This window comes from Gopherus flavomarginatus, chromosome 1 (genome assembly GCF_025201925.1).
Source record: "Gopherus flavomarginatus isolate rGopFla2 chromosome 1, rGopFla2.mat.asm, whole genome shotgun sequence".
NCBI lineage: Eukaryota > Metazoa > Chordata > Testudines > Testudinidae > Gopherus > Gopherus flavomarginatus.
In genome coordinates, this window is record NC_066617.1 from 363,020,323 (window position 1) to 363,143,217 (window position 122,895).

The 122,895-nt window shown below is 50.6% G+C and overlaps 3 protein-coding genes, 1 long non-coding RNA gene and 1 pseudogene across 13 annotated transcripts; 1 reads left to right on the forward strand and 4 right to left on the reverse strand.

Moving 5' to 3' along the window:
• Positions 1-7,745: 7,745 nt before the first annotated feature.
• Positions 7,746-25,782, reverse strand: LOC127038143 (sialidase-3-like). 8 transcript variants are annotated; one of them, XM_050930592.1, is made up of 4 exons: positions 25,431-25,782; positions 18,818-18,949; positions 18,174-18,404; positions 11,992-14,342 (listed from the first exon to the last, which is right to left on the reverse strand). In XM_050930592.1, the coding sequence occupies exons 1-4, from the start codon at positions 25,563-25,565 to the stop codon at positions 13,299-13,301; spliced, it is 1,542 nt and encodes a 513-aa protein (XP_050786549.1). In that variant the 5' UTR covers positions 25,566-25,782; the 3' UTR covers positions 11,992-13,298. The 8 variants fall into 8 exon arrangements, 7 of the variants coding, with proteins under 7 accessions (XP_050786549.1, XP_050786572.1, XP_050786558.1 ...); XM_050930615.1 differs by lacking the exon at positions 25,431-25,782 and adding an exon at positions 20,943-21,561; XR_007770590.1 differs by lacking the exons at positions 11,992-14,342; positions 18,174-18,404; positions 18,818-18,949; positions 25,431-25,782 and adding exons at positions 7,746-8,460; positions 22,853-24,338; positions 25,126-25,329.
• On the reverse strand, positions 11,992-36,257 carry LOC127038653 (uncharacterized). Its single transcript, XR_007770758.1, has 2 exons — positions 36,151-36,257; positions 11,992-12,925 (listed from the first exon to the last, which is right to left on the reverse strand). It is a non-coding gene; the product is annotated as an uncharacterized LOC127038653 (long non-coding RNA).
• Positions 36,258-37,219: 962 nt separating this feature from the next.
• Positions 37,220-40,050, reverse strand: LOC127038178 (sialidase-3-like; annotated as a pseudogene).
• Positions 40,051-44,521: 4,471 nt separating this feature from the next.
• SPCS2 (signal peptidase complex subunit 2) lies at positions 44,522-60,443 on the reverse strand. The gene is made up of 5 exons (XM_050931099.1): positions 60,330-60,443; positions 51,329-51,412; positions 49,052-49,212; positions 48,081-48,215; positions 44,522-45,507 (listed from the first exon to the last, which is right to left on the reverse strand). Exons 1-5 carry the CDS (start codon positions 60,366-60,368, stop codon positions 45,321-45,323), a joined length of 606 nt encoding a protein of 201 aa, XP_050787056.1. The 5' UTR covers positions 60,369-60,443; the 3' UTR covers positions 44,522-45,320.
• Positions 60,444-60,565: 122 nt separating this feature from the next.
• Positions 60,566-116,220, forward strand: XRRA1 (X-ray radiation resistance associated 1). 3 transcript variants are annotated; one of them, XM_050930355.1, is made up of 18 exons: positions 60,566-60,725; positions 69,686-69,795; positions 72,992-73,170; positions 75,506-75,577; positions 76,541-76,613; positions 90,167-90,264; positions 91,418-91,551; positions 98,368-98,472; positions 100,719-100,978; positions 101,781-101,821; positions 103,092-103,229; positions 104,542-104,635; positions 105,614-105,732; positions 108,353-108,664; positions 110,250-110,427; positions 111,743-111,858; positions 112,810-112,915; positions 114,078-116,220. In XM_050930355.1, the coding sequence occupies exons 2-18, from the start codon at positions 69,702-69,704 to the stop codon at positions 114,377-114,379; spliced, it is 2,421 nt and encodes an 806-aa protein (XP_050786312.1). In that variant the 5' UTR covers positions 60,566-60,725; positions 69,686-69,701; the 3' UTR covers positions 114,380-116,220. The 3 variants fall into 3 exon arrangements, with proteins under 3 accessions (XP_050786312.1, XP_050786331.1, XP_050786320.1); XM_050930363.1 differs by lacking the exon at positions 60,566-60,725 and adding an exon at positions 61,409-61,658; XM_050930374.1 differs by lacking the exons at positions 90,167-90,264; positions 91,418-91,551; positions 98,368-98,472; positions 100,719-100,978.
• Positions 116,221-122,895: the final 6,675 nt, after the last annotated feature.

The window sequence follows — 122,895 nt, forward strand, 5'->3', positions numbered from 1 at the left end:
CAGCAGCTGGCGGAGGAGGGGAAGGCACCAGAGATGCTGCTCCCAGGGAGTTCACGGCAACTTCCTGGGATTTGAGTGAGTCAAATCTCATCTATTTATGAACCCAAAAGAATCAGGAAATTCTCCAGCTTGTGAGATCCCACCCTTGGTTTTGGAACATTCCAGGCTCTCAAATAGCTTGTCCTGCTCGCCCCCGACTTTCCAAAAAAGCCTGGCATAAGATCAGCCTGTGCACTGTCAGACAGACTGCTCTAGGTTTGGTGACATGGTGTGCATGTCAAAATCAGGTTTGAAATCTGAGCCAGAGGCTACAGGCCCAAGCCAGGGCCCCTGCTCCTGGAGCCAGGTTCTCTGCTTTTTAAAATGTCCTCGTGGATGCAGAGAAAGGGTTGAAACTGTGAGCCAAGTGTAACTGGCCCCTGCCTGAGTATGCAGGTAGCCTGAAACAGTAGCTCCAGGAGGTGTGACCTGCCCCATTCGTCGTATTGCTGAAATCTTCAGCCACCTTCTCAAGAAGGGGCGAGGCCACAGCTTGGGGTGGGGGCCATGGTGGAGGGGCAGGCATGGGGCCATGGCAGACCCAACGGGGGATGTGCCTTGGATTGCTTTAATTCAACTTTGTTTATAATAGAAGTGTAGATTCAACCTCTTTTGCTGAAAATTGCCCTGTTCTTTTCATTCCCTTTAATGCATCTGGCACTGGCCACTGTCAGAGACAAGATACTGAGCTAGATGGACCATTGGTCTGACCCAGCATGGGCATTCTTATGCTCTTATGTGGAGGCATGTTATTCCAGTTTAACAGTGTAGACAGGATCTCTTGCCACCATTTAGCTCCTGAAGGAGAGGAGTGTGGATGAAGCTGTGAGTGTAAGTGACGGGAAAGCAATGAGCCTTTGGTTATGAGACTGGCAATTGAGAGGGTTTATAGTGCATTTTGTCAGTAGATCTCAAAGCACTTTACAAAGGAGGTCAGGCTCATTAGTTCCAATGTGCAGATGGGGAAACTGAGGCACTGAGCACTGACATGACTTGATCAAGGTTACCCAGCAAGTGAGCTTGAGCTGGAATGAGAAACAGAGGCCAGGGCTAGGAAAGGTAGGATGATTTGGTGGTTACAGCACTGGACTGGGATTTAGGTGACCTGGGTTTAGCTCTGTCACAGATCCTCTGTGACACCTTGGGCAAATCACTTAAACTCTCAGATCCTCAGTGCCCCAGCTGTAAAATAAGAATAATAAAACTTCCTTCCTTCCACCCTCTGTTTGCCTTGGCTATCTAGACAGGGACTGTTACTGTGTGTCTACTCTGCACAGGCTTGGCACACGGAGCCCTGAACATGGCTGGACCTGCTAGGTTTTACTATAACACAAATAATGGGAACTGGCTGGGAATTTTGCAGTGTAATGGGTATTCGTCAGAAAATGCTGATTAGCTGAAATGGAAACGCTTTGCAGAAAAGGGTCTGTTTTGAACAATTATTTGACCTGAAAAAAATATGGAAGAACATTTGGAAATTGTCAGAGCCTTTTGTTCTGACCTCTTCAAAACAACAAGTTCTGGTTTTCCGCTGCAGAGGGAGTTTTCATTTTGAAACGTGAGCTATAGTTAAAAAAAAACATTAAAATGGCCAAACCAAACCGTTTCATCTTTTTCAGATCACAGCATTTTTCGCGATTTCAACTTTTTGCCCTGATTCAGGCAGGGAAATTTTTTTCAATTGTCATGGGACAAGAAACTCCATTTCCCACCCAGCTCTACAAATTACAGCCCAGTTCTCTAGCCATTACACCCCTCTGTCTTAAAACTTTAGGCTAAATCTGTTCAATAAGCCAGCTGTCCTCAGTAAGGGGGTGAGCCAAAACCCACTGAAATCAATGGGTGACTTTCCACTGAGCAGACTCCAACTGCATCCCAATCACTGGACTTCAAGAGTCCTGTAATATGGCAGGTGTCACCTGAGTGCCCTACAGTCAGTGGCCAACGGTCGCTCAGTGGCACCCTGCCTCTATTTCCCCCCCTCTTCACTGGGAACCAAAGACCTACGTCACTCCCTTGTTCCAGGGACCCACCCCCAGACTTAGCTCCACTCATCTGTGCTCCCTCTCCCCAGGCACAGCCTGCCCCAATCTCTCCTCTCCTGTCCTCTCACAGACCTTTATAGCCTCGGGTGTAGCCCTCCCCACTTTAACTGGCTCACATGGGCCACCTGTTCTGATGCAGGGGCGCTGGCCCTGGCCTACTCAAAGGGACAGGCCCCCATTGGCATGCATGTCGAGCAGCAGGCCAGAAGGTCAGCGGGTTGTCTTATGAATTCACTGCCAGCCTGTGGGGTTCCCAGGCACCGCAGCAGTGACACAGGCTCTGGGCATCTCCTGCCTGGTTTTTTTTCCGATGCTTTCTCCCTGCCCAGGTGCCCAGGAGGTCGCTCCCATGACCACTTGGACCTGCGCCAACCGGAGAGGGTACTGCCGCCGCTTCTGCCTTGCCCACGAGGTACACGTAGGCCACTATGGCTGCCCGCGGCGATACAGGTAAGAAGGGGCTGCATGGCCCAGCTTCTCCTGGGGCGGGAGCAGTCCCCTGCTGTGTGAGGAGGAGGAAACACACCAGACAGAGACTGGAAGGAAGGGACGAATAGTGTTTCACTCCCTGTGCCCGGGGGCACTACTGGTGCAATGGCCTCAGAGAGCACATGGTATAGCCACCATCTGGGCTGGCACACTGGGGACTGAACCAGGCACCACCCCAAGAAAAAAAGCATGAAGTGCTCCTGCTTGAGCTAGAGATCCAGCGAGCCAGCCTTCCATAGTTGCTGGCTGTTAAGAGGTTCATACCCTCTGCAGATCAGCAGCCAGCAAGTGTCACAGTTTCAGGGTAACCACACAATTACAAGTTATCCCCCCACCCGTGGTCCACTCCAGGAGGGCCCAGTGAGGTCTCAGGCCTCCAGCCATCACCTGTCTCTGGGCAGGGCCCCTCCTGTGGGGTTTAAGGCTGCAGAGCTCCCTGGCCTACTCTGTGATACTCCCAGCAAACCAAGCTGTCTAAAGGCCAACATCTGGGCTGCACTGTCTCTCCAAGCTATGACCCATATATGCCAGCAGTTACAAGTTACCAGCCTGCTCTTCCTCAGCAGAGTGCATTTATTCTTCAGGTAAAAGCATCCCAGAGAAAACGTAAGAAACAATCAGTTCCTACATGCTTACTGAACATTGCCAGAAGTCACCCAGCAATCTTATGGGGCCCTATAGACCAGTGGTTCCCAAACTTTTTCTGTCGCCCTCCACACACCAGTAATGGAATCTGTCTGTGCCCTCGACCCCCACTCCTGCTCAGCGTGGGAGCTTGAGCTGAAGGTGGAGGTTGGGGCAGAACTGGAGATGGGGAAGGAGCTGGGGCAAGAGGCAGAGCTGACCTGGGGGTGGAGAAGGAAGGGGGGCAGAGCTGGGCTGTAGGAGGGGCTGGAGCGGGACTGGGTAGTGCTCCCTCCCTGACCCCTGTGGGGGCTGGTTCGGGCCCCACTATGTGCCCCCCCAAATGTTCCTCCATGCTCGCCTGTGGGGCCTGCCCCACAGTTTGGGGACCACTGCTATAGACCACAGTCTTTCCAACCCTTCAGCAAGGGCTGGGAGTCCCTGGAGGCCCAAAGACCTTGTCATAGATCATAGATTATTAGGGTTGGAAGGGACCTCAGGAGGCCATCTAGTCCAACCCCCTGCTCAAAGCAGGACCAATCCCCAACTAAATCCCCAAATGGCCCCCTCAGGGACTGAACTCACAAGCTGGGTTTAGCAAGCCAATGCTCAAACCACTGCCATTTGCTAACTCCAAAGGAAGGCCCCTGAGTCTGTTTGAACCCAGCTCTTTATACCCAAAGATTTGCTGTATCTCCCAGCCTCCTGCGAACAGGTAAAACCAGGCCCGCTCCTTGTCCCCAGGCAGTCATGCTTCCCAGCCAGCATGGGGATTTGCATTACTTGCCCCAGACCAATTCCAGGAACACACAGTGCACATCACCTGTGCTGGCACAAAGGGCCATGCATATTCTACAGCTGACCCAGCTCAGTCTAACGGCCTTTTGAGGTTGTCCTGCTCTCAGTGTTAAATACATAATGGTCCCCAAAGCTACTGCAGGGGGTTGCCATATCCGTTAGTGGGGGGGGGGGCCCAGAAAACACAATCACCAGTGGGATACATAGGCAAGGCCTGTTCTTTTATTTCCAGGTGCTGCATGCCGAAGATCTACCTTGTGGAATGGACCAAGCCCCGAAGTGCCAGATCCATGTCAACTCCCCCCTAGGTGTGCGTCATGTTTTCCCCCATTCTCTGGCTTGGCTTGTGCCTCAGCCTTCTAGCAAGTGACATTTGATGCTGTAGCTGGGCTATTTTGCCAGTCTCAATCAGTCGATTCAAGCCTGATCCAACTCCTATTCAACCGAAATCTTTCCATTGACTTGAATGGGAGTCGGCTCACACCCAAGAGTTTGATTCTGCCATCCTTACTCCCCGGGGGCAGCCTCATTCACTGCTAAGTATGGGAGTATGGCTGGGCCATGTGGGGACTTCAATTTTTAGTCGACTTCTCGCTGATTTCAATGAGGACCAGATCAAGGTCCCATTGTGCTAGGCACTGTACAAACGAACAGTGAAAGACAGTCCCTGCCACAAAGATCTTATAGTCTTTTGCTTCAAGATCGATGGTACCACAAGGGCCTGTTTTATTAGCACTGGGTTAACAATCCGTTTAGTCAGAGATGGCTCACTGTATATTTTCCACTTTCCTTGCACAGGTTAAGAGACATGAGACAGAAGAGTCACACTTTGTCCTGATCACTGATCACTCACACAACTTTTAGGGAAAAGATTCATGATGTAGTTATGGGCTCAGATTCTGATTTGGTATAAATCTGGAGTAACTCCACTGAAGCCTTCAGAGGTATTACTCTGCATTTACACAGGGGTGGATGAGATCAGATGCTGCTGGCCCTTTAGCCATGCACAGAAAACAAATCAGAAACATGTAGGTGTGGTTGAGCAGAACATACTGTAAAAAAACAACCCAAAACATGGCTGGTAGGAAACCAGTTAGTGCTGGGAGAGAAGGAAACCAGGAAGTCTGGGGCCATCATCCATCAACACAGATGGAAAGAGAAGAGTCTGGGTAATGGGAAGAGTTGAGTTATCAAAGACCCCTGGAAAATACTCTCCCCAGGAGAATTTTGATTAAATTTGGGGATTTCCCCATTGATTTGAAACACACATTTTACATCTTGTGTTGACATGTCAAAACATTTCATTTAAATCAAAAATCCCCACGTTTTTCATTTCAATTTTTCCAAATCAATTTTCACTTTTCATTCCACAACACATTCAAGAGTTCAACTTTTTGTCCCAAATTGGGACAAACAAATGGCAAACTTCCCATGGCAGGAGATCCTATTTTCCAAACAACTTTTGCCACAACATTGGCTCTGTTCACACAACTAGAACTGAGCCATCACAAGGCTGAAGGTTGTAGCGTGACCGGAACACGCCCCCTGTTACCGATTCATCATCATGGACTGTCCAGGATTGTAATCAGTTTTGTGTCATTTCATGGGCCTGCGGCATCGGTGTATCCCAGTCCCTCTTGTTCGCTGCCTGTGGTGCACCATATTAGGCTCCTGACGGCTGTAATGCTTTGGTCTAATTCTGGCTGTTGGGTTTAGGCTTGGGATGTTTAATAGCCTGTGATAGACAGGAGGTCAGACAGATGATCAGGTGATCCCCTCTGGCCTAAAGCTTTATGATTGTTATGGGGGACGGTTAGGTTCTGTCTCCACTAACACCTCGCAAATGGTCTGTAGCAGTGTTGATCTCACCCTTATTTATCCCCTAGCACAATCCCCATCGAAGTCCATAGGGCCAGTGAAGGCTTGAGACACAGATTGGGCCAATACATATGTATGGTTTGTTTTGTGTCAGATCCTGGTCTCACGTACACTGGTGTTTATCAGGGGTAACGCCCCTGACATCCATGGAGCAACTGCAGGTAAATCCAGAGTCCGGCTGCACAGAAGCTCGCCCTGTGTGGCTTGTAAAACTGCTTCAGATTGGCACGTTGGGGCTTGCTGCCACGACTCCCATAGCAGCAGAATCGCTCCCACTGCCTCCCGGTGTATTTTGCCTCCCACACATACACACTCACAGCACCCTTCTTTTGTCTGTTTGCTTGGTTTGCAGCCAGAGTGCTGAAGCGGCACTGAACCCATCCTCAGCTGAAAGCACATCTGACCTGGCTTAATGGGGTGGGGAGAGGGGCTGTGCAGCGGGTGGCCGCCATCTATTCTGCTGAGCTTGGATGACTGTCTAAAAACAATATACACCAGCAGCACAGCCAAGCTGGGATCGAATTAGCACAGATCTCAAAATAAAAACTCAAGCTAAGGGAGGGTGTGTTTGTTTCATTGCTCTCCCAGGAGCACAAGCATGTGGCATGATTTCCAGTTCAGGGGGAAATTAAGCCTGGACATGAGCTTTCAAAAATCAACACTGTTTTTTTGTTTTTGTAGCAACAGAGTTAAAGATGTAGAAATAAACAGAACATTAAAGGGAGTTAAGTGGGGACTAGAACTCACGGCCTCCTGTTCCAAAAGCTCAGCACCCAACCAATCAAGCTAAAGAAAAACCTGTTAACACCACAGACTGACATAACTGAACAATTCCTATTTCATCCAGTAGAAGGCAATAGTGATATACACACACACTACCCAGCTCACTACACTCCTAACACCTTGCCCTTAACACCTCCCATCTGAGGAGCTCATGGCAATTTACAAGCTTGAATGAATTCAGTCTCATACCTACCACCCCCAGAGTGCCCCAGGTAAGTAGTAGTAGCCTTATTTTTCAGATAAAGCAGAGAGGATTAGAAGAGGATTCTCTTTGGAGGTCTGAGATGTGGACTGAGATCTTTCCGAGTCCTTAACTGAAAGGGCAGGGTGCTGAATCTTTAACAAAGAGAACTTTTCTCCTCCATGGATCTTGGGCATTTGAGTTAACTGGTTATTAACAAAACCAAATGGGCTGAATAAAAATCACTGCCCCTCTCAATCTCTTTTATGCCAATGTGCTGGCAGGAACCTACTAGGTTCTCCAGTTGTCCACAGCAGTTTATCCCACCACAGCTAGGATGGTATGGGGAGTTTGGGGCAGATGGAAACAGAGAAGGCCCAAATGTCTGACCCAGTGTGGGGTGGGGGGGTCACCAAATTTGTTTGAATCACCCTGACACACTTACTTAGTCCTTAATCATCTACTGCTGGGTTAGAAGTTGTAAGTTTCAGCCCTTAAATACATACCTGGTAATGTCCCGTTTCTGGTAGCCGACATCTGATTTTGTCCCACGGGTGGCAAGGCTGTGTCTCCCTGTCCCTCTGCTCTGCCATGTTGAGAACAGGAGCCGAGCAGGACTGAAAAACCAGCACAACTGAGGAGAGTTGGCTCACCTGCCTGGCACCTTTAGCTCGAGACATCTTGCTTCAGCTGCAATCATCACAGCCCGTTCTCAGTTCCATGCAGCCCAGCCTCCACAGCGAGTCAGCTGAAGGGCCAGAATTAGAGCCCAGGCCTCCTACCTTCCCATCCCACGCTCTGACCCCAGAACACTCTGCAGCAGTTAAACAAACAGGACCACCACGGGAGGGATACAGGCATCAGCGGAAAGCTTTATTAATACCCACTCTTTTGGAGATCGGCAGCGTAACTGTATTGTACACAAGGCCTTTTGTTTTAGACAGTCTCAAGCAGGGGCCTGATGCCAATGGGGTGTGGATCAGGCCCTCTCTGTGGAGCAGAATTTAAAATAGGGGCCGTGTTCTCATTTTAGGTGCGAAGTGGCTGCACATTTGTTTGTTAAACGAGACGAGGAATAAATAAAACCATCCCAGCCGACACAGACCCACGCAGAGAAAGTTCCTTACTAACGAACTGTGGCTACGTACAGATACAGGCGCCAGGGGCTGTCCATGTACATCAGGACTGGACACACCAGCACCAACCACGTGCCCCGGCCTCATCAGCAGAGAGGATTTAACGCCTTGTGACTCTAGGTAAATAGCTGTGATAGTTGCTGGGACTGACCACTGGAGGGAGACATGGTTACAGCCTCTCAGGCAGCAAATGGACAGTCAGTAGTTCGAGTTTCTAAAATGAAAGTACAGTTCAAGGTATACAAATAGCTTGTGTGTGCTGCTACCCAGCACAGGGACAGACAGTGGTGCTGGGACACTTTTTATAGTGAGGGCACTGCACCCCCCCCCTTACCCATGTCCACTCCCCCTGCCACCCCCTAGAGCTGAGGCTGGGAGCAGGGCCGTGGCTCTGGGAGGGGGGACATGGACTGGGGTAAGGGGGTTGAGGCTGGGGCCACAGCTGGGGGTGGGGGCAGAGTCCCAGGCTCAGGGCCAGGAGAGGACCCTGCATGTGGGGCCAGGAGCAGAACCATGAGACACAGGGCTGGCAGCCGGGACCCTGGGCACAGGGCCAGAAGCAGAGCCCAGCGTAAAACGTGGAGGTGCTGCCGCACCCCCTAGACCTCTAGTTCCTGCGCCTATGAATTGATGGGATTCTAACCAGACGGGGGCAGTAGTGGACATTAAGTATTTCCATTGGAAGGGCATAAGAATTTTGGCCCAGGGCCACAGCGCATCCATCCTGAGCAAACAGTTGTCTCGACTCCACAGAAATGATTACACTCAGCCATTGAGCCAGCACCTGCCCATTACTGATTTAACCAGGCACCTGGGTCAAGCAGACTCTGGGGCCAGATTCACTGACATTCTCCAGCTGTTTTGGGCTGCCGGAGACATGAAAATTGGCCAGTGGGGAATAAGTGAATCTAGCCCTTTAAATTCTGTAGTCACTCTCCTGTTGAAGCTGTTTCATGGCAAGGGACCAGCCAGGACCGGCGCTAGAGTTTTGAGCGCCCTAGGCGGACGGCAATTTGGCCGCCCCGCGCGCTGGTCCCGCGGCTCCGGTGGAGCTGCTGCAGTCGTGTCTGCGGGAGGTCCACCGGAGCCACGCGAGCAACCGACCGTCCACAGGCACGACTGTGGCAGCTCCACGGGAGCTCCCTGCTGCCCCCTCCGGACACCCTGGACTGCTGGCTGCCGCAGCGGCGCCCTGACCCAGGGTCAGTGCGCCTCCACGGCAGCCCGGGGTTTCCCTGGGCCAGGGAACCCGCGCCCCTGGGCTGCCGGCTGCCGGGGCAGTGCACTGACCCGGGGGACACCCTGGGCTGCCTGCTGCCACGGAGGCGCCCTGACCCAGGGGCACCCTGGGCTGCCGGCTGCAGCGGAGGCGCCCTGACCCGGGGGGCACCCTGGGCTGCCGGCTGCCGCGGAGGCGCCCTGACCCGGGGGGCACCCTGGACTGTGGGCTGCCGCGGAGGCGCCCTGACCCGGGGGACACCCTAGGCTGCTGGCTGCCTCCAGCAGCTCAGACTCCCTCTCTATCCCAGCAGCAGCAGCTGCTCAACCATTTAAAAAAAATTGGGAGGCGCTTTTTGGCGCCCTCCAATCTCGGCGCCCTAGGCAACCGCCTAGTCCGCCTAAATGGTTGCACCGGCCCTGGACCCGGCCAATGCAGTGAGCGATCAGTGCCATTACAGAACTGGTGTCAAGTGGCTACAAACAGAGAACCAATATAAAAGTAAGAAACAAAAGTCAATTAATCATAAAGCGGATCTAAAGGGATTTTCACAGAGCGGCAAAGATCCTGGAGGGACTGATTTCAAAATAATTGGCCTGGTTTTCATCTCGCTCACACCTGGGATTTCCATCAACTTCTAAGCAACTCTGTCATTTACACCAGAGCAAGAGAGATCAGAATCAGGCCTGCTAGCTCGCCAAGAAAGATTTGGGGCTAGATCCTAGGAATGCAGGTAGCTTTACTTGTGTGAGGAGCCCCATTGAAGTCAAGGGCACTTACTCATGCGAGTAGAGTTAAGCAAGTGGATAACTGTTTGCAGGTTCTGCCTCTGTAAGGGCTAGATATGTACTGCTTGGCTAAGTGCCGACTAAAGGGGGGGAGGAGAAATAAGGTGACTGCCTATAAATATATTACTTTTATAATACTATATATTGTATAATACTATTACTTACTGATTTTTCAGTAGCATCAAGAGGCCCTGAGATCAGAGCCCCATTTGTTGTACAGACACATGGTAAGAGCCAGGCTGTGCTCCAAGGAGCTGACAGTTTAAACAGACATGACAAAGAGTGGAAGGGGAAACTGAGGCACAGAGAAGCAAAGTGATTTGCCCAAGGTCACCCAGAAGTTCAGTAGCAGAGCCAGGAGCAGAACCCAGATCCCCCAAGTCTCAATCCAGCACCTCAGACACTACAGGGCTTTCTAGAACTATTTTCAAGAGGGAGAGCCACAGGTTAACCTGGGGTCTCTAGTACATCAGTAATATAGCAGAGATGCTGCATGGCTTGCAGGTGACATGCACAGACATGATGTGGAGTAGCATCGGCGTCTGCCTCCAAGCTGGTGCCTGCTTGCTCCCCGGGCAGAAGCAACGCTGTGGTGCTGATTTATGAAGGGAAGGATGTGTATACTCCTGGAGCAGCTTACAGAGCAAACGAAGACAGCTCACTCGCCCACACACCAGCTACACCGGGACTCGCCCAAGGAGAGAAAATATTTGAACAACTTCTCCAGCTGACACTGCAAAGAACGCTTTAAGGAAGCTGCTTGGATGGTTCCCTGAACTGAGAAATGGCCAAGATGCTAAGCTACTACTCCTGCAAACATGGGATCTTCAGTGACCATGCGTGGTCATGTCCTTAGTATCACCTTTAATAAGACAGCACCAGTGTTCCCTCTAACGTTTCCCACCCATGTGCAGAATGAATTTTCTTATGTGCACCAACATGGAGGTAAATCACCTCCATATTGGTGCACATAACAAAATTCATGTGGTGGAGGTGGGGCTGAGGGGTTCGGAGTGTAGAAGGGGGCTCAGGGCTGGGGCAGAGGGTCAGGGTGCAGGAGAGAGGGAGATGAAGGCTCCAGCTGGGGGTGTGGCTTCGGGGGTGGGGCCAGGGATGAGGTGTTTGGGCTGCAGGCTGGGTGGGGAGAGAGGACTCCCCCCAGCCCTCTCTTCTCACAGCAGCACCTGAGCTGGAGGGGGAGAAGCGCTTCTCCCCACAGCTGCAAGTCTGGACTGAGTTCAGGCTGGGGGAGCAGCACCCCTCCCTTGGCTGCGGCAAGGCTGTGGCAGTCCGGGCTGGGGCTGGGTTTGGGCTGGGTGCTCTTCCCCCGGCCGCAGCAGATCCAGGGCTGTGTTGGGGCTAGGGGAGGAGTGGCCCTTCCCCAGCTGTGGCAGGTTCCCTCAGCGCTTGTGTGGCGCTCAATAGACTGCACCACGGCCATGCAGCTCACAGGGACCTTAGGACAGCACCCTCAGCAGCATAACTTTCACAGCAGATTCCCAACCCACCCTGCCCGCACCCAGAGTAAGTTCTCTTTTGTGTCTGCATAATTCTTAATGGACGGGCCTGTATGAGAGAGAGACAAGGTCGGTGAGGGCATGTCATAGTATAATTCCCAATTCTGAACCTTAGCGTCCAAAATATGGGTACTAGCATGAATTCCCCTAAGCTTAATAACCAGCTTAGATTTGTTAAGCTGCCACCACCCAAAAATATATAGTGTTTTGGGGCACTCTGGTCCCCCCAAAAAACCTTCCCTGGGGACCCCAAGACCCAAATTCCTTGAGTCTCACAACAAAGGGGAATAAACCATTTCCCTTCCCTTCTCCCTTCCAGGTGTTCCCTCCCTGGGCTCCTGGAGAGATATAGAGATTCAAGCTCCGTGAATCTAAACAAAGGGATTCCTCCTTCTCCTTTCTTCCTCCTGCTCTCTTTCCCTTCTCCCCACCAATTCCCTGGTGTACACAGATTCAGTTCCTTTGAGCCTTAACTAGGAGAAAAAAGTCAGACAGGTCTTAAAGCAAAGCTTTTAATAAAAAGAAAGAAATAAAAAGTAAAAGTTTATCTCTGCAATTTAGATGGTAAAAAGTTACAGGGTCCGTCAGCTTATAGAAACTAGAAAGAAGCCTCCCCCCAGCAAAATACAATTTAAAATACTTCCAGCAAAGTACACAGTTGCAAATAAAGGAAAACAAATAAAAAGACTATACTGCCTTTTTACCTTTTGTACTTACAAAATTGGAATAGAAGGTTAGAGAGCCTGTAGGTACGTGTGGTCACTCTCAGAGCCCAGAGAGAACAAAGCCAAACCCCAAAAAAACCAAACAAAGGCTTCCCTCCACCGAGATTTGAAAGTATCTTGTCTCCTGATTGGTCCCCTGCTCAGGTGTTTGTTTCCCTGTTTGTTAACCCTTTACAGGTAAAAGAGACATTAACCCTTAACTATCTGTTTATGACAGGGCACATCTTTTATTGGACCAGCTTCTGTTGGTGAAAGTGACAAGCTTTTGAGCTCCACAGAGCTCTTCTTCCCCAAAGGAGAGTTAGTGGGTTACAGATCGGTGTCAGGAGACATAAAGCCAGCGTCCCTTAGAGTCTGTGATTTTGGGGGTCCAGCTTAAGTCAATAGAGACCCTGGTTTTGTGTCTCATGACAACGCTCTGTAACCCGCCAACTCTCCTCAGTCCTATGGCTGTAAAGGTGTCAGCTGCCCACCTCGTTTTGAATGGCTTCTTGCAACATGCGATAACCCCTTACGCTTCACAATCTGTCCACCTGGCATTGAGCTGTGACGCTGGGAGGAGCCTGCCCAGACCTGGCGAAGAGCTCGGTGTGTCTCTCTCCCCTCCCTTGTCTCTCTCCTATCCCGGGACCAATACGGCTACAACAACAGCACTGCAAAAACTGGGGCAAATGCCCACATTAGCACTAGCTGAATGTGCCACCTCCCCTGGGAGTCTCAGCAGAGGGACCAAGGATTGACAGGTCTGTGGAGTATGGACTGAGCAGTCCTCACTCTGGGCCACATCCTCAGTTGGTGTAACCTGTGGAGCTGATTTAACCAGCAGGCGTTTTGGCCCCTGGCAGTGGTGCACCTGGCTCAGGGTGGTGGTGCCTCAGTAGGACGGCCATGGAGAGGCTGGCACAGCTGCCTGGGCTGTGGCCAAGTTCTCAATCTCAGATGGAGTGACCCCTAGAAGTCCCGGACCCTGAACCAGAGACACCCAAAAGAAGAGGCTGATTTTGGAAGCCCAGGCCTCGTGGGGGTGAGAATCTCCGAGTGCGGGAGGGGGGAGCTTACTTCGCTGGAGGACACTGCTATCCAGATTTTAGCTTTGGAGATCCTTCAAAGCAGAAGAGCTGGAAGGCGATCTCCTCACACGCGTGATTCACCCCGCACTCAAACAGGCAGCCAAACAAGAGTGGCGCTGACGCCTCCTGGCACACAGCCAGGTCTGAGTAACCACACGGCCCTTGGTACAAGAGCCAGGGGTGCTCCCATTTCGCCTTGTTCAGTGGGGAGCGGTTGAGGTAGATGCCCAGATTGACCCGCTTGCGTTTACTCGTTGGGTGGGAATAAAGCAGCCACGACACGGTGGTTCTTTGGATGGCGGAGGGGGCGTTCTCACCGTTCAACAGGCAGGTCATCTTGGAGGCTGAAGCGTCTGGCCCTTCCGCGCCATCTGCCTCCAGAAGCCTTGTTGTTGGTGTGAAGCTCACCACACTGCCCTGGCAGCCGTGAGGCGGCTCACACAGCTTCTTGCATGAGGAGGGGCTCTCAAATGTGAGCCCCTGGTCTGTGCTGAACGCTGCTGCCCGGCACCGGCAGGGGGTGCGGGCGTTGCAGTACAGCACGGGGTCGCAGGCCTGGCATGCCACCTCAGCCACCTGGCACTCCACCGTCTTCATGCCCTCAATCAGCTCACCCTTGTGCCAGCGCTGCCCACCATCATCACTATAAAAGACCAAGGACCGGGGCTGGGTCCTCCAGGGCAGTGGCAGGCAGCAGCAGCGAGCGGTAATGTGGTAGGTATAAGCCGGAATCACCAGCCGCCCAGAGCGGAGCTGTACACCGTGCCCTGGCCCCACTGCAAACGTGGCCCAGTCCTTCAAGTCTTCCCCAATCACCTGCTCCGTCAAGTCTGTTAACGAGCTCCAGGTCTGGCCGGCGTCTCCACTGCGGACGTAGCACAGCCGGGCGGCGTTCTTCCCGGTGCGGATCTGCCATTGCTCTGAGACGTGCTGCCTCACGCAGATAAAGAACAGGAAGACAGTCTGACTCTTCCGCTCGTACACCGGGCAGGGGCTCATTGTACGGTGACCTGGTAACACTGCGCTCATCAAGGGCTCCCTGGGCCCCCACTGCAGCAGGAGACAGGGGGCGAGAACAGATAGGTCAGAGGGGTAAGCGAGTGGGGCCCACTCCTCAGTACATCACGATGACCAGCCAGCACTGCTCAGGACTGGATGGGCCACGGAGCTCACACTTTGCCTCACCACCAGGGGGCGCTGTTGGGCCCTCAGCACTTCTGAAAACTAAGCAGCTGCCAAAACAGGGATCGAAGAGCCTCATTTTAGGCTCTTGGTTCTGCCTTCCCCTAAGGGAGCACAGGCTGGGCTGCAGCAGCTCCCCTGAGGGCTGCGTTGGCTTCTGCCTTAGTGGCTTGGATCTGCTTTTTCTCCCTACGTGGCTCCAGCCAGACACAAGCTGGCTGCAATTGGAGACAAGACACGTACCAATCACGCAGTCACTAGCTCCGTGGGAAAGGGACTGTGGCAATCCCAGCCAGTTCCCCGGCCCAGCCCGGCCTCCATCTCCTGAGCTGCTCTCCTGGACGTCTACACTGCATTTGGAGTGAGCCTCCCAGCCAGGTTGGCAGTAGGGTTCCCAGAAGTCCAGTTTTCGACTGGAATGCCTGGTCGAAAAGGGACCCTAGTGGCTCCAGTCAGCAGTGCCAACTGGGCCATTAAAAATCCAGATGGTGGTGCAGCAGGGACCCAGAACTAAGGTAGGCTCCCTGCTTGCCCTAGCTCCGTGTGCCTCCTGGAAGCGCCACTGGGACCCGGCATCCCAACCCCCTGCCCCAGCCCGGAGTCCCCTTCCGCACCCAAACTCTCTCCTGGAGCCCGCACCCCCCAACACCCTGCCCTGAGCCCATCCCCTCATCCCCAGCCCCACCCCACCCCAACCCTCTGCCCCAGCCCGGTGAAAGTGAGTGAGGGTCAAGGACAGTGAGTGATGGAAGGATGGGGGATGGAGCGAGTGGGGGCGGGGCGCGGAGAAGGGGTGGGGCCTTGGTGAAGCGGTGTTTGGTTTTGTGTAATTAGAACTAGGGTGACCAGACGTCCCGATAAAATCGGGACTGTCCCATATTCAGTTGATTGTCCCACGTCCCAATGGTTGTACGGTCGGGACACCATTTGTCCTGATATTTTGGCTAGGGGCTGGAGGAGTACACTGGTGAGCCTCCCCCACCTTTTTTTCTGCTTCAGCAGCACTCCGGCTTTTTTTTTTCCTTTGGCCCTGCCCCCCCATATGTCCCGATATTTTGTCCTTGTCATCTGGTGATCCTAATTAGAACAGGGGTTCTCACAACACATTTTTTGGTGGCCTCAGAGTCCAGCCACCACCTCTCACTGGTGGCTGCACTGACATTTTTTCCTAAAATACTTAATTAACTCTAGGAAACCAATAAAAAATGCACAGATTCACCTCCAAGTCATTGTAATTTATATTTGTAAGGTTTTTTGGCAGACTCAGTACAGAAAATAATGCTCCCCTCCCCGCTATCCAGGACTTAATGGGTCCTGGGGCTTGCTGTGAAAAGTGCTATTTGTATATTTGTTAATATCACAGCACACTTTAGCTGCCTGGGAGGCTATGAAAAGTGATAAGTGATATTAACAAACATACAAGTATCACTTTTCAGGGATAGCTAGGAAGTCTGCTGTGAAAAGTGATACTTGCGTGTTTGTTAACATCATTTTTCTCGGCAAGCCCCAGGACCCATTAAGCCCTGGATGCGGGGGCAAAGGGGAAGCAGCAGAGGCCAGAGGTGATAGTGGGATGGATGCGGAGACGAGGGAGGCAGCGGGGGCCCAAGGCAATGGGGTGATACAGGGCCATAGGAGGCAGTAGAGGCCAGAGGCAATGGGGATGAGTGATGATCCCCACGGTCGCGTGGTCCAGACCAAGGCCTGGTGTCTGCTGTCATGTGGCCAGGGCCGGGGCTCAGTGCCCGAAGCCAGAACTTGGAGCTGGGGACAGGAACCATGCGGCTGAAAGCCAGGGATCGGAGTCCGCTGCTGTGCAGCCAGACCTGTGGGTCAACACCCAGGGCCAGGGTCTGCCGCCGCACAGCCAGAGTTCAGAGCTGGGTGCCAGAGCCCAGGGGTGTGTGGCTGGGGCCAGGAGTCAGCGCCTGCTGCTGCATGGCTGGAGCCAGCGTTTGCTGTTGCGTGGCCAGGGGTCGGCATCTGGGGCCAGCTCCCGCCACCACGTGGCAGGAGCCCGGGAACAGACTGTGGGTCGGCACCTGCTGCCGTGCAGCTGGGGCAGGGGATCTGCACCAGGCGCTGGGGCTGCGTGGCTGGAGCCCAGGGCCAACACCCGACACTGCACGGTGGAACTGGGGGCCAGAGGCTGACTGAAGCCCTTCAGTGGGAATCGGGGATCAGCATCTGCTGCCCAGTGGCCAGAGCCAGAGGTTGGTGCCCAAAGCCCTGCAGTTGGAGCCCACGGCTCTGAGACTGGGGCTGGAGGCCAGCGCCTGCTGGCACGCAGCTGGAACCAGGGGCCAGAGGCTGACACCCCGCAGCTGGAAGGCAGGGCCACGTGGCCAGAGCGAGGGAGTCAGTACCTGCTGCCCCATGGTTGGAGCCAGGTTCCTGAGGTCCCACTGCTGGAGCCTGCTGCCCAAGCCCCCTCCCCACAATGTGGGTCAAGAACTCACCTTGCTCCTGCAAGGTTGTGCAGTGGTGCAGAGTGGCACATCCAGGAGCAACAAGGAGGGAGTGGGAGGGGACAATGGTTTGCCATTCCCCCCCCCCCCCCCCGCTACCCCCATCGCCACCCAGGAGGCTGTCGTGGCCGCATTAGAGAAACGTTGGATTAGAAAGCTGGCAACCCTAGCGGGGTAGCCGGGCTCACGCGAGCGGTGTAGACAGCGCTCTGAAGTTGTGGCTGGGGCTGGAGCTCGGGCTCTGAAGTTTAGGGGGTGAGGGTTGGGGTTGACTTCAGTCTGAGCTGCAACTTCCAAGTGCTGTCTACACACCTATCTCCAGAGCAGCAACATTTCTCACTCAGAAGCGCCTCGGCAATGAGATCAGGGCCTGTTTTCATGGAGGTTTGAATCAGACTCTGAATTCACTGCTCTACTCAGGCAAAAGCCGGCGGGAATAAAGAAGGCTCGCACCCTGCCCTGGGAGGGAACAGCTTTCAGCATTCGAGAGATCAGCTGGGACGGGAACGAAGCGCCTAGGTGAGGATCCTCCACCTAGAACGCCCTGCCCCAGCCCAAGACATAGTGGGGTCCTTAGCAGAGACAGACCGATTGTCGGTGTGGGGGTGGTGGTCCAGCACCAATGGGTGGGCACATGCGGTTGGTGCTTAATAAATCATTAATAATCATCTAGCCAAATGGAGGAGGAGAGAAAAAAGGCTCTTGTAGCCACTGGGACTTCCAGGAATAAAAGGGACCCAGGAGCCCCCCCCCGGGTCTATCGTTAAGAGCTGATGATGCGCTGAGCCCTGTGCAAGACATATCCAGATGTGAAAAGTCTCTGCCCCAGAAAGCTTGTAAGCTAGACACAGGGGCAAAGATGGAGCAGGGGATTCCCTAAAGGGAGTTAACAGATTGCTATGGGCAGGGGAGGAGAGTTGATGAGGGCTTGTGGATGGAGCCCTCCCCTGTCGTATTCCTTAGGGGTGCGATCCCGCAAGATGCTGAGCAGCCTAAACTCCCTCTGTACTTCAAAAGGCAGGTAAAGGCCCCCGGCCCCTCATCGGAGCGCTCTACCCCACGCAGGAGCCAGCCCTGCACCAGTATCATTAGCTACTGGGGGGTGAATAGCCTGGAGTGCAGGTATCCAGGGAGAGGCAGAACCCTGGGAAGTGCTAATGCTAGGACACCTTGGGCAGAGAGCGGGCAGCAAGCAAGGGGCTCTGCAGGGAAACAATGCACAGGGAATTACCTCGACCGAAGTCTCTGTCTTCCGACCTCGTCTCAGCACCAGGTACTCAGCGTCCTCGTCCCTGGCAGAGGAGCGCTTTTCCGCGAATGCCAGGAGCGTGTCTGGGGGGATATACAGCAGTGCGGGGATCCGGTAGGTGACCCCACTCTGCAGATCCTGGTGGAAGAGAGTCGCCTTCCCAGAGCTCATCGACGCCTTGATCATGATGTCTCGACGTACCAGAAACCTCAGCTGGCAGAGAAAAGGGATCAAGAGGGTTAAAACAATAGGAGCTATGGAGCTTCCCTCAGCCACAGAGCTGCACCCACCTGCTCAGACAGGAAACACACTGGGCTCCTTCTTTCCCCATCTCTGCCATAGACTCACTGCACCAGGCAACCAGCTCAGGGACCAATGCTGCAAGGGGCTCAGTGCAGACTTAGCTCCTCCTGATTTCAATGAGAGCAGGATCCAGTCCTGATCAGCAGGGGTGGGGGCTAGGACACTGAGTTAGGGCCAAATTCTGCTCAGTTACGCCAGAGTAATTTCTGGCTCTGGGTTTACACCAGCGTCACAGAGATCAGAACCCGGTCCCCTCTGTCTCCAAGGGACAAACAGGGGCTTCCTCCAAGCCCAGACTTTCCCAGCCCAGGGCAGCAATTTACTGTCAGCTGGTGCCTGTCCTGCCGGAGGGGATCCCCGCAGTTCTGTCTCCAGTGCAGACCGGCTCTGGCCTCTCCCTCCTGGCCCGGCTTTCTGCTCTTCCAGCGGGAACGGGGCAAACTAGGCCGGGGAGCCTAGAAACAGTAAGAGAAGTGAAAGGAGAAGCTCTAACCCTGGCAGGGATTCAAGCCCTCGTGAGCCGAGCCGAGCCGAGCCGACCTCACCCCACCGGTCCGCCCCTCCTCCACGCAGACGCGCTACAGCGCCCCACCCCCAAAGCGGCCTCCGCGCCGCCCCCTGGCAGGGCGAGTCCCTCAACAGAGCTGCCCCCCCGCCAACCCCCACTGCACCGAGTCCCCCCCACCGCCATCAGACCTGCCCCCTGCCAACCCCACTGCACGGAATCCCCCCCACCGCCATCAGACCTGCCCCCCCACCAACCCCCACTGCACCGAATCCCCCCCACCGCCATCAGACCTGCCCCCCCACCAACCCCCACTGCACCGAGTCCCCCCCCCACCGCCATCAGACCTGCCCCCCCGCCAACCCCCACTGCACCGAATCCCCCCGTCTCCATCCGACCTGCCCCCCGCCAACCCCCACTGCACCGAATCCCCCCGTCCCCATCCGACCTGCCCCCCGCCAACCTCCACTGCACGGAATCCCCCCGTCCCCATCCGACCTGCCCCTCGCCAACCCCCACTGCACCGAATCCCCCTGTCCCCATCCGACCTGCCCCCCCGCCAACCCCCACGGCACCGAATCCCCCCCACCGCCATCAGACCTGCCCCCCTGCCAACCCCCACTGCACCGAATCCCCCCGTCCCCATCCGACCTGCCCCCTGCCAACCTCCACTGCACGGAATCCCCCCGTCCCCATCCGACCTGCCCCCTGCCAACCTCCACTGCACGGAATCCCCCCGTCCCCATCCGACCTGCCCCCCCACAAACCCCCACTGCACCGAATCCCCCCCACCGCCATCAGACCTGCCCCCCCACCAACCCCCACTGCACCGAATCCCCCTCCACCGCCATCAGATCTGCCCCCCCACCAACCCCCACTGCACCGAATCCCCCCCCACCGCCATCAGACCTGCCCCCCCACCAACCCCCACTGCACCAAATCCCCCCCCACCGCCATCAGACCTGCCCCCCCACCAACCCCCACTGCACCGAGTCCCCCCCACCGCCATCAGACCTGCCCCCCCGCCAACCCCCACTGCACCGAATCCCCCCGTCCCCATCCGACCTGCCCCCCGCCAACCCCCACTGCACGGAATCCCCCCCCACCGCCATCAGACCTGCCCCCCCGCCAACCCCCTCTGCACCGAATCCCCCCGTCCCCATCCGACCTGCCCCCCCACCAACCCCCACTGCACCGAATCCCCCCCACCGCCATCAGACCTGCCCCCCCTGCCAACCCCCACTGCACCGAATCCCCCCCCACCGCCATCAGACCTGCCCCCCCTGCCAACCCCCACTGCACCGAATCCCCCCCACCGCCATCCGACCTGCCCCCCCACAAACCCCCACTGCACCGAATCCCCCCCACCGCCATCAGACCTGCCCCCCCTGCCAACCCCCACTGCACCGAATCCCCCCCACCGCCATCCGACCTGCCCCCCCTGCCAACCCCCACTGCACCGAATCCCCCCCACCGCCATCCGACCTGCCCCCCCACAAACCCCCACTGCACCGAATCCCCCCCAGCGCCATCAGACCTGCCCCCCCACCAACCCCCACTGCACCGAATCCCCCCGTCCCCATCCGACCTGCCCCCCCGCCAACCCCCACTGCACCGAATCCCCCCCACCGCCATCAGACCTGCCCCCCTGCCAACCCCCACTGCACCGAATCCCCCCGTCCCCATCCGACCTGCCCCCCTGCCAACCCTCACTGCACGGAATCCCCCCCACCGCCATCAGACCTGCCCCCCCTGCCAACCCCCACTGCACCGAATCCCCCCGTCCCCATCCGACCTGCCCCCCTGCCAACCCCCACTGCACCGAATCCCCCCCACCGCCATCAGACCTGCGCCCCACCTCCCACTGCACCGAGTCCCCCCAGCCCCCATCCGACCTGCCCCCCACCTCCCACTGCACCGAGTCCCCCCCGTCCCTATCAGACCTGCCCCCGGCGCCGACTCGACTCCGCGGGGCTCGGGCACCGCGAGCAGCAGGACCCGCTCCCTGCCTCTCCCCGGCTCCCTCCTCCCGCGGCCGGTGTGCAGCTGAATCGCTTCCCCCGGCACCGGAGGTAAATCCTAAGTCGACGGCGGAACGGGGCTGCTCTCGCTAACTGCCCAGATCCTGGCTGGGGTAAAGGCCCGTGAACCCCGCAGTCCCTGGGGTGACCCCGGGGGCCCTGGACCAGCCCTCGGGCTCAGTCTTTCTGCCCAGCGAGCCCCAGCCAGGGTCCCAGGCCAGCAGGGACCATTGTGATCATGGACTGTGGCCTCCTGCATCGGCCGGTTACCCTCCCTAGTCGATATTTCCAGCTCTCACAGTGCTTCACAGCAGGGGCAAATCTCCTGGCCCTTCCCCGGGAGATCCATGGGAAAACTGGAGCTCGGAGCAGGGCCATGACCTGGCCCAGGTCTGGCAGTGAGTCAGGGGCAGAGCCCGGACTAGAACTCAGTTCTGGGGCTTATGCTCTAACCATTAGGCCAGGCGGTTCCCAATACCCTGTGCTGAATTTTCGCTGCAAGCGCTTTGCCTCTCAGCTGCACAGAGAAAGCCCCAGCGCTGCTCTGCCCCACACCGGTAGGTCACTACTTCTCTCTGCCTTGTTATCCTGTAGCACCTCTCATTTCCACCAGTCAGTCCCTTCCTGATTCCCTGCATGCGGCAGTCTTGCTTCACCACCTAGTGGAGCTTCTCCATTTTGAAGCAGGTGGAGGAGAGGAAGGTGATAGGGAACAGTCAACATGGATTCACCAAGGGCAATTCATGCCTGACCAATCTGACTGCCTTCTATGATGAGATAACTGGCTCTGTGGATATTGGGAAAGCAGGATATTGGGAAATTGGATGAGGTTCAACAAGGACAAGTGCAGAGTCCTGCTGTGATGGGTTCAGTCACAGAGACCCCCTTGGGACTGTCACCTGACATACTGGAATTACCTTTGAGCCTGTTTTTCCTGCCATCTTGGGACTCCAGAACCCTGCCTTGTTGAGCCAGACACGCTAGCCTGCTGTAGGTATGGTCCACACCGCCAAAGCCAGGCTTTAACCAAAAACTGCTCAACAGGTCACCTATCTCCAGCACCCAGACACCCAGTTCCCAATGGGATCCAGACCACAAATAAATCTGTTTTACTCTGTATAAAGCTTATGCAGGGTAAACTCACAAATTGTCCACCCTCTATAACACTGATAGAGAGAGATGCACAGCTGTTTTCTCCTTCAGGTATTAATCACTTACTCTGGGTTTACTAATAAACAAAAGTGATTTTATTAAGTATAAGAAGTAGGATTTAAGTGGTTCCAAGTAATAACAGACAGAACAAAGTAAGTTACCAAGCAAAATAAAACAAAACACGCAAGTCTAAACCTAACACATTAAGAAACTGATTAAAAGTAAATCTCACCATCAGAAATGTTCCAATAAGCTTCTTTCACAGACTAGACTCCTTTCTAGTCTGGACCCAGTCCCTTCCCCTGGTACAGTCCTTGTCAGTTCCAGCAGACATCTTAGATGGAAAGCCAGGATGTTCTCATGACTGGAAGCTCCCTTTGTTCTGTTCCACCCCTTTTATATCTTTGGTACAAGGTGAGAATCCTTTGTCTTTCTCTAGATTCCCACCCCTCCTTCTAAATGAAAAGGCATCAGGTTTAAGATGGATTCCAGTATCATTTTTATAGTGTGGATACTGCACCCCCCTTACCCATGTCTGCTCCCCCTCCGCCCCCTAGAGGTGAGGCTGGGAGCAGGGCCGTGGCTCTGGGAGGGGGGACATGGACAAAGGTAAGGAGGCCGAGGCTGGGGCCACAGGTGGGGGTGGGGGCAGAGTCCCAGGCTCAGGGCCAGGAGAGGACCCGCATGTGGGGCTGGGAGCAGAGCCACAAGGCACGGGGCTGGCAGCTGGGATCCTGGGCACACGTAAAACCTGGGGTTGCTGCAGCACCCCCCAGATTCCTAGTTCCTGTGCCTATGAGTTGATGTGATTCTAACCACCTGGGGGCAGTGGTGGACATTAAGCATTTCGATTGGAAGGACATAAGTATTTTAGCAAAGGGCCATAGCACCTCCACCCTGACAAAACAGTTGTCACGACTCCACAGAATGATTACACTCATTCCTCGGGCTGTAGTTTGCCCACCCGTGCTCTAGGAAGTCCCGGACCCTGAACCAGAGACACCCAAAAGAAGAGACTGTTTTTGGAAGCCCAGGCCTCAAGGGGGTGGGGATCTTCGGGTGGGGGGTGCGCCTCACTTACTCCTCCAGAGGACACCGCTAGTCAGATTTTTGCTTTGATTCAGGTTTCTCCAAGGAGCTTTGGAGATCCTCAAAGCAGAAGAGCTGGAAGGCGATCTCCTCACACGCATGATTCACCCCGCACTCAAACAGGCAGCCAAACAAGAGCGGTGCTGACACCTCCTGTAACAGGGCCAGGTCTGAGTAACCACACGGCCCTTTGTACAGGAGCCAGGGGTGCTCCCACTTGGCCTCGTTCAATGGGGAGCGGTTGAGGTAGATGCCCAGATTGACCCGCTTGCATTTATCCATTGGGTGGGAGTAAAGTAGCCACGACACGGTGCTTCTGCGGATGGTGGCAGGGGTGTTCTCACCGTTCAACAGGCAGGTCGTCTGGTGGGCCGGGGCATCTGGCTCTTCTGTGTCATCCACCTCCAGAAGCCCTGTTGTTGGTGTGAAGCTCACCACACTACCCTGGCAGCCGTGAGGCGGCTCACACAGCTTCTTGCATGAGGAGGGGCTCTCAAATGTGAGCCCCTGGTCTGTGCTGAACGCTGCTGCCCGGCACCGGCAGGGGGTGCGGGCATTGCAGTACAGCACGGGGTCGTAGGCCTGGCATGCCACCTCAGCCACCTGGCACTCCACCGTCTTCATGCCCTCAATCAGCTCACCCTTGTGCCAGCGCTGCCCGCCGTCATCACTATAAAAGACCAAGGACCGGGGTTGGGTCCCCCAGGGCAGCGACAGGCGGCAGCAGCGAGCTGTAATGTGGTAGGTATAAGCCGGGATCACCAGTCGCCCGGAGCTGAGCTGCACCCCGTGCCCTGGCCCCACTGCAAACGTGGCCCAGTCTTTCAAGTCTTCCCCAATCACCTGCATCGTCAAGTCTGTTAACGAGCTCCAGGTCTGGCCGGCGTCTCCACTCCAGACGTAGCACAGCCGGGCGGCGTTCTGCCCGGTCCAGATCTGCCATTGCTCTGAGACGTGCTGCCTCACGCAGATAAAGAACAGGAAGACAGTCTGACTCTTCTGCTCGTACACCGGGCAGGGGTTCATCGTGCGGTGACCCGGTAACACTGCGCTCATCAAGGGCTCCCTGGGCCCCCACTGCAGCAGGAGACAGGGGGCGAGAACAGGTAGGTCAGAGGGGTAAGTGAGCAGTACATCACGATGACCATCCCATATGGCCACCTCAGGGCTGGATGGGCCACGGAGCTCACACTTTGCCCCACGACCAGGGGGCGCTGTTGGGCCCTTATCACTTCTGAAAACTAAGCAGCTGCCAAAACAGGGATTGAAGAGCCTCATTTTAGGCTCTTGGTTTTGCCTTCCCGTAAGGGAGCACGGGCTGGGCTGCAGCGGCTCCCTTGAGGGCTGCGCTGGCTTCTGCTTTAGTGGCTTGGCTCTGCTTTTCCTCCCTACGTAGCTCCAGCCAGACACAAGCTGGCTGCAATTAGAGACAAGACACGTACCAATCACACAGTCGCTAGCTCTGTGGGAGACTGTGGCAATCCCAGCCAGTTCCCCGGCGCGGCCCGGCTTCCGTCTCCTGGGCGTCTACACTGCATTTGGAGTGAGCCTCCCAGCCAGGTCGGCAGTAGGGTTGCCAGGTGTTCTCCCCCGTCATAGTCCTTAGGGGTGCGATCCTGCAAGGTGCTGAGCAGCCTCAGCTCCCTCTGGACTTCAAAAGGCCCCCGGCCCCTCATCGAAGCACTCTGCCCGGCACAGGAGCCAGCCCTGCACCAGTATCATTAGCTACTGGGGGGTGAATAGCCTGGAGTGCAGGTATCCAGGGAGAGGCAGAACCCTGGGAAGTGCTAATGCTAGGACACCTTGGGCAGAGAGCGGGCAGCAAGCAAGGGGCTCTGCAGGGAAACAATGCACAGGGAATTACCTCGACTGAAGTCTCTGTCTTCCAACCTCGTCTCAGCACCAGGTACTCAGCGTCCTCGTCCCTGGCAGAGGAGCGCTTCTCCGCGAACGCCAGGAGCGTGTCTGGGGGGATATACAGCAGTGCGGGGACCCGATAGGTGACCCCACTCTGCAGATCCTGGTGGAAGAGAGTCGCCTTCCCAGAGCTCATCGACGCCTTGATCATGTCTCGACGTACCAGAAACAACAGCTGGCAGAGAAAAGGGATCAAGGGGGTTAAAACAATATGAGCTACGGAGCTTCCCTCAGCCACAGAGCTGCACCCACCTGCTCAGACAGGAAACACACTGGGCTCCTCAGACAGAAGAAGCAATAAGCCTGAGCTGTAAAGGCAGGAGTGCATGCTCTGCGTGCTGCAGAGCTCACCCATACATGGTTACAGCCACCTCCAGCTAGGCACATCCTTATTTCAGTTTCCTTTTGCTGCTATTTCTTTTGCTCCCAAGTCCCCAAAATGGACTTTGTCTCCTCTGTGCTCTGACGCTGCCCAGAGTTTCCTGCACACTTCAAAGGGAGATGGGGCAGTTTAAGCCCCACATTGAGCTTTTGTAGATAACGCTGGAAGAAATGCGATCACGACATTTTTAATTAGTGTCAGTGAAAAACTTCGGCCTCTCTTTCAAACAACTCCATGGGGGGAGGGAGTGCAGAGCCAGGAAGTGAAAGGAACAGAAAGAGAAACCTCAAGGGTTCAACCTAGATTAGAAGAGGGACATTTTACCTTTGTTAAAACAAGAACAAACACTGGCCACAGTAAAATGTGGATGAAGGCAGGATGGCCCTGTGGTTGAGCCACAAGTCAGGAGATCTGGCTTCTTTCCCCACCTCTGCCATAGACTCACTGCACCAGGCAACCAGCTCAGGGACCAATGCTGCAAGAGGCTCAGTGCAGACTTAGCTCCTGCTGATTTCAATGAGAGCAGGATCCAGTCCTGATCAGCACAGGGTGGGGGCTAGGACACTGAGTTAGCCAAATTCTGCTCAGTTACGCCAGGGTAATTTCTGGCTCTGGGTTTACACCAGCGTCACAGAGATCAGAACCCGGCCCCTGCTGTCTCCAAGTGACATGGGATTCTTCTGTCCTAAGTGCAGGACTCTGTACTTGTCCTTGTTGAACCTCATCAGATTTCTTTTGGCCCAATCCTCTGGCATTTGCAGTGGCTCGGTGCAATGGGGGATGGCAGGGGCAGGTCTGATGCGGGAGACTCAACGCAATGGGGGGCTGGTCTGACAGGGGTGGGGAGACTTGGCTCATTGAGGGGTGGGGCCAGGAGTCCCCTCACCCCCATCAGACCTGCCCCAGACACCGCTCACTGCAGACTCTGCTCCGCACTCATGGCTCCGTGGGGCTCGGGCACTGCAAGGCGCAGGGAGCAGCAGGACTCACTCCCTTCCTGTCTCCAGTTGTCTCCTGCGGCCAGTGTGCAGCTAAATCGCTTGCCCTGGCACCAGAGGTAAACCCTAAGCTGCCAGGGGAATCAGGCTGCTCTCGTTAACTGCCCAGATCCTGGCTGGTGTAAAGCCCTGTGAACTCCACAGTCCCTGGGGTCATAGGCGCCGACTCCGTGAGTGCTCCGGGGCTGAAGCACCTACAGGGAAAAATTGGTGGGTGCTCTGCACCCACCAACAACTCCCTGACCCACCTCCAGACCCAGCTCACCTCTGCCTCCGCCTCCTGCCCAAGTGCGCCACCTCGTCCTGCTTCTCCCCGCTCCCTCTCAGCACTTGTGCTCTAACCATTAGGCCAGGCTGTTTCCAATACCGTGTGCTGAATTTTCGCTGCAGGCGCTTGGCTTCTCAGCTGCACAGAGAAATCCCCAGCACTGCTCTCCCCAGACAGGCAGGCTCCCAGTGTGGGAACCTGCCTGTCTGGGGCCACTGCTTCTGCCTCCTTCCCTCCCCCCATTATCCTGTAGCACCTCTCATTTTCACCCCTCAGTCTGTCCCTCCCTGATTCCCTTGCTTTGCCACCTAGTGGAGCTTCTCCATTTTGAAGCACTTGGAGGAGAGGTTGTTGATCAGGAACAGTCAACATGGATTCATTCACCAAGGGGAAGTCATGCCTGACCAACCTGATTGCCTTCTATGATGAGACAACTGGCTTTGTGGATATGGGGAAAGTGGTGGACGTGATATATCCTGACTTTAGCAAAGGTTTTGATACAGTCTCCCACAGTATTCTTGCCAGCAAGTTAAAGAAATAAAACACTGGCTAGATTGTTGGGCTCATTGGATAGAGATCAATGGCTCGATGTCTAGCTGGCAGCCGGTATCAAGCAGAGTGCCCCAGGGGTCGGTCCTGGGGCCGGTTTTGTTCAACATCTTCATTAATGATCTGGATGATGGGATGGATTGAACCCTCGAGAAGTTTGCGGATGACACTAAGCTGGGGGGAAGAGGTAGATACGCTGGAGGGTAGGGATAGGATACAGAGTGACCGAGAGAAATTGGAGGCTTGGGCCAAAAGAAATCTGATGAGGTCCAACAAGGACAAGTGCAGAGTCCTGCACTTAGGACAGAAGAACCCCATGCACTGCTACGGACTAGGGACCGAATGACTAGGCAGCAGTTCTGCAGAAAAGGACCTGGGGATTACAGTGGAAGAGAAGCTGGATATGAGTCAGCAGTGTGCCCTTGGTGCCAAGAAGACTAAAGGCATATTGGGCTGCATTAGTAGGAGCATTGCCAGCAGATCGAGGGAAGCGATTCTTCTTCTTTGAGTGATTGATTGTTGATATTGATTCCAATTAGGTGTGTGCGCGCCGTGTGCACAGCCGTCAGAAAGTTTTTCCTTTAGCAGCACCGGTGAGGTTGCTGTGGAGTCCCCTGGAGTGGTACCTCCATGGCACTTAATATATGACCCGGCCAACCTGGTGCCTCTCCAGTTCCTTCTTATTGCCAGTGACAGTGGTTGGAACTGTGGTGTCTTGCTTTTAAAGTGCTCCATGTTGCCCTCGCTTCTGATTCGGACTGTTTGTGTTTTACAGTTGTTTAGTTAAAAAGAGAACTAGATAAATTCATCAATGGCTATTAGCCAGGATAGGTAAGGAATGGTGTCCCTAGCCTCTGTTTGTCAGAGGGTGGAAGTGGATGACAGGAGAGAGATCACTTGATCATTACCTGTTAGGTTCACTCCCTCTGGGGCACCTGGTAGACAGGATACTGGGCTGGATGGACCTTTGATCTGACCACCAGGCCGAGAGTGCCCAGTCCAAGGCATCATGCTCAGTGGCGTCTGAGCCTAGGGTGCCAGAGGCAGGAGCCAGTCGTCCCACCCCTAGGGGCGCAGAGGAGTCAGTGGTGACACCACCTCCTCTGGAACCCACCACAGTTTCTGAGCCCGACCCTGGAGTGGCTGGTACGGCACTTGAGGTGGGGCAGGAGGTCCCCGAGGACAAAGAGGGTCTGGCGGATCCAGTTTCTCCACTAGTGTCCTCGTCATCCTCCCCGGACGAGGCAATGGCAGGCACCTCCAGCTCAGGACCGCCCCCTATAGATAGCCGTGCCCACCGGGAACTCCTGCGCAGGGTGGCCCGGAATACGAACCTGCAGGCTGAGGAGGTGATAGAGCCGAAGGACTCTGTGCAGGGCCGGCTCCAGGCACCAGCTGATCAAGCATGTGCTTGGGGCGGCACCTTGGGGCAGGGCGGCGCTTGGGGTTTGTTTGTTTATTTTTATTCAGCTGGGCGGCGCTGGAGGGTGTTTTTGGTTTGTTTGTTTTTGTTTCGACCAGGCAGCGGTCGGGGGGCAGGGACCTGGGCAGCGTGGCGTGGCACTCGGAGGGGCGGGGGGCTTTGGCGGCGCGGTGCTCGGGGGGGAGGGGACTTGGGCGGCACCGCGTGGTGCTCGGGGGGGCCGGGACTTGGGCGGTGCGGCTCTCGAGGGGGAGTGTTTATGGCGGGGCAGCGCTCTTTTTTTTTGCTTGGGGCGGCAAAAAAGTGAGAGCCGGCCCTGACTCTATGGTGGGCATCCTGGCATCCAGGGTCACTCTACCTCTCATCAAAATTATAGAAGCCAATGCAAAGACCATTTGGCAGACCCCAGCCTCCATCCCTCCCACCACTAAGGGTGTGGAGAGGAAGTACTTCATGTCCTCCAAGGGGTCTGACTACCTGTTCACACACCCACAGCATTGCTCCTTGGTAGTGTCGGCACGGCAGTAAAGGAGAGGGAGAGGAGAGGCAGGGTCACCAAGCCCCAGCACCTAAAATTACAGACGCCAAGTGCCTGGATTTATTCAAACGCAAAGTTTACTACATGGGGGGCTTGCAACTCAGGACTGCCAACCAACTGGCAATCCTGAGCAGGTATCTTTAGCTCCTGGAACTCAATGCTGAAGTTTAGGGAGCGGGAGAAGTTTGGGGCAGTTGTCGAGGGCACTGTCAGGTCAAGGAATAAAATATGGAAAGGCTGCAGGGAACCCCCCAACAAAAATATAGATCCACAGTCCTTTACTGCAAGCTCCAGTGTCTATCACCTGGTTGGTAGCCAAGCTCGTCCTCCTTATGTAACTTCCCTTCCCCTCCCTCTGCTGGAGTGAGGCAAGTGGAATCAGGTGTATATAAACCAAACACATTGTGTTTATTTTGGGGAAACTGAGGTACATAAATGGGAATGGGAGAAATGCATAAAACAATAACAGAAACTTATTCTTTCTATAGGCCCAGTAACTTGGAACATCTGTGGCCTGAAGCCAAGATCCAAACTAGACCCCCATGAAATACAAATGGTAAGTAAACATACAATGTCACCCTTTTGATGGTCGCTCAGGACCTCGATCCATTGACTCGTACAGAGCCTCAGGAGAGGAGCTCTGAAGAGATCCCTCGATGACTCGTCCTTCTCACTGGCTCCAGATGACATGGCTGCAGGCTCATGAGATGACAGTGGGGTGTTCACAGGCGAATGACAACACTGGATGTTAACTGCTGCAGATGGTAGTTAGTAGCTGGAGATGGCACTTGTCCGGAGTTTCGATCACCTGTGAAAGCAAAACCCGCACGCACCTGCCACTTGGATGGGCAGCCCGAACTGAAGTCACCGCCGCTCTCCTATAGCTTGAAACCCGTAGGGAAACCCCATAGAATCCCCGGGAAAATCAGTTAAAACTGGAACTTGTTTACTACTTGGGCCACTGCTGACCATTGGAAAGGGCGGGAAAACACTCCAACTGCCGTCCTGATCACATGACCAAGTCCTCCATTTTAGATAACAAAATGGGTTCCATACAAACATAATAAATCATAATACTAATGTCGTGGAAATGACCACCAACGAGTTGAGTTGATCAGACAGCCTGAGGCTCCTTTATTGATTAATCAGAGAATACATGCATATGCATGGAGAGACGACTAGTCCTCTAGCAAGAGGTAAGCCGCTCTGCTCTACAGCAGTGATACCTGGGTTTATAAAGCCAAAAACCGCACATTACCATATGAACTTATACATCCGAGGATACCATATTTGGTTAATACAATGACATCTTTTAACCATCTGTTAAAAAACAACTACTATTAATATACCAGTTATGAGCTAATTTGCAAGCCTGCTCTTTGTTACTTCCCCTTTTTACGGGTTTTTGTAATTGTCAGGACTTTGACATCTGGTTTCCACCTACTTGCGGTTTCAGCAGCTGTGTTCTGAAGCAAATTTTGAGGAACTTGGGTCCAAAAATACCTATTGGTGTACCTTTGGTCAAATGATCATGAGTTATATTTTACGCCCACACAAGCAACTTAATAAACCATAATAAACTAAAAGCTGTTATAACTTAACAGATTTTTTTGGTTCCCCTTTATTTAATTCTAGTTCCTCTTTTTGGGGCCCTGACCACATTTTTTTGCCTCAGCATGCCCTTTGTACAGAAAAACAAGTATAGCAGGAGTTAAAACTTTTGCTTCTAGCTAAGGGCCTACTCTTACTTTATTCTCAGAAAAAAGCCTGGGGCCTTGGGTAAGGTGGGGTCGGGGGGGGTTTCCCTATCACTAATAACCTGACAAACACAGCTTTAGGAATTTGCCTCTAAGAGCAAGGCAGTGGCACGGACCTCTTCACAGGCCTCACTGGATGCTGCAGACTCAGCAGTGCACACCTTGTCCTCAGGGATAGCTATGAGATGCAGTTCATGGCTGCAGACCTCGGGGCTCTCGCCCAAGGTTCAGCAAGCCATGTGTAAGGGGTCCCCTTACTAACATTCAGTGGGGGTGTTTTGGTTGGCTAGCTCCCAACACTAAAAGAATAGGGAGAGGACAATGCTCCAGGTCAGCCTCAGCCTCTGAGCCTGATTGACAGGGCAGGCAGGCTAATCAGGAAGTCAAGAGGCCAGGTTCGGTCCTGTCCTTTGTGTGAGCTGGAATTGCCTGGGTCAGACAGAGTGGGGCCCAGCTAAGGAGAGAGCAGGGACCCGAGCTGAGCAGGGGAGCAGAGCTGTGCCAGCCAGAGGGGCCAGAAAAGCAGCCCAGGAAGCAGGTCAGAGTTGGGAGCAGAGCCAGAGACAGCCCAGGGAGAGAGAGATCCTATGCTGAGAGCAGAGCCGCAGCCATCGAGCCAGACACAGCCGAGGGAGAGCAGACCCTGTGCTGGGAGCAGAGCTGCAGCCACAGAGTCAGGGACATAGCCCAGGGAGAGCAGACCCTGTGCTGGGAGCAGAGCTGCAGCCACAGAGCCAGAGGGGCTAGAGACGCAGCCCAGGGGGCTGGAGGCAGAGCAGCAGCATCAGTGCAGAGGCCGAGTGGAGCTGGAGCTAGAACAGTGGAGCTGGGGCTTGGGCTGGAGCAGTCTGGAGCTGGTGCGGTGAGCAACTGGGGCCAGACGAGGGAGGGATCCTGGGCAAAGGGCTCAGTGCAGAAAGACACCCCCAGCCAAGGGTCCTTGCAGGCCAGACTGGGAGGGGGATCTTAACCCAACGGGGGGCTGATGCTGGGAAGAAGGGTCCCACCACCCAGAGCCCGGAGGCATTTGGCCACCACCAGAGTGAGTGTCCAACCCGCAGCATCCCTGCAGCACAGCCAGGGCCTGAGAAGGAGGCTGGGGACCTACAAGGAACAGACTGTGAACTGCCCTAACATTCCAGAGACACTGTTTGTGATGTTCCCTGCCACAGAGAAGGGTGATGTATTTCATTTAACCTTTCCCATTTTTCCTTATTCTTTTTTAAATTAATTGTTGATTAAATAACTTGCATTTGCTTTAAATCAGTGGTTCTCAAAGCCTGTCCGCTGCTTGTTCAGGGAAAGCCCCTGGTGGGCTTGGCTGGTTTGTTTCCCTGCCGTGTCCACAGGTTCAGCCAATTACGGCTCCCACTGGCCGCGGTTTGCTGCACATAACTCGGTCTGCACCGCTTCCCGCAGCCCCCATTGGCCTGGAGTGGTGAACCGCGGCCAGTGGGAGCCATGATCGGCCGAACCTGCGGACACATGGCAGGTAAACAAACCGCCCCGGTCTACCAGGGGCTTTCCCTGAACAAGTGGCAGACCGGCTTTGAGAACCACTGATTTAAATTGTATGTAATGATCAGTAGGTCAGGGAAGTGCCCAGTGCAGAGAGAGCACCCCAGAGTGGGGACACCCTAGCCCCTGTCCCAGGTGACCACAGCAGGGTTGGGGGTCAAGCCCCCCCAGGAATCCTGGGCCCAGCCTCGATGGGGTTATGAGGACTCTGCCAGACAGGAGAGCGGAAGGGGAGTACTCAAGGACAGGGTGGCCTCTGGGTAAAGTAAGTGGGAGTGAGGACTCAGATCCTTTCGCTAGCCCACTTCACCGGGGTAGTGCAGAAGCCAGGAAAGTTCCCCACAATAGTGGGACCATTCCCCACTTACACATGCAAAACCAACCCTTTGATGGGGTGGGTCTGTTTGCCGAGTAGACTGACTCCAGACTGCAAGGCCTCAAAGACTCCAGGGCAACAATGAAATCTTTGGCTATGCACACACTCCAGCAACCCAACAAAAGCCCTTTAAGCCCCAACTGCCACAACAGCGCCCATATCCTCGGCTGAGGCAGGAATTCTACAGGCACAGGGGTAGGAATGGCAGGCCTAAGCCTTTCCATCCCGTCTGGACGGGGCCAAGGCCCGACTAAGCCTTCGTCGGGCTCAAAACAGACATTTTGAAGGTGCGCCTGAGGACGGAGCACCTGTCTCATCACCAGATCCTTCCCTGCATAGGCGCTGACTCCGTGGGTGCGCCTGACTCTGGAGCACCCATGGAAAAAAATTGGTGGGTGCTCAGCACCCACCAGCAGCTCCCCGTGGCCCCACCCCGCCCCCCTGCTTCAGCTCACCTCTGCCTCTGTTGCAAGCATGCTGCCGTGTCCTGCTTCCCCTCCCTCCCAGCACTTGCATCGCAAAACAGCTGATTCATGGGGAAGGGAGGAAGGAGGGATGAGGGGGAATGCGGCAAGCTGGAGGAAGAGGCGGGGCTGGGGTGGGGATTTGGGAAAGGGATCCAATAGGGGCAGGGAGGGGGTGGAGTTAGAGCAGGGACTTTGGGGATGGGGTTGGAATGGGGGTGGGGTCAGGGGCAGGGAATGGGTGGAGTCGGGGCAGGGGCAGAGGGGTGCGGGCACCCACCGGTGCTGGAGAAAGTTGGCACCTATGCTTCCCCATGTTTTTTTAACCGTCTATCCCGCTTCTACCGTGCATGGTCACAAATAACATCAGACCGCTGGGTTCTTCGCATGGTGGAAATGGGATATTCTCTCCAATTCTGCTCCTACCCTCCTTCCCACCCGCCACCCCTTTCCCATACCTCTTCAGGAACCCTTCTAACGAGCAACTCCTTATCCAGGGGGTGCAGGTGCTCCTCGTCATAGGAGCAGTGGAGGAGGTTCGTAGAAGGAGCTAAGGGGCAAGGGATTCTATTCCTGATACTTCCTAATCCTCAAAACCAAGGGGGGTCTCAGACCCATTCTAGATCTGCCAGGACTCAACAAGTTCATGGTAAAGTTGAAGTTCTACATGGTCTCCCTCAATACAATAATCCCTTCCCTGGATCCAGGAGATGGGTTTGCTGCCCTCGACATGAAAGACATGTACTTTCACATAGCGATTCTCCCTGCTCACAGATGCTTCTTAAGGTTCATTATTGATCAAAAATATTATCAGTTCATGGTCCTTCCCTGCAGCCCGTTGACAGCCCCACGTGTGTTCACCAAGTGCATGTCGGTGGTAGCAGCCTTCCTCCAAAGGAGGCAGGTGCAGATATACCCATACCTAGATGACTGGCTACTCGGGAAGCGCACCAGGAAGCAGGCGGAGTTGCAGGTCAGTCTGGTTACATCCACATTTGAGAGACTTGGTCTCCTCAACATGAACAAGTCCACCTCTGTCACCGACCCACAGAATAGAATTTATTGGGGCAGTGTTGGACTCGGTCCAGGCAAGAGCATGTCTGCCAGAGTCCCGATTCCAAGCCATGTTATTTATCATTCGATGCATGAGAGAATACCTGACTCCTACAGCGAGGAATTGCCTCAGTCTCCTTGGTCACATGGCCGCCTGCACGTACGTGGTCCAGCATGCCAGGCTGAGGTTCAGGCCTCTACAGATGTGGCTCTCTTCGACATACTGCTCGGGGCAAGACTGCCTGGGCTTAGTGGCAGGGCCAGATTAACCTTTTGTGGGCCTGGCGCCAAACACATATGTGGGCCCCCATGTAGTCATTATGGGCCCCTTCTGAGTGTGGGCTTGGTGTGGCGGCACCATTGATGCCATAATATACCCAGTACTGAATCTCAAAGACATTTTTCATTTTGATCACACACCTCTGCTTAACTATATGTATTGCCATACCCAGCTTCCTCAGCCCTCAGTTTTTCTCATTGAGCTGTACCCATTGGGCTTACCAGTGTCCACAGTGAGCAGAACTTTCATAATGATCATGGAAACTCCCCACAGATTTATCTCCTTCCTCAGTCAGACATTCGATAGCCATGTCTCCAGTACCACTCTATGTCACCAGCCACTGTATGTGATCCTGGCCTCAGCTCAATAAAGTTCCACAGCCAGCAGATACCTGATCAGTTCTGACAAATTCCTCCCCCAGCTCCCATCCTGCCATCTGAGCACGGCACTTGCAAAGATCATTTCTCCAACCCTGGCTCAGTGAACACTTAGCCTGTGGGAACCTGCAGTCCCCAGCCTTCTTTTTCCCTCTGCTCCCATCAACGTGCTATTCCACTATGTGGTCACCACCACCTCTCCCCAGGCTTCTTTCCCTTCTACCTTGGACATGCTCCCCAGACAGCTGGTCCTATTTTCCCCCTGAAAATCTGACCTGCTTCCACTTTCTCTGCTCCCCTTGACATTCCTTTCGTACAGGTGACCTCTGTTCCTTGAGGTTAACTCCAGTTTGTTTATCCGCTCCTAGTTAATGGCCCTCAGTAGTCCCAGAGCCACCTGCAGCTTCTCTGGCCAGAGCCATGGGGCCAATTGCCAGAGGCCAGCCTTAGACAGGTGCACCTACTAGCTGCGGGAGGGGTGGCAGTTCCAAGACTGAGCATGCTTGAACCTTGCAACTGCAGCACTAGGGACACTCAATCCTCAGCGCTGGCCTTAGGCAGCTGTACACTCTACCCCCCATGCCCCGTTGCACCGAGTCCTGCCGCCCCCATCAGACCTGCCCCCGCCACCCCTCACCGCAGACTGTGCTCTGCGCTCACAGCTCCACGGGGCTCGGGCACCACAGGGTGTTGGGAGCAGGGGGACTCGATCTCTGCCTGTCTCCAGCTCCCTCCTGGCTGTCTCCTCCAGCGGCCGCTGTGCTGCTGAATTGCTTGACCTGGCACCGGAGGTAAATCCTAAGCTGCTCTTGTTCACTGCCCAGATCCTGGCTGGTGTATATTCAGGATGTATATTTACATCTTGAAGAGCTCGGTGTGTCTCTCTCCCCTCCCTTGTCTCTCTCCTATCCCGGGACCAACACGGCTACAACAACAGCACTGCAAAAACCGGGGCAAATGCCCACATTAGCACTAGCTGAATGTGCCACCTCCCCTGGCAGTCTCAGCAGAGGGACCAAGGATTGACAGGTCTGTGGAGTATGGACTGAGCAGTCTTCGCTCTGGGCCAGATCCTCGGTGTAACCTGTGGAGCTGATTTACACCAGCAGGCTTTTTGGCCCTGGCAGTGGTTCATCTGGCTCAGGGTGGTGGTACCTCAGTAGGATGGCAATGGAGAGGCTGGCACAGCTGCCTGGGCTGTGGCCAAGTTCTCAGTCTCAGATGGAGTGATGGCTGCTTCGCTCCTCTGCAAACCAGGCCCTAGGATGGGGTGGACAAACTTTTTGGCCTGAGGGACACATCAGGCAATAGAAATTGTATGGCGGGCCAGGAATGCTCACAAAATTGGGGTTGGAGTGCGGGAAGGGGTGCAGGTTCTGGCTGGGGATATGGGCTCTGGGGTGGGGCTGGGGATGAGAGGTTTGCTGTCCAGAAGGGTGCTCCGGGCTGGGATCAAATGGTTTGGAAAGTGGGAGGGGGATCAGGGCTGGGGCAGCGGGTTGGACATGGGGAGGGGCTCAGGGGTGCAGGCTCAGAGCGGCGCTTACCTCAAGCGGCTCCCGGAAGCAGTGGCATGTCCCTTCTCCAGCTTCATCGCGTGGAGGGGCCCCCGACCCTTGGAGTGGGACCATGCGGCTGCTTCTGGGAGCTGCGTGGTGCGGTCTCCGAGCATGTACCCTGGAGTGGGGCCATGCTGCGGCCCCCACATGGTGCGGCCCCTAACCCAGTGCCCCAGCTGGAGCGGGACCGAGCCTCGTGGTGTGGCCCCTGACCTGGCACCGCAGCTGGACCACCGGACTGGGGCAATCCTCAGACCCCGCTGCCCAAAGGGAGTTTGGGCCTGGCTTAAAATGGCTCTCGGCCCGAATCCAGCCCACGGGCTGCAGTTTGCCTACCCCTGTCCTAGGAAGTCTTCTGCAAACCAGGCCGCAGGAAGTCCCAGAGCCCAAAGAAGAGACACCCAAAAGAAGAGGCTGCTTTCGGAAGCCCAGACCTCATGGGGATGAGGATCTTGCATGGGGTGTGTGTGTGCCTCATGTACTCCCCCAAAGGACACCGCTAGACAGATTTCAGCTTTACTTTGGGCTGCTGCTCCAAGGAGCCTCTGTCCTTCTGGAGATCCTCAAAGCAGAAGAGCTGGAAGGCGATCTCCTCACACGCATGATTCACCCCGCACTCAAACAGGCAGCCAAACAAGAGCGGTGCTGGCACCTCCTGGCACATGCCCAGGTCTGAGTAACCACACGGCCCTTTGTACAGGAGCCAGGGGTGCTCCCACTTGGCTTCATTCAATGGGGACTGGTTGAGGTGGATGCCCAGGTCGACCCGCTTGCATTTACCTGTTGGGTGGGAGTAAAGTAGCCACAACACGGTGCTTCTGTGGATGGCGGAGGGGGCGTTCCCACCATTCAACAGGCAAGTTGTCTCAGGGGCTGGGGCGTCTCGCTCTTCCATGCCATCCGCCTCCAGAAGCCCCGTTGTCAGCGTGAAGCTCACCACACTGCCCTGGCAGCTCTTCTTGCACGAGGAGTGGCATTCGAATGTGAGCCCCTGGTCTGTGCTGAACGCTGCTGCCCGGCACTGGCAGGGGGTGCGGGCGTTGCAGTACAGCATGGGGTCGCAGCCCTGGCATGCTACCTCGGCCACCTGGCACTCCACCGTCTTCATGCCCTTAATCAAATCAGCTCACCCTTGTGCCAGTGCTGCCCGCTGTCATCACTATAAAAGACCAAGGACTGGGATTGGGTCCCTCAGGGCAGCGACAGGCGGCAGCAGCGAGCGGTAATGTGGTAGGTATAAGCCGGGATCACCAGCCACTCGGAGCTGAGCTGCACCCTGTGCCCTGGCCCCACTGAAAACGTGGCCCAGTCTTTCAAGTCTTCCGCAATCACCTGCTCAGTCAAGTCCATTAACGAACTCCAGGTCCGGCCGGCGTCTCCACTCCAGACGTAGCACAGCCGGGCGGCGTTCTGCCCGGTCCAGATCTGCCATTGCTCTGAGACGTGCTGCCTCACGCAGATAAAGAACAGGAAGACAGTCTGACTCTTCTGCTCGTACACCGGGCAGGGGTTCATCGTGTGGTGACTCGGTAACACTGCGCTCGTCAAGGGCTTCCTGGGCCCCCACTGCAGCAGGAGACAGGGGGCGAGAACAGATAGGTCAGAGGGGTAAGCGAGTGGGGCCCACTCCTCAGTACATCACGATGACCATCCCATATGGCTGCCTCAGGGCTGGATGGGCCACGGAGCTCACACTTTGCCCCACCACCAGGGGGCACTGTTGGGCCCTCAGCATTTCTGAAAACCAAGCAGCTGCCAAAAGAGGGATCGAAGAGCCTCATTTTAGGCTCTTGGTTCTGCCTTCCCATAAGGGAGCATGGACTGGGCTGCAGCAACTCCGCTGAGGGCTGCGCTGGCTTCTCCTTTTCTGGCTTGGCTCTGCTTTTCCTCCCTACTTGGCTCCAGCCAGACACAAGCTGGCTGCAATTAGAGACAAGACACACACCAATCACACAGTCGCTAGCTCCATGGGAAAGGGAGTCGCAATCCCAGCCAGTTCCCCGGCCCAGCCTGGCCTCCATCTCCTGGGCTGCTCTCTTGGACGTTCACACTGCATTTGGAGTGAGCCTCCCAGCCCAGGTCGGCAGTAGGGTTCCCAGGTGTCTTCCCCCGTCATAGTCCTTAGGGGTGTAATCCTGCAAGATGCTGAGCTCCCTCTGTACTTCAAAAGGCAGGTAAAGGCCCCCCGCCCCTCATCGGAGCGCTCTACCCCACGCAGGAGCCAGCCCTGCACCAGTATCATTAGCTACTGGGGGGTGAATAGCCTGGAGTGCAGGTATCCAGGGAGAGGCAGAACCCTGGGAAATGCTAATGCTAGGACTCCTTGGGCAGAGAGCGGGCAGCAAGCGAGGGGTCTGCAGGGAAACAATGCACAGGGAATTACGACTGAAGTCTCTGTCTTCCGACCTCGTCTCAGCACCAGGTACTCAGCGTCCTCGTCCCTGGCAGAGGAGCGCTTCTCCGCGAATGCCAGGAGCGTGTCTGGGGGGATATACAGCAGTGCAGGGATCCGATAGGTGACCCCACTCTGCAGATCATGGTGGAAGAGAGTCGCCTTCCCAGAACTCATCGACGCCTTGATCATGATGTCTCGACGTACCAGAAACCTCAGCTGGCAGAGAAAATGGATCAAGAGGGTTAAAACAATAGGAGCTACGGAGCTTCCCTCAGCCACAGAGCTGCACCCACCTGCTCATACAGGAAACACACTGGGCTCCTTCTTTCCCCATCTCTGCCATAGACTCACTGCACCAGGCAACCAGCTCAGGGACCAATGCTGCAAGGGGCTCAGTGCAGACTTAGCTCCTCCTGATTTCAATGAGAGCAGGATCCAGTCCTGATCAGCAGGGGTGGGGGCTAGGACACTGAGTTAGGGCCAAATTCTGCTCAGTTACGCCAGAGTAATTTCTGGCTCTGGGTTTACACCAGCGTCACAGAGATCAGAACCCGGTTCCCTCTGTCTCCAAGGGACAAACGGGCTTCCTCCAAGCCCAGACTTTCCCAGCCCAGGGCAGCAATTTACTGTCAGCTGGTGCCTGTCCTGCCGGAGGGGATCCCCGCAGCTCTGTCTCCAGTGCAGACCGGCTCTGGCCTCTCCCTCCTGGCCCGGCTTTCTGCTCTTCCAGCGGGAACGGGGCAAACTAGGCCAGGGAGCCTAGAAACAGCAAGAGAAGTGAAAGGAGAAGCTCTAACCCTGGCAGGGATTCAAGCCCTAGTGAGCTGCACCCACCCCACCCCTGCAGGCACTGCTTCAGCCAAGATTACTGCTAAAGAGACGTGCTACAGTACCCCACCTCAAAAAGGCCTCTGCACCACCCCTAGTCATGGCGAGTCCCCACAACAGACCTGGCCTCCTACTCCCCCATTGCACCAATCCCCCCACCCCACCATCAGACATACCCCCCCAACCCCCATTGTATCAAGTTCCCCCCAGCCTCATCAGACCTCTCCACCCCCTCAATGCGCAGAGTGCTCCCCGTCCATCAGACATGGCCCCACCCCCATTGCACCTAGTGCCTTCCACCCCCATCAGTCCTGCCCCCGCCACCCGCCATAGTATCGAGTTCCCCCCGTAGTAAGATGAGGCCCTAAAACATAAACCCTTGGTATCAGAGGCCCGATATGAGGCCTGAGGCCTGAACTAAAGTAATGGTCAAGATTTTGCTAACATAATGCAAAGTTAAGCTGCGAGCCAGAGGCAGGCCCTGCTCACAGAAGCTGGCAAGAAGGTGGCTGCTAATTGCACGTATACACATATCTAAAAGGTATCAAGTACTAATAGGATGAACGTGTGCCAGGATGGCACCAGAACATTCTGGTGCGAATGCATTCCACAGAAATAATGGGGAACAGGCTGACCCATCCTAAAGACTGGGTCAAAAGGATAATAAGATGGATAGAGTTGTTCAAATCAACATGTACTAGGAGCGAGGCAGCATCCTAACGCATAGAGGGGTTGTACCTCAATGCATCAGGAGTGACGTGTAACCTGTTTGTACCTGTGTATAAGAATGCACCCCTGAGTGGACGTCTTTGTCTGGCCTAGGGGGCAATGGTAAATCCCACCAGTCATGAGATGACAGCGGGGTGCTCACAGCTGAATGACAACGCTGGATGTTAACTGCTGCAGATGGTAGTTAGTAGCTGGAGATGGCACTTGTCCGGAGTTTCAATCACCTGTGGAAGCAAAACATGTGCGCACCTGCCACTTGGATGGGCAGCCCGAACTGAGGTAACTGCCGCTCTTCTATAGTGCGAAACCCCGTAGGGAAACCCCATAGAATCCCGGGAAAATCCAGTTAAAACTGGGACTTGTTTACTACTTGGGCCACTGCTGACTGTTGGAAAGGGCGGGAAAACACTCCAACTGCCCTTCTGATCACATGACCAAATCCTCCATTTTAGATAACAAAATGGGTTCCATACAAAAATAAATCATAATACTAATAACCTGACAAACACAGCTTTAGGAATTTGCCCCTAACGACAAGGCAGTGGCATGGACCTCTTTACAGGCCTCACTGGATGCTGCGGACTCAGCAGCGCACACCTTGTCCTCAGGGATAGCTATGAGATGTGGTTCATGGCTGTAGGCCTCGGGACTCTCGCTCGAGGTTCAGCAAACTGTGCAAGACCTGCCCCTTTGACAGGGTGGGTCTGTTTGCTGAGCAGACTGACTCCAGACTGCAAGGCCTCAAAGACTCAAGGGGCACAATGAAATCTTTGGCTATGCACACACCCTGGCAACCCAACAAAAGCCCTTTAAGCCCCAACCACCACAACAGCACCTGGCAGAGGCAGGCATTCTACAGGCGCAAGGGTAGGAATGGCGGGCATAATCCTTCCTATTCCCCGTCTAGACAGGGCTGGGACCCTATTAAGCCTTCGTCAGGCTCAAAACAGACATTTTGAAGGTGTGCCCTAGGTTGGAGCACCTGTCTCAACACCAGATCCTTCCCTGTGTTTTTTGAACTAGTTGTCTATCCCATACCATCCATGGTCCCAAATAACATCGGACCGCTGGGTTCTTCGCATGGTGGAAATGGGATATTCTCTCCAATTCTGCTCCTACCCTCCCTCCCACCCCGTTTCTCCATCCCTCTTCAGGGATCCTTCTCACGAGCAACTCCTTATCCAGGGGGTGCAGGCGCTCCTCGCCATAGGAGCAGTGGAGGAGGTTTGTAGAAGGAGCTAAGGGATTCTATTCCCGATACTTCCTAATCCTCAAAACCAAGGGGGGGTCTCAGACCCATTCTAGATCTGCCAGGACTCAACGAGTTCATGGTAAAGTTGAAGTTCTACATGGTGTCCCTCAATACAATGATCTCTTCCCTAGATCCAGGAGATGGGTTTGCTGCCCTCGACATGAAAGACATGTACTTTCACATAGCGATTCTCCTTGCTCACAGATGCTTCTTAAGGTTCATTATTGACCAAAAACATTATCAGTTCATGGTCCTTCCCTGCAGCCCGTTGACAGCCCCACATGTGTTCACCAAGTGCAGATTGGTGGTAGAAGCCTTCCTCCAAAGGAGGAAGGTGCAGATAAACACTTACCTAGATGACTGGCTACTCGGGGGACAACCCATCTCGAAGAACAATAGTTTTGGTCTCATTGGGAGTTGGGACAGCAGCCTGGATAATGGCAGTTTCTGAAGGGTTAGTCAGAAAACATCCTAAATGGCAAAACTGTGTAAGCTTCCTAATGCATCTCATGCTGACTCTGAGTGTTCACACTGCAAAGAAAAACCTGCAGCACAAAGTCTCAGGGCACGGGTCAGGTTGGCTCAGGCATTTAAAAATAGCAGCGTAGACATTACCGCTCCCACCTTGTTGAGTTTCAGAGCCTGGGCTCCAGCCCGAGTGGGAATGTCTACACTGCTATTTTTAGATCTGCAGCCAAAGCCCCATGACCCCGAGTCAGTTGACCTGGGCTCTGAGACTCAGAGCCACAGGTTTTTCTCTGCAATGTAGACATACACCTCATTAGCCTGCTGCTTGCTTAGGTGATTGCCAAGCCTAGCTGGCTGATGACCTGCAGAGAACAGTGTGGAACTGTCAGGCTAGTGCTGGCTTGGCAGGGGCTATCACAATGATCATAAATGGAGTCAGTGGTGGGTGAATTGCAACCGTGCTAAGCATGAATGGAGCAAGGTCACTGGAACCCAACAGCAGGAAGGGTAGGGGAACAGCACGTGTCACTACGTGCTTGGTTTCCAGAGACCATGCTTAGATAGGGAGCCCCATAACAAGGTCTGAAGTTTGACTTTATATCCCTCTCTGGTGATCCCTACCCCTGTAAAACTCCTTCTGAAAGGAACTAGCTGCAGTAAACAGACCTGCAGCTGGAGACTAGGCTATATGAGTTGGTTTCCCAGCTTCATTATTGCGTCCGAAACAGATGGATGTAGTTTCCTGAGAGGTTCCGGAGGCACAGAGCCCTCCGATGTACAAGGCATTTAGGTGAATGTTGTCACATGCATGCTCTTCCTCTAGCTGAGTGGCACATGGCAAGAGGGCACAGTGGGTGCAGGAATGGCTGTTCTCAGGAGTTCCTCACTCCCCTCCAATTCTCATTCAATTCAGAGAGCACACTGAGCAAACGCAGCCGCTTCTCATCTACTTCCTCCTCTCAAAACAAACAAGGCCAGGGTGGGAGGTTTCAAGAGCACTCAGCCTTTTCCAATCACAGCTCTCATTGAAGGAGGCTGCCATTACTTTGGCTAAGGTCCAGTGCTTATGAAAATTCCTCCCTACATGACACTGGTCCCCATAACAGCCCCCTGCACTGCTAACCTCTCTAACAAGCTGTTCTCCGCTATTTCCTGCATGTTCCATTGCTTCAGCTTTTACCTATTATTCAACAAAGAGGGTGACAAAATTTGTAAACTCTTCGGAGTCGGGCCCATCTTTTTGGTCTGCTTTGTACAGTGTCTACCACTGTGCGCTCCTGATCCTTGACTGGGACTCTAGAGGCAATGCAAATAGGCACAATACAAATAGGTCATGTAATCTCACTTTTTAACATGAAGAAAGCAAAGTCCCTTCCAACCAAATGACATCACAGCAAGGACAACTCGTTTTCAAAGACAAGATGGGCTGTCTTAGCCCATTGCTGTTCTTTAAAGGGCAACAACTTAATTGTTTTGAAACTGAATTTTTTTTCAAATCATTGTAAGACAAAGATACTTTTACTCCCCTGCTGATGGTTATAAAGGTCTTTTCAGTTGGGCAGTTTCTCCAAGAAACAGTGAAATGGACTCCCCAGAAAGTCCTGTCAAATGCACAAATGGAAGGGAGTCAAAGGCCCAGATCCACAAAGGGGCTGGGGAATCCACAAACCCTGGCTTGGAGGCCTAGGCTATGCATGGGCCCTGAGAATGAGACCCACAAAAGCCAGCACACTGGGGGGGGGTAGTCTTCCAGACTAGCCAATAGCAGACACCGATGAGAGGGGTGTGTCCTAAGCCCGACCTGTCTCAAGAGTTAGGCAACTATGTCCAAGCTGGATGGAGGCACCTGTCTGTCCTTGTGATTCACCGCTGGAAACCCCTCTTCTGGACGCAGGTGCCTAAGCAGTTTCTAGCAAGAACAGTAGCGGTGCACTTAACTCCACACAAAATGGCAAGGGAAGGGCTATAAGCACGTAAATTCCTTTGTGGATCTGGGTCTAACTCTTCAGTGTTAGTGATCTCAAGGATGTAGGGAAAGTGGTAGTGGGTACCATGTTTTTCTAGACACGAATGTGATTTTAAGATGACTGTGCTCCTTTAATCTCTCCCCCATGAAGACCGCAACACTGTTTTCACATCTGTTCTTTCCTTTTATTGAAAAAAAAAATCTTTTAGAAAAATGACAGTTTATATCAGGGACACAACTGAACAGAATCTCAATACGAAATATGCCAGTTGGACAAACATGAAGGACATTTACAGCTCTAAAAATGCCATTGCTTTTATTTTTCCACCTTGTCGATAAATCTCATGCTCTAACATACAGAAGCAGCATATTTGCAGTCTCGATATTTTTCCCTTCCAATAGATAAAAGGATTTGATATAAAAATCGATCCCACCCACCCACTCCCCAATCAGATAAATATAAAAATAAAGAAAACACTTGTTTGTGAATGGACAGAGTTGTTTTACATAAAGGTTTTGTCCTGAATTCCTAACAAAGATTCACTATGAAAAGGATAAAATGAAGTCAGCGAAATGTGAATGCTAAAATCCCCCAAACACTGCATGGCACAGAGCTACATACTATAAAGCACTGCCAGGTAAAAAAGGAGGAAGTCAATACAGCACTGAGCAAAAACCTCCCTCCTAAAGGTCTTTGACAGGTCAAATGTCATCCAACATCATCTCAAAAGTGACAGAGCAACCTGAAAGACAGGTTAAACACTGCAACCACACAGATCAAGACCGTCTGTAGCTAGGCATTAGCTTCAAGATCTCGGATCGAAGTTTTAAAATCCTGCTTTATCCAGAATTAAATAGGATTTCAGGACAAAAACAGAGGCAAGTAACATTTGTTGCGATTTCACTTTATTTATTGGTATTAATTTAGCATAATCCATGCAGGAAGATAGCCATTGGAATAGTTATTTTGTTTTTCTTTCCGTGGCCAAACTGTCATGAAGCTTGGAGATTTCCGGTTCGTAGGCCTCCATGATCAATGTTCCATTGTCATCAAAGAATTTAGCAATAGATTTGGTGAACTCTGCTTCTCTCGGCTGTTTTGTTTTCCCGCTGATGAAAGTCAATTTCAGGGTGTATTTGTCATCAAACCTTGAAGGGACACAGAAAAAGAACCCGAGTCACAGTTTAGAGAGGGGCTGCTCAGATTTGGCACAGCTGAGTGGCTACATTGGGCTGAGGGCCTAGCAGCCAAAAGAACACCCTGAATTTGAGCAAGTGTCACATGCCGCAGCAACCCTCATCTTCACCACAGGCGTACAGCCCAGGTCCCAGCATGCAATGCTCTACCTTCTATGCACAAAGATGCTGCAACATGCAGTATCAGTAAATTATAACTCAATAGTAAAGGATTTTTTGTAATGCTCTTTTTGAGGTTAGAGCTTTCTGAAATTAACATTAAGAGTTAAAATAACCAATAAAATTCAAACTTCTCCATGGCTGTTGATTGCTCTGACTGTACTGCTATTTTAATTCTAACAGGGTGAAACTGACACAGATGTAAATGGACAAGCTCTTGAATTGTAAGCCTGCTTTTTGGTAAGTATCAATATGCATTTAAGAGGCAGTTTTGCTTGAAATTAACATGTTTTACGTTTCCTTCAGACAGATAAGTCCTGGATTTGTAGGAGAGATTCTAGTCTCCCTAAGCAACTAGCATTAACCTTATTTCTTTTTCGGTTAACGTGCTGAAATGACACAGTGATAATAAAAACCTAGGCAGAAAGGCCCATTCATTCCTGAGTCTGCAAACAGACAAAATTAAGTGTTTTCTTCACATGTCAGTAAAGATCAATCTCTCCATGTCACAGTGGACCTGACTTCCTGAAAATGGCAGCGTCCATCCTGTGAGATCAGTTCAACAGCCATGGAAGATTTCCACGTGTTTCTAGGTGTTATTTTTTTTTTAAATATGTATCTATATGATCTTTTAAGGAAAACTGTGTTTTTAAGTCAAAGATGAGGCTGAGTGGGCCACATAATGCCTCCCTATTTTAAATGACATGAACCAATTCCATGTAAGCATTTCCTCTGCCCTTAAAAGTGAACTAACATTGCTCCCACTCCCTCCCTCACCCACTTCCTTCCTGCTCTGCTTTCATTGTTTCAGTTAATAAAATGCTTGTGTGTCCAAAAGTCTGACAGTTTTATACTTTAATTAAAATATATTTTACAGGCCAGGAATAGAAAGCACAATTAAAACACAAACAGGGAGCCAAGCATCTCTCCCTATATGCATGCATATATATATGTATGAATAGCCACGTGTCCCATCTCTTTTGGTGTCATATCTGACAGCAGCCAGTACCAGATGTTTTAAAGATACAGGATTCCTAAATTTCTTCCTAACCCATCAGTCAGTGATTGGTTTATGCCTGAAGCATGAGGGTTTATATTGCTTATTCTTTTAGCCTATCTAAGCTAACTCTTTCTTCATTTAAAAAGTTTCCTTTTTGAATCATAATAAACTCTGGGGTCTCATGAGTTCCATATGTTAGTTACAGGAGACAGAAAACTGTATACTGCATACAAATTTTGGCCATCTCAAAACTAGAAATCATGACAGGAGCTAAAGTAAAAGCAACTAAATGTCCAATACTGCAGTCTGCATTCATGCAAATAGAGTTAATGGGTCTGCTTTTCTAAAGGATGAAGAATCAGGCCTAAGTGACTAAAGAAAGAAGGAGCTGACTTAAAGAGCAACAAGACATAACTTGGCTAAGTAATGGCTTACAAAAGGGGACGTAACGACTTACAAATACAGAACCTAAAGGGGTGCAATACAGAGCGGTGGTTCTCAACCTTTTTGGGCTCAAGACCCGTTCGTAAATGTTTATGGCCTGTTGCTACCCAGTAAATAGTCTGGGGATGGAGGTCCTGGGATGGTTTCGGTCATGTCCTGCCCCCGCCCCCAGTTGGGTCCTGCCCGGCAGTCATCCCACAGTGGCAAATCCAGTGCTGAGAGGCTGGCTGGGCTTGACTCTCCGCTTTGGGCGTTGCATCCAGGGTTGCAGCGCTGCTCAGGTTTGGCCCACCCCCCTGACTGGACCAAATTTGTTTGTGTGGAGTTGTGATCTGGCTCCTCGAGTTGCAGTGCCACTGACTCAAATTTGGCCTTCAGAACCGGGCAGCTGAAGAGTGGCGACTGCTGGCCAGGCCTCCAGCTCTGAAGGTATCACTGCCATCAGCAGCAGTGCAGAAGTAAGGGTGGCAATACCATACCCGCTACAGGGCTCTACCAACGGGCTGAGAAAACACTGATACAGAGAGCAGAAAATATCTGGGGTGATTCCATGTGGGTACTAACGGCAATAGAGCACAGGGAGAAAGACAGGCTCTACAGAAGCAGGTCTCAGACCATTCAGGGCTTTTGATAGAACCAACACTTTGAATATTGCCTATAAGCCAATTGGGAGGCAATGCAGTGCATGACACAGATGTAATATATAACTCTTTGCATAAGACTTACACTACACCAGCCATGTGGCTCCTGTGCTGCTCTGAGTAAATCTGCACAGAGAAAGGTGACAGACCCAACAGGAAGCAGAAATGACATTCCTGCCCCTCAGTAACTACAGTAAGTATGGAAATCACAGGCCTCAGCAAGGCATGGATGTTCTGTCATTATGGTCCTTTGGTAACTGTGGTTCTAGAAGCAATGATACCTTTTTAGACTGGAGGAAAGTTGCCAGATGTCATCAGGGTCCATCCCTGCAGGATCCTTTCGATGTGCTACCAGGAAAATGCTCTTCTCCTTGTATGAGGTATAGATGGTCAGGATTCCCATCATCACAAAATAAGTTCGGGAAAGTTAAAGAAATTAAGGGAATACGAGAGCCATGCAACAGTAACAAGTAGGACATGTGAACAATGGAATGCATACAAATAAATGATAGATCGCTACACAGCGTCTAGGGTATTTAATTGCTTTTGACAAGATCATTTAGAGCTCGTTTTTCGTTGACATTTTTAATAGTATGAACAAGCCCACACTACCCCCATGAGACTATCTGCACAATTCAGAGACATTGTTGTACGTACAGAGCAATGCTACACCCTTTACCCATCACTCTGCACATGGTATCCTGAATTGTCTGCACTAACTAACTCCTATAGCCAAACAGCAGCAACAAAGTCACAGAATGACAGGATATGTTGCTGAGGGAAAAAAAAAAAAATCAGAATGAGAAAAGTTACTCAATACTTCAGATTTACTAACTGTTCTCTAAATGTAACTTACATTTATACTGTGGCCTTTTCCCAACTTTTATGCTGCCTGTTATTCCTTGATGGCAGCCCCTCACAATTGCTCCTGCTTGCCATTTCACTCCCAGCACCCAATCTGTAGTATCACAGGAAAGAGCAGGTGCTATAGGAGTCTGTTTACAGAAATACATGTTTCTCATGCTAAAATATTGAGGAAGTGGACTTGGATGTTAAAATAAAATACTAAAGTAGAAACCCAGTAAGTCCCACTGTCTGTGAAATTCAGATAGGACCTATCAATTTTACTTCTATGTCTGCTAAAAGAGGGAAAGACAATTATGGATTTTTTTTTTTTTTTTTTTTTTTTTTACACACTTGTTGGGGGAAGACAAACACACGTCTTAAACCTGCAGCACACAGGAAAGGATATGATACCACACAGAAAGCGAGAACAGGTTTAGATTCAGGAAAGGGATGAAGATAATCCCAAATCAAAGCCACGATGGCAAAGAGACAGGAGACTGTGCAGATGATGAGGCGGCCATCAATCAAACAGAAATTCTCCACATACTTGTACTTTTCCAGGAGAACCTGATGGGAAAGCAAAGAGCCCAGTTTACTGTACACTTGGCTACTTTTACAGATGGCTTCCACAGACAACTTAAATTAATTCTCTATAGATGCACTAATTTTAACTGAATAATTCAGATGATTTTAATTAAAGTATCAGAAAGGGGAAAACCAATTCAAATCCAGGAGCATCACAGAAACAACAATAAATGTGGTGAGAATGCTGCAACTTTAGATATTTTTATATCTAATTTAAATAGTCTTTAAATGTACATATGTTCTTTAAACTTTTCACTGACATGAGTAAAAGCCATTTTAAGCCTAATTAGCCAATTTTATTAATGCAAAATGAGATAGTAATTGAGTTGGAAGCATCTAAGCAAGCAAGTGATTTCTGAGTCATCCACAGCTCTAGGAGGAGACACTCAGGGTATGTCCACACTACCTGCCAGATCAGCGGGGTAGTGATCGATCTATCGGGGATTGATTTATCGTGTCTCATCTAGACACGATAAATTGATCCCCGAACGCGCTCCCCGTCGACGGAACTCCACCAGGGCGAGAGGCGGAAGTGGAGTCGACAGGGGAGCCGTGGCTGTCAATCATGTGCCGTGAGGACGGGAGGTAAGTCAAAATAAGATACGTCAACTTCGGCTACGCTAGTCTCATAGCTGAAGTTGCATATCTTACATCGACCTCCCTCTCTCCCCACCGTGTAGACCAGGCTTCAGTAGGAGTCTGATCCTGGAAACATCTGCGTGCAGATCTGTCATTGACTTTCATGAGAGTTCTGTACAGAGCGAGGCTCCAAGGTGGAATCCGTGAAGGGACTCAAGTGTTGCAACACTGAGGGCACCTAGAAAAAAATCACAGGAGCAACAGTGCAACCCCTCTAGCTGGGTTAGGCACCTAGGCTCCCTATATGATGAACAGGGAGAGACAGGCACATAAGAAAGGCGATTCACCAAAGCCAGCCTGCTAGGTACAGAACCACCTAAATCAGCCTAGTTGGGGATTGGTCCTGCTTTGAGCAGGGGGTTGGACTAGATGAGTTCCTGAGGCCCCTTCCAACCCTGATAGTCTATGATTCTATGCCAACCAGAGGGGGAGGAGGGGGGTGCTAAGCCCTGCCCTGCTCACAGATACAGGCTCCTAAGTCTGGGCTGCAGGGAGGCGCCCAGTTCTGCTTGTGATTCAGAAACCTGGAGAAGATAGGTGTAAATTGTGTGCAGGACTTGAAACAAAATGGCCAAGGAGGGGAGAGTGAGGAAGAGGACAACCCTCACTCCAGTGGCTAGAGTACTCCCCCAGGATATGGGAGACTCCTGGATCATGTCCTTCCTCCTCCTGAGGGGAAGATGGGATTTAAACAGGGATCTGCCACCTCTCCGGTGAGTGCCATAACTACTAGGCTACACAGGCATTCTAATTTGGTCACGGCCCAATTAATATTGAAGTATTCCATTGCTTAATTCAAGTGGAACAACTTCAGGAGGAGACATTGAGGAAATCACAACAGAATATCCCAAAGCCTGCTAGCTAGAGCATTCACCTGAGAGGTGGCTGCTCCCTGTTCAAATCCCTTCTCTTGCTAAGGGTGGTGGGATGACTTGAACTGGGGGTCCCCCACACCATGGGTGAGTACCCTATCCACTAAGCTAAAGGTTATAAGGGAGGTCTTAGCCACCCCTGGCTGTTTTGTGTGGGCACCTCAGGTGAGTTCGATCTGGAAGGTGTGCTCAGAGGGTGCCAACAGGATTGGGCCCTCGCACATGACTTAGGGGACCAAACACCTGTCTTTCCTGGTTTGTGAAGGGCTTTGGGGCTGAAGTATGGATAAGCCTCCAAATACCTACCATGAAGAAACAGTGCATATGTCCAGGAAGGAAACAGGCACCCAGGTGCCTAGAGTGATGCAGCAGTGAGCATGCCCAGAAGGAAAAAACTTAGATGCCAAGTGAGTTTAGGCATCTACTGGGTTAGGCAGCAGCCAAGTGGGAGTTTTGTGCCTCACAATAGTGCCTAAAAATGGAACTTAGGCACTTAAGTACCTTTGTGGATCCCACCAGCAGCGATTTCAAAAGGCCCCAAAAAGTCCATCAGGAGGCTAGCAGTCAGTCAGGCAGCCAGAATTTACCTTTTTAGCAGAATCATCCAAAGAATTTTTCACAGCTGATCCATCCCACTTGTCAATTTTTACTGGTTTGTCATCAATCCTCCACTGCAATGCAAATTGAGAAATTAAGTCACTTCCAAGCACTTGGCATGTGTAAATATTTTATTTGTTTCTATACTGAATAGGAAGATAATAGCAAATGATAGCTCAAAACCAAACTCAAAGGAAGTGCTCCATGGCAAGTATCTGTATATGAACAACTGTCCAAAGATTAACAAAATCTAGTACCTATTACACAACTGCGCTGCAGTACTGTAAGTGGATTGCACCACAATTCAACATGACGTTAGACCTTCCACCCAGGCTTTTTTCAAAGCAGACTTCAGATTTAGTAGATTTTATTGTTGTGGTCATGATATTCCAAGTTTTAAAAAGGTTTAATCTGATGAGTCTCAAACAGCGCTGTAGAAATGATTCTGTAAAGTGACAATTTAAAATGGGGAGTGATTTTAATTTCAGTTCTATGCTTGCCTTTATCAATAGATGCCACTGCCAGTGATAGGAATTTTAATGATGTTAATTCTTTTCCATCAAATCTTCCAAAGTACTTGCATTTGCTATGAAAACTCTCTCTCTCACACACACACAGTGACTGCCAACACAGGTGAAATCTGAGGGGGGGGGGGGAGAATCAGGAATCTCATGAGGACAATTTAATGGCACGTACAAAAAAAGAAAAAATGACAAGCTTCTCACTCAGACCCCAGACCAGCAGTTCTCAAACTGTGGGATGGGACCTTAAAGTGGGTACCAACCCCATTTTAATGGGGTCACCAGGGCTGCTGTTAGACTTGCTGAGGCCCAGGGCTGGAGTCCCACCGCTTGGGACTGAAGCTGAAGCTCAAGCCTGACCGCCCAGGGCCAAAGTCAAAGCCTGAGCGCTTCAGCCCTGGGCAGCTGGGGCTCAGGTTACAGGTCTCCCACCTGAGGCTGAAGCCCTTTGGCTTTGCCCTCCCACGCCCCTACCCAGGGCATTGGGGCTTGGCTGAGCTCAGACTTCAGTCCCCCCTTCCTGGAGTCATATAGTAATTTTTGTTGTCAGAAGGGGGTTGTAGTGGAATAAAGTTTGAAAACCGTGCTTCAGACAGATTTTGTAAGAAAACAAGGACAAAAATAATCCCCACTCCTTTAACCTAGCTATATGCTGGCCATCTAGCCACGTGGCAGTGTGAGCTTGTGTAAAAGAGCACTGGACTGGAACTCTGGAGACCTGGATGCTATTCCCAGCTCTGCCACTTGTGAGCTGAATGGCCTTGGGCAAGTTACTTAGCTTCTCTGTTTCCCCCTATGTAAAACGCGGACAATGACTTTGACCTCCTTTGTAAAGTGCTTTGAGATCTACTGATAAAAAGTGCTGTGTACGAATTGCGTATTATTATTACATTCAAATTTTCCACAAGTTATCGCCCAGAGATGCGACCCCATTGCTTATGATGGACCAAGTATGACTGCATGTGTGTAATGAAAGAGTTAACTCCCTCCCTAAAGTTCATAAAACTCGTAGCAATATCTGTCTTACATTCATTTGGCAGTACTGCTTTGAGCTGTGTGTATTTTAAATGGCCTGATATTTCGATGGGACTCAGACCACATACGTTAGACCCTGATGGGGAAATAATACAAGTTCAGAATATCACTAAGGTGAAGTTCACAAGATGGTTTACCGATTTAGTGCCAGAGGAGCACATTTCTCTCTCGGGTTAAAATAAACTATTTTTAAAAAGATGTTTGCCCTGATTTACTTCTACAGGCATTGAAAAATCATCATACAATTCTGCTCTGAGAAACACAGGCATGAATCGCTGAATGCCTAAGAAACTTCAGCACATGTGCGAGTGCAGGAGCTAATTTTACAAGGCAGAGTAGTAATGGGTCCTTTGTATTTAACTCAAAGGGCCAGTAGTGAACACAGCCCTTGTTTTGGGGTAAGTTTAAAATAGAAGATATTCATGGAAGGCCACTGGACCACGATTTTTACAGCAATGCTAAGGTTAGTATAGAATGAATCATAGCTGAGAAAACCTTTTCCTACAGATTATAATGGCATACGAGTCAATGATTTTTAGATCATTTAGATCACCTTCCATATTAGATCACCTACAGGGGTTTAGTTGAACACATCTGTTTGGGGGGGAGGGACAGAGAGGGGAAAGTGAAAAAGGTTGAGGGGGAAGGATTTCTGATTTTCTTTCTAATAACTAGATTGGTAGCCAAACCTTGAGTAAGCTTCACATCCCCACATCACCTCTGAGTCCCTCCATCCCTCCTTATCTGTTGGCAGAAAGAGAAACCAAAAGGATCAAGAAGAAAATAATTCAAAATGTCATGCCTGCACACAAGCATTTCCTAAGCAACCTTCTCCAGAAGATCAAGGCTCCATTTCTCAATTGGGGAGTGGGGCGGGGGGTGGTGGTGGTGGTGGAGGAATCCAAAAGATTTGTGGGAAGTTACTTGCCTACACGCAGTCGTATTTTCATTACTAGAGCCTTAAAATGTATTACTGTTCCAAAAAGAAATTACATAAAAATGGCAGCTTCTTATGCTACAGATCTGCTGTGTGTGTCACTCAAGTGTCAAAAATAAGTTACTACTGTTAGACCTGCAGAGTCACCATAGACTAGCTTGATCCTATTCTGTTGCTGATGTACAGACTAGAACTGTGAACTGTCAATTGCAGGACCCTGTTCTATCCTCTATTACACCCATAGAACCCAATGGAACCAACAGTGTTACAAATAGGCAGAAGTGTCATTTGACCTGCAGAATCTTTGTTACTCGTGATGAAATACAAGAAGAGAGGCTGAATTTTCAGGGCTGATAGAAAAACTAGCTTTTTATTTGTGAAACTGAACAAATTTGATACAATAGGTAACTTCAACAAGCCATATAAAAGTCTCTTTTTGGAACTGATCTGCCTGCTTTGAGATGATCTGTGAAAAATCAGAGAAATTCTCAATTATATCTGTGTGCCTTTATTAAATTAACGGAATAAATATTTTAGCTACAGAATTGCTTCACATTTCTGAAGCAACACTATTGCTCACTGCTTTAGTAACTGAGTGCCTCAAATTAATGAATTTTGCCTTAACCCAGTGGGTTAGGATTTACCCCACTTTTACTCTTTTTTTTTGCTTTTTTGCATCAGTGTAGCTACCCCCATGCCAACCCTAGAAAATGCACAGCAGTTTGTTCAGGACGCAGCAGCAATGGAGAGGTCCTGCTGACAGGTGGTAATATCTTCTAGAGGCTAGGTACAGTAGAATCTCAGAGTTACTAACACCTTGGGAATGGAGGTGGTTCGTAACTCTGAGTAAAACTTTATGATTATTCTTTCAAAAGTTTACAACTGAACATTGACTTAATACAGCTATGAAACTTTACTATGAAGACGAGAAATGCTGCTTTCCCTTTATTTTTTAGTAGTGTAGGTTTAACATAGTACTGTACTGAATTTGCTTTCTTTTTTGGTTTCTGCTGCTGCCTGACTGCATCTTCTGGTTCCAAATGAGATGTGTGGTTGACTGGACATTTCATAACTCTAGTGTTTTGTAACTGAGGTTCTACTGTACTTTTATGCTTCCACCTCTCCCAGTACCAAAGTGCTTATAGTAACACCAAGACTCATTTGAGTAAACTACCACGTTAATCCTTCCTCAAAGCTCACTCCTGCATCTCAGCAAGTCAACACACACAAAATATACCCCATTATGGAAGGAATTCAACATGTTCACGTCAGAATTAAGTCAGTGCATGATCTTTATCTTAGTTCTTCCTTGCCCCTTTCACCTGGTCATTCTTATTTTATTAGATTGGGGCATTTTTAAGAGAGTGAACTTGTCTTGTCACATATTTCTAGGAGGCACACAGCACATGTTGGGGTGCTGCAGACATAAATAATCAGATGTCTTGCAAGGTCATCCCGGGATAAGCAAGGATCTTCCTGCACAAGTTGCTCCAATAAAAGCCGTTTGTATACTACATGCAACCCACAGCCTTCTGTGACAAGGACTGAGTGAAAGTGACACCCAAGTTCTTAAACCATCTCACTGCCGGGAAGCAAGTTTCCTCAACAAGCAAGGGGCATAAATGAGGAAACAGCAGATACTCTCTCTTATATTTGGAAGTAATTTCACCAATGGGCCTCTACTACATGGAACAACAGGGGACCTCAGATCAGCCCTCAAAAGATGGTATATGTCAAATCCCTAAGGGATGACAGCATGTCACCACCACTAATTGACTTCCATCTTACACTACAACATCAAAAGAGAGGCTTTCAGACCTTGAGGGTGGAACGAACACCTGCATGTTTAAGGATGGCTGGCACCCTCTCATCCACATGAGGTTAAGTAGCCAAGAGGAACAAGTCAGCATTGTATGTAGACTATGATTGTAATAAAACTATTTCAACTCAACTAGAGAGACAGTCTGTCAGGTTGTGGCTATCAAAATCAAAAGGGCTGGACCTGATCTAGCTTATCTTCCAAGATGAACTGCAAGCCCTACTAATGGAGCATGACAGTATGGAGTAGTCAGTATGCATAGTACCCAGAAAAGTTCTACCTGACAGTATATTTATGACACACTAGAAGTGTGCAAAATATTTGTCCTTTGCCATGGCATACCTCCTGACCTCAGTCTTAGCTCTTCTGTAAATCTGAATACAAACCCTTTGTAATCAAAGATATTCAGACACCAGTAGTTCTCCAGATATCGCCTCACCAACACGTACCCCAACTGCTCTGCTCCCTGAGATCATCAGGTTTCATTAAAGCTATCTAAAGCATCCCAGAATCAACATGGCTGAGAAAGAACAGGTCTCAAGTAAGAGTGTGTGCATGCATGCAAACAGAAATCCTGAGGAGGATACGGCAGATTATAGTTAGGGTTTCCAACAGATTCAATGCACTGTTAGTGAATGACTCAGTTTCTGCACCAACTGGACAGCCACCATTTCAGAAGATAAAGATATTTATATTCCCCAGCACACACTGGCTTTGGTTGCACTTTAAATAACCACAATTAAGTGCTTACCAAGCACATTGAAAATAATGAGGATACTTCCAGAAAGCATCATACTAAAACCCACAAACCGCTGCCATTTGAAATCCGAAAATTAAACACATTTGCTTGCAGCAAGAAACCTGGAAGTATTTAATTTTAAAAACCCACATTGTTCATGGCAACAGTTAACACAAGAGATGATTGCAGCTCTAAAAACCTACAGCCTACAGGATATCTTGATCTCAAACTTGACTGTCTCATTCCAGGTCAATTCAAAGCTGATGCAGAGAAAGCGAGAAATAAAGAGGCAAACACCTTGCCCTTCAAAACTGGGCTGAGATCACCAAACTCACTTCATATTAATAATCATATGCACTAGGCCAGATCGACACTACAAACTTTTCCCAGTATAGCTATATCTGTCAGGAGTACAATGAGGTACAATCTGTAATTGACAAAACTGTGCCAGTAAAAGCCCCTAGTGTGGACACAGCTTATACCAGCAAAACTCGCACTTTTGCCAGCAGAGCTTATTTTGCTCAGAGTAAGGTGGTGGTGGTGTGCATTTGGAATAAGCAATGCTGACATAAGCTGAAGTCATACTAGGAGCGCTTTGCTGATCTTGTATAGCTGTACCAGCAATATGATCCTAGTGTAGACCGGCCTTAGTTTCCTATGTTTTGTTACTTCTGCATTTTACTTCCTACCATATGCTGCACATGACTGGCAAAGACACAACAATGAAAAGGAACAAAGCAGAGGGACTAGTTTTAGCTGTCCATTATTTCAAATCTGCATTTACAGAACCACACCTCTGTGCTGAGTGGATTCCGATAGCAAAATGCTCCATGAACCAGGGTTGGTACTAAAGAGTGCCTGGAGAGGAGCATGTTAATTGCAAAATGTGATATTGGCAGCAGAGGGCTTGCCTGAGCCAAGAGCCCTGTTTTGATGCTCACATGTGGCACATACATGCTAAAAGCACCACTTCAATGTACATAGGTGAGGAAGCCTTATGGGACCAAAGAGCCCCCCTCCTATATTCACAGTGGGGAAAGGGGAGCACATACGGGTGGAAAAAGCCCTACTTCAATATTCAATAGCTATGTAGAGGTCTCTTGACACTCAGATACAGAGTGTGAACGATGTTCTTCTGGGAGGGTGTGGGTGCCAGGACTCCTGTGCTGAGGGTCACAGGACCAGCCCCAGATGAATGCCTGTGCCCCTGTATCAGGGCTCATGGGAGGTAATGCTCTAAGGGCCCAGGGCTCCCATTTTGGGGTTCAAAGGGGAGAAAGTGCGCCAAGATCAACCTGTGCCCAGTGAGGGGGATCCCTGGGGAACACAGGAGTTGGCTGGAGGAGGGGCAGGCAGCAGCCTGCAACCAGTGAGGGGGATACCTGAGGGGGGGCAGAGGAGGCAGCTCGGGGGGGACAGGGAACAGCCTGCACCCCATGAGCGACGTACGAGAGGGAGTGGGGCAGAGGAGGCAGCTCTGGCAGGCAGGGATCAACCTGCACCCAGTGAGGGGGATGTCCGTGGGGGGTGGGGGGCAGAGGAGGCGGTTCTGCAGGGCAGGGAGCAGCCTGCACCCAGTGAGGAGGATGCCGGGAGGGGCAGAGGAGGCAGCTGTGGGGGGCAGAGAGTAGCCTGCACCCAGTGAGCAGGATGCCGGAGGGGGACAGAGGAGGGGGCTGTGGGAAGGAGGGAGCAGCCTGCACCCAGCGAGGAGGATGCCGGGGGGGGCGGGGGCAGAGGAGGCGGCTGTGGGGGGCAGGGATCAGCCTGCACCCAGTGAGGAGGATGCCGGGGGGAACAGAGGAGGCGGCGGTGGGGGGCAGGGAGCAGCCTGCACCCAGTGAGGGGGATGCCGGGGGAGGGGGGCAGAGGAGGGGGCTGTGGGGGGGCAGGGAGCAGCCTGCACCCAGTGAGGGGGATGCTGGGGGAGGGGGGCAGAGGAGGAGGGGGCTGTGGGGGGGCAGGGAGCAGCCTGCACCCAGTGAGGGGGATGCTGGGGGAGGGGGGTAGAGGAGGGGGCTGTGGGGGGGCAGGGAGCAGCCTGCACCCAGTGAGGGGGATGCTGGGGGAGGGGGGTAGAGGAGGGGGCTGTGGGGGGGCAGGGAGCAGCCTGCACCCAGTGAGGGGGATGCTGGGGGAGGGGGGTAGAGGAGGGGGCTGTGGGGGGGCAGGGAGCAGCCTGCACCCAGTGAGGGGGATGCTGGGGGAGGGGGGTAGAGGAGGGGGCTGTGGGGGGGCAGGGAGCAGCCTGCACCCAGTGAGGGGGATGCTGGGGGAGGGGGGTAGAGGAGGGGGCTGTGGGGGGCAGGGAGCAGCCTGCACCCAGTGAGGGGGATGCCGGGGGAGGGGGGCAGAGAGCAGCCTGCACCCAGTGAGGGGGATGCCGGGGGAGGGGGGCAGAGGAGGGGGCTGTGGGGGGCAGGGAGCAGCCTGCACCCAGTGAGGGGGATGCCGGGGGGGCAAGAGGAGGGGGCTGGGGGGGGCAGGGAGCAGCCTGCACCCAGAGAGGGGGATGCCGGGGGGGGCTGTGGGGGGCAGGGAGCAGCCTGCACCCAGTGAGGAGGATGCCGGGGGGGTAGAGGAGGGGGCTGGGGGGGGGGGCAGGGAACAGCCTGCACCCAGTGAGGAGGATGCCGGGGGTGGGGAGCAGAGGCGGCGGTAGGGGGCAGGGAGCAGCCTGCACCCAGTGAGGAGGATCGGTGGGGGAGGGGGGCAGAGGAGGGGGCTTTGGGGGGTAGGGAGCAGCCTGCACCCAGTGAGGGGGATGCCGGGGGGGTAGAGGAGGGGACTGTGGGGGGCAGGGAGCAGCCTGCACCCAGAGAGGGGGATGCTGGGGGAGGGGGGCAGAGGAGGGGGCTGTGGGGGGCAGGGAGCAGCCTGCACCCAGTGAGGGGGATGCTGGGGGAGGGGGGCAGAGGAGGGGGCTGTGGGGGGCAGGGAGCAGCCTGCACCCAGTGAGGGGGATGCCAGGGGAGGGGGGCAGAGGAGGGGGCTGTGGGGGGGCAGGGAGCAGCCTGCACCCAGTGAGGGGGATGCCAGGGGAGGGGGGCAGAGGAGGGGGCTGTGGGGGGCAGGGAGCAGCCTGCACCCAGTGAGGGGGATGCTGGGGGAGGGGGGCAGAGGAGGGGGCTGTGGGGGGCAGGGAGCAGCCTGCACCCAGTGAGGAGGATGCCGGGGGTGGGGAGCAGAGGCGGCGGTAGGGGGCAGGGAGCAGCCTGCACCCAGTGAGGAGGATCGGTGGGGGAGGGGGGCAGAGGAGGGGGCTTTGGGGGGTAGGGAGCAGCCTGCACCCAGTGAGGGAGATGCTGGGGGAGGGGGGCAGAGGAGGGGGCTGTGGGGGGCAGGGAGCAGCCTGCACCCAGTGAGGGGGATGCTGGGGGAGGGGGGCAGAGGAGGGGGCTGTGGGGGGCAGGGAGCAGCCTGCACCCAGTGAGGGGGAGCCGGGGGGGGTAGAGGAGGGGGCTTTGGGGGGTAGGGAGCAGCCTGCACCCAGTGAGGGAGATGCCGGGGGGGTAGAGGAGGGGACTGTGGGGGGCAGGGAGCAGCCTGCACCCAGAGAGGGGGATGCTGGGGGAGGGGGGCAGAGGAGGGGGCTGTGGGGGGGCAGGGAGCAGCCTGCACCCAGTGAGGGGGATGCCAGGGGAGGGGGGCAGAGGAGGGGGCTGGGGGGGGCAGGGAGCAGCCTGCACCCAGTGAGGGGGAGCCGGGGGTGGGGAGCAGAGGCGGCGGTGGGGGGCAGGGAGCAGCCTGCACCCAGTGAGGCGGGTGGCACAGGCGGCTCTGGGCGGGGGCCAGGGATCAGTTCCGGGTGTCCCCCGCCGATGCCCGCAGAGGCGCCCCGAGGGGAGGGGCCTGGCCCGGGCTGCAGCGCCAGAGCCGAAGGCCCATGGTCCGAGCCGCGGGGCGCCCGAGCCCGCCTTCCCCTCCCCCAGCCCGCTACCTTCTCCAGCAGCCCGTTCCTGCCGCCCTTCGCCGCCATCTTCTCTCCTCCCTCCACCCCGCCCCCTCCCGCGGCTCGGGGCGACCTGTGCGCCGACGATTGGCTGCGCAGAGGAGCCGCGCGGGGGCTGACGGGATTTCTAGCACGTCTGCCGCCAAAGAAAATTACAGCTTCCGCCGCTTGGGGCACGTGGCCGGAAGCGCGCGAACCGGGGCATCCTGGGATGCGTAGTTTTTTGCGTTGCCTGAGCAGTTAGAGCCGTCGGGAGCGTCCCTGTTGCTATGGAGACTGAAGGGGGAAAAGACAAGATGGCGGCTGCCTTGTGGCCCTGATAGCCGGCGCGCGGAGACCCGCCAGGGGCTGAGGCCCCCCAGGACGATGGCGAGGGAAGCACAGGTACTAGCAGCACCTCCAGGGGAGAAATGGGGTGAGAGGGGCCCCGCGCAGCGTCTTACCGGCAGTTAGGCTAAAGGCCTCGCTAGGAACGTGAGGACCCAGAACTCTATGATTTTAACTTGGCTCAAACACTTCGCCTCACTGGGGACTCCCAACGAAGTCAGGCCGCAAACCCCACTGGGACCTCCCACTAACCAGGTGCTGACTCCACCCTACTGTTGCAGGGGGTGCAACAGTTGGGGGTTCGTTTGCCCGGTGTGCGTATCCCCAATGACCACACCGGAGTGGAGAAGCAAGTATCTTTATTTGAGTCAAATAAGGTGCAAGGAGATATAAAATCTCAGATCATGCACGAATCATTATCCTTTTCCCCACCTTATATACCCCACTTGTTTACAAAGATGCTCACAGGTGCCACAATTCATCATTTACAATTCATTAACTACCGGATCTTTTAATTAACTATATCCTTAACCCATACTACTGACCTCCTCCCTTTGATCGATTACATCTTGTACCATAAACAAAAGAACACAAGAAAATGATAAATGATTACATGTACTCATGCTAACTTTAAAGGAACATATTGTTTAGCTCGAAAGGCAGTCGTAGGCCTGAGAATGTAAACTTCTGACCCCACGCCATATTGCCAGTTACCTGGAGCCCTGCACCCCCCAACACTACCATGTCCCTGTTGTGTATTTGGTTGTCATGGTTTTTGTTCCTATGGCAACTGAGTTAGATTATTAGTGGATAGCACAGCCAGCTTCGGCTGGTTAGGTGAGCTCTGTGTCTGTAAATAAATGGTAGTTTTGTTACCTGTCTGGCCTCAAGTGATTTCTTCCTAAACCAGCTGCCCCCAAGGATGTAACAAGTGGCCACGAGGGTGGGATTCCGGTGCTGCCCCAGTGACAGAAGGAAGTAGAAGTCAAGGTAAAGAACAAACAAACAAACAAAAAACTGCTTGTTTACACTGACTGTGAAAGTGAAACTAAAAGCCATGGCTACTCTGACCGGGCCTCTGGAACCTTTTGATGAGAATATAGTGCAGTGGCCTGTGTATACTGAGCGTTTTGAGCTTTGTTATTGCAAATGACATTACGGAAGAGAAGATGGTGCCAATATTCTTAAGTGTAGTTGGGGCTAAAACCTACTCCCTGCTACGCAGCTTATTACACCCTGGTAAGCCTGAGACTAAATCTTACAGTGACATTGTGGAAATCCTGGGGTCCCATTTTTCCCCAAAACCACTGGTAATTGCTGAAAGATATCGGTTCCGCAAAAGAGACCAAAAAGAAGATGAAACAGTTGTACAATTTGTAGCAATTTTAAAAAAGCTAGCAGAACTCTGTGAATTTAAGGAGATGTTAAATGATGCCCTGCTTGATAGGTTAGTGTGTGGCCTGTACAGTGAAGCTATATGGAAGCGCCTACTGACAGAGGCTCAACTTACATTACAGAAGGCTGTGGATATTGCTGTCTCCATGGACCTGGCTACAAGGAAGGCGCAATACATCAGTGCATACCCTAGGGTGCAAAAAGTGTCACAAGAACCTACCACAAAACTGTGCAGAGTCAGGAATGTTACCGCTGTGGTAAGCTGTGTCACCAGGCATCGGAATGCTGGTGTAAGGATCTGGTGTGTTGACACTGTAGCAAAAAGGGACACATTGAGAAAAAGAGGCCTGTGGTCTGGCCGACAAAAAGAGGAACCCTGCATACCCTAGAGCAGACCCAGGATGATCAAGGTGACACGTCATCGCAAGAGGAAATGCCACTGCATTTGGCAGTGGGCTCACATGAATACTGGGTAACCCCGCTGTTGGATGGCAAACCTATACGCATGGAACTGGACACCAGTGCAGCCATCTCACTGGTCTCCGAGACTGTGTATAAAGAAAAGCTACAGCATCTTCCACTTAAGGCAACAAAAACTGTTCTGAAGACGTATATGGGAGAAACTGTGCCCGTGTTGGGCACTATTGATGTTAAGGTGGAGCTCAACGGACAGGCTGCTAAATTGCCACTGTTTGTGGTGACAGGTAATTACCCAGCCTTAATGGGTAGGTCTTGGCTTGGGAAGATTCAGCTGAACTGGGCAGAAGTGCACTGGATGACTAAAGAAGAAACCAGTCTAACCCCTATACTAAGGAAACATGCTGCTGTTTTTGGAGAGGATCTGGGAGGTATGAAGGGAATCACTGTGACATTGAACATTAAACCTGACAGTCCACCAAAATATCTGAAAGCCTGAACTGTGCCATATGCCATCAGGCCAAAAGTTGAAGCAGACCTGGAGCGCCTAGTCACCAATGGAGTCCTAATACCAGTTACCCATAGCCCATGAGCCACTCCTATCGTTCCAATAGTGAAGAAAGATGGCTCTCTCTGGATTTGCAATGATTTTAAAGTCACTGTCAACCCAGTGTTGTGTGCAGAGCAATACTTGCTTCCCTGCATCGATGACCTCTTCGCAGGCCTGGCTGGGGGACAAAAGTTCAGTAAGATTGATCTGAGTCAAATATATTTACAGATGCACGTCGATGAAAAGTCCCAAGAGCTGTTGACTATTGTGACTCATAATGAGCTTTATTGATACTGTCGCCTACCCTTCGGAATAATGTCTGCTCCCGCCCTGTTCCAGAGGGCTATGGACCAGATCTTGTGTGGCTTGTCAGGAGTTCAGTGCTATCTGGATGATATCCTGGTCACTGGAAGGAATGAAGAGGATCACTTAAAGAATTTAGAGGCTACCCTACAAAGACTCAAAGAGTATGGCTTTTGAGTTCGCAAAGACGAGTGTGAATTCTTCCAGCCCTCTGTTGAATATTTGGGACACATCATTGATGCTGCAGGTCTTCATAAGGCCCCTGCAAAAGTTAAGGCTATTATGGAGGCTCCCCACCTCAAAATGTAAGCCAGCTGCGCTCATTTCTAGGACTACTGAACTATTATGGAAAGTTCATCTCACAGTTAGCCACACTGCTAAAACCACTTCACAAGCTCCTCGGGCAGAACAAGGCCTGGAAGTGGACTGAAGCCTGTGATGTTGCATTTAACAAAGCTAAGGATGCATTGCTAAATTCTGAAGTTCTAACGCACTTTGATCCATCCTTACCCCTACAATTGGCCTGCGATGCCTCCTCTTATGGAGTGGGAGCAGTCATGTCACACATTATGCCTTCGGAAGAAGAGAGACCTATTGCTTTTGCTTCACGCACTCTAAGCAAAGCAGAAACTAACTATGCCCAAATTGAATGTGAGGCATTAGGAATTGTTTTTGGAATTTGGAAGTTTCATCAGTACCTGTTTGGGCGGAAGTTTATTCTTCTCACAGATCATCGACCTCTGACGTCAATTTTTGGACCCTACGCAGGCATTCCCCCATTAGCTGCTAGTCGTATGCAGTGTTGGGCATTGTTACTTTCAGCACACACATATGAAATCAAATATCGGAAATCCACTCTGCACAGCAGTGCAGTTGGCCTCTCACGGTTGCCTTTGCCGGTCAAACATCAAGATAGCGTCCAAAAGGAAATCTTCTACTTTGAACAGATAGAGAATACACCCATCTCTGTTACTCAGATAAAGAAGGCAACTTGTGTTGACCCAGTATTGTCCCAAGTTATGGATCTGATGATGCATGGAAAATCTCGACAAACCTCTCCAGTCTCACCCGACCTTGTTACCTACATGTCCAGGAGGACAGAGTTATCGGTCCAATCTGGATGTTTGTTGTGGGGGAGATGTGTCATTATTTCACCACCACTGAGATCACAGATGTTAGTTACATTCTGGTCACTGTGGAATAGTGCGCATGAAGGAAATTGCATGAAGCTATTTTTGGTGGCCTGGATTGGACAGTGCTATTGAAGAGAAGGCATAAGCTTGTATGTCATGTCAGGGTGTGAGGAATGCACCCCAGTGGGCACCCCTACACCCATGGGACTGGCCTGAAAACCCGTGGCAATGTATTCACGTTGACTTTCCTGGCTCCCTTGAAGGACGCACGTTCTTGGTGGCAGTAGATGCCCATTCTAAATGGCCAGAAGTCTCTATAATGCAGTCCACTACTGCAGAGAGTACTATCCAAAAAGTACGGGGACTCTTTAGTTGTTTCGGTCTGCCAGAACAACTTGTCAACGACAATGGACTGCAGTTCGTCTCTCAGGAGTTTCAAAATTTTATGAAGGCAAATGGGATATACCACATCACTTCAGTACATATCATCCATCCACCAATGGATTAGCTGAAAGATTTGTGCAGACAATGAAACAAGCTTCGAAATCAGCAAGGGGGCAACACTCCATTCAAAAGCGTCTGGATACCGTCTTACTTTCCTACAGAAACACACCTCATTTTACGACCAAGGCATCCCCGGGCTTTCTAATGATAGGAACGCACTTCCTTTGATCTGCTGAAACCTTCTGAACCCCGACAAATTGTGCAACATCAGCAGCAATATCAAGTCATCCGACGGGCACCCAGAGCAAAAGACCGAACCTTTAGCTCGGGACAGCCAGTTTTGGCTTGGAATTATACTTTTGGAGCTAAATGGGTCCCTGCCACGATCATCACTCAAATAGAACCTGTTTCCGACACAGTCCGGACTGCAGAGAATCTTACCTGGTGGCGACATGTAGATCAGCTGTTGCCAGGTCATGCCAGTCCTCAGGACACATCTGCAGTTGAGTGGTCTGACTTCACCTCTTCTGGTGAGACACCGAATCACCTGTTCCTGACTGTTCTCCTCCATTACTGCCGACTCCTTTGCCCAGCACGAGCTGATACCACCTCCTCACCCGTTTGTGCTGCGGACCCTGAGCCCATGGTACCTTTGGGTGCAACAACACCAGCAGTTCACCATAATCCACCTAGAGACAGAAGGCCTCCTCGTCAGCTGGATTTTTAGCTAGGGCGAACCCACGCTTATGGGGCAAAATAATCCCCAGGGTTTAGCTGGGAATGGAGGCAGTCTACCCCCCTTCTCTAGACTAGTGTGTGTTTTATTTAGGGGATGTTCTTATAAGCAGGGGAGGAATATGTTGTGTATTTGGTTGTCATGGTTTTTGTTCCTATGGCAACTGAGTTAGATTATTAGTGGATAGCCCAGCCAGCTTTGGCTGGTTAGGTGAGCTCTGTGTCTGTAAATAAATGGTAGTTTTGTTAGTTGTCTGCTCTCTGGCCTCAAGTGATTTCTTCCTAAAGCGACTGCCCCCAAGGATATAACAGTCCCCCACTGGTACCTCCCTCTAACCAGGTGCCGACTCCAGCGTACCACGTTTCCCACTGGTACCTCACACTAACCAGGTGCCGACTCCAGCGTACCACATCCCCCATTGGTACCTCACATTAACCAGGTGCCAACTTCATCATACCATGTCCCCCACTGGTACCTCATGCCAACCAGGTGCCGACTCCAATGTACCACGTTCCCTACTGGTACCTCACGCCAACTAGGCGCCGACTCCATCGTACCATGTCCCCCACTGGTACCTCACACTAACCAGGTGCGGACTCCATCGTACCACGTCCCCCACTGGTACCTCGTGCCAACTAGGCGCCGACTCCATTGTACCACGTTCCCCACTGTACCTCATGCCAACCAGCTGCCGACTCCATTGTACCACGTCCCCCACTGGTATCTCACATCAACCAGGTGCTGACTCCCCCTGCACTGCATCCCCCACTGGTACCTCACGCCAACCAGGTGCCGACTCCATCGTACCATGTTCCCCCACTGGTACCTCACACCAACCACATGCTGACTCCCCCGCTCCGCATTTCCTACGCCAACCAAGCGCCGACTACACCACACTGCATCCTGCACTGGTACTCCAGCCAAACCATGCACCGACTCACTCGCGCTGGGTCAGCCACTGGTACCCCATGCCAACCATGCACGGCATCCACCGTGCTGGGTCACCCACATGTATCCCACACCAACCATGCGCTGACTCCCCTGTGTCGCATCCCTCATTTGTACGCCACATCAACCATGTGCAAACTCCACTGCATCTCCTCTCCTACTGGTATCCCATTCCAACCACTAACTGTGTCCACCATGCCACGTCCTCCACTGGTACCCCACGCCAACCACGTGCCAACTCCCCTGCATTATGTCCCCTACTCATACCCCATGCCAAACATGTGCATCCCCCACTGGTATCTCACGCCAATTTCACTGCGCTGCGTCCTCTACTAGTATCCCATGCCAACCATGTGCCAATACCCTCGTGCCGCATTCCCCACTTATACCCCACACCAAACATGCACTGACTCCACCGCGCCGCTTCCCCCACTGGTACCCCACACCAACCACAAGCCAACTCCGCTATTCTGCATCCCCCTCTGGTACCCCATCCCAACCACGCACAGACTTCACCATGCCATGTCACCCACTCGAACCCCACGCCAACCATGCACTTACTCCCCCGCATCGGGTCCCCCGCTGGTACCCCACGTGCCAACTCCCCCGTGCCGCGTTCCCCACTCATACACCGTGCCAAATACGCGGTGACTTCACCGTGCCTCATCGTCTGCTGGTATCCCTTGCCAACAGTGCGCCAATTTCTCCGCTCCACATCTCCCACTGGTACCCTGTGCCAACCATGTGCCAACTCCACTGCGCCTCCTTCCCACTGGTATCCCATCCCAATCACATGCCTTATCCACCACTTGTACACCGCGCTGCATCCCCTTCTGATACCCCATACCAGCCATGCACTGATTCCCCCACGCCACATCTCCAACTCATACCCCACACCAAACATGTACACACTCCACCATGCTGTGTCCTCCACTGGTTCCCCACCCCAACCACACCCCAACTCCACCATGCCTCCTCTCCTACTGGTATCCCATCCCAAGCATGCGCCGCATCCACCATGCCATGTCCTCCACTGGTACATCGTGCCATGTCCCCCACTTATACCTCGTGCCAACTGTACCATGCCGTGTCCTCCACTGATTCCCCACACCAACCACATGCTGAGTCCACTGTGCTGAGTCCCCTATTGGTACCCCATGCCAACCCCCTCACTCTGCATATCCTGTTGGATCCCATGCCAAGCACGTGCCGACTCCACCATTCCGCATCCCCTACTTGTACCCCATGCCAACCATGCACTGATTCCATTGTGCTGCATTCTACACTGGTACCCCACACCAACAACGCACCAATTCCACTGCACTGTGTCCTCCACCGATGCCAACCATGCACCGATTCCCCCGCACCGTGTCCCCCACGCCAAACATGCACTCACTCCATTGTGCCACGTCCCCCACTGGTACCCCACGCCAAACACATGCCCACTCCCCTGTGTCGCATCCCCTACTGGTACAACACACCAAATACGCACGGACTCCACCACACCACATCCCTCACTGGTACCCCACCCCAACCACATGCTGACTCTACCATGCCGTGTCCACCACTGGTACCCATGCCAACCATGTGTTGACCTCCTTGCTCTGCATATCCCATCGGTATCCCAAACCAACCACGTGCCGACTCCACTGTGCCACGTTCCCCACTGGTACCCATGCCAACCACATGCCGACCCTGTTGCTCTATGTTCTCCATCAGTACCGCACACCAACCGCGCGCCGACTCCATTATGCTGCATCCCCCTTTGGTAGCCCACACCAACCCCATCACGCCACATCTCCCCACTGGTGCCCCACGCCAACTCCTTCGTGCTTTGTCCCCATTGGCACCCCCACACCAACCACGTGCTGACTGCTTCGCACTGTGTCCTCTGTCGGCACCTCCACACCCACCAGGTGCCAATCTCACCATTTCCTTGCGTCCTCCATTGGTAACCAGTGCCAACTCCTCGTGCTGTGTTCTCCATCAGTAGTCTATATCAATAACATGCCAATGCCTCTGTGTCGCATCCTCCCATGCCAATGTCATGCTAACACCATTGCATTACGCTCCCACCATTGTGCCATACCAACTCCACACCAACTCCACACCATTATGCTATGTCCTCTGCATTCGTATCCCATCCTAACCACATGCTAATTCCATTGTGCCATGTCCCCCCAACCAGTATCCCATGCCAATGACATGCCGACTCCATCGCACTGTCCCGTTTGTTACCCCATACCAATGACATGCCGACTCCTTTGTACTGTGTCCCCCCAGTCAGCATCCTGTGCCCATGCTGTGCCAACTGCCATCATGTCACATTCCCCCAGCCACCCTGCCTCAGTATCTCATACTGATGGCACACCATTGGGCTGGCTCCTCACCAATCCTGCATGCCAACACTTCCTTTAATGCCTTTATGCTACCTCAGCTCCATGCCCAGTGCTTGTGCCCCTTCAGTAGCTGGCTGACACTGTTACCATTCTGAGCCCAATGGCCCTGCATTACCCATCAGTATCCCATGCTGATGTTGTGCCAGCTCCCATCACACAATCTCATCTCTTTTGTAACTCACAGCAAAGCTCTGCCAGCCACTACCTCACTGCTTTACCCTGTCATGCCAACGCCACACCAGCCATCCTCACTCCTCCATCAAGTCACTGATTTAGGTGCTTAATGTTTGACACCCAGGTTTTGAAACGTTGGCCTGTGGGACTTGCTCAAGGCCTCAGAACATGAAGATAACAAAGGAAAGGGGTAAGAAAAGGGAGGCTGAGGGTTAAAGCAGAAAAATAATGGGAGTCATATTCTATCCTGAATCAAGCAAACACATTCTGATATTTTAAAGATGGATTTAGCTGTCTATATTTAAGAACTCAAGTTTGAAAATTTTGGCTGTAATCTCTCCATCTCAGTTTACTGTTGTATATAAGAGTAGGTAATGCCTACCATGTCCCACTTATAGGATTGTTTTGAGGATTTACTAGCTAACCTTTGTACAGTGCTTTGAGTAATATTATTAGCTGTGATAGTAAAAGTACCAGTGAAAGTGTTAACTGGTTTATTTGTGCCTTGATCGTCTTAGTAACTCTGCAGACAAGATGTCTACAACAAAGCTGTATAAACTGGACAATGGAAACAGTTATGCAACGAACTGCTTCCCTGCCAGAAACATTTTGCGGACAAGTGAAGAAGGTAACATTTTTTTGACTGCTAATAACTTTGTCACCCTGCAGTATAATAGCATGTCAGATTCCATTGAACTCCAATTGTTAAAGGCTTGGGGCCAGATCCTAAGCTGGTATAAAGCAGCGTAGCTCCGTTATTTTCAGTGAAGTTACGCTGACTTATACCACCTCCAAATCTGGCCTTTGGACTTCTGATGTCTCTCCATCGCCCATATGTTAAAATATATATTTTAAGAGATTAATCTCATTCAGACTAGAAACTCTAGACACGTACTTCAGTTTGTGGGCAAGAGTTCTTACATCTGCATGCACTTAATATGGGAAAAGTCAGTGGGCCAAATTCAGCTCTGGTATAAATGGCTTTTATGGGAACTGCACCCCTTTACACCAAGGCTGAATTTGGTTAAATGTGATACTTTTAATTAGATTATCATCACAGACAGTGAGTCAAGTGTAACTGTCACTATAATGATCTGGGGAGGGGAAAACCAAAGAAAATAACTCATTTTTCATGACACGTATTTGCTATCATGTGCATGTCATGAATGTACACAATGCTGTACATTTAAGCCAAATGACTAAGACTCCCTGCCCTTACAAGCTTAGACTAGAGCAGTGGTCCTCAACCTTTTTCGTCTGGTGGGCACCAGATGACGAGCCATGGAGGACCGTGGCGGCGGACGAGCATCCACTGAAATTCCGCCGACAAGCTGCAACGTCAGTAGGCATCGCTGCCAAAATGCCACCGACAAGCAGCAGCATCTAGAGGCGTCGCCGCCGAAAATTGGCATCATTTCAATGGTGATGCCTCTGCATGATGCAGCTTGTCAGTGACATTTCGGCAGATGCTCGTCCACGGGCCAGTACGCGGGCGCACTTAAATGCCCCAGCGGGCGCCATGGCCCCCACGGGCACCGCGTTGGGAACCCCTGGTCTAGAGTCATGTGTGAACATGATAAATTAAGACTATGTCTGCACCCGGGAACTGACCACTGGTAATTAAACAGATGGGACATCATAAGGGTAGGTACTAATGGTGTTTTGTGTACACACTATTCATGCACTTTTAAATTTTGCCTTGCACCCACACTTACACAAGAATATGCCATGTCAATTGCATCATCCTCTGGTTCTTTTACACAGTTCCCAGCACAGCTCCCTGAAGCAGTGGCTTCCGGGAGATTTCAAAAGGCCTTGTGGGAGCCCAGGGAATTGTAGAAGTCAAATTATTTCCTGGGAAAAGTCCCACAAGGTTCCGAGACATGGAGCCCTTTCCAAGTCCTTTTTGCCAAATGGAGGCCAAGAACAACACTCACCTTTTGCTTCTCACTCAGCCAGAAGGGTTTCTGCTGGAGCTTTTGGAAAGTAATTGGGATGCAGCTACACTGGGAAAAGGACTTGGACATGGCACTCGTTCTTGGAAGCTTATGGGAGTTTCTTGGGAAATATCTGGCCTCTTTCCCCTTAATTTTCCTCCTTGACACCCAGAAGGTCTTTTGAAATCTCTCATGAGCCACTGCTTCAGGGAAGTGTGCTGGCTATTGTTAGGTAGCCAGGTGACAATGCAGCTACAATGGTGTGGAACAGCACTAGTATATATGTGCAGGGAAAAGCTGCATCTGAAGCAGAGTGGTTAGTTAAACATTGCACCATTGGTACAGGCACTAGGGATGGCTTGCATGTTCATTTACTAATTGTTCAATTCTGTAGCGCAGATGCAGTTATTGAGTCAAAAGTTCTACTCCAGCTCTCTTTGGTGTGGTGCAAATCTGCACCTCCTGCTACTAACACATTCTAGCCCCTGGACTGTAAAGTGTTTTGGGCAGGGGCCATCTTTTTGTTTTGCGTTTGTACAGCATCTAGCAGAACAGAGTCCTGGTCCAGCACTGGAACTCCTAGATGCTATAGTGAGACACACAATAATGATCAGAATTTGTAATGTAAACAAGTACATTCTAAAACGATGTTTAAATGTACCTGAAAATGTTCCAGAACTTCACCTGATACAAAGTGGACAGTTGTATAATCTCTGGGGCTTCATTTTAATGAGGATTTCGGTAAGAATCACAGCCTCATGACAGAGTAGGACAGGAACAGTACAGCTGTAGCCAGAGATGCAGGGAGCAGCATATGTTCCTGTGGCAGGGTGGTCCCCTGCTCCTGTCCTGAAGGGCTTAAAACAGCCCAGAAGAGGGCTGGGCTGGGCAGGGTAAAACCCTGGCTGATTGGAGGAAGTGGCTGCCCCTGGGGCCATGCCCCACACTGAGCAACAGGGCCTTATAAGAAGGCCAGGGAAGCGAAGAGAAAACAGTCTGTGCCTCCCTGCAGAGGGAGAAGGGCCTGGCTGGAGGGAGCTAGAAACAGGGTACCTGAGTGAAGCAGGGCTGGGGACAGGCTGAGGAGCTGGGGAGCTCCAGCCTGGAAAGCCCCAGGCTCCGGCCTAGCATTGGGCTAATAGGTACTGGGGTTGCAGAGGACAGCCCAGGGGTAAGCCAAGGCAGCAGGTCCAAACCCTCCTTGCCAGTGATGAGTTGGCTGATACTGCAGTCTGCCTCAGGGTGTGGGGCTAGACAATGACTGGCAGTAGCCATATAATGAGGTGTGGTGGGGATAGTGGATGGGGGTTCCCTGGGGAGGGGAGACCCTGAGAGAAAGGGGTTACTGCCAGGGGGCAGCACCCCATGTAAAAGGGCACTGGGTCCAGGGAGGGACACAGGGGCCAGAGGACAGGTGGATCACTGGCTTGCAGGGGGCACTCCAGAGCTGGAATGAGCTAAATCCCAGGAGTCACCAGCAGGAGGCGCCGCAGGGGTGAGTCCTCTCCTCTACAGTCCCCTATTATTGTTTTTAGCTATGTCCTATATATTTTGTGGGATTGTTTTAGTTGAGTCGATATCCATGAAATACTTTGAAATTACAGGAAAGAATTTAAGATTTACGTAAAAACAGTAGTAAAATTCTGCTTTTCTGTGTCTCTGGCTACAGCCTCGATATTTCTGTCCTTATCTGACAATAGAGTTGCCCCCCTGATTAATTATTTTATACACAAATATTTTATAGAAAGATTATTTTTAAAAAACAGTGATTTAGCCATGTTTTAGATCAAATCAAATGCCAATGTGTCTAGCACACTGTTTGTGCTGCACAAACACATTCTTTGCTTACTTTGATGTCTATTCCTATCTTGTACTTCCTTATGCCAGGGGCTGGTCACTGGCTGGTGGCTCACAGAGCTGCCCAGAAGACCAAGTTTGAAGCAATGATCTGTGCAAAATCCCTTCAAGAGAAAGTAGGGGGGACTCCACAGTACAAGGAAGTGCTCCAACACCATGGATATACAGATGAAATGATTCAAGAGAATATCCTAGATAGGCCATTTCTGGTGAGTGCAAACCTAATGGAATGAGGCAAAATACAAGTAAATTATACTCTGCAGTTACATAGCACTTTTAAGTTCTCAAAGTGCTTTCCCAGCTAACTGAGGAAGCATCACAATGGTCTTGAGAGGGAAAGTCTAAGCATCTGGTTTGAAATACCTTGGTGGTCTTGTTACTAGTTTCCATTAGTACTGGAGTCAACTTGTGCTTTTATCCTATATTCTTCAGGCTGTGTGTGTCACACAGGTGATACCATAAAAGCTGAGGTTCTCTTCCTTCTGTAGCGACCCCGTGGCAATTTTTGGAAGAGTTAGGGACTTGCCCCTATATCTATAGCCAAGTTATTCAGCAGTGGTCTGCTTGGCTGCCATCTTCCATGCAATAGGTAATTTCATTTCAGTGATAATACTGTACCTGCAGTCACAGGTCAAATATTATTTAGATTGTAAACTTTTTTGGGCTAGGGACTCTCTCTTTGTTTTGTCCAACACAGTAGGGTACTGGCACTACTGCAATGCAACTAATAAATAAAATTTTGAATTCTCTACTGCTGGAAGTGCTGCAGAATCCATGTGAACAAAAGTCAAGACAGATACTAATATATGCCTGGAAAATCGACCCAACGCCATTCCCTACGTCTCTATTGAGCAAGTGACCTGATCCTTTCTGGCCTTCTTCCCAGCTTCACACCCTTCCCCACAACATGTCAGCTCCCCCCAACCCATATCCTAGCTGTTCCACAGAAAGTTCTCTGTTCTCCTTCCTTAGTCACAACATCCTCTTCTCTACTCCTCCTTCCCTCCAAAAGCACTCAGACTTATTAATCCATGCCCTACCTCCCAATTAACTGAGGCTATTCTAAAGGTTACTTCTGGTGTTCAGATTCTTAACCAAAATAGCATGAACAATGGTCTTGCGCAAGACCATCATGATCACACCACATTTGCACCTAACTTCATATGCATGGTATGGCGTTAAGGCCTGAGTTGTCTTCACCACCCAGCTTTAAGAAATTTGTTTATTACATGTCTGCAGCCAATTGACTGTAACTACTCAGCCTATACAGTGTTACTGTGATCCTCACATATTAGCAATCATTGCCAGCTGATCAGACGTTGTCTTTTTAGAGCCCCTTACAAGACCAGTTCAGACATACAGGAGCCAGAGGGAAAATGCCCATGCCTCTTCAGATGCAGAGAAATGCAGGGGCTATTGTAGAACCAAGCAGACAAGGACAGGTCATGATACTCATTGCTCACTGGCAGAAAGAAATGACAGTCTAGCAAGTTTTCAAAGACTTGACCTTTAATGATTTCACAGGATGTGGTACAAACTGCTTTGTAAACATGTAACCTCAAACTTTGAACAGCATCTCACTGAGTTCGAACAAGACGAATGGTTACTGCAAAAACAGTCTGTTTTGTTACTGCAAACAATGACCCTCACACAGCAAAATAGTCTTTTTGTTCCATTTTTAAAATCCAGTTGTCATTGAAAAATCACTCAGGGCTTCTCTGTACAGGTAGTTAATGCGTTAAGTACCTGTTAAGTTGGGATGTATCTATAGTGCATTGACTGCTTAGAAACAGTCCATCAAAACGCACTATGAAACTTTTACTGCGCAGTAGCCGGGTCCACGTGGCCACTTCGTGTGGGGCAGGCTACTGTGCTACCTATTTATAGCCCAGCTTGCCACACACAAACTGTCAGTAGACCCGCTTTCTCTAAGAATTTTATAAACTCATTAATATAATACAGAACTAACAAGGAATAAACTGTTTAATATTTGCTCGAAAAGGATTGTTTTTGTGCATAATTGAATATTGTCCTTTCCTCCCAGACTTGCTGCACAAAACAGCTGCTTAGTGCACAGCAAGCCTGGGAGGGAGTGGGGAGAAGAGAAGTGGTGGTGGTGCGCTCAGGGGAGCAGGCAGAGGAGAGCTGGGGCGGCAAGCTGGGGCAGCAGGGGCACTTTTTCCCCGTGCCCCAGAGTCGGCACCCATGATGGCCGCCCCTAGAAATGTGCCGCCCCAAGCACCTGCTTGTTTTGCTGGTGCCTTGAGCCGGCCCTGTTAGCACGGCGTGTCCTGCTGCAGTGTGCGGCCACGTGCCTGGTGGAGCTGGCAGTTCAGTTGTGTGTGTTACATACACTGGGGCAGCTCCTCTAGAAGTGAGAGCAGAGTCACTTGTCCCCAAGTCATCATCCAGATAATAAACCCAGAGCAGCTGGCAGTCCTGGTCCTGGTTGTTCCTGCGCCTTTGTGAGTCCAGATACCGAACTGTTGGATGTGGAATTGCCTGGCTAGGCTGCAGGGCTAACCCTTTGGTTTGTGTTCCCAGATTAATCTCCACTGTGTGAAGATCCCTTCAGATCTGTGCTCTGTGGATATAAGCAACAAAAATCTGGTCTCAGTAAGTAGGAGAGGCTCTCTAAAATAAATGTGGAGAACCACCTCAGATCCTGAGAGATCCACTGTGTTAGCTTGTGAGTGTCCATGCTGCAGGCAAACAATGTGTGAGAATGCAGACACCTACTTCCTCCCAGCAACCAGGCCAGACAACTGTGCACTTGTAATATAACTCAGTGGTTCTCAACATTTTTGGGAACAGGACTCATCTGTAAACCTTGCCGGCCTGTTGTGACCAGTAAAAAGCTTTAGTGCAAAAGAAGCTGGCTTATTAAATATTTCTTACCCATGATACGTAATATACAATACAATAGTAAGTATTAAATAAGTACACTGGCCATACTGTCGTGGTGGCTCCTGTGGATAGATGGCTGGTGAAAATATTCTTGGAGTGGGTGGCTAAGTAAAACTGTCAGGCCCCACGTGAGTGGATGGAAGGGTACAAGGGTGTCCCTGTCTCGATCCCAGTGCAATGTGGAGGGGAGGCCTTTGAGAGTCGGGGGTACACGTACCGTGTTGAAGAGTGAGCGTGCCCTGCACTCACCTTGCAGGAGCGGCTCCTGTCCCATTGGCTTTTGCCACTTGGAGATTTTCTGTGTCAGGCTCCTCTGAATAGCGGAGGGAGTCTAAGCCATCTGCCCACCTCAAGAAGACAAGAGAGGAAGGGGAAAGAAGGGGCGAAAAGATCACCAGTCCTTTTGTGAAGATGGGCAGCTGGGGTTAGAGGGGTGAGGGGCCCTGTGAGGGGCTAAAGTGGGGTTTCTGAGTGAGCCATAAGGGTCTAGAGCAGTTGAACACCCAAGTTAACTCTGCAGTGAAGACAGACCCTCAGAGACTTGCTGTCCATTTTCAGAATGCACATAGGAAGCAAATACCAGGAAGTGCTACAGTTTAGGAGTTGTGAGAAAAAAAGACCCAGCTATTTCAAAATGGGTACGAACACTTGTTTTTCTTTCTCTTCTTTCAGGCTAAAGAAGATGACTTTGAGCAGTTTGATTCTGTTGCTTATATCAATGCTACAGAAAACCTATTGACATTAGGTAAGGAGGTACATTGCTGAAATGTAGATATATCTCTTAGACAGAAGCACGTAATACAGGGAAGCTAAGCATCTCTGAGCTTATGGCTAGAATCTCACAAATAGGTTTCAAAAAGAAGGCACACGTGGCGCCCCTGTGCAGGAGAATTGCTCCCCACCATCCAGTGGATTTCCTTGTAGAAGAAGTTCTTATAATAATGCTAATAATGCTTAGCTCTTAGATAGTGTTTTTCATCAGTAGATCTCAAAGCATAAGAAGGAGGTCAGTATTACTACTCCCATTTCTCAGATGGAGAAACTGAGGCACAGACCGGTGAATTGACTTGTTCAAGGCCACTCAGCAGGCCAGTGGCAGAACAGGGGATAGAAACCAGGTTTCCTTAGTCCCAGGTGTTAGGAGCAAAGGCCTGAAGATATCTGCTCTGATTTAACAGAAATTGCAGAGTAATCTTGTTCAGTGTTGCACATATGTAAGAAAGTTGCAATGTAATCGTGTTTGTGAGGAAAATCAGAAGATGCAAGACAACTACAGCACTAGAAGAAACTGGTCTGAGCTGGCACAAAACTTGTACTGGCAGGGGTGGAGGATTGATAGGGAAATGAGATACTAATACATAGGCATAAGAAAAGATAACAAAAAGTTATATATAAGTCAGCCTAACAAAGGGAAGTTGAAGCCGTGACTTGTCTGGTGCTGGAGGTGACAGTGGTGAGATCATCCTGATGTTCTTTTCCCACTTGTAAGTAATTGATCACTGCTCACACTTCGCCTTTATACAGATTGGTTAGACCCACTTGCAGAGCGGTGTATTTCAAGCCAACACAATCCTAGTGCTGTATGATCAGTTATTAATTTGGAGAAAATAAAAGAAACTAATTTCAGTCGAGAATAAAAAAATTAAGCTAAATGTTTCCTTCAGTGGTTCAAGAATACACGCAGATCAGAGAGGAGGAAACATGTGAAACTGACTTACATCTTTGAAAAAGAGCAAATTATATTGGGCCATCATGTATTGTAGAGATTGTGTTGAGCTGAGGTGTAGTTTATATTTTCTTTCAAATGTGTTCGTCAGTAATATCAAGAATTTCCAGAGTTGTTATAATTAATTACAACATTTTGGAAGGGATGTTAAACCTCATGCTACACGATTTAAGTGCATGTCTCTGCCGTTGGAGCTCAGGATGTGGGGGACAGATTGCCCCACATCTGCCTATGTGGCTCTTACACCTTCCTCTGAACCATCTGGCACTGGCCACCGAGGCAGGCTATTGAACTGGATGTGCCTTGGGTCTGATCCATAAACTGACCATCTTCCATTGTACCTGTTTAATCTTTACTAGCTTTACAATAGCTTAAGCATAAGAGAACTCTGGGGCATGTAATCCAGCTGGTGGGTCATCTTTACGGGGAGATAGCTAGGATAGGCCAGGAAATATTGAAGTTTGGATGATTGGCCATGCAGAGGAAGACTAAGGCTTGGTCTTGGCATAGCTGCTTCAATCAGGGATGTGAAAAAGCTCATCCCTGCCCAGCATAGCAATGCTGACGTAACTGTGTCTACACTGGGAGTTATATTGATGGAAGAGTGCTTCCATTGACATAGCTAATGTAATTTGGGGAGGTGGTGTTCCTGCCTTGACAAAAAAACCCTTCTGTGGGTGCAGGCTGCTTCAGTGCTATGGGGCGATGTTGGCATAGCGATGCCAACCTAGCTATGTGGATATAATCTCTGCAGTGTAGACATACCCTTAAATGTGACAAAACTGTGGGAAACTAAAAACAGTGATGGTCAGGCTAAAACATTGAAGGATCGAAGATGTCAGCTTATGGGTGGGGTCTGTGAAGGAGCACACTAGAAGAGTTTAAACACCCAGCATGGTAGGAGTTCATCCAGGGTTTTAAAAACAAAGATGGCAGCTGTGAACTGGATCCTGAAATATATTGGGAGCCACTGGAATGATCTGAGGATGGGATGATGTTGTCATAAACAGATAGTTAAGGGTTAATGCCTCTTTTACCTGTAAAGGGTTAAGGAGTTCACCTAGCCTAGCTGACACCTGACCAGAGGAACCAATGGGGGAACAAGATGTTTCAAAAGGAAGGAGGGAAGTTTCCTTTGTTTAGTCAGTTTCAGCTGGAGTGGAAAAGATCAAGGAATCAGCCTCTTATCAGAGTAGTAAGTTTTAGAAAGGAATAAATAGGTTTATGTTTATTTTCTTTGTAACTTGTCTTGGTACCATTAGGGAATTATCAAATTTGGGTATTCTTGTGTGTATTAAGATTTTTGCCCAAGGGAACATCCTCTGTGTTTGGAATCTGTTGTCTGTGAGAGTAGCTGGTATGCTAATCTCTTCCAGAGGGTTTTCTTTTACCTTTCTTTTCTTTAAAAGCTTTTTTCTTAATACCTGATTGATTTTTTCCTTGTTTTTAGATCCAAGGGGGTTGGATCTGTGTTCACCAGGAAATTGGTGAAGTCTCTCAAGACTACCCAGGGAAGAAAAGTAGTGCTTGTGAGTGGTGGCAGTGAAACCAGATCTAAGCTGGTAATTAAGCTTAGAAGTGTCCATGCAGGTCCCCACATCTGTACCCTCAAGTTCAGAGCGGGGAAGGAACCTTGACATGGTGGGAGCAGTGGGATTTTTTAGGAACCAAAAGCCAGATATTTTTTTCCTCCTTTGAGATGCTGGGGAAGCAGTGAAGGAAAGAGACCCTGAAGGCAAACAGATAAGAGATTCTAACAGAGGGCTTTTTGTTAGAAGGGAAGCTCCAGCTGTGATCACTGGAGGGTCATTAACATATTGCCAAGGCAAGTAAAAACCTGCTTTACTTGTTTTTTTTCTAAGGAGTCACATTACAGTAACCAAAGATTCCAAGCTGTTTCCCCATCCCCCCCCACTCAAATAGCTAAGGTAGACTAGGGGGAAAATGTCAGGCAAAAAAACCCAAACCATCCAACAGCAGCTAAAATTAGCTAAACTCCAGGCTGAGGAGAGCCAAAAGGAACATAACAGACAGATGGCCAGGGCTGAGGCTGCCCACAAAAGAGCTATGAAGAAAAAACAAAGAAATGAAGGCAAGAGAAAAAGAGATGGAGGAGAGGGAAAGAAAAAGCATGAACTGGAATTAGCAAAGGCTAAGCAGGATGTACCAGCAAACCCTAACAACCCTTCTCCAGGTACTGCTTTCCATCCCAGAAAATTCCCCACCTACAAGGCAGGTGATGATACTGAGGCCTTCTTAGAAAATTTCAAAAGGACCTGCCTTGGGTACAGCATTCCTACAACCAGTACATGATGGAGCTGAGGCCACAGCTCAGTGGACCCTTAGCAGAGGTGGCGGCTGAAATGCCTAAGGAACACATGAACGATTATAAACTTTTTCAAACCAAGGCCAGAATCAGAACGGGGCTAACACCTGAGCATGCCCGTCGGCGGTTCAGAGCCCTAAGGTGGAAACCAGATGTGTCATTTACCCAACACGCCTACCACCTTGGAAAGAATTGGGATGCCTGGATATCAGGAGCCAGTGCTAACTCTCTGGAAGAGCTGTCCTTCCTAATGCAAATGGAGCAGTTCTTAGAGGGTGTACCTGAGGAAATAGAAAGGTACATCCTAGATGGGAAGCCCAAAACTGTAACGGAGGCAGGGGAGATTGGAGCCAGATGGGTGGAAGTGGCAGAAAAGAAAAGAACTACTAGCAAGGGGAGCGAATAATCCAGGGGGCAAACCAAAAATAAACCCTATCACCGGGGGCAACTCAAGACTCCACCTACAACCCAAGGAAAGCCCCAGACACCCTATTGTCCCACCTCACCAGTCTCCAGCAGCCCACCTCGACCCAGTGACCAGTCAGCTGGGCGATGTTTTAAATGTAATGAACTGGAACATATAAAGGCCCACTGCCCCCAAAACCCGAACCGATTACAGTTCATTACACCACAATCACACCAATGATCCCCAGGCACAGATGCCTCTCAAATACCCTCGGAGCGAAGGGAAACCTTGAGAGTGGACGGAAAGAAGGTTATCGCGTGAAGAGACACGGGGGCACAAGTGTCAGCTATCCACCAATTCTTCGTACACCCCAAATTCATCAACCCAGAGGCCCAAGTGACAATTCACCCATTCATGTCAAAATCTGTAAACTTGCCTACAGCTGAATTGCCCGTCTAGTACAAGGGCTGGTCAGGAATGTGGACTTTTGCAGTCTATGACAGTTATCCCATCCCCATGCTACTGGGGGAAGACTTGGCCAACCATGTGAAGCTGGCCAAGAGGGTGGGAATGGTCACACGCAGCCAGGCCAAGCAAACTTCCACACCCATCCCTGTTCCTGAGCCGTCCACAAGGGCCCCGTCTGTGTTGCCAGAGACCCAGACAGAGGTGGTGGAACCGGATCCCCTGCCAATGACTGCAACAACCATAGTGCATCCAGTCCCGGAACTGGAAAAGCAACCCGCACCAGAACCATTGCCAGCACTGACTCCAGCGCTTGCAAACCCATCTACAACTCCAACGCCGGAGGGCGCCAGCGGGCCTAAACTGGCAGAAGCAGCAGACAACCCTACCCAAGAGGCTCAGCCAGAGCCTAAAATATCCCATAGTGCACCAGTGGAGCGCGGTTCACAATCAACGAAAACAACCTCTTCATCTACATCGCTTCCAGAGGGACTAAGCCCAAGTCCACAGTCTAAGAAGGAACTGACGTCTCCAGCATCAAGGAAACAGTTCCAGGTTGAACAGGAAGCAGATGACAGCCTTCAGAAAGCTTGGGTAGCGGCACGGAGCACCCCACCACATCTCAGCTCTTCCAACCGATCCCGGTTTGTTGTAGAACAAGAACTTTTATACAAGAAAACTCTTTCTGGTGGACACCAGAAAGGCTGGTGTCCTCAAACACAGGGGTTTGGATCTGAGTTCACCAGAAAATTGGTGAAGTCTCTCAAAACTACCCAGGGAAAAAAAGTAGTGCTTGTGAGTGGTGGCAGCGAAACCAGATCTAAGCTGGTAATTAAGCTTAGAAGTGTCCATGCAGGTCCCCACATCTGTACCCTAAAGTTCAGAGTGGGGAAGGAACCTTGACAGATGTCATGCTTTCTTGTATACATGGGAAGAGAAGAAGCAGTATTCTGTATATCCTGGAGTGTAGGGAGTTGGAGAGCTACAGGGAAAGGAGTTGCAGCAATCAAGGTAAGAAGCAACCTTGAGGCATGGATGAAGACTGCAACTGAGAGAGGTCCATACATGGTCAATGTTGCCGAGGTGGTGAGAGCTGCATTTGCAGGCATATTTAGGGATATGCAGCATTGCTCCTGACACGGCCAGTAGGAGAGGGGATCGGAAGAGGGGAAATGGTTGGCATTATTTTGTTGGAAACGGACCAATGCTCCTGAACGCGTTAGGCCCCAATCCAGTCATTGATAGCACCTGGAGGACAGCCTGTGACACTGACTCCGTGTGTTATTAATTGCAGGACTTGGGTCCTAGTTGTGACTAATGTGGAGGCCATCCCAAATTCCCAGGAGTCACCATAAAATCAAATTGCAGTCTCAGTTCTTTACTTAACAAAAAAAAGACAATGTTAACCCCCATCTCTGCACTCCACTGACTCTCCTAATCCTTGGTGGGACAGATTGTTTAGGGTGCCCAAACTCCTGCTCTTTATTGTTTAAAGGGGCTAGCAGTGAGCTTCCATGTCGGCCAGTGTTTTGTTTCAGCTTGTTTTGCTCAAGACTGGGAAGTGATGCTGAAAATTAACATTGATCGTTTTACAAAAAGAAGCTGTGGATAGCTCAAGAGGTAACAAATAGGATACAGGGTCTTTCACTTTGACTGCCGCCCAGGTTAATAATGACTAAAAGCTGTTACTGTCTGATGGATGTTCACTGGCCTTTCTATGAAGTGGCTTTGATGGCCTCAGTCCAGTTCCTAATGGACATGGTTACACACCATGGAGGTGGGGAGGGATAGCTCAATGGTTTGAGCATTGGCCTGCAAAACACAGGGTTGTGAATTCAATCCTTGAGGGGGCCATTTGGGAACTGGGGTAAAAATCTGGGGATTGGTCCTGCTTTGAGCAGGGGGTTGGACTAGATGACATCCTGAGGTCCCTTCCAACCCTATGATTCTATATATGATTAAACAGCCACTAGAAGTGGTACTGAGACCAGACAATGAATGGCAATGGAGACTGAACTCCTAGAGGTGGTAGGTCCCTCTAGGGAAGGCTTGAGGTATGGTGTGGCTTTCACTGTTGTCAAGGTTCCTCCCCCACTCTGAACTTTAGGGTACAGATGTGGGGACCTGCATGGACACTTCTAAACTTAATTACCAGCTGCTTAGATCTGGTAACACTGCCACCATCCAGAAATTTCAGTGTCTGGAACACTTCCTGTCCCCGCAAAACCTTCCCCTCCCTGGGCAGCTTTGAGAGGCTTTTTTCACCAAGTTCCTGGTGAACACCGATCCAACCCCTTGGCTCTTAACACAAGGAGAATTTAACCATCCCCCCGCTCCTTTCCCCCACCAATTCCTGGTGAGTCCAGATCCAATCCCCTTGGATCTTAACACAGGGAAAAATCAATCAGGTTCTTAAAAAGAGAGCTTTTAATTAAAGAAAGAAAGGTAAAAATCATCTCTGTAAAATCAGGATGGAAAATACTTTACAGGGTAATCAGATTCATATAGCCCAGAGGAACCCCCTCTAGCCTTAGGTTCAAAGTTACAGCAAACAGAGGTAAAATCCTCTCAGCAAAAAGGAACATTTACAAGTTGAGAAAACAAAAATAAGACTAACACGCCTTGCGTGGCTGTTACTTACAAGTTTGAAACATGAGAGACTGATTCAGAAAGATTTGGAGAGCCTGGATTGACGTCTGGTCCCTCTTAGTTCCAAGAGCGAACAACCCCCAAAACAAAGAGCACAAACAAAGACTTCCCTCCACCAAGATTTGAAAGTATCTTGTCCCCCCATTGGTCCTCTGGTCAGGTGTCAGTCAGGTTTACTGAGCTTCTTAACCCTTTACAGGTAAAAGAGACATTAACCCTTAGCTATCTGTTTATGACATGCCCCCCAAATCTCAGACAGTGTGGAACCACACTGGCGGTGATTTCTTCCTAGAACATTAGAATAAACAGATTAATAAAACACATGCACCCTTACATATACTACTAATTATGTAAAACTACAAGATTTTTCACATTTCAAGGACAATTTTTAACCAGTTGATTCTGGGAAACTTTCACGGGAGAGTGCATCAGTTACTTTGTTAGAAGCTTCTGAAATGTGTTGAATTTTGAAATCAAAATCTTGGAGAGCTAAACTCCATCGAAGAAGTTTTTTGTTGTTTCTCTTGGCAGTATGAAGCCACTTTAGCGCAGCATGGTTGGTTTGTAGCTGGAACTGCTATCCTCAAATGTATGAGCGTAGCTTTTCCAGGCATACACAGTGGTGTAGCATTCTTTTTCATTGGTTGACCAGTGGCTTTCCCTCTCAGACAGTTTCTTGCTGAGAAACACGACAGGATGAAATTCTTGATCCGGTCCTTCCTGCATTAAAACTGCTCCTACACCACGCTCAGACGCATCTGTGGTTACTGGGAATGGTTTGTTAAAGTCTGAGGCCCTTAGCACAGGGTCAGTCGTGTGTTGCCTTAAGCTGGTTAAAGGCCTTCTGACACTCATCAGTCCACTTAACTGCATTTGGCTGTGTCTTTCTGGGCAGGTCGGTCAGTGGGGCAGCGATTTGGCTGTAGTTTGGTACAAATCACCTGTAATATCTGGCCAAGCCTAAGAAGGATTGGACCTGTTTCTTTGACTTTGGGACAGGCCACTTTTGGATAGTATCCACCTTGGCCTGTAGGGGATTTATCGTTCCTTGACCCACCTGGTGTCTAAGGTAAGTCACTCTGTTTTGGCCTATTTGACACTTTTTAGCCTTAACAGTTAGTCTTGCCTGCCTGATGCGCTCAAAGACTTTTTCCAGGTGTTCTGCCCATGAATCAGAAGAAATGGCCACATCATCGAGGCAGGCAACTGCAGATTCTCCCAGTCCTGCTACGAGACCATCTACAGGTCTTTGGAAGGTGGCGGGTGCATTTCGCAGCCCGAAAGGAAGCACATTAAATTCATACACCCCTGCATGGGTGATGAAGGCTGACCTTTCTTTGGTGGGTTCATCTAGCGGTATTTGCCAGTACCCCTTGGTTAAGTCTAATGTAGAGATGAACTGGGCACATCCCAGTTTCTCCAATAGCTCATCAGTGCGTGGCATTGGATAGTTTGTCGGGACGAGTTACAGCATTTAGCTTATGGTAGTCCACGCAAAAGCAAAAGTATTTCACCATCTGGTTTGGGAACTAGAATGATTGGAGATGCCCATGCACTGTTAGAGGGGCAGATTATACCCATCTGTAGCATGCTTTGGATCTCCCGTTCTTTAGCAGCTTGGGCATGAGGAGACACCCGGTAGGGTGGGGTTCTAATTGGATGAGCATTACCTGTGTCAATGGAGTGGTATGCCCGTTCGGTCCGCCCTGGGGTGGCTGAGAACATTGGCGCAAAGCTAGTGCACAGCTCCTTGATCTGCTGTCACTGCAGATGACCAAGGGTCGCGGAGAGGTTCACCTCTTCCACGCCACCGTCACTTTTTCCGTCGTAGTAGACACCTTCAGGCCACTCAGCGTCATCTCCTCCCTGGGCTGTAAACTGACAAATCTTTAAGTCTCTGGAATAAAAGGGCTTTAGAGAATTAACATGGTACACTTTAGGGTGGAGGTGGGGAATGCTATGAGATAGTTGACAGCTCCCAGGCGCTCTTGGACCGTGAATGGCCCTTCCCATGATGCTTCCATCTTATGGGCCTGTAGCGCCTTTAAGACCATAACCTGGTCCCCTACTTTGAAGGAACACTCTTTGGTATGTTTGTTATACCAGGCCTTTTGCTTTTCCTGAGCATCCTTTAGGTTTTCCTTAGCAAGGGCTAAAGAGTGTTGGAGGGTGCTTTGTAGGTTGCTCACAAAGTCTAGAATGTTAGTTCCTGAAGAAGGCGTAAACCCCTCCCATTGCTGCTTCACCAACTGTAATGACCCCTTAACCTCATGGCCATACACAAGTTCGAATGGTGAAAACCCCAAACAGGGATATGGTATAGCCCTGTAGGCAAAAAGCAACTGCTGCAACACTAGGTCCCAATCATTGGAGTGTTCATTTACGAATTTACGTATCATGGCCCCCAAAGTTCCATTAAACCTCTCCACCAGGCCATTGGTTTGATGGTGGTAAGGGGTGGCAACCAAGTGATTCACCCCATGAGCTTCCCACAGATTTTTCATGGTTCCTGCCAGGAAATTAGTTCCTGAATCTGTAAGGATGTCGGAGGGCCAACCTACCCTGGGAAAAATGTCTGCTAAGGCCTGGCACACAGTTTTAGCCCTGGTGTTGCTTAGAGCTACCGCTTCCGGCCATTGGGTAGCAAAGTCCATGAAAGTCAGTATGTACTGCTTTTCTCTGGGGATCTTTTCTGGGAAAGGACCCAGAATATCTACAGCTACTCGCTGAAATGGGATCTCAATTATGAGGAGTGGCTGGAGAGGGGTCTTGACCTGGTCTTGGGGCTTTCCCACTCGTTGGCACACCTCACAAGACTGGTCATAATTAGCAACGTCCTTGCCCATTCCCTCCAGTGGAAGGACTTCCCCAAATGGTCTTTGGTTCTATTCACCCCAGAATGGCCACTGGAATGATCATGAGCTAGGCTCAAGAGCTTTACCCGGTATTTAGTTGGAACTACCAACTGTCTTTGAGGACACCAGTCTTCCTGGTGTCCACCAGAAAGAGTCTCCTTGTATAAAAGTCCTTGTTCTACAACAAACCGAGATCAGTTGGAAGAACTGAGAGGCAGTTGGGTGCTCCGTGCTGCCACCCAAGCTTTCTGAAGGCTGTCATCTGCTTCCTGCTCAGCCTGGAACTGTTTCCTTGATGCTGGAGACATCAGCTCCTCCGTAGACTGTGGACTTGGGCTTGGTTCCTGTGGAAGCAATGTAGATGATGAGGTTGTTTTTGTTGATTGTGAACCGCTCTCCACTGGTGCACTATGGGATATTTCAGGCTCTGGCTGAGCTTCTTGGGTAGGGTTGTCTGCTGCTTCAGCCAGGTCAGGCCGGCTGGCTCCCTCTGGCATTGGAGTTGTAGATGGGTTTGCAAGCGCTGGAGTCAGTGCTGGCAACGGTTCTGGTGCCTGTTGCTTTTCCAGTTCCGGTTCTGGGACTGGATGCACTATGGCTGTTGCAGTCGTTGGCAGGGGATTCGGTTCCACCACCTCTGTCTGGGTCTCTGGTAACACAGACGGGGCCCTTGTGGACGGCTCAGGAACAGGGATGTGTGTGGAAGTTTGCTTGGCCTGGCTGCGTGTGACCATTCCCACCCTCTTGGCCAGCTTCACATAGTTGGCCAAGTCTTCCCCCAGTAGCATGGGGATGGGATAATTGTCATAGACTGCAAAAGTCCACATTCCTGACCAGTCCTTGTACTGGACAGGCAATTCAGCTGTAGGCAAGTTTACAGATTTTGACATGAATGGGTGAATTGTCACTTGGGTCTCTTGGTTGATGAATTTGGGGTCCACGAAGGATTGGTGGATAGCTGACACTTGTGCCCTCGTGTCTCTCCATGCGATAACCTTCTTTCTGCCCACTCTTAAGGTTTCCCTTCGCTCCGAGGGTATTTGAGAGGCATCTGTGCCTGGGGATCATTGGTGTGATTGTGGTGTAATGAACTGTAATCGGTTGGGGTTCTTGGGGCAGTGGGCCTTTATATGTTCCAGTTCATTACATTTAAAACATCGCCCAGCTGACTGGTCATTGAGTCGAGGTGGGCTGCTGGAGACTGGTGAGGTGGGACAATAGGGTGTCTGTGGCTTTCCTTGGGTTGTAGGTGGGGTCTTGGGTTGCCCCCGGTGATAGGGTTTATTTTTGGTTTGCCCCCTGTGATATTCGCTCCCCTTGCTAGTAGTTTTTTTCTATTCTGCCACTTTCACCCATCTGGCTCCAATCTCCCCTGCCTCCGTTACAGTTTTGAGCTTCCCATCTAGGATGTACCTTTCTATTTCCTCAGGTACACCCTCTAAGAACTGCTCCATTTGCATTAGTAAGGACAGCTCTTCCAGAGAGTTAGCACTTGCTCCTGATATCCAGGCATCCCAATTCTTTCCAAGGTGGTAGGCGTGTTGGGTAAATGACACATCTGGCTTCCACCTTAGGGCTCTGAACCGCCGACGGGCATGCTCAGGTGTTAGCCCCATTCTGATTCTGGCCTTGGTTTGAAAAAGATTATAATTGTTCATGTTCTCCTTAGGCATTTCAGCCGCCACCTCTGCTAAGGGTCCACTGAGCTGTGGCCTCAGCTCTATCATGTACTGGTCTGTAGGAATGCTGTACCCAATGCAGGTCCTTCTGAAATTTTCTAAGAAGGCCTCAGTATCATCACCTACCTGCCTTGTAGGTGGGGAATTTTCTGGGATGGAAAGCCGTACCTGGAGAAGGGTTGTTAGGGTTGGCTGGTACATCCTGCTTAGCCCTTGCTAATTCCAGGGCCTGCTGGTGGGCCTCCCTCTGGATCTCCATAGCCCTCCGGTGGTCAGCCTCTTTGGCTTTCTCTTCTCTTTCTCTTTTTCCTTCTCCTCCATCTCTTTTTGTTTCATCTCCATAGCTCTCTTGTGGGCCGCTTCTTCCCTGACTATTTCTGCATTAATTTCTAATTGTTTTAGTTCCATCCATCTCTTATGTTTGTTGTCTTTCTCTGTTGCTTGCAGCCTAGCCAGCTCTAGTTTGTTAGTTGCTCCACTGGTACTCATTTTCCTGCTTCCTTGTGCTGGCCACACCCCTCTGCATTTCACTGAAACTGTGATGCACTCAGCTCAGGGCTGCTTGGTTAACAGAGACTTTCTAACTAGCTATACCCGAGAGGTAGAAAGAAAGAAAACAATTCAGCTTGTAAATTCCTTTTGCTGGCTGCTTGCTCACAGCTTGAAGCCTCCTCTTAACAAAGACCCTTGTTAAAAAAACTGAACACCTCTGCCTTCAGGCTGCTTTCTAAGCAGCTAGAAAGGAGAAAAATCCTACTGGTTTTTGGTTCCTAAAAAAATCCCACACCGCTGCTCACCATGTCAAGGTTCCTCCCCCACTCTGAACTTTAGGGTACAGATGTGGGGACCTGCATGGACACGTCTAAGCTTAATTACTAGCTGCTTAGATCTGGTAACACTGCCACCATCCAGAAATTTCAGTGTCTGGAACACTTCCTGTCCCCCCAAAACCTTCTCCTCCATGGGCAGCCTTGAGAGACTTTTTTTACCAAGTTCCTGATGAACATTGATCCAACCCCTTGGCTCTTAACACAAGGAGAATTTAACCATCCCCCCGCTCCTTTCCCCCACCAATTCCTGCTGAGTCCAGATCCAATCCCCTTGGATCTTAAAACAGGGAAAAATCAATCAGGTTCTTAAAAAGAGAGCTTTTAATTAAAGAAAGAAAGGTAAAAATCATCTCTGTAAAATCAGGGTGGAAAATACTTTACAGGGTAATCAGGTTCATATAGCCCAGAGGAACCCTCTTTAGCCTTAGGTTCAAAGTTACAGCAAACAGGTTAAATCCTCTCAGCAAAAAGGAACATTTACAAGTTGAGAAAACAAAAACAAGACTAACACGCCTTGCCTGGCTGTTACTTACAAGTTTGAAACATGAGAGACTGATTCAGAAAGATTTGGAGAGCCTGGATTGACATCTGGTCCCTCTTAGTCCCAAGAGCGAACAACCCCCAAAACAAAGAGCACAAACAAAGACTTCCCTCCACCAAGATCTGAAAGTATCTTGTCCCTCCATTGGTCCTCTGGTCAGGTGTCAGCCAGGTTTACTGAGCTTCTTAACTCTTTACAGGTAAAAGAGGCATTAACCCTTAACTATCTGTTTATGACAACTGCCAGTACCCATGATGCACCTGATGTTTCTATAAACAGGGGACTTTGGTTTCCAGGGTTGTCAAGCAGGATTCTGTGTTTGGTGTCTCCTTGTGGTTCCCTCATGTTGTACCTCTGACACCCCATCCGTGTTTGTTCATTTTTTTGTCCCCCATATTCAGTTAAGCCCTAAGTGCTGCCCCGTCACTCATCTGAGGGGGTGGGCCTTCTATTGCTGCGTGGGTTCTGCCCACGTCTCAGGATTTAGAGGCCAGTGCTTTTCACCAACACTAAATTCACTTATAAGAGATTTTGAAGGCAGCATGACAGAGTTAGCTGTCCATTTTCCGCTGACTTTCAGTGAGAGCTGGGCCCCTCACTCTGTTAGGTCTCTTTTTCTTTTTTTTCAAAGGCTAGAATTTCAAAACAAAACCATATAAATGGTCATTAGAAATAAAATCTGATTTGTTTTTCTCTCCTAGAAAAACATGGTCCTACCCTCTCCTGCCAGCTGGGCACCTTGGCTGGTTCCACAGCAAGATGTCAATTGTTCTTTCAGCACAAATTTCTCATACGACTTTTTTCTCTTTTTATTCATTTAGAAGCATTTCGTAAGTTTTCTGGGCTAAGGGAGCTAGAACTTTCCTTGAATGGACTAAGAAATCTTAAAATCAGCGCTGGAGACTTTCTGCACTTGGAAGTAAGATCAGAGGGAAGGTGGAAACCAAACTCATCTTCTACCCTCCCACATTTAGAGTTGTCATAGCAAGGTGTAACATTACTCAATGTTTGTTATTAACATTATTTAACAGGGTATTTAGATTTCACTGTGGATATTGTAAAGGAAACCTGAGCAAAATGGTGAAGATGGGGGCAGAAAATACAATGAGGAATTCAATAAGGAGATTTTTATCTCCACCTTGGGCACAGATGTGATTCACGTACTCCATTGGTGACAAGAGAGAATGTACCTATAGGCTGGTTGTTACTCAGTATTTCACATGGGATACCTATGTTGGAGATCAGTGGGATGAGACGGTGATGCCTTCAGAATTGCTTTTATTCCCAGGCTGGCTATATTTGGGCATCTTTTATTCAGATACTGTGAATAATGATCATTGAAAAGATTTTTCTGATACTTTTATGGGAAAAGGTCATTTTTAGATACAATTTTTCAGTGTCTAACTAAAGCCGCACACGTACATTCTTTAGAGTTGTTCTTCTAAACCAAGTATGTTCGTGATTAGAGGAAGGAGCACGGTATAGTGTTTAGAGCACAGGACTGGGAGCAAGGAGACTAGGTTTTATTCCTGGCCCTGTCAGAGGTATACTGTGTGACCTTGGGCGAGTCAAGGAACCGCTCTGTGCCTCAGTTTCCCAATCCCCCGAGACCGCTTCCGTTTGCAAGCCAAGCTAGGCTTAAACTTCACACACTCAGAATCATTTTGAAAGTGCTTTGAGAAGGGGAAGGTGCATCAGAAGTGCAAGGAATTATCAAAATATTTCTACTAATAGTGACTCAAAAACTCTTCTGTCACAAAATCTTCCTTTTTCAGTCACTTCCCTGACAATTTCTATTTGCTTGCTCGCACCTGAACTGTTGTCACAGGTATCAGATGCATCTGAGCAACGGCTCAATGCTGAGCTCTTCCTGCATGGCTGAGCATCCCCCACCCCAACTGAAGTCAGTGGAAATTAAGTGTCACCATCGCCTCATAGGATCGGGCCTCACTGAATATTACTTATTATTATTTATTAATATCCTGTATATCTAGGAAACCATAAATAGTTCCGGCAGAGGCCAATGTGTTTGTTTTTTGCTACATTGGGAATTTCTTTTACATTTCCCCTAGATACTGGATCTTTCGTATAACAATTTGTCTTCTGAGGATGTTCGGACATTGGGAGTTTTGTCTCAACTTAAGGTTCTTCACCTAACGGCCAATGGACTTAGATCTCTTCCTTCTGACCTGGCAGTCTCAGAGAAGTAAGTCCAGAAAGAGGGAGAATCGTGAAGCGTTAGTCATTTGATCTGAATAAAAAGACAGACTCTCTGTGCATTATCAGTCTTTCTGAAATGTAACCATGGCACTGTGCTGTTTAAAAGACATGCTGTTGTGGGTAAGGTGAGGATCATGTAGCAGGTTACGTTAACATGACTGTTGGACGGCTGTTGTCATGGCTGCCAGGCCAAGGATTGAGCTTGTCTCGACAGTGATCACTTCTTACCTTGAAAACTGAAACCTGTTTTTTTTATTTCTGGGTAAAAGAAAATCCATTGGTGAAAGAGCCTCCTGGCTGATGGCAGAGTGAGTGTGACCCCCCTGTCCTCCCAGGAAATATGGAGTTGGCCAGCAGGTTAGATTTCAAAAGCACACAGGTTTATCATGGAAAATCCAGCTCAGTCAGTTAGCTGAGGAAGAGCTGTGGGAGCTGCAGACTTCTCTCTGTCGGTCAGCTCTGAAATGGAGCTCCACTGGCAACGGATGCCCATGAGACCAAATATTCCCCTCCCCCTCCCATGCAGGGTGACCAGATGTCCCAATTTTATAGGGAAAGTCTCACTATTCAGTAATTTTTTAATATAGGTGCCTATTACCCTCCACTCCCTGTCCTGATCTTTCACACTTGCCATCTAGTCACCCTATTCCCATGGGTGACTGGGCAGGACAGAGCCCCCCTTACTAAAGGCTTGCACACAGGGTGCTGAACACTCTGCATACAGTTCAGGAAAGCACTTAAGCATGTGCTTAGCTATAAGCGTGTGATCAGTCTCATTGACTCCAGCTCCATGGGGACCATGGCACCACCTGTCCCGTGATCAGGGTGGCAGAAGAACCTCCTATCCACCTCAACATCCAGGAGTTGGGGTTTTTTTTTAACAGCTGCCTCCCCTAGAAATCTAGGCCCTGCTCCATCCCTCTCCCCTACCACTTCATGCCCAGCTGTTGTCTCATGTCCCAGAGCAGAGGCAGAGGGCCAATCCGGGAACCTTTGTATTGCAGAATCTTATCTGTGCACGCCAAGAGCTCCTCCTGTGTCAGCTCCTTCCTCTGTAACTTAAAGGGCCCAACCCTCCAAACTGTTGGGTGTCTCCTGGGAAGTTCCGAGCACTTAAACTCCCATTGAAGTCAAAGGTCCTCCCCACCTCTTAAGAGGAGCCTGTCAGCTGTATGTCTGGGGTTTGAATCCAGCCCAGGTTGGTAATCACCCCAAGTTGTTACCATCTGGCTGTTTGGTTGCTGGCAGATAGCCTAGTGGATAGAGCACTGGAGTGGGACTTGGGAGACCTTGGTTCTGGTCCCACCTCTGCTGCTGAGTGACATTGGGGCAGGTCACATCCTCTTTCTGTGCCTCAGTTCCCCCTCTGTTAAATGGGGATAATGATACTGACCTCCTTTGTAAAGTGCTTTGGGATGTACTGATGGTAAGTGCTAGGTGTTCTTACGTGTGAAATGGATTGGTGATGTCATTCCAGTCTGGAGTGGTCAGAGGAGTCTTCTCCATAACTGGCAATAATTGCCCCTGTGAACAATTCCCCCCTCATCCCTGAGCGCCCCGTTGTGGCTGGGCACCCTGATGCTGTGATTACCATCCCACTTAACCTCTTGAGCCCCTTCGGACTCTACAACAGGCTCAATAAACCCCTCCTTGGGACTGGTTTGTTACCAAACCATAGTGCAAACAATCTGTAAGAAAACTCCCAAAACAGGGACTATTTATCATCCCCAGTCCTTAAATTCCCACAGCATCTGGGACATCAATGTAGCATATACCACACTCTGGCATCTTCCATCACATCCATGTTCTTCTTTGGTCCTCTCCTGTCCTTTTGCCTGGAGTTACTGCAGCCCTTCCAGATGGAGCGTAGCTCTGCTTTTCCCAGCAGGCCCTTCCCCAGCCTCCCTGCTGGAAGTTCATCCTCACCAAGGGATCATCCATCATTCCCTTAGTTCCATTAACCTCTCATCTCAGAAAGGCTATCAGCTGGGCCCTTCCACTGCTCCCCTGGCCCTCAGCCCTCTCTGGTTCCAATGTGTAAGCCCCCCTGATACTCCCTTGCCTTCAGCTCTATCTAGCCCTTTGCCCCAACTTGGAAGTCAGCAGGCAACTCCTTCTGCTGCTGCCTTGAGCCTTCTCCAGTTTTGGGACATCAGCCGGCAAACCACTCACCTACTTACCCGCCTGCTCAGAACTTCCTCCAGCCTCCTCCAGGGGCCTTCTCCCCCTCTGTTCATGGCTTCCAAGGCCAGAACGGATCATTGGGATCTAGTCTGACCTCCTTGATAACACAGGCCACAGAGCTTCCCCACAATAATTCCTAGAGCAGAGCTTTTAGAAAAACATCCAGTCTCGATCTAAAAATTGCCAGTGATGGAGAATCCACCACAACCCTTGGTAAATTGTTCCAATTACCCTCCCTGTTAAAAAATGTACACCTTATTTCCAGTCTGAATTTATCTAGCTTCAACTTCCAGCCATTGGAGCATGTTATACCTTTCTCTGCTAGATTGGAGAGCCCATTAGTAAATATTTGTTTCCCATGTAGGTAATCAAGTCACCCCTTAACCTTCTCTTTATTCATCTACATAGACTGAGATCTTTGAGTCACAGTTTTCTATTCCTTTAATAATTCTCATGGCTCTTCTTTGAACCCTCTCCAATCTATGAGCATCCTTCTTGAATTGTGGTCACCAGAACTGGACACAGTATTCCAGCAGCAGTCGCACCAGTGCCAAATACAGAGGTAAAGTAACCTCTCTGCTCCTACTCAAGATTCCCCTGTTTATGCATCCCAGGATCATATTAGCTCTTTTGGCTACAATGTCACATTGGGAGCTCATGCTTAGCTTATTATCCACCATGCCCCCAAATCTTTTTTAGAGTCTCTGCTTCCCAGGATAGAGTCCCCCATTGTGTAAGCATGGCCTACATTCTTTGTTCCTGGTTGTATACATTACATTTAGCCGTATTAAAATGCATGTTTGCTTGCGCCCAGTTGACAAAGAGATCAGATTATGATGAATCAGTGACCTGTCTCTTCATTATTTACCAGTCCCTGAATTTTTGTGTCCTCTGCAAACTTTCATCAGTGAGGATTTTATATTTTCTTCCAGGTCATCAATAACAGTGTTCAATAGCATGGGGCCTAGAACCAATTTGTGTGGGACTCCACTGGACACACACTCGCTCGATGACAATGGCCTGTTTACGAACACATTTTGAGACCTATCAGCCAGTTTGTAATCCATTTAATGTGGTGCCATATTAATTGTATACGGTTCTAGTTTTTAAATCAAAATGGTGTGTGGTACCAAGTCAAAAGCCGTATGGAAGTCTAAGAATATTACATCAGCACCATTAGCTTTATCAACCTAACTTGTCTCATAGACTCATAGACTCTAGGACTGGAAGGGACCTCGAGAGGTCATCGAGTCCAGTCCCCTGCCCTCATGGCAGGACCAAATACTGTCTAGACCATCCCTAATAGACATTTATCTAACCTACTCTTAAATATCTCCAGAGATGGAGATTCCACAACTTCCCTAGGCAATCTATTCCAGTGTTTAACTACCCTGACAGTTAGGAACTTTTTCCTAATGTCCAACCTAAATCTTCCTTACTGCAGTTTAAGCCCATTGCTTCTTGTTCTATCATTGGAGGCTAAGGTGAACAAGTTTTCTTCCTCCTCCTGATGACACCCTTTTAGATACCTGAAAACTGCTATTATGTCCCCTCTCAGTCTTCTCTTTTCCAAACTAAACAAACCCAATTCCTTCAGCCTTCCTTCATAGATCATGTTCTCAAGACCTTTAATCATTCTTGTTGCTCTTCTCTGGACTCTCTCCAATTTCTCCACATCTTTCTTGAAATGCAGTGCCCAGAACTGGACACAATACTCCAGTTGAGGCCTAATCAGCGCAGAGTAAAGCGGAAGAATGACTTCTCGTGTCTTGTTTACAACACACCTGTTAATGCATCCCAGAATCATGTTTGCTTTTTTTGCAATAGTATCACACTGTTGACTCATATTAAGCTTGTGGTCTACTATGACCCCTAGATCTCTTTCTGCCATACTCCTTCCTAGACAGTCTCTTCCCATTCTGTATGTGTGAAACTGATTGTTCCTTCCTAAGTGGAGCACTTTGCATTTATCTTTATTGAACTTCATCCTGTTTACCTCAGACCATTTCTCCAATTTGTCCAGATCATTTTGAATTTTGACCCTGTCCTCCAAAGCAGTTGCAATCCCTCCCAGTTTGGTATCGTCCGCAAACTTAATAAGCGTACTTTCTATGCCAACATCTAAATCGTTGATGTAGATATTGAACAGAACCGGTCCCAAAACAGACCCCTGCGGAACCCCACTTGTTATACTTTTCCAGCAGGATTGGGAGCCATTAACAACTACTCTCTGAGTATGGTTATCCAGCCAGTTATGCACCCACCTTATAGTAGCCCCATCTAAATTGTACTTTCCTAGTTTATCTATAAGAATATCATGCGAGACCGTATCAAATGCCTTACTAAAGTCTAGTTTTTAGAAGCTAAGACATTTAACAATTTTCTGTTTAAATAGGAATTTATGATAAACTACATAAAGGCCTAAACTTGCTACAATCTATTCATATCATGTAAATAAATGTAAATAAATGTAACAAACGTACTGAGCACACCTCATAAACTTAGACTAAAAAGTTAGTCTGCTGTTTGATAGACTCAATCAGGTGGAAAACTAACTTTTTAGGTAAAGCGTTATAAATATGGCACAATATTCTATACTGCTTTAAGTATCACAATCATTTTCAGCCTTTACAAAGGAGCGATCGTTGAGACTTCTTTTTTCTACATGTCAGTATTTTCCTCTTTCTGTGTGTGTATATGTGTGTACACAGAAAGTCTTTTACCTAGTTACTTTTAGTTTCCAAATTCTATCTAGTAGAAATACTTCTATTTTAATATTTGTAGTCTATTCATTAGTCATCCAACATTGTTCAGAATGTAGCTTCTAATGTAGATTTCAATAATTGGGAAGTGTGGGGAAAAATATGATAGATTTATTCAACTACTAACCCTCTGCCCCTAACCTTGAAAAATGCAGTTTTTGTGCATATTTGAAATTGAGTTTCAAATTTCATCCAAACGAAGCTTGATACAAGTGAGAAGTGAATTATTATCTAGTAAATAAGAAAGATATCATTCACCATTTTCTAGCACACTTTTGCCAACTCTCATGATGTCTCACTTAAAGCCCAGGGCTCTTGGAGAGAGGTGATTATATGAGAATCTCAGCTTTCATCTGAAAAGCTAAGAAGTTGCTAGTCCTCCTGGTTGCAGAGAATGAAAATGGAACCCCAGTGAAAGCTCAAAACCCAGAACTCAATCTGTATTTTATTTTTAAAATCTCTTGATTTTTAAGATAATCTTGTGATTGGGGGGGTGGGGGGGCTGACTCATTATTTTTGAATGTTTGGGGTTGGCAATACTACTGACAATAAAAAAGTGGAGACATTCCAAATGTAAATAAATGTTATGTTGAGCTGTAGGATTGCTTAAAGAGTATGTACAGTCGTAGTGTATCCTGCTCGTTAGCAAAAGAAAAGTACAATATGTTTGCAAAGGTTATATTTAGCTGTAAGTAATCAAATTAACATATTATAATGGTTATCACAACCAGTGAGATTGAACTTTTTCCTTGGGAAAATACCTAAACGTACACATGGAAAACATAATTAAAATCAGTTGTTTAAATCCAGGGTTTCTGCCTGCTGATTTAAACTGTGATTGAAACCAGTGGTTGAAATCAATCCGTCCTGCTGACCCCCCTCTTGCCCCGGAGGGGGTCCCTGAGGTCGGGGGCGAGGCACATTAGTGGGTGGTGAGAGGGAAGCGTGCCTTGCTGCAGTGCATGCTGTACCTGTTTGGTGGAGAGGTAGTCATGTCACTGTCCAGAACAAGGAAAAGCAAAGAATAAATATGTAAAAATGAAGGGCTGGATTTAAAGAGCAAACACACGGGGAGAACTTCATGTAACAGACCATAATGATTTAGATTCCGATCCCCCTAGGCCTTCGTTCATGTGAGTGAGGTCTACCCACAGGAGCAGTGCCATTGAAATCAGTGGGACTGCTCTCCTGGTGAGGGTGACTCCGACGAAGGCCTAATTGTTAGGGGTACCAAGCACCACCAACTCCCATTGACCTCAGAGGTGTCATGGGAGTTAGGGTGATCAGCGCCTCCCAGGATCAGGCCTTCAGTCCTTGCTCAGACAGCACTCCCATTGAAGTCAGTGATCCTGACTATGGGAATTTGACTGAGTATGGCCCTTAGGCCCAATCCTGCTGCTTTCATGCCAATGTCAAAACTCCCATTGTCTTCTATTGGAGCAGGATCTGCTTCTTAAGGACTGTTGCCAATAACATGCTTAGAACCGTCTTTAACATCGCTTAACCATGCCAGAAATGTACTTAACACCTCTAAATCATGCCAGTAACATGCTTAGAACTACCTATAACATATGTAACCCATGCCAGAAACGTGCTTCATGCACCTAAATGCCAGGAACATGCTTAGAACCACCTAATCTTGCCCATAACATACTTGAACAGCTATTAATAATTTATTAACCCTTTACAAACCATTTAAAAATGGAGTCTTAATGGAGCCTGTAATGTGTAAAGACCAAGGCTCATGTCTCTGGTTGAACCAGTGAAGATCTGTTTCTTGCACAGCATTGAAAAATGGGTTTTTGACTTCTCTCCACCTGTTTGATTTATTAATGAGATCCCTTTTGTACTTGCAGTGACAACCCAAGTTGTTTAAAGTTTCCATCTCTAGAAGTCTTATTGCTGGATGACAATTATCTTTCTCACCCGAGCGTCTTTGTAAGCCTGGCTAATCTCCGCAGGTAAAGAAACCATCATGCCGCAAATGCTTCTGACTTCTTTTGGCACACTGCCCATCTCTGCTCGCTGCCCTTAGCAACACATTGAAATTTAAAAAAAAAAAAAAAAGTCTTTGTAACTCATTTAGGGTATTTTCCTTTCCACTTTGTTTAATCTTGGGAACTGTAGGTCAATGAAAACAGCCGCACAGTGACAATGTCCCCCTGGCTGCCCTACAATAAATGGGTGGGACGTAATTCAGAATCATGCCAAGTGCTTTTGCTCATGTCCCAAAGCTCAGAAATGAGGGATTGGAGCAGATTGCTCTTCTCGTTTTCCTTCCGTGGATTTAACTGCCTCAGATGGGCCCAGTAGGTTATTTCAGTCTAGCTGAGTTACGGAAGCCAGTGGGAAAAGTCCCTTTGATGTATTATCAGTATTAGCTATTCATACAGCCCACTGGTGGTGTGCACTGCATTTTAGAGGCATCTGAGTCGAGGAGATCAGTCAGTGCAGAATCAGGCCCCAAGCCCTTGCCAAGAGGGGGCCACCTGCTGCAGTAGAATCGTGAACACAGCGGTGTGGTCTTTACACATGCTGTGTGTTCTAGAACAACAGGATTTGAGAAGGTTTTGAAGGGGGAGGGGGCTTGTAGGGGGCATGCAGCGGAGCAGGAGGGAAAGCTTGGAGGGAGGAGGAGAGCTGAGTGAAATTTTTCCACAGAAACTTTTTTTTCAATGAAAAAAACAGATTTGGGACACAAATTTGTGTCCATTTTGCCAAATTGTTTCAATCGTAACCAACCAAAGTAAACTCCAAAAGAAATGGAAACGTTTTGCTTTGACATTTTAAAGATGAAACATTTTGATTTTTTGCTTCAAAATGACTTTTTGTTTCTAACTTTCCTTTAGTTCTGTTTTGTTTTGTTTTTTAAATCAAACCCCTCAAACCATGGTCAAGATTGAAAGGCTTGGTTTGGAAGTGTTTGAAATGAAATGTTCTGTTAGACCCGAAGCAGTTTTTTCCCCCCTAACTTTTTTATTTGCTGCACATTTGAAAAAATGTTTTTGGTTCAACCCGAAATAATTGTTTTCAATTTTTCGGAATTGCCATCAACCTGAAAACTCTCCCAGCTCCAGTGAGGAGTACGTGAACAAGCCAAGGGGAGTTGGCAGAAGAGCATTTTCTAATAATACCCTGCACTTCTGTCACACTGAATGACCTGAAAGCCCTTGGCAAACATTCACAAGTAAGACACCACAGCGCCCCGGGAGTTGGCTAAGCATTGTTATCCCCATTTTACAGGAAGGGAAATTGAGTCACAAAGCAGTGAAGTGTCTCATGCAAGATCACTCAGGCAGTCAGCGGCAGAGTTGAGACTAGAATATAGCCACTGTCAGTAGACGGGATACCGGGCAGACCCAGTATGGCCGTTCTTATGTTCTCCTCTGATTCCTATTGCTGACAATCACTAGATTGAATTCAGACCAAACCACCACCTCCAGACCAGTTCCAAAATGCTTGCAAAAAAATACAAAGAGATGCTCCATACGTTATTGTTCTTTCTCAGTGCAGACATTCCTGGGGTAGACTTCATATTGTCTGTGAAGTGCTGACAAGAGGAGGATGGCCAGATTGGGTTGGGACATGGGATTAGGTATCAGGAGCCCTTGATTTTATTTCTGTTTCTTCAACAAATTTTCTTTGTGACCCTGAACAGTTCAGTTAATCTCTCTGGGCCTCAGCTTCCCCCTCTGTCAGTTGGGGATATCAGGCTTACCTTCCTCACACGTTAAATTCATCAGTGATTTTAAGATGCTATGGAGGTACCAAGCATTGTTCTGTTCTTACAGCAGGATCCCAATTACCCAAACCCCAGGATCAGCACCTCCTGATTTAACCAACTGCCAGCCTGTCTTCCTGTCTGAGCTCAAATAACTGAACAAACGTGGGGTCACTCAGGCTACAGAGCCCAATCCTGCAAGACGCTGAGTCTTTCCTGTGAGCTGAGAACTCCCATAGGCTTCTGTGGGAGGGAGGGACTCTCAGTACCTTACAGGAGTGGGCCTGTGATTGTTACCTTAGCGTATTTCAGCATAGATGAAGAGCTGTGGGAGAAGCAGCTTATGTTGCATTGTTATTGAGAAGTACAGCATCCACGGAGGCTCAGGGACAGTTTCCCACTCCAGGTGCTAGTAACACGGCTTTGTTGCATATTGTGCAATGGTAACTTTCATTAGGCTTCATGGTCACTTCCTCTTCTGATCAGCCTGAAGCAGTTAAACCTGGACAAGAATGGGATTGCAGAGGTCCCTTACCTGCATCAGATGGAGAATTCCCAGTTCTCCCTCCATCCAGAGTCGGCAAGGATGGGAACCAAGGCAGAGTCATGCAGCTTTCCGTCTAGATTCGGACAGAAGCACGAGCAGCCGCTGCAAGCTGGGGCAGGATTGCAAGGCCAGCTGGTGACGGAGAAAGAGCAACTAGAATACTTAATTTTACAAAACAACCAAGATCCAGACAGGACAGGTAACAGCTCCGCCTTTCATTCCCAGCTGTCAAGGCCTGCTCCTCTTCTTGCTGAAATCAATGAGAACGTTGCCACTGATTTTAGTGGGAGAAGGATCAGGTTTCTTAATCCGTGGCTGAGCCTTTCCAGAGCCATGTATCAGAAACTGCATGCCATGATTCAAACAGCAATACCATGGAGGAGAATATGTGTGTGTGTGTGTGTGTGTGTGTGTGTGTGTTATGGAGGAGGAGGGGAGAGACAGGTATCTCAGAGAGCGCCTTTCATTATGAGGTCAGACAAAGTTACTTCTGGCCTTAAACATCTATATGGGGTGAAATCCTAGCCTCACTGAAAGCAACAGCAAAACTCCCATTGACTTCATTTGGGCCAGGATTTCACCAGTGGATTACAGTGCAACCAACACACTCAGTATGTTGAGGCCCTGATCTGTGCCCTTGACATCCGTGGATGTTTTGCCATTAGGCCCTGAGCAGTACTAATTGCTATAGTTGTTGGCAGACTCAGCCAGAGGCTTTGTTCGTCATGAAGACGGTCTCTTCCAGGCTCAGACTGACACTGCATGTATCCCTTCCGATTCCCCTAGTTATGGGATGGGCCAACACAAAACACAGCTCCATTATGATTTATTTATCATTTGCATTGTCACAGCACCCAAGATCCCTTGTTATGGACCAGGACCCCATTGCGTTAGGTGCTGTACAAACAGAAGAAAAAGGTGGTCCTGCCCCAAAGAGCTGACCGTCAGAGTCCCATGCAGTTGTATTTAGAAGCCCATGATTTGTTTGTGTTTTATTACAGAGGTTGTTTTCACTTCTGCCTCTCGAGAACCACCATTGCTGGTAAGAACTGTTTGCTGGCTTATAGAATCATAGGACTGGAAGGGACCTCGAGAGGTCATCTAGTCCAGTCCCCTGCACTCAAGGCAGGACTAAGTATTATCTAGACCATCCCTGACAGTGTTTGTGCAATCTGCTCTTAAAAATCTCCAATGAGATTATGGTCTAGGATGAACATTCCAAAGTTCTCCTCCTCGGGTTCTTCTCTTTGGGAGCATTAACTTCTGTCTGCCTTATTCTTTAGAAGCCCTTCTGGGAATGCCAAGGCCTTAGCAGCCTGAATGATTTATGATCAGTAGCCTGCCGTAGCCTGGAGTCTTGTGCAGCTAATTTTCATGTAACCTGTGAATGTTTCAGCTCTTAAATCTGCTGCATACATTTAAAATAAAGCTGTGTGCCATTTTGCTGTACAGAACTGTCACATCTTACGTGGGGTTAGGTTCTAAAGCCAGCGTGTAAGGCGAACATCGCGTATAGTCAAAACCTCAGACCAGCAGCGGGCTGAGCTGGGCCGGCAGCTGGAACCCCAGACTGGCTCAGCCCGCTGCTGGCCTGGGGTTCTGTCCACCAGCTCCTTCCAGGCAGGGACGCGGCCCCGCTCAGCCCGCTACTGGCCTGGGGTTCCGTCCGTTGGGCTGAGTGGGGCCGGCGGCCGGGACCCCCGCTTGCAAGGGCCCGGCAGCAGGAACCCCAGACCGACGGCAGGCTGAGCGGCTCAGCCAGCTGATGGTCTGGAGTTCTGGCCACTAGCTCCTGCTAGCTGGGGGATGCAGCCCCGCTCAGCCCGCTGCCGGCCCGGGGTTCTGTCCATCCGGTTAAGGTTAGAGTTTACTTTATTTTAAATGAACACTTAGATTCTGAAGCATAACATGCAATCAACAGGGGAAAGTACCAGCTGGCTGTGCTGCCTGGAGCCAGGCCAATGTGAACCTTGTAGATATAATAATGGCAACACACCTGGCCTGTTACGGGGGAAACTGAGGCACAGAGAGGTTAAGTGATTTGCCCAAGATCTCGCAGTGCGTCAATGGCAGACATAGGGATGGAACCCAGGAGTCCTGAGGCCTAGTCCTCGGTGTTAACCATTAGGCTTAGTGCGTTCTCTCTTTCCTAATCAGTTTCATTCCATGAGTACTTTGCTGATCTTCAGCGAGTGTGGATTTTTTATGGTAATTGGTAAATGGACTGGATTTAGATGTCACCATGTCCTGGACATCCCCCTGCGGCAGCTCTGTGTGTCTGTCTATCACACTATTCCCCTTCTTTCTGTAAGGATGTTTTCATGGAGGGAAACGACCGTTCATGTCTCGCCGACGCTGGGACTCCCCCTGCCAGTGTCAGGAACACCTTGAGCCAAAAGTTTACACCCCCCTTTCCGGAACTGCGCTATCTGAGCCTGGCCAACAACAAGGTGAGTCAGCCCATGTGGTTACAGGCTGGTGCTGTCCGTAGTAGTACGGGTGAAATCTGGGCCCGTTAAGGGACAGGGGAGCCATTATTTTGCTGCTACATGCAACCCCTTGGTATGCTTTCTTGGTGGAACTGGAAATACACTCACCACGGAGACTTGCCGTGGCCAGCTGTGTTCTGCTGTACCTTGGGATTGTAAGAAACTTAGAAACCTCTGTCCCCTTGTTCTGTCCTAGACACTTGCTGTCCCCACAGTGACCCCACTCCTGGCCTGGTGGCAGGCTCTAGGAGTGAGGCTGCAGAAGGCACTGGGAGGCAGAGGTAGGTCTTGGGCATTGCACCAGCGTCAGGAGCTAGAGGCACTGTGCCTGCCTCTGGGTGTGCTGGAGCAGCACAGGTAGGAGTGGTCATTGCTGCCCCTTTGAAATCAGTGGGCTCCAGCTGCTGACTGCTAGTGGGCCCAGAAGGGCGGGCGCATAGGCCACCCCTGCCCTGTCTCCTCTGAAGCATCTGGCCTTGCTGGTGGTCTCAGTGCTTGGATTGTGCCAGTGCCTGGTGCAGTGAAGGGTACCGTCCCCTTCTCCTTACACCCCCACGCACAATCGGCTGTAGTAGCAGAGTAGTACTAAGATACTACGGCCCTAAGGGTGGTAGAGTGATCCAGTCTGGCCCTCTCTCTCACCTGGCTGCTACTTGAGTGCTGGATCTTCCTGGTCAGACTGCAGCATGGCAGATGCTCACGGGGAATCTGCCTGGGGAAAGCCTGATGTAAATGGAATTGTTGTTCATCTTATCAATTATGATTGCAGATACACCCTCCTCTTTGCTATGGAGATGAGGCTCATTGAGACTACACTTCCCAGCATGCACTGTTCCAGGCTGATCCGAGCTGCTGGACTGTGAGAGATGAGGGTGGTTGCACCCCAGCCCTGCCGTCCGTGTTTACTCGGGAAGAATACTGGCTGTGCAGTACACAAGCTTTGCCCCTCAGAGAGCATTTTTTCATCCATAGATCTCTAAGCCCTTTACAAAGGAGAGCCAGATCATCATCCCCATTTTGTAGATGGGGAAACTGAGGCACAGGGCTGTGAAGTGACTTTCCTAAGGTCACGCAGTGCCAGAGCTGGGAATAGAACCCAGGGGCTCCTCAGTCCCAGCACAGTGCTCTACCCACTAGACAGCACAGTCCTCTCTGTCCCCAAACTGCTGCCTCAGGGATTCAGACCTTTATGATGACAGTAAAATTGGAATCAAAGAGGGTGCCTCAGCGCACATGAGCAGGGAGTATTATGGCTTTGTATTTTATCTTGCAGATCAAAAATGAGGAGGACCTGCTAGCCGTGGCTCTCTTTCCCTCTCTGGCGGAGCTGACATTCCATAGCAACCCCCTGACCATCCTCAGGAGCGGTACGGGACCAGCCAGGATCCCTGAGGGGTCTGGCCCTTTAAGAAGAAGGGAGACCCGCAGGGCTTGCTCCTGCTCCCTGGGAGTCAGTAACAAAACTCCCTGGAGGTGCAGGATCAATCCATTGCTCCCCGGTGCTGCTCATGTGGAAAAGGGGCTGTTTCCACGCATCACCTTGGTTTAGCTGCTCCAGCACCCATTGTTTTGACAGCTGGCACGGACACAGGCGTCGAGGTGTTAGAGCTGCTGTTACTTTAAACTGCCGGCTGCCTGCTCAGCTCAGGGAGAAATCCCGCTGGCCTTAGTCTCTGTGACGTCACCAGGGCGATATGCAGGTTTCCAGTGTCCTGGGTCAGGGACTTGTCTCTTGGGAAAGGTTGACAGGATGCACCATTGCCCACAAAGACTAGCCTGTTACAGCCCTTGTGCTCTCCTGGACACTGCTTCTGTAGCTTTAAGCTTCTCCAAAGGCTGCGGGGAGAAGGCAAGGCCTAGCCTATGCCCACACACCACCCCGGGGGGAACAAGCCCTGCCAAATCTACGGCGTGCGGAGCTGGAGCTTAAGGGAGTTAGGTGCACAACTCCACTGAATTGCTGGGAGTTGGAAACCGAACTCCTTTAGGTTACTATGATTAGAGCTCCAGTCTCCTAAGTCCCACTGCAGTGACCAATCGGCTGCTTCTTGCTGATAGCACAGTGAGGACTGGGACAGATCCATCCCCAGCTGCTGCGTCTTGTCGTGGCTCAGGGCGCTATGCCGATTTACACCAGCGGAGGATCTGCCCCGATGCTTTTACAGATTAAAACTTCAATCCAGTGGCAACCGCTGGAAGCCAGAGGAGGTGCTGGCTCATTGTCCCACTGCGTGAGTCAGTCCAGCCCCTGCTAGCCCGGAGAGCCTTGTCGTGGAACTTGCTTTCTGCTGCCAGAGTGCCAGGACAGATACAGCTGATTTTAACGCAGTCCCCTTGTTTGGCAGGTGATCCACCTTTGCTAACCAGTTTCCTTCAGCACAGACTGGGGATTAAGCTAATGAGAAGAAAGATTTCAAAACTGGAGAAACCGCACATCTTTATTCCAGTCAAGGCCAATAGGAAGGTATGAATGGATCAGTGTGGTAAACACAGCCTTGGTCCCAGGGAAGTCAGTGCTAAACTCTCACTGGCTTGCATGATTCTGACCGCTCCTTGCTCAATAGCACCTGGCTGACCTGGCATTTCTAATCACTAGACAATCTTCAGGGCGCAAACCATTAGCGCTAGTCCTGTTACCTATTCAGAGAACACGGACCCGAAGAATGGTCCAATTATTGTGGCCTCCCCGTGGCACGTCTGAGCCACCTCCAACTCTTAACAGCGTAGGAGTTCACATCAGCCCAAACCAAACACTGCAGCAAAAAGTTGCAGTACTGATGGAATGGTGCTTCTCTTGTGGAGAAAGCTGGAACTGTATGTTGTTCTGGGTGGTGGCACGAAGGACAATCCTCACCCACCAACCACTAATGTGACAGCGTGAAGCTACACACTAGCTGTTCGTTCATACCAAATACAGTCAAGATATTGCAGCAAAGAATCCTGTGGCACCTTATAGACTAACAGACGTTTTGGAGCATGAGCTTTCGTGGGTGAATAGCCACTTCCTCAGATGCATGTCATCTGAGGAAGTGGGTATTCACCCACGAAAGCTCATGCTCCAAAACGTCTGTTAGTCTATAAAGTGCCACAGGATTCTTTTCTGCTTTTACAGATCCAGACTAACACGGCTACCCCTCTGATACTAGTCAAGATATTGATATCAGTAGGCACAGAGAAATATGACAGGCTCCTAGCCCTGGTGATTTTACAACCCAAAGAGTTTACCGTCTAAATATCATACAATCCGTATCATGGCCCCAGTTTAACAGAGCACTAAAGCACATGCTTAATTTTAAGCAGGTGCGGAATCCCATCTCTGTTAAGCAGTGCAACTGGGTAATGTGACTTTCAATATAATTACATGGGGCCCCTCCATGTAATGAACCCTGCAGAGCATGTGGGACCCGACCCTCAAGTGAGAGGGCTTCAGAGGAGCACAGATGTCTCCGTCCCATGGATCCAGGAGATCCGTAGAGATGGGCACCCCCTGATATATGGAGGCAGGAGCTGGTCTGCATGAATGACTGCTGCCCTCTCTTTCCTCCTGGCACATGCTTCATAGATTTTAAAGCCAGTAGGGACCCTCATGATCACATAGTTTCACCTTGTGTGTAATGCAGGCCACAGACTTTCTCCCAGTGATTCCTGCTCTGTGGCTCCAGCAGGGTCTGAACTGCCGTTGGCAAAGTCATCTTATGGCTGCTCAGTAGCAGGTGGGGGACTTCCAGGAGTTAAGGATGCATCAGGCATGATTTACTGCTGCCTGCATTTCTTGCAATAATGAATAAACTTCCCCTGGATGTCCGGCAAGGGCTACTTCACCCCGACATTTGTGCTGTCCAGCAAGTGCATCGCCAGGGAGTTGACTGAAGACAATTTGCTTCCCAGACCCTGGCAGAGCCTAGCACGTTCCTAACTCTCAGCTCTCACAACCTGGCCTGGAAACTGTAGAATAAAAACATTCCGGTGATAATGGCAGTTAAATTCTGTTGTGGCTGAGTGAACATATAACATGGATTGCTCTCGCCTTTAGAAATGGGGCTAAACTATTATAACCAGCTTAAAAATGGATCGAGGTGCAGAGAAGGGCTCCTTGGATGATCTGAGGAATGGAAAACCTACCCTATGAGAGGAGAGTTACGGAACTTGACTTGTTTAACATGACCAAGAGAACGCTGAGGAGAGAGATGATCTCTCTCTATAAATACATCAGAGGGATAAATACCAAGGAGGGAGAGGAGTTATTTATGTTAAGCCACAATGTGGACACAAGAACCAATGGCTAGAAACTGGCCATCAAGAAGTTTAGGCTTGAAATTAGGCAGAGGTTTCTAACCATCAGAGGAGGTGAAGTTCGGGAACAACTTTCCAAGGGAAGCAGTGGGGGCAAAAAACCTAACTGGCTTCAAGACTGAGCTTGATCAGTTTATGGAAGGGGTGGTATGATGGGACTGCCTGCAGTAGCGTGTGGCCGATCAGTGACTACCAGTAGCAGAAATCCCCAACAGCTGGAGATGAGAGAGGCCCTAGATGTGGAGGCCTCTGAGTTACTACAAAAATTCCTTCCCAGGTGTCTTCGTGGTGGATCCTTCCCACATGCTCAGGGTCTAACTGATTTGCCCTATTTGAAGTCAGGAAGGAATTTTCCCCCAGGACAGATTGGCAGAGACCCTGGGATGTTTTCGCCTTCTTCTGCAGCATGGGGCAGGGGTCACTTGCAGGTTTGAACTAGTATAAATGGGTGGATTCTCAGTAACTTGAAGTCTTTAAATCATGATCTGAGGACTTCAGTGACATAGCCAGAGGTTAGGGGTCTATTGCAGGGGTGGGTGGGTGGATGAGGTTCTGTGGCCTGCGATGTGCGGGAGGTCAGACTAGATGATTACAATGGTCCTTTCTGGCCTTAAAGTCTATGAGTCATACCCTGATGCCGATGTTGGCTGTCTGCATTCAGGCCCTGCCTACACACACTTTATTTAGTAATGCCACCGCCCCTTCCAGAATGGGTCAGAAGTCCTATAGGGGGCTCAGTATTTGTCAGGGCTCAGAGAGCTCTGGAGGATCAGCCTTTACTTCTCTTCCAGGTAACATCACATGTCCCAAAGGTTCCAAAGCAGCCGCTGATGCTAGAAGCTCCTCTTGAGTCCTCCTTTTGGAAACTCTGGTTGGATACAGAGGGGGGTAAACTAGAGGAGTCTGAGGAAGGATCACATGGGTTGAGCCTGTCTGATCCTCTTCCGCCGATCAGACCATCGTCAGCACAGCAGCACCAGGAGCCTTATGATGACACCAAAATGCTTGGTAGCCACAGGGAGGTGCTGGAGAAAGAGAAATATGATTCCAAGCTTGGTCCTGCCAGCGCTGAAGATGACATTGAATTCTTCTTTCTGACTCAGGTGTGTGAGCGTGTACTGTGTGTCTGCCTAGTATTAAGCCAGCCTCACTTGTGAATTTGTGAGTAAAGTATCTGGCATTCGAGAACCAAAGGCTCGTCCAGACATGCTCAGACGGTAGAAATGACCTTTGTTTTCTAAAAGAAGAAAGCATGGCATGCATGTAACTGAAGGTTATTATTCATAATTCTCCATTGACAAGCCAGCTGGAAATAGAAAACCCAGCAGGAACAAAGTACAACTACATGCATGGCTGGGGTGTTAGTGGAAACCAAAAATCAGTTTTCTACATTCCCGGTCGTGATTGCATTTATAAAGGTACCATGGTTGCAGGTGGACTAGATGGTTAGGTGCTTGGTAACGGAATATAGAACCTCGCCGCTGCAGTTACTGGTTCAATTCCAGCCCATGTCATCAAAAATCATTAATGTCTAATGTCTCTTTGCTGATGTGTGTGAAAAAAGTTGGTTGTTGCTTTTCTCTTCCCACGGGGAAAGTGACCACATCACATTGGCACCAATTGATTCCCTTATTAGAAGTCTCAGCAGAGACCACACTCAAGGGACTACTTGTGCATGGAAACTGAATTCCCACCTCTCCTCTCGCGGTGTTGGCCCAGATCTGGACTGAGGTCCATTGGCTGGGCAGAGTGGTGAAGTTCTCATTAGTTAGTTGGATTGCAGTAACACCTACAGGCCCTAATTGTGCTGGGCACTGTATACACACATACAAAACCGTCCCCAACCACAGAGCTTCCAATCTCTGTAGGCTACTTCCTATTTCGCACCAGGCCTAGGATAGACTTCAGCCTGCTGAGCGCTCAGGCTGGTACCTTTCATGGCACCAAATTCCCTTTCAGAAGTGACGAGCGCAGCTTTCCAGACACCCTTTCCCCAAAATATAGCCCTCACATTGTGTATGCGAGTAAACGTGGTTAAAGCTGAGTATTCCGAGAGGGAGTGTGGTCTAGTGGTGAGAGCAGGGTGCCAAGCACCAGCGCTGCTAACTTCTGTTCCCAGCATTTCTAGTCAGACTCTATGTGACAATGAGCAAACTCCCTATTGGTCTTCGGCCTGGTCTGCACTAGGATTTTTCTGCTCTGTAATGCCCAGTGATGGAAACAATCACGTAGACAGGGCTGAGATGAGCTCAGATGTCGTTACTACCTGCTGTTTAACCTTAAGGTTGGATTGTGGTAAGAAGAACTAAGTAGGTCTTAGCCTTGTCTGAAAAATCCCCCATTAGCAGGGATAATACAGGCTTCTCCAGGAGCGTGGCAGGTAAATTAACGCTTGGAGAGTGTTATGTTATTAGTTGCTATACTTTAATTATGAAATATTATTATTACAGTGCATTCAATTAGGAAATATCAGTCATCAAATTTGGATGTTTAGAGTCAATTTCTACCCTCACTTGAGCCCGAGTAGCCCCAAGGGGCTATGGAGTTGCACTTGATGTAGCTGGTAGAATTCGGCTCTGAGAGATCTGCATCCGATCTAGAGTTTGGGTGGGGTAAAGGCAGGTTTTGCGTGACTTGCTTTGCAATGAAAAGCGCTTGTTGTAAATCCTTTCCCCTGGATGTCTGAAGCTGGATGATGCGGATGACATCCCCAGCTCTGTTTGGAGACATGAACTGGAAGAAAGACAAGGGAAGAGGAAACACAAGTCCAGGACATCGGGCAGCTGCACGTATATTCCCACGAAATATAAGGGCTATGAAGAACTGCTCCGTGTGAAAACTGACCCCGAGTTCATTGAGCCAGTGGGTAAGTCGGGAAAGCTGATTTCTCTTGCTCAGAAATGCTTGTTCTGCAGGTCAGATGCGCTGATTGGAAACATCCCTTCTGACCTTGAAACCTCTGAATCTGAACCTGCTTTTGAACTTTAGGTTAGCAGGCGTAACTGGGAATCTGGTGAGTCAGTGGAAAGGACCATGTTCCTAAAGTGCCTCTCTGTGCCCCTGAGCAATGTTGGTCTTAAACTGGTGCCTCTGGAGCTTTCCACACTAAGGGTAACGTTCACCCCAGGCATGGGGCCAGCACATGGTCTTTGGGTCACATAAGTCCCTCTCAGCCCTAAGAGGCTGGCCCTGAAGCAGGAGTGCATTCTGGGTAGGTGGAGTGAACCAGATCATCCTTTGGCCCGGAATCTTGTGCATATTTTTGCTCTGAAAGGCCGTTTCCTTTGGCTAGTTTGGTACAATTCAATCTGCCAGCTTCGGAGCCACCCACGTATGAAAAAACAGCGGCCAGCACTGGCAGAGTCAGCAGGAGCGAGGGCCCTGTGCTGCTGCAGGATCTCATACCTCAGTCCGAGACCCTGGCCATGTGGAGCCAGTGAAGAACCCATGATCCGTTCTCTAAGCAGAGAGGCATTAGGCTTGGTATCCTGGGTAAATTCCTGCTCCCCAGGTTCCTCTGCTCTTCCAGCTGGCTATGGTATTCTCCACTTCTTGTGAAAAATCCTGTTCTCTCCCAGGCTGGGCTGACGGCGATTCTGATCCATGCAAGTGACGTATTTTTTTTCATTGCCAACTGCACCCTGAGCTGGGTGTCTGACTGGCATGTCCGAGCTGAAGCTCCTGTATCAGTTTTTGTTTGTTATGTGCCAGTGACCAGCAGAAGAAATTGTCTGTATTCTCAGCCCAGCCAGGTCTCCAGTGGCTGCTTTGACCCCGTACCGCACTTCAGGCTGAAAAGCAATGGGAGCAATGCCATTTTCTCATTGGCTAGCCAAAGCTGAGATCCAACTTGCCCTTGGGAACGTTACCCTTGTGAACAGTCACTCTCTAGCCTGTGTTGAACCTGGTGTATAGTGTGGATTTTAAATAGGGCCGAGTCGTACTCCAGAATGGAGTGTCTTTTAGTGGTGACTGAGGTGTATATAGTCCTACAGTGTCTCGGGTACATAGCTTGTAGATCCATTGGTTAATGGCAGTGTGATGAAAGCAGCTAAAGATGATTTCTTATCTGATTAATACCGGAAGGCTCTTTGAAGAGGTCGGTAAGTGCTAAGTGTTACTATAATAGTCAGCCGCAGCAGGGGGTTTCCTCAGACACACCTATTTCCCTTTGTTCTTAGGAATGCAGCAAAATGTCCAGGCGCTGAGGCGTGCTCTGAAACAGCCCCTGGTGTATCGTGACTCGAAGGCAAGGCTCGACAGTGTGCAAAAGCCGTATGTGCCCAGAAGAAAGAAGGTAAAACACTTAGGGTTTGATGGCAGAACCGTTATTTTTGTTCTCTGTCTATATCTGGAATTGGGTCCAAGCCAGAACTTTGGATCCAACTCCTGCCAAACTGGGCTCAGAACTTGGTAATGGATTCGAACGGAAGCCCGAGATTTGAATGTCCCCCCAGTCAGATCTGGGTCAGAATTTTGTATTCCTGAGCCATCTCTTGTTAAATCCTTCACTTCTCTTCATGGCAGGCTCCAAAGTTTTGGCCCAGTGCTATCAGATACCTTCTAGTCTAAGGGAGTGGTTCCCATCTCCCGATATGTCGCATGATAGGCTTTGGAGTCTGGTACAATAAGCTCCCCTTATTCCTGAATGAAGAGTTTTTGTTCAGGGCCCCAGCCTATTGCCCATCCTTGCCTTTCGTTCCATTGGGTGGACTCTTTCTCCACCAGGGACCATGGCATGCTCCAGCCCCCCACCTTGCCATTACAAAATCATTCCAAGCTTACGTGTGGCGTGTTGCGTGCAGTTTGAATGGGAACTTCTTGGCATGGGCTCACCCCCACTTAATCTGGTACCTGGGCACAGTTGCCCAAAAAGGTTGCCCACCATTGGTCTGTGGTTTATTGAGGAACTGTCCATCTCCAAAATGTTGACAGTAGCCCACCAGGATGGGAAGATGCTACAGAATACATTCTTACACTGCAGTAGAATGATGTAAGAACCACGCTACTCTGTAATTGCACATCACGCAGCATTTTAGGTACAAAGGGCAGCTGAGAAACATGGACCTCACGTAGATTGGCACGTCTGAGACATGTCTGTGACCGGCTTTGCTCATACTGAGTTGAGCACTTAAAGCGGATAGGCCATGTTTCCAGTGAAAGTGCAGCTTGCCGAACATTGCAGAGCAGGGGAGGACAGTGGACATGGACCATCACACCTGCTCGTCATTGTCTGCTTTTCTTGTAGATGGGGAAGCCACCAGGCCCTCCCTCTCGAAAGACTAAAGCCGAGGTGCTGGAAGACATCCTCCTAGCCATGAGAGGCAACATGAACATCAGAGAAGTTCCCCTAGGTATTTCCCCCCTACATTTCTGCTCACTTGCATGCAAAGATTGTGATCGGACAGACCTGTGCAGAGGTTGGAAACATCTGCATAGTGATGTATTTGAAATTAAATGACTAAGGGCACTGGATTTGGAAGTCAAGTTACCTGTGTTCCACCCCTGATTTTTTGAGTGACTTATGGGTGACCCTGGAAATGTCCCTTATCTGTGCCTCAGTTTCCCCATCTCTCTAGGAGGTGCTGAGAGCCTGTAGAAGCTGACAGCACTCAGCATGTTATAGAATCAGACCCACGACAGCCAGGGTGTGCACGGTCCTCCTTGATGTGAACCAGGAACTAATCATGAACTGGGCCCTGCTGCCCTCTGTTTCCTTAAACTAAGTGGAAAATGGCTTCCCAAAGTGGAAAAGTACAAAAGCTGGTAGTGAGCAGAGTGTAGCTTCCGGACCAGCCGAGCACTTCCCGCTGTAGGTTAAATGCCACAAGCCAGGCAGAGGCACCGTGTTAAAATTTCCATTCTAAAGTCCATTTTTTCAGGTTCTATAATAGAATAATCCTTAGAACAGGGGTCACAGCATCAAGCCCTGTAACTGACCTGCACCACACTCCTGTTCGGCAGGACAGAGGAGGGGAACAGAGGCAAAGGGAAGTGACTTGTCCAAGGCCAGACAAGTTGGGATTTGAACTCAGGAATGCCAGGGGCCCAGTCCAATACCTCGGCCATTCTCTAGCTCCAGAGCAGAACCTTTCATCCCAAACTCTACAGGTTGTTTGTGCTTCCGACGCATCAAAACCTAACGCGTGACGAAGCAGTCCCGTCTGGAAGTAGTTAGTGAGTGAGTTCTCCAAACAAGGTAGCTGGTGTCCAGCTACAGAATCATAGAATATCAGGGTTGGAAGGGACCTCAGGAGATCGTCTACTCCAACACCCTGCTCAAAGCAGGACCAATCCCCTAGCTATGGACTAAACCAGTTTTACTGTATGGGCCCAATCCGTGCAGTCCCTGTTGCCTACAGTAGGAGCTGCGGCTGAGTTCTGAGCCTAGGATCAGACCCAACAGTGTTTTCTGTATCAGAGATGAGAGGGAAGCAGTAAAGATCAAAGTCACCATGAGATTTTAAAAGACCAGTTCCAGGGGAACAGTGAGCTCATGCTTCTGCTCTTCCCCAGTGTCTGTTCTGCGAAAGAAGAAATCCAACCGGAAGGCGTATCAGGAGGCTCTGGGGTTGATGAAGGAATTCCACCAGAAGTACAAGGCTGCTTTGGCAACTTCCAGTAAGGCGATTTGCAAGGAGAGTGTGACTATCCCAGAGCTGGGGCAAAGTCCAACTCAAGAAACTTTTGTCGAGATCGAGGAAAGTAAATCAGAGACTCTGCCTCAGGATACGGATGAGAGCGAGAGCCTTAACCCTCACCTGTCACGGGAGAAAAGTTCCTCTCAGAAGAGGAGTGGAGTGACATTTGCTTTGTAAACTGGCCTGTGGAGAACAGGAACTTCTCAACTTTTGTGTTTCTCTCTAGATAGATTTTTGAGTTAGTTTTATAACGAGGTTAGTGCACTTTTAGTAGCGAGGGTTGAAAATGCAGCACGGTGAAAAGGTTTGTGTAACATGCCAGTACAATTGTGCTCGAGTCCACATAGTTACAGCTGCACTCAGTGAAATAAACAAATGGCTCACAAAACACCTGGTCAGTTATTGCCCTGCTGCTGCCATCAGCGAGGCCTGTGCCACTAACGTGGTTATTCTGAAATAAGGAATCCAGTGGGCTCACATGCGGCAGGCGCACAGGCAGCTGGCACACTGCAGCAATTGATGGGGGCGAGTGTAGCAGAAATCCTTTCAGTACGCAGGGTGCAGTGCAGTGGCTATAGATGGGTGGCTAAAGGCACTCGGGGACTGCACCATATGTGGGTGGGTGGGTGTCCTTCATAAAGTAGTGAAAACAGAGGGACGGGCAACAAATGGAGCTGGTTTCACGTGTTGCCATACTAACTTCAGATCATTAATTAACCCTGCCCGGTTAAATGTACATGGACGGTGAGTTCTCTTCCCAGGCCGCTCACACTTCAGACGACCCAGTGCACATGGATTCTGGACCTAGGAAACTAACACATTAAAGTACTTGTATTTCTAGCATAGATAAGCAAAGTGAGGATTCCACTCCCCGTAACTGAATCATTCTGAGCTAGGACTAGGTAAGAACTCAAGCCAAAACATTACAACAGTTTCTAAGCAAATTATACTCCAGCGCTTGCATTTTTGGCATGTGTTTCATGGGTCACACCTGTAGCATAACCCCTCAATCATGCACCTGCTTAGTGGTTGTCTCTCACGGTCTTTTCCAGAGCAGCAGGGGGGGCTGTATTTGTGAAATGTATGAAGCTGATACACTCTTCAGTTCTAAGGCAAGTGGAGTAACTCAGGTCACTGCTGGAAGCTCATCCAGTGTTCAGATTTTAAAACATGTTACTAGCCATTTGCTCCTACTGTGCGAGTACAGCTGCTGCTGAGGTCACCTTGCTTGGAGTACAGCAATAGCCAAAAGAGATTTAAAAACGTTCTACATGGCTCAGAATTGAGTTAGGAAAACAATGTGTGGGCTCAGTCATTTAAAATTAAAGCCCCTTCCCTCAACTCCAGAGGTGCGGTGGCCGGCTGAAGGAGCACGACTGTCAATCAGTAACACCCACTGTGACAGTGGCTGTGGAGTTGTTCAGACCCGGTTTGACTGCCTGAATGGGCTGTTCATGCTTGTACTGAAGTACTTCGTGCAGCACTCATCAATGGAAAGACTCATTTTCCTGTAAGAGGCAGATGTTTGACAGAAACAATCACAGGGCTTATGGGGAGTGACCTGGGAGGAATGATTAAAAGAACCAGAGTGGCAGTGTGGGCCAAATTCAGCCCTGAAGGAATTCCAGGGCACTTGGGCTAATTTACCTAAACAAAATCTAAAATGGTGATAATGCTCAACATGTGCAGAGTGGAAAGACTGTAAACCCCCTTTAGGGGGAAGATACTATGTCCGTTCGGCAAGCTGAGCTGGCAATTCTGCATCCAGGGCTGGTGGCCACATTTTAAAGGGAGGTTGAAAAGTGCCAAGAAGAGCCATTAAAAATGATTTGAGGCGTGATGAGAGACTGAAAGAGCACAATCTGTTTAGTTTATCAAAAAGAACGAGAGGGGACAATCAGGGCATATAAACACCTTCACAGAGAAGAGAGGAGCTACTAAGGGCTCTTTTAATCTAGCAGAGAAAGCTGTAAGAACTCCCAGTGCCCCGCCGCAGCCTGAGAGAACAAGCGAGCGTGTGTATGTCTGGATCTGGGCCAGCAGAAAACCTTGACCCCTTTAAGGATTGCTCCCCTCTCACCACCTCGTGAATGGGAGGGACATGCTGGTGCTAGCTGGACAGAACATAGACTGTTGTCTCCCACGGTAGCAAGGGAAGGTTTAGAAGCCTGCCACTGTGCCTGGGGACAGTGTTCTGTAAAGAAAAGCTCCTCCCATGCTTGGGATCAGAACATCAGGTTTCTGTTTTTCTGGGGGGGAGGCTAGTTGCCTGTTGCAGGCTGGAAGAGTTACTTCAGTCACATTACAGGGCTCAAGCCAGGGCTGACTGGGTGAAATTCTGTGGCCTGGGTTAAGCAGGAGGTCAGACGATGATCTAAATGTCCCTTCTGGGCTTGGACTCTATGGACTCCTTGTCACGGAGTGTGGGGGAGTCCGGCCCTGCACCCCTCTTCCTGGGACCCACAGTGACTCTTAGCCAGCCAGTAAAACAGAAGGTTTATTGGACAACAGGAACACCGGTTACAGCAGAGCTTGCAGGCACAGTCAGGACCCCTCCACCGAGTCCTTCTGGGCTTTCAGGGTGCTTGGATCCTAGCTAGGATACCCTGAATTCCACCCACACAGCCCCAAGCCCAAACTCCAACTGCTTCCCTCCTGCCGCTCCCTTCCTTTGTCCCCTTCCCGGGCAAAGGTGTTTGACCTTTCCCCTCCCTTACCTAGCTCAGGTTACAGGCTCTGGCATCGTCCATCTCCTAAAGTCCTCCCCTGCTCACAGGTTACAGGCTCTGGCATCGTCCATCTCCTAAAGTCCTCCCCTGCTCTCCCACTCCCCACACAGACAGTCCCTACTGCATCACATCTCTCCCCCCTTCGAGACTGAACTGAGCGGGGTCACTCTGCCCAGTGACCTGGGGAAGTTCAGGGCCCCCTCTCCGGGACAACGCATCCGCCGTCAGGTTGGCACTTCCTTTCACATGGACCACGTCCATGTCATAGTCCTGCAGGAGCAGGCTCCACCTCAGGAGCTTGGCGTTGGCTCCTTTCATCTGGTGCAGCCAGGTCAGGGGAGAGTGGTCGGTGTACACGGTGAAGTGTCGCCCAAAGAGATATGGCTCTAGTTTCTTAAGGGCCCACACCATGGCCAGGCATTCCTTCTCGATGGCTGCGTAGCTTTGTTCCCGGGGTAGCAGCTTCTTACTCAGGTACACGATGGGGTGTCTCTCCCCCTTTTCATCCTCCTGCATTAACACTGCCCCCAGTCCCGTGTCTGAGGCATCAGTGAACACCATAAAGGGTTTGTCAAAATCTGGGTTTGCCAGAACTGGGCCACTAACCAGAGCCTCCTTCAGCGCCCGGAAAGCCTCCTGGCACTGCTCAGTCCAGATCACCTTGTCTGGCTTCCCCTTTTTGCATAGTTCAGTGATGGGGCCGGCTATGGCACTAAAGTGGGGCACGAACCTTCGATAGTACCCCGCCATCCCAATAAAGGCCTGTACCTGCTTTTTGGTTTGGGGAGCAGGCCAGTCTCTGATCACCTCCACCTTGGCTGGTTCCGGCTTCAGGCAGCCGCTCCCCACCCGATGGCCCAGGTAAGATACTTCGGCCATCCCCACCTTGCACTTCTCAGCCTTTACTGTTAACCCAGCCTTTCGGAGTCGGTCTAGGACTTGTTTAACCTGGGACATGTGGTCCTCCCAGGTCTGGCTGAAGATGCAGATGTCGTCAATATACGCCACGGCAAAACTCTCCATCCCCCTCAGTAGCTGATCCACCAGGCGCTGGAAGGTGGCTGGTGCTCCCTTGAGGCCGAAGGGCAGGGTCAGAAACTCATAGAGCCCCAGAGGGGTGATAAAGGCCGATTTCAGCCTGGCATCTGCGTCCAGCGGCACTTGCCAGTAGCCTTTGGTAAGATCCATAGTGGTGAGGTACCGAGCACCTCCTAGCTTGTCTAGGAGCTCGTCAGGCCTGGGCATAGGGTAGGCATCAGATACGGTGATGGCATTGAGCTTTCGATAGTCCACACAGAACCGGATTGACCCATCCTTCTTGGGGACTAGCACCACTGGCGAGGCCCAAGGGCTGGAAGACGGCTGGATCACCCCCAAAGCCAGCATGTCCCTGACCTCTCTTTCAAGATCCTGGGCAGTTTTACCAGTGACCCGAAAAGGGGAGCATCTTATAGGGGGATGTGACCCAGTCTCCACCCGGTGGACAGTCAAATTAGTGCGTCCAGGCTGGTTGGAAAACAGCTGTCGGTACAGATGCAGCACCCCTCTGATCTCAGCGTGCTGGCCCGGGGTCAGTTGCTCAGAGAGGGGAATCGCCTCCAGGGGGGAACCAGCTTTTGTCCCAGGGAATAGATCCACTAAGGGGTCATCTCCCTGCCCCTCCCAATGTCCACACACGGCCAACACCACATTCCCCCTGTCATAGTATGGTTTCATCATGTTCACATGGTACACCCGACGGTGATGTGCCCGGTTTGACAGCTCCACCACATAGTTTACCTCATTCAGTTGCTTGATAACCTTGAAGGGCCCTTCCCAGGCGGCCTGGAGTTTGTTTCTCCTCACGGGGATAAGAACCATCACCTGATCCCCGGTGGCGAAGGTACGGGCTCGTGCTGTGCGGTCATACCAGACCTTCTGCCTCCTCTGGGCTCGGGCCAGATTCTCCCTGGCCAGGCCCATGAGCTCGGCCAGTCTTTCCCGGAAGGTCAGGACATACTCCACCACTGACTCTCCCTCGGGAGCGGCCTTCCCCTCCCATTCGTCCCTCATCAGGTCTAGGGGCCCCCTCACCTGCCTTCCATACAACAGTTCGAAAGGTGAAAACCCAGTAGATTCCTGGGGTACCTCCCTGTACGCAAACAGCAGGTGAGGTAAGTACTTGTCCCAATCTTGCGGATGCTGGTTCATAAATGTTTTTAGCATCATCTTCAGCGTCCCGTTGAACCTTTCTACCAGCCCGTTGGACTGGGGGTGATACGCTGAGGCCCAGTTGTGCTGGACCCCACATTTCTGCCATAAGGACCGGAGCAGGGCCGACATGAAGTTGGACCCCTGGTCCGTTAAGACCTCCTTGGGGAACCCCACCCGGCTGAAAATTGTCAGCAGCGCATCTGCCACTGTGTCTGCTTCGATAGAGGACAAGGCCACCGCCTCGGGGTAGCGAGTGGCAAAATCCAGGACCACCAGGATGTATTTCTTCCCTGACCGGGTCGTCTTGCTGAGAGGTCCCACTATGTCCATGGCTACCTTCTGGAAAGGTTCTTCTATGATGGGTAAAGGCCTCAAAGCCGCTTTCCCCTTGTCCCGGGCCTTCCCCACCCTCTGGCAGGGGTCACAGGATTGGCAGTACTGTCGGACATGGGTAAAGACCCCAGGCCAGTAAAAGTTCTGTAGCAGCCTCTGCCTGGTGCGCCGGATTCCCTGGTGCCCTGCGAGAGGGATGTCATGGGCCAGGTACAACAGCTTGTGACGGAACTTCTGGGGAACCACCAGCTGCCTCCTGATCCCCCATGACTCTACTTCCCCTGGGGGAGCCCATTCTCGGTACAGGAACCCCTTCTCCCACAGGAACCTCTCCTTGCAACCTCTCCTCATGGTCTGTACCGCACTAAGGTCAGCCCGGTCCCTGTGCTTCCGCAAGGAGGGATCTTTCTGCAACTCGGCCTGGAACTCAGCAGCTGGGACAGGAATGGGGACCGGCTCTCTCTTGCTGGCTGGGTCTGAGGCCGCAGCCTCTCTGCACCGTGCCCCTGGGCGTTCCCCGCTCCCTGAGTTAGGGGCCTGCACCTCAGGTCGAGTACCTTCCCCGTTGTCGGGGAGCAGTGCCATTTGCCGACTCTGACTACGAGTCACGACCAGGGCACTCTGGGTGTTACTAGGCCAGTCCTCAAGGTCTCCTCCCATTAACACGTCAGTGGGCAAATATTGGTGTACCCCCACATCCTTGGGGCCCTCCTTGGCCCCCCATTTCAGGTGTACCCTTGCCACGGGTACCTTGAATGGGGTCCCGCCCACGCCCATCAGGGTCAGGTAGGTGTCGGGCACCATCCGATCTGAGGCCACCACCTCGGGCCGGGCCAGCGTCACCTCTGCGCCCGTGTCCCAGTACCCAGTGACCTTCCTCCCATCCACTTCCAGGGAAACAATGCACTCTTTCCGGAGGGGCAGCCCCGCGCCCACCCGGTAAACCAAAAACCCGGAACCGGGAGCATCCACAGGTGGTATGTTGCCAACCCCCCTTTCCTGGGAACGTAGCCCCTCCTCCGATTGGGTTTTTACCCAGTCCACCCTCTGCGGGTTGGGTCTGCTTGGTCTGTCCCTGAGCTTGGGGCACTGGGCCCGTATGTGACCTCGTTGGCCACAGCGATAGCAGCCCATATCTCGTGGGTCCCCTTGAGTGGGTCGGAGGGACCTGCCGCTGGATGTTCCCCTTTTGGGGGGGTTCTCCATAGGTCCCCTTTGGGAGGTCCCATGATGACTCTCTCTCTGCGTTGAGGCAGGCCTGCTCCTTCGAGACTCCTCCCTGCCATCCCCTGCCCGACTGTCCACAAATTGGTCGGCCAGCTGGCCTGCATGCTGCGGGTTCTCCGGCTTCTGGTCCATCAACCACAGCCTCAGGTCGGACGGGCACTGCTCGTACAGGTGCTCCAGTATGAATAGGTCAAGCAGGTCCTCTTTAGTTTGGGCCCCAGCTGTCCACTTGCGAGCATACCCCTGCGCCCGGTTGACCAGTTGTAGGTATGTAACCTCACGGGTTTTACGCTGGCTCCGGAACTTTTTCCGGTACATCTCAGGAGTCAGCCCAAACTCGCGGAGCAGGGCCTGTTTGAACAGTTCGTAGTCCCCTGCCTCCGCCCCTTTCAGTCGGCTGTACACCTCCACGGCTGTGGAGTCCAGTAAGGGGGTGAGAACTGCAATCCTGTCTGCAGGGTCAACCCTGTGCAGCTCGCAGGCATTCTCAAAGGCCGTCAGGAAGGTATCTATGTCCTCCCCCTCCTTACGCCGGGGCAGCAAGTGCTTATCAAAGCTCTTTGTAGGCTTGGGTCCCCCCTCACTCACCGCAGCCGGGGCCTCACTGCTCCTCAGCCGGGCCAGGTCCAGCTCATGTTTACGCTGTTTCTCCTTCTCCTCCCACTCACGCTGGCGCTGGTTCTCCTCATGTTTACGCTGGTTCTCCTCATGTTCACGCTGTTTCGCCTTCTCCTCCAGCTCATGTTCACGTTGTTTCGCCTTCTCCTCCAGCTCTCGCCTCTTTAACTCGAGCTCCTCCCGTCTCAGCTCCCTTTCATATTCCAGCCGCATCCGCTCCACGGATGCCGAGCGTTGCCGGGAGGATCCCCTGCTGGGGGGTGTCACGGTGCCCTCGGTATACACTGGGCTCCTCCCCGCCCTTCCTCTACGCCTAGGAAGGGGGGGTCTCGGGAAGCCCTCGTCTGCCGGCTGACCACTCCCAGCAGGGACAGTCACTGGTGCCTGCGCTGCATCTGCTCGGCTGCTTCCCTCAGAGACAGGGCTCCGTTCATTCATGCGGTCTCCCTGCTCCAGCTGGGCAATCAGCTGGTCCTTGCTGAGCCTCCCTGGGTGCAGCCCCCTCTGCTTACACAGCTCCACCAGGTCACACTTGCGCCGCTTGGCATACATCTTCCTGCTGGCCACTCACAGGCCGGGGTGCTCGCCGCTCCCCACGGTTTCCAGGGGGACCCCTAGTGCACCAGCCCTTCGTGAGGTCACCACCTCTCTGCCAGGGTCGAGCTGCAGACTCCTCCGCCCCTGGGACCGCTCGCTGCAATCCCCCGGGGGACCCTGTTACTGCAAAGTCCTTCTCACTGGGCACACACTCCCAGGGGTTAACCACCCCTTCGTTTTACTGCTCCCCAGTCACTTACTGCAGGAAGCGCCGTCCACGGGGTGCAGTATCTCCCGCCGCTGCCACCAGTTGTCACGGAGTGTGGGGGAGTCCGGCCCTGCACCCCTCTTCCTGGGACCCACAGTGACTCTTAGCCAGCCAGTAAAACAGAAGGTTTATTGGACAACAGGAACACCGGTTACAGCAGAGCTTGCAGGCACAGTCAGGACCCCTCCACCGAGTCCTTCTGGGCTTTCAGGGTGCTTGGATCCTAGCTAGGATACCCTGAATTCCACCCACACAGCCCCAAGCCCAAACTCCAACTGCTTCCCTCCTGCCGCTCCCTTCCTTTGTCCCCTTCCCGGGCAAAGGTGTTTGACCTTTCCCCTCCCTTACCTAGCTCAGGTTACAGGCTCTGGCATCGTCCATCTCCTAAAGTCCTCCCCTGCTCACAGGTTACAGGCTCTGGCATCGTCCATCTCCTAAAGTCCTCCCCTGCTCTCCCACTCCCCACACAGACAGTCCCTACTGCATCACACTCCTTAGCATAGGAAGTGCTCCAATGGCCCGACTCCAAAAACTCTCCTCCTCCATCTCATTTCTGCAGCCAGGGTTGGCTCCTGCGTGGGAAAGGTGCTAGGCATTAGGACCTCAGTAGAGCCCGTCTCTCGTTCTCCTTCCCCCTCGCTGCAGTTATCCTTGACTATACAGCAAAGGTTCTTGTTCTCAGCTGTATTGCTACTGGGGATTGTACCCTAGTCCAGCCTCTGCTCCCCGACTTCACTGGGAACAGAGTAAGACTATGACAAATGCCAGCCCTGTGAGACATGGAAGCC

Bases quoted from the DNA above. Each gene is read 5' to 3' on its own strand.
- LOC127038143 (XM_050930592.1), bottom strand. From the start codon at position 25,565: ATGTGCCTAGCTGGAGGTGGCTGTAACCATGTATGGGTGAGCTCTGCA. The intron at 18,405-18,817 runs GTAAATTGCTGC...TTTCTCTGCCAG, and splicing joins AGGACAGGCACCAGCTGACA to CTGAGGTTTCTGGTACGTCG. The intron at 14,343-18,173 runs GTAATTCCCTGT...CTCCTGCTGCAG, and splicing joins AGACAGAGACTTCGGTCGAG to TGGGGGCCCAGGGAGCCCTT.
- SPCS2 (XM_050931099.1), bottom strand. From the start codon at position 60,368: ATGGCGGCGAAGGGCGGCAGGAACGGGCTGCTGGAGAAG. The intron at 49,213-51,328 runs GTAAATTCTGGC...CTTTCCCATCAG, and splicing joins TGGATGATTCTGCTAAAAAG to GTTCTCCTGGAAAAGTACAA. The intron at 48,216-49,051 runs ATATCCTTTCCT...ACTTTCCCGAAC, and splicing joins CTCGCTTTCTGTGTGGTATC to TTATTTTGTGATGATGGGAA.
- XRRA1 (XM_050930355.1), top strand. From the start codon at position 69,702: ATGTCTACAACAAAGCTGTATAAACTGGACAATGGAAACAGTTATGCA. The intron at 69,796-72,991 runs GTAACATTTTTT...TCCTTATGCCAG, and splicing joins TTTGCGGACAAGTGAAGAAG to GGGCTGGTCACTGGCTGGTG. The intron at 75,578-76,540 runs GTAAGTAGGAGA...CTCTTCTTTCAG, and splicing joins GCAACAAAAATCTGGTCTCA to GCTAAAGAAGATGACTTTGA.